The following is a 144,179-nucleotide window of genomic DNA, read 5'->3' on the forward strand; positions in this document are numbered from 1 at the left end:
ACAAGTTATACGCTGTCTGATATCAAAAGTTCTCTTGCCGCTGGAGTCCGTGAAGGTAGCACTCCGATCGATGTTAGGGCAGGCGACACATCTGCCGCAGGGGACACAACCACCCCCAGCAGAGCCACCATCCAAAAATGTAGATACATGTGGTCCCACATAATGGCTCCTAGTCAGATGGTCTCGAAGATTTTTAGAGCGACGAAAGGTGATTGATGGTTTATCAGGGAGAAATCTACTAATTATGGGGTCTACCCTGAGAATAGGCCATGCTTTTTCAAGAGCAGACCTCACCCTACCAGCTTGAGAGCTAAAGGTGGTAATGAACCTCACCTGATCGCCACGACGTCCAGTATCTGATCTATTCCCATACAACAATTGATGGCGCGGGGTGTGTTTGGCCCTGTGGTACGCTTTTTTGATTATTCTACTACTGTACCCACGGGCCAAAAAACGTTCCCTTAGATCCGAAGCTCTTTTCTCAAAATCTACCTCTGTAGAACAAATACGGCGTAATCTCAGGAACTGTCCAATAGGGACAGACCTGATCATATGGGATGGATGTCCCGAGGACGCATGGAGGAGCGTATTAGTGGCTGTTGCCTTCCTAAAAATGTCCGTCCGAGCCATATCTGCGGTGTCTCTGAAGATCGTAACATCCAAGAAATCAATCTTATCCGGACTCCATATAAATGTAAGATGAATGTTACGGTCATTGCTATTAAGCACAGAAACAAATTGCGCAAGGTCGATGGGTGTGCCCTGCCAGACGAAGAAGATATCGTCGATGTATCGCGTCCAAAGAGGGACACGATCCACCAACCCCTGTTCGTCGGACAGGAAGAGGTCCCTCTCCCACAACCCCAGGAAGAGACAAGCATACGAAGGCGCAAAAGCAGCCCCCATAGCCGTCCCCTGGAGCTGCAGGTAAAAGGACCCCTTGAACACAAAAAAATTGTGAGTAAGAGTGAACTCCAGTAGTTCCAGCAGAAGGTCCCTCAGACCACGAGATAGTGTAGAGGTCTCAAGATAATACTTAACGGCTGCAATGCCGTCACCGTGTCTAATGTTTGTGTAGAGGGACTCAACATCTGCTGAAACTAGTAGAGTATCACTACCAAAACACAAACCATCGACCCTGCGCAATAGTTCCCCAGTATCTTTTAAAAAGGAGGGAAGGCTGGAGACCAAGGGTTGGAGGTGGAAATCGATCCATCTATTGATATTCTCAAGGAAGTTTCCCCTGCCAGATACAATCGGCCTGCCGGGCGGCGACGTGGAACTCTTATGTATCTTCGGGAGGAGATATAGAGTAGCAATAGTGGGTTCAGCCACCATCAGTGCTGAGGCCAGTTCTTTGGTGACAATGTCGTTCCGGAGCGCCCGCTTAATGATATTATCCAGCTGGGCACAGTATGCAGAGAGGGGGTTATATGTCAGCTTTTTATAACATGTAGCATTATTTAATTGTCGAAAGGCCTCCCTCTCATACATAACTGTAGGCCACAGAACGACATTGCCACCTTTGTCTGCCGGTTTAACTACCACATTAGGCAGATCCCGCAGAACCCGAAGTCTGGATCTCTCCTCCCGCGATAGATTGTCATGGGGGATAAAACCAGGAATTTTGTTGAGTTCCTCCGTCACCACCCGGACAAATAGATCTATGTTGGCACATGATGACAGAGGGGGAAACTTCCTAGAGTGAGGACGTATGGAAGGAGGAACCTTACCTCCTTCGTGTAGATGTTCGATCGCCAACTCCTCCAAGATCCTCAGCGCATCTTGTTCCTCCTCTGTGGGGAAAAGTAGATGTAAATCATTGTTGAAAAAGTGTCGCTTAAATAGCAATGACCTAGCAAACATATTCAAGTCCTTCACCGCTGTGAAAACATCAAATTTGGATGAAGGTGAAAAAGACAAACCCCTCCCGAGCAACCGCAGATCGGCATCAGACAGACTATAGCCACTTAAGTTGATCACCTTATTATCCTTGTTCTTGGAAAAAGATGGTACTACAGCAGATCTTTTATTTTATTAGATCATTGCTCCATGCCACCTGTCAATGTTCCAGTATTGGTCTAGTTCTCTCCTGGATCGTTCTTGTGACCTGTCTTCCCAGCTGAAGCTAAGTTCCTGCTTGTTTTTCTTTGGTTTGCTATTTTTCTGTCCAGCTTGCTATTTTGATTTTTGTCTTGCTTGCTGGAAGCTCTGGGACGCAGAGGGAGCACCTCCGCACCGTGAGTCGGTGCGGAGGGTCTTTTTGCGCCCTCTGCGTGGTCTTTTTGTAGGTTTTTGTGCTGACCGCAAAGTTACCTTTCCTATCCTCTGTCTGTTCAGTAAGTCGGGCCTCACTTTGCTAAATCTATTTCATCTCTGTGTTTGTAATTTTCATCTTTACTCACAGTCATTATATGTGGAGGCTGCCTTTTCCTTTGGGGAATTTCTCTGAAGCAAGGTAGGCTTTATTTTTCTATCTCTAGGGCTAGCTAGTTTCTTAGGCTGTGTCGAGTTGCATAGGGAGTGTTAGGAGCAATCCACGGCTATTTCTAGTGTGTGTGATAGGATTAGGGATTGCGGTCAGCAGAGTTCCCACGTCTCAGAGCTCGTCCTATATTATTAGTAACTATCAGGTCATTCCGTGTGCTCTTAACCACTAGGTCCATTATTGTCCTTACCACCAGGTCATAACACCTTCCTTGTCGCGCGATGTGCGTGCTTTTGTGCAGTCCTGTGGGACTTGCGCCCGGGCCAAGCCTTTCCTGTTCCCGCGCTAGTGGGTTGCTTTTGCCTTTGCCGGTCCCTGAGAGGCCCTGGACGCATATTTCCATGGATTTTATTTGGGATCTTCCTGTTTCCCAGAAGATGTCTTTTATCTGGGTTGTTTGTGACCGGTTCTCTAAAATGGTCCATCTGGTACCTTTGCCTAAGTTGCCTTCCTCCTCAGATTTGGTTCCATTGTTTTTTTTAGCATGTGGTTCGTTTGCATGGCATTCCGGAGAATATTGTGTCTGACAGAGGTTCTCAGTTTGTCTCTAGGTTTTGGCGGGCCTTTTGTGCTAGGATGGGCATTGATTTGTCTTTTTCTTCGGCGTTTCATCCTCAGACTAATGGCCAAACTGAGTGAACTAATCAGACCTTGGAGACCTATTTGAGATGCTTTGTGTCTGCTGATCAGGATGATTGGGTGGCTTTCTTGCCGTTGGCCGAGTTTGCCCTTAATAATCAGGCTAGTTCGGCTACTTTGGTTTCACCTTTCTTTTGTAATTTTGGTTTTCATCCTCGTTTTTCTTCGGGGTAGGTTGAGCCTTCTGATTGTCCTGGTGTGGATTCTGTGGTGGACAGGCTGCAGCAGATTTGGACTCATGTGGTGGACAATTTGACGTTGTCTCAGGAAAGGGCTCAACGTTTTGCTAACCGCCGTCGGTGTGTTGGTCCCCGGCTTTGTGTGGGGGATTTGGTTTGGTTGTCTTCTCGTCATGTTCCTATGAAGGTTTCTTCCCCTAAGTGTAAGCCTCGGTTTATTGGTCCTTATAAGATTTCTGAAATTATCAATCCGGTGTCTTTTCGTTTGGCTCTTCCAGCTTCTTTTGCCATTCATAATGTTTTCCATAGATCTTTGTTGCGGAGATATGTGGTGCCCGTTGTTCCCTCGGTTGATCCTCCTGCCCCGGTGTTGGTTGAGGGAGAGTTGGAATATGAGGTTGAGAAAATTTTGGATTCTCGTTTTTTGAGGTGGAGGCTTCAGTATCTTGTCAAGTGGAGGGGTTATGGCAAGGAGGATAATTATTGGGTTGTTGCCTCCGATGTCCATGCCGCCGATTTGGTTCATGCTTTTCACTTGGCTCGTCCTGATCGTCCTGGGGGCTCTGGTGAGGGTTCGGTGATCCCTCCTCCAGGGGGGGGGGGGTACTGTTGTGAATTCCGCTCTTGGGCTCCCTCCGGTGGTTGTAAGTGGCACTTTTGTGGGTTTTGCTCTTGGGCTCCCGCCGGTGGTTTTAAGTGGTATGGCTGCTCCTTGGATTTAGCAGTCTGCAGCTGCTTCCACTGATTGTCTTTCTGCTCGGCTATTTTTGCCTGGCTCTTCCCTTCAGCCAGTTCCACTTGTCAATGGTTCCTGGTTGGATTCTCATCTCTCTTGGATTTCCCTGTTATCCTGACCAGTTCAGCAAAGTTAAGTCCTTGCTTGCTCTTTTCTGTCCTCAGGTTGTGGACTTATCCGTTCTGTGCTTTCTATGTTTTGTCCAGCTTGTCAGTATGAATTAATTCAGTGAAGCTGGAAGCTCTGGGAAGCAGATTTACCCTCCACACCTTTAGTCAGGTGTGGAGATTTTTGTAAACTCTGTGTGGATTTTTTTGTAGTTTTTTATACTGACCGCACAGTATTCCATCCTGTCCTATCTATCTAGCTAGACTGGCCTCCTGTGCTACATCCTGTTTTCATTCTGTGTATGTCTTTTCCCTCTTCACTCACAGTCATTACTTGTGGGGGGCTATCTATCCTTTGGGGATTTTCTCTGAGGCAAGATAGTTTTCCTGTTTCTATCTTTAGGGGTAGTTAGTTCTCAGGCTGTGACGAGGTGCCTAGGGAGTGTCAGGAGCATCCCATGGCTACTTCTAGTGTTGTGTTGAGCTTAGGGACTGCGGTCAGTACAGGTACCACTTCCTTCAGAGCTCGTCCCATGTTGCTCCTAAACCACCAGTTCATAACAACTGCCCACACAGTAGTATACAGCACTGCCCACACAGTAGTATACAGCACAGCCCATACATTAGTATACAGCACAGCCCACACAGTAGTATATAGCACAGCCCACACAGTAGTATATAGCACAGCCCACACAGTAGTATATAGCACAGCCCACACAATAGTATATAGAACAGCCCACACAGTAGTATATAAGACAGCCCACACAGTAGTATATAGCACAGCCTACACAGAAGTATATAGCACAGCCCACACAGTAGTATATAGAACAGCCCACACAGTAGTATATAGAACAGCCCACACAGTAGTATACAGCACTGCCCACAGAGTAGTACACAGCACAGCCCACACAGTAGTATACAGCACTGCCCACACAGTAGTATACAGCACAGCCCACACAGCAGTATACAGCACTGCCCACACAGAAGTATACAGTACAGCCCACATCCCCTTTCCCTCCCCTCCTCTCCCCTCCCAAGAATGGCCCCACAGTCCAGTAGAAAAAAACCACAAGCTCCTCACCTCTCCTCGTGCCCACGCTGCCTGCTGCCTGCTCCTGTGTTGGCGGCTGCCGCCGCACTGCCTGGCACACAGTGAGAGCGCGATGACGTGCACCTGCAGTGTCAGAGGCAGAGCGGGGACTGACGGGAGAGGGAGCGTCAGGTGAGGCTCTCTCCTCCATCATTGCTTTGAACTGTATCGGCAGACGCCGGTATAGTTCAATGCGGCGCGGGAGTCGGCGCTGGCGGCAGGTGGGCCCCCTGCCTCACAAGGGCCCCATAGTGGCTGCGTGACTTGCCACTAGCTGGGGCCCCTGGGGGAGTGGGGGCCCCAGGCAGCTGCCTGGTCTGCCTGCCCCTAACGCCGGCCCTGCCGTCTACGTATTAACGCCTTTCCAACATCTGGCGTAATAGTATGCCGATGTCAGACTCCCTCCCTTTGCTCCGGCGCTGAGCCCACAGCTTTGCTGGCACATGTCAGCTGTTTTGAACAGCTGACATGTGCCTCTAACATCCACGAGTGGAATCGCGATCCACTCGTGGCTGCTATCTAGTTGCCCACTGTGCAAAAAGTAAGCCCTCATCCAACCCGAGATCACGAAAAAAGGAGACGTTACGGGTATTGGAAAATGGCCCAATTTTCTTTTTACAAACTTTTACAATTTTTACTAAAAATTTTTCACCACTTAGATAAAAGAAGCTAGACATGTTTGGTGTCTAGGAACTCATAATGACCTGGAGAATCATAATGACAGGTCAGTTTTAGCATTTCGTGAACATAGTAAAAAAAGCAAAACAAAAAAAAATTGTGGAATTGCACTTTTTTGGCAATTTCACCGAACTTGGAATTTTTTCCCCGTTTTCCAGTACATGATATATTAAAATCAATGGAGTCATTCAAAAGTACAACTTGTGCCGCAAAAAAACAAGCCATCACATGGCATTATTGACCAAAAAATAAAAAGTTATGGCTCTGGGAAGAAGGGCAGCAAAAAATGAAAATGCAAAACCAAAAATACCTCTGGTCTTTAAGAGGTTAAGTAAAATGGGTTACATGCTTTTTAAAAAAAAATATATGCAGTTAAAAAAATCCCCCAAAACTCATTGTGGGAACAAAGCCTTATACTGAATGGTGAAATGTCTTTAAAAAAAAAAAAAAAATTCCAGAATTGCTATTTTTTATTCATTTCATCTCCTTAAAAGTGTAATAAAAAGTTATCAAATTCTCCAATGCACCAATGAAAATGACATCATGTTTCTTAGCCTAGGACCAAATTAGGCCTGGTACTTACCATAATAACATTTTTTAATACGGGGAGTGCTTTTTTAACTAAACCTGTGTAAGTGTGATTGTAGTGTAGTGAAAGTGAGTTTATTATACTCTCTGATCACCATCTTCTCTGGTTCTTTCTTTAAGTTCCATGATGGGTTTTCTTCCTCAGGATCACTCTACGCTCTATGTGAGAGCCAGAAGTCGCTCTTACAATGTAAGTTTATGGAGCCTTGTTCTGATGGCTTCCGACTCACACATAGAGGCCAGTGTGAGCTGGAAAGTTAGAGTAGCTGTCACATGAGTGAGAAGAGGACCGAAGCGGCGCTGCAAACCGTGAAAGATGGCAATCCGTGAATATATACCGTAAATATGTACAATTCACTGCATACAGTTCACATTTACACAGTTTTAGCCACTAACATTTTTCAATGGGAGTGCTTCTTTAATGGTGGATCTCTGTGAACTAAAGTTTGGTGTTTTGAATTTTTTTGCAATGTTTATGTTTGTAATTCTTTACTTCAACATGTTATTTTCTCCTGTTTTGATTTTAAAAGAAGTATTTTTTTATACTTCGAATACTGTGTGGCTCATTTATGGTTTCTAATCTGGAATATTCACTGCACACTATTGTTATGAATGCAATTTATTTTATTTCATGCAGCTAGAGATAAGCTGAGAACCAGCATAAAGTGCAGGGTATTAATGCACATAATGTTTCGATCTGGTTCCGGCCTTTTGGATCCACAAACTCCAGTCTCTGGAAAGACGACCATCAGGCCCCTTGAGTACAAGGGTGCCTAAGAATGGGATATGGTTTGGTCTTGATTGAGGGTGAACTTGAGTTCTGGTCTGACTGCATTCAGTTTTGTGACGAAAGAGTTAAGTGTGTCAAACGTGCCTAGCCAAATGCAGAAGATATTGTCTATGTATCTAAACCAGCACTTGGAAAATCGTTGAAATAGTGCATTAGAGCATACATGTTGTATACTCTAATGCACTAATTGGTTGCCCTTACCCTATCATTTTTCCAAAGCTAGACACACAGTGTCACAACTACAGTTCCAAGTTCCAGAACAAGTCCCAGACTGCATGGTGGTGGCAACCACATTAAAATACTTAAACAAAGAGAGGACTTCTGAATTCACAAACTCCAGACCCTGGCTCCTTTGGGCTTTAACAGAGAAACTAGACTTCTTTGCTTGAATACTTTTAACTCTTGCTTTGTTCATGCCTTCTACACAGAACCGTCAAACCACTGGCCACAGGTACCATTTTCCCCCTTATGGCCCATACAGGGCTCAGGAGCGCTCACTACAAAACCACAACCAAGGTAAACTCCATAGGGATCTGCCACACACATACCAGGGAATCCTGTCTGGGCATTTAAAAGTTACATAAAAAAAAGTTTTATTTACTGTAGTACAATTTCACAACCTTGATCTGGAGTCCAATATTAATTTGCTACGAATACTACATCTCACAAAAGCATTAAAAATGTACCCAGTCCCTGTCACTATTTGCCCAAATTCTCTTGCCCATTGTGTAGCCTGTGTGACCCAATGCAAATTTCGCCATGAATCAATAAGTTTGTCCAGCAAGAAGGAACCTGGTGAGTGGTGAGCGATAATCCAGAAACTTTCAGACACACCTCATCTTGTTTCATTACTTAGGACTCATTAAAGCAAAATGTCCTGGTCAGCAAATGCTTCATTGAAAAAATGCATATACAGGGTGGGTCATTTATATGGATACACCTGGGTGGGCTATTTATAAAGTTAGATCCAAAATGTCCGACTACAAGATGGCCGCCATGGTCACCACCCATCTTGAAAAGTTTTCATCCTCCCATATACTAATGTGCCACAAACAGGAAGTTGATATCACTAACCATTCCCATTTTATTTAGGTGCATCCATATACATGGCCCACCCAAGTGCATCCATATACATGGCCCACCCTGTATATTTCTAGAATATCTGCTCTCACCCGGGGCACATACATTTTTATCAATTAATGAAACTATAGCTGTATGGGAATTGTGAAATGTAGTCAGCTACTATAACGCTTAATCTTTAATGGAGAGAGTTACAGGCATGCCAGGTCTCCTCCTCTGTAGAGTACACAGTTGACAAAGATATTGACTACTGCCAGGTACGACCAGGACACATTTAAGATGGACAGCGACAACCTGGAAGTTGTAAATGGTTTCAACCTATTTGGATCGAAGATCACTCAAGATGCATCTACAACACCAGAAGTCAATAGGAGAATAGCTATGGACAAATCAACAATGAAGTCACTGGACAAGGTCTTCAAATCGAGGAACATTTCACTAGTGATGAAGACACGGCTCATTCATAGTTTGGTCTTTTCTGTGGTAGTATATGGATGCGAAACCTGGATGATAAAGAAACAAGACAGAAGAATAATCAGTGCCTTCGAACTGTGGTGCAGGAGAAGGATGTTATCAATATCATGGCTGGCAAGGAGAACAAACAAATCCATGTTGGAATAAATCTAACCAGATATGTCATTTGAAACACGTATCACCAAGCTCCGACTTTCCTACTTCAGACATATCATACAAAGAGCACAATCACTGGAGAAGGACATCGTGGACTGAAGAATAGAAGGAACCAGGCAAAGAGTTCACCACTGTTTTATGTTTTTGCCATTTGTGGATAATGGCTTTCACTGTGGTTCACTGGAGTCCCAAAGCTTTAGAAATGGCTTCATAACCTTTTCCAGACTGACAGATCTCACTTTATTTCTCATTTGCTCCAGGATTTCTTTGAATCCTGGCATGATGTCTATCTTTTCAGGATCTTTTGGTCTACTTGACTTTGTCAAGCAGGTCCTATTTAAGTGATTTCTTGATTGAGAGCAGGTGTGGCAGTAATCAGGCCTGCGTGTGGCTAGGGAAATTGAACTCCGCTTTCCAAAGATATTATAAACCGCAGTTAATTTATGTTTTAAGGGGGCCATCACTTTTTCACACAGCACCCTGAAGGTTTGGATTTTTTTTCCCCTTAATAATAAAGACCTTAATTTATAAACTGTATTTTATGCTTACTTGTGTTATCTGTGTCTAATATTTACATTTGTTCTGGGATCTGAAACATTTAAGTGTGACAAACATGTAAAAGAATAAGAAATCAGGAAGAGTGCAAACACTTTTTCACACCACTGTATATACAGTATCTACCAAGTCTATTGGTAAGCATGATCCACAATGGGATTTCTATAAATCCCATCCGCTGTGCTTGTAATGTAGCATTTGCGCTGCTTCCAAAACGCTGCTATTCCTGATCGTGGGCACGCAGCCTAATAGATTCTACATAGTGCCCCAAAGACAAGACGCTAGGTTTCATCTCTTGATATGTTGGTGTCAGAGGAATGTATATAGTGCTAAAAAAAAATTCAAAATCGGACATAAAACATTAATTGTTGCATAAAAGAAAATAAACATAAAATCTGGAGTTGTTTTCTATTTCTAAAGTTTTGCAGCTGGGAGACAGATAAATAGCCTAAACTTGTTTGTGAGATTAACATGATCCTCTCACTTATTCTCTTCTTATGAAGATGACTGCAGCTGCAGGCTATGTGAATAGGTTTTCATGCAACTTTGAAGACAGAGGGACAAAGGGACCATTCTCTCCAGGTCCCCAGACTGCAGCTGGACATCCCCCCTCTTTTTATGCCCATCTCTCCCTTATCACTGCTCCAGACATGATGGGGATCAGCATTCCAATACTCAAGGACCTGTTGGCATTCTGGATGTTCGGGTGCTATGGGGGCTTTAAAGATGGCTGCCAAGCGATACACACAGTCCTTTATTAATAGAAGAAGTCATTTCTAGTTGGAAGGTTTGGTCTTGGGAGAATCATTAGTAAATCTACAGATGCAGTCACTGACACTGTAATAAATGAAAACAGAACAACATCCCACTGATTCATGGGGTTTACTTATGGTTGTAGACCTTGGTTTGAACGTGCAAAGAAGAAATAAAGAAAAGAAATAGAAACAAAATGTAGATTTTAATGACTAATCGTAACGTGATTTTTTATTCTTTATATGAGTAATCTAAATGTCACTGAATAACACAATTTGTGCTCTTTTTCCATCTGTCATTTTTAGTGACTTTTAAGATAACGTTCCCAAGTCATATTGTGTCCATTCATCTTCTGTAATACGTCATCTTTTAACTCTATACACATTTTGGTTAAAATACATACATACATTGTGGTAAAAAAAAACAAAAACAAATAAACAAGTATATTTGTTTATTTGTCTTGTTTTAACCTTTATAAAGGTGCCGAAACGCGTTGGAACAATAATGAATCATTTTGCAACACAAAGGGCTTTCCATTTAACGCAGCACGGCCCCTACAACGTGATATCCCCCTCCTCAACTAAAGTTTCATAAGTTAGCATACAGAGGTTTTATACTGTGAGATGCCATTTTATTAAAGATTTTCTTTTAATCTTGCAGCAAGTATAGGGGAAAATAACTCTATAAGATAGTGCCATATAGTGCCGCCATATGGAGTGCCTACTACAATACATGGTTTTGTCCTGATGAAGAGGTGCGCTGACCTCGAAACGTGTTGCCTTTGTAAACCTGATAAAATAAAGTTTTCAAGGAAAATATTTGATGGATATAATATACAGCAGTGCATCCAGTGTCACTTCACCCGGATATGTTCATACTGCAATACATCGCACTATAGACCCCACCATGTGCATAAAATTCAGGATTTTCCATGTAAAGAGAATATTCTAGTTGAGAGAGATAAATTATATCCGGTTCTGCATGGGTTAATTCCGATTGGCTAAACATTGAGAGACAAGTGGTAATAATAATCAGCCTAAGGGAAAATTTGCTTTATTTATCCAAGTTTGCCAAGGACATCATATGACTAGAGCCAGGACCTGTCTGACGGAAGCAAGCGCAATGAAACGCGTAATTGTCTTCTAGTTTTGACACCATATGGAGCGGATGTTTGGGACCACAAAATATGGAGCTTTCAGCACAATAGAGTCCTAGTTTCACTTGGCAATCTCATTGTATATATAGGTTATCGTTTTTCCTTTTCATTGTTTTCCCCTGACCACAGAACTATAAGTAGTTATTATAGTAACAAGTGGTTTTCCACCAAGAGAAAACCTCAATGATGAAATCATTTTGTGGGAATATTAAAAATGGCACTAATTGTAATTAGACCGGTTCCTAGTGTGAAGGTACTCATGTATCCTTAATCAGGGTCAGTAGATAGAGGTTAATTTATATATATCCTTTTATTATCTAGATTATTTCAAGAACATTTAAAATGATGCAAACGTATCAATTCCTTATTCATTACATGGGACCAACACGTCTTCACGGTATGGTAACCACAACCTACACTGTACGGATATCATATGTACTTGCATAGTAATTATTTAAATGTTCTATCCTGAAATACAATCTGTCACCAGGCCTTTCCTTCTATAATCTGAGAGCAGCATGATGTAGGGCCCGAGACCTTGATTCCAGCGATGTATCACTTACAGGGCTGCTTGCTTTAATTTTTATGCAGCCACTGTTTTCTCTGCAGGAGATCTAGCAGTGCTCTGAATGCTGAGCTGTATATAACCCCGCCCACACCACTGATTGGCTGAGCTGTGTATAACCCCACCAACACCACTGATTGGCAGCTTTCTGTGTTCAGTGTATATTGACAGAATGCTGCCAATCAGTGGAGGGGGCGGGGTTATAGAGAACAAGTTGACCAGGAGGTACGAGACACCTAGTCCTGTAGTGATAATCACCTGCTGATAAAACACTGATTTTACAGCAAAACACTGCCCATACATCATGCTGCTCTCAGATTACATATCAAAGATATTCTATCATAGTCTCTTTAGTGCCATGCAACAGATTGGTTTACAGAGTTCTAACACTAAAGGCTCAGGGGCACTGCGTTAGAAAAGATCAGCTCAGGCCCCCAACACTTCTCTTCATGGCTTCAGGCTATGATCCGCACCCGTATTTATTATTATGCTTTGCTTATATAGCGCCATCATATTTCACAGCACTTTACATACATTGTCTTCACATTGAGGCTCACAATCTACATTCCCTATCAGTATGTCTTTAGTGTGTGGGAGGAAACCGGAGAACCCGGAGGAAACCCACGCAAACACGGGAAGAACATACAAACTTCTTGCAGATGGTGTTTTTGGAGGGATTTGAACCCAGGACCCCAGCGCTACAAAGTAACAGTGCTGCTAACCACTGAGCCACCCACATCTTTCAGCTGCATCCATCAGTACAGCGTTACCAGCCCAGTTATCCTTACAATCATGAATATGCGGCCCCACCTCCCATAGGGGTCAAGCCGCATATTCATTACTGTAAATGAGCGGCCCCACGTGACCGCTCATACAGTAGAAGGCGCGGCCAGGACAGGAAGCAGCGCCAGCCAGCGAGGGAGCCGGGTGAGTATTTTAATAACAGCGGGGGGGGGGGGGGGGCGCACAGGGGGTGGAAGGGGGGGGTCATGGATCTTTATTTTAAACACGATTATTCATATCTTCTCTACAGCAAACGCTGCTGCAGGGAAGATATGAATCGTGGCTTCAGCACCAGATGCAGGGGACAGCGCTAAACTTTAGCACTGATGTGCCACAGAAACGCACCGGCACACGGACACGGATAATTCCGGTACCGATTTTTCCAGTACCGGAATTATCTGGCTGTGTGAGACTGGCCTGACATGCATGGCTAAATGCGATCCAATCGGATCCAAATCGGGCATGGTGAGATTTTTTTTCTGCAGACTGGCTTGGTTCAAGAAAAAAAAAATCAGACATACGGTCATGTACATGAGCCCTAATAATAACGTCTACAATACAGTGAAATGATCATTTATGAAGATTGGAAAAATGGTGTAAAAAGAAATGCCATGATTGATTATTTTTCTCAAACCCATAAAAAATGAAATAAAAACGCTGAGGCTGTGTTCACATATAGCATAAATTCTGCATTTTTTCTGCTGCTTTTTATCTGCACACTTTGCACCATACTATCTAATAATCTCTGATTTTTGTGTTTTGTTGCTAAGTTTTGTCCCTTTTTTCTTTCTTTTATGTGCTTTTGGTGCAGATCTGAAAAACTTTGATTATGCAGTTAAAAATGCAACTTCATCTTTTTATATATGTCTATTTCAGGTTCCTCATAGAAGCCTAAAGAGGAAAAAAAGGAACCAAACCCGCACAGTACAACACCTTTGTTAGATGCACAGCAGCTGCGGTTTTCAAGAAATCATAACAATTGGCTTTGACAGGTAAGTCATATTCACTTGTAGCATAAATGCTGCGTTTCTTGCACAGAAAATCTGCCGAGGTTAATTGTCTAGGCAAAGTGGATATGATTCCATGAAAACTCATGCCCTCTGTGCGTCAAAAGTTGCTGTTGACCTATGTGGTTTCAGTGTTGTTTTTCCGCTAGGAAGAAACCTGAACGTGTGCACATAGCCTAATAGTGCGCGAGTCTCAGTCTCTAGCCATGGTGATAGATTGCCAGTAAAGCACTGTTAAATGGAAAAAAACAGGAAGTTCCTGTTCACTCACTGTGTGTGCGTAGCTGGAGCACAGTTTTACTTTCACTTTACCAACTGACAAGATGCTAAGAGCCTAAGCTATAAGAAATACCAGTTGTAAGCTTTGTTATCTTTTGTTCCTGAATAAATATGTCTTCACTGTTGAACGGCTGGACAGTACAGAAATTAATTCGCTGCCAACACTTACCCATCCTCACAGTGCTACCTGCCTCTACTATTCTTCCTTACATGGAAAATACTGTATATGTGAGCAGCTATCAGACAATGTCAAGTATGTTTGTAACCACATGAGAGCATTGAGGATCAGAGGTGGCCCCCTGGCTGCAGGATGTGCACTTCTACGGACACAGATTAGTGCTGGCTTTTCTTTATTAAGTGACTTGTGCTGCTTTGAGGCACTGGGTTGGTAAAGACCTGGTAGTGGATCCTTTTGTATCATGATAGGTTTAGTGAAGACTATACTGGATGTGGAGCTTAAAGGACCTCTGATATTTATTTTCACAACAGTAAAAAGCTGCAGTGTAATGCCAGGTCACAGTACTCAGAGATGTATCCACTAGTGGCTGATGCCAGGACGTTAAGATAGACCTTGGGCTAATATACAGCACTGTACAAAAGTTTTAGGCAGGTGTGGAAAAAATGCTGGAAAGTAAGAATACTTTCAGTAATAGAAGTGTAAATAGTTTATTTTATCAATTAACAAAATGTTAAGTGAATGAGCAAAAGAGAAATCTAAATTATGGTAAATTAGTATTTGTTATGAGCACCCTTTGCTTTCAAGACAAATTCAAAGCATCAATTCTTCTAGGTACTGTGTGGCAGTGACGAGAATCATATACGACGGTTATGATGTGTCCCCCAGGATGTGCATAGAAGCATACTAAACCCATTGGAGAGCATTGTAATTACAGTCACAGCTGTGGTTACAATGCAAAATAAAAGAGAGTGTGGATTTGGTCAAACTATTTGACCCAGTCAGATTTAAGAAAACCTGACATGGGATTTTATTTTTGGAGAGATCTGTAGGATACAGTAGTATGGCTACCAGGGGGGAAGAGGGGGCCATCTCCCCAGGCCCGCGCTCTGAGGGGGCCCACCTGGAGCTACATTACTGTAACTGTATCGGCGTGTACAGCACGCAGATACAGTTACATTCTGTGGCAGAGCAGAGAGAATCGATCTCCCTGCAATGCTGCCCGGCCGCTATGGGGCCCCTGAGCAGGCGGTGGGGGGCCCGGTGCATCTGACGTCACCGATGCCGACACTGACAGGGGTCGCGATGACGTCACTACCCGGCGCCCGCGGTCCGGAGAGGTGCAGGAGCTCAGAGTAGCAGAGGAACCAGGAAGAAGAGAGGTGAGTATTTATTTATTTTTTATGGGGGCTGCCTTATACTACAGAGTCTGCCTATGGGAGGGGGGATTCCTTATACTACAGAGTCTGCCTATTGGGGGGATTCCTTATACTACAGAGTCTGCCTATGGGGGGATTCCTTATACTACACAGTCTGCCTATGGGGGATTCCTTATACTACAGAGTCTGCCTATGGAGGGATTCCTTATACTACAGAGTCTGCCTATGGGGTGCTGTCTTATACTACACAGTCTGCCTATGGGGGATTCCTTATACTACAGAGTCTGCACATGGGGGGATTCCTTATACTACAGAGTCTGCCTATGGGGGGATTCCTTATACTACAGATTCTGCCTATGGGAGGATTCCTTATACTACAGAATCTGTCTATGAGGGGCTTCCTTATACTACAGAATCTGCCTATGGGTGGCTGCCTTATACTAGAGTCTGCTCATGGGGGCTGCCTTATACTACAGAGTCTGCCTATGGGGCTGTATTATACTAAAGAGTCTGCCTATGGAGGGCTGCCTTATACTACAGAGCCTCCTATGGGGGCTGCCTTATACTACAGAGTCTACCTATGGGGGCTGCCTTGTGCTATAGAGTCTGCCTATGGGGGGCTTCCTAATACTACAGAGTCTGCCTATGGGGGCTGCCTTATACTACAGAGTTTGCCTATGGGGGCTGCCTTATACTACAGAGTCTGCCTATGGGGGCTGCCTTATGCTATAGAGTCTGACTATGGGGGCTGCCTTGTGTTATAGAGTCTGCCTATGGGGGTGCATTATTCAATATAGAGTAGGCCTATGGGGAGTGCATTATACTATATGGAGACCTATGGGGAGTGCATTATATTGAGGACTATCTGGTGCATTATACTATATGGAGGCTATCTAGGGGGCCATCATACAGTGTGGAGATTACAGTGAAGGGGCCATCATACAGTGCTGGAGCCATCAGACAGTTTAGGGGCTACTAAGGGGTCAGTATACTGGGTGAGTGGTACTATACAATGAGGGGGCATTATACTGTGTATAAGAGAGCATCATATTGTGTATAGGAGAGCTGTACGGGGGGAGACTCGGGACATTATTACATGTAAAGTGGGCACTTATTTTTATTGGGGAACTTACTTTACAGTGACTATCAAAGGCAATATTACTTTCTAGGGGGCAAAATATGGGCACTGTTTTCTAGGACACTTGCACCTGGCTTTACTATATTATAGAGGGTTGCTTTAGAATTTAGAAGGCACAGAGAATCACACAGTAGGTGCAGTAATAGGGTCACATAGGGCAGCAGCAGCAGCTCAGTATTGGGATATCAGCAGGATGAGGAGTTTGTGCAAGTTGGGAGTAGATGGTGATGGGGCTCGAATATGAGAAGTGAAATGTGTTTTTGATGGGTCAGATGGAAAAGACAGGAAAGGTGAACGATTCCATCAGAAAGAACGTCAGCGGTAAGTCACCATCTGTAACTGTGCTGTGATCTCTTACATATTCTGTAGGACTGGTATCTACCACTGACCATATGGCAGTAATATCCATGTTGGTCTTTATATAGAGATTATTTTCAGTAACAGCGAGGCCATCTACTCAGGTTCTCCTCCTTTATCAAGGTGCATCACCGAGTTGTAATCAAGGTTACCTGGTTAGAGGACCACTGAGAAGTTTCACCCCTCCCGAACCGAAACCCTAGCTAGGCCTCTGGTAGGATGGCAATGGGATAGATCTCCCCCTCCACTCCGGGTCTTGGGAGTGGCCCATGTCCAAGATTCTCATTTAAACTTTCAATTAAGGTTTGGGTGTGTCAGCATTGGGTTTAGCATGCAACAGAGCAGGAGCTCTGTGCAGGCCTGTCTGTGTGATACTAAACACAGACCAGAGACATGGATTATATGGTGGTGCAGTCGTCCATGGCAGCTGACTGATACGAACTGACACAGATGTTCTGGCTGCAAACCAGAGGATAACGTTTTGGATGTGTTTGCAAGTTGGAAAATAAAGTTGTTTAAGTTAAACTTTTTTGGGTCACTGCCTCATTGCCGCATTGACAAGAAAGCCACTGCCTTACAGTACACTTGTACTTGCACACAGTTTTTGGAGGAACTTGGCAGGGAGGCTGCCCCAAACATCTCAGCTCAGTCAAGTTAAGAAGATACAAACTCCAGACAAACTTGAGGCAACTGTGCACAATGCTACTTAATTTCCAAGAACCTCAACTGTGCCTGACCTATCCATAAAAAGCCTTAAGTGATGATATCAGAGGAATTGGACTTGTTACCTGAAAAATCAAGAGTAGACCATTGTAAAAGAAATTGTCCATAGCAGAATGGAGAAAACCCACCACTGGATCTAGGGCAGGTGAGTAATCGTACCCCTCTTTTATTGCACCTCTCAGAAAAGTCTAATAAAAGAAATATGATGCTTGGCATGAAATCTCTTAGGCAATTTTGGCACATTTAATATTATTTTTACAAACAACACATCTCTCTTCAGGACTGTACCCTTCCAGTCTAACAAGTAAAGAAGATTCCTATAAATTTTCTAACAGTCCAAAATTTTAATTGATTTCTTACTCCATATCAGGATCAGTGGCAGAAGAAGGATCTGTCTTCACATGAGAAGAGACTTTATTGAGGACCCAAGAATCTAGCAAGGAAATACGAAAAGGAATGACAGATTTTAAAGTAGAAGGCAATCTCAGACAGAAAGTGACCAGTATGATTTGTTTGTTTAATAATCTTGAATGGAATGATGAACTCAGGAGCCAGCTTCTTACAATGAGTCTTTAAACAGATGCTTTTAGAGCAGACGTGGGTAAAATGCGGCCCGCAGGCCACATCCGGCTCTCTGGCTGTCTCAGTCCAGCCTGCGGACTGAGACAGCCGTGGGGCTGAAAACCTGAGGTCCGCGGGCCACACTGTGTCCGCCCGCTCGCTGTCTCCCTCAGTCAGCATTGGTGGACCACTTCTTCCACCCATTAGCGTGTGAAACAGCTGACGCGATGATGTCATAACTTCTCGTCAGCTGTGTACCGCCGGAGAGTCAGCGCATCGGAGACAGCAACAGAAGCAGAAGCAGGGCGCCTGGGAATGGGACCGAGGTGAGTATGTGGTGTTTTGTTTTTTTTCATGTGTATGAACATGGGGATTCTATGGGATGAATATGAGGATTCTATGGGGTGAACATGGGGATTCTATGGGGGTGAACATGGGGATTCTATGGGGGTGAACATGGGGATTCTATGGGGTGAACATGGGGATTCTATGGAGTGAACATGGGGATTCTATGGGGTGAACATGGGAATTCTATGGGGGGTGAACATGGGGATTCTATGGGGTGAACATGGGGATTCTATGGGGGGAACATGGGGATTCTATGGGGGGGAACATGGGGATTCTATGGGGGTGGAAATGGGAATTCTATGGGCTGAACATGGGGATTCTATGGGGTGAGCATGGGGATTCTATGGGGTGAACATGGGGATTCTATGGAGTAAACATGGGGATTCTATGGGGAACATGGGGATTCTATGGGTTGAACATGGGGATTCTATGGGGTGAACATGGGGATTCTATGGGGGTGAAAATGGGGATTATATGGGGTGAACATGGGGATTCTATGGGGGCGAACATGGGGATTCTATGGGGTAAACATGTGGATTCTATGGGGTGAACATGGGGATTCTATGGGGTGAACATGGGGATTCTATGGGGTGAACATGGGGATTCTATGGAGTAAACATGGGGATTCTATGGGGAACATGGGGATTCTATGGGTTGAACATGGGGATTCTATGGGGTGAACATGGGGATTCTATGGGGGTGAAAATGGGGATTATATGGGCTGAACATGGGGATTCTATGGGGTGAGCATGGGGATTCTATGGGGTGAACATGGGGATTCTATGGAGTAAACATGGGGATTCTATGGGGAACATGGGGATTCTATGGGTTGAACATGGGGATTCTATGGGGTGAACATGGGGATTCTATGGGGGTGAAAATGGGGATTATATGGGGTGAACATGGGGATTCTATGGGGGCGAACATGGGGATTCTATGGGGTAAACATGGGGATTCTATGAGGGTGAACATGGGGATTCTATGGGGTGAACATGTGGATTCTATGGGGTGAACATGTGGATTCTATGGGGTGAACATGGGGATTCTATGGGGTGAACATGGGGATTCTATGGGGGTGACATGCAGCACATGAGGAATCTATGGGAGTTACATGCTGCACATGGGGAGGCTATGGGGGTGTCATGCTGCACACAGGGAGGCTATGAGGGTGTCATGCTGCACACAGGGAGGCTATGGGGGTATTATGCTGCACATGGGGAGGCTATGGGGGTGACATACTGTGCCGTCCGCTCGCTGTCTCTCGCAGTCAGCATTGGAGGAGGAAGGGGCCTCCGTCCACTTCCTCCACTAATCAGAATGTGAAACAGCTGACGCGATGATGTCATGTCTTCTCATCAGCTGTGTACCGCTGGAGAGTCAGCGCATCAGGGACAGCAACAGAAGCAGAAGCAGGGCGCCTGGGAATGGGACCGAAGTGAGTATGTGGTATTTTTTTTTCCATGTGTATGAACATAGGGATTCTATGGGATGAACATGAGGATTCTATGGGGTGAACATGGGGATTCTATGGGGTGAAAATGGAGATTCTATGGGGGTGAACATGGGGATTCTATGGAGTGAATATGAGGATTCTATTGGGTGAAAATGGGGATTCTATGGGGGCGAACATGGGGATTCTATTGGGGGAACATGGGGATTCTGTGGGGGTGAACATGGGGATTCTATGGGGGTGAAAATGGGGATTCTATGGGGTGAACATGGGGATTCTATGGGGGGAATATGGGGATTCTATGGGGTGAACATGGGGATTCTATGGGGTGAACATGGGGATTCTATGGAGGTGACATGCTGCACATGAGGAGGCTATGGGGGTGTCATGCTGCACATAGGGAGGCTATGGGGGTATCATGCTGCACATGGAGGGGCTATGGGGGTGACATGCTGCACATAGGGAGGCTATGGGAAGGCTGTATATTGTCATGCAATATATTGGGAGGCTGTGTGGGGCTCAATCAGTATATGAGGAGGCTGTGGGTCCTCATGCAGTATATGGGAGGCTGTGTGGGGCCTCATTCAGTATGTGGAGAGACTGTGGGGCCCATGCTGCATATCAGAAGGCTGTGTGGGGCTCATACAGTTTATGGGGAGGCTGTGTGGGGCCTCATGCAGTATATGGGGAAACTGGGGCTCATGCAGTGCATGGGGAGGCTGTGTGCGGCTCATGCTGTACATGGGGTGGCTGTGTGGGTCTCATGCTGTACATGGGGAGGCTGTGTGGGGCTCATGCTGTACATGGGGAGGCTGTGTGGGGCTCATGCTGTACATGGGGAGGCTGTGTGGGGCTCATGCTACACATGGGAAGGCTGTGTGGGGCTCATGTTGTACATGAGGAGGCTGTGTCGGGCTCATGCTGTACATGGGAAGGCTATGTGGGGCTCATGCTGTACATGCGGAGGCTGTGTGGGGCTCATGCTGTACAAGGGGAGGCTGTGTGGGGCTCATGCTGTACATGGGGAGGCTGTGTCGGGCTCATGCTGTACATGGGGAGGCTGTGTGGGGCTCATGCTGTACATGGGGAGGCTGTGTGGGGCTCATGCTGTATATGGGGAGGCTGTGTGGGGCTCATGCTGTACATGTGGAGGCTATGTGGGGCTCATGCTGTACATGGGGAGGCTATGTGGGGCTCATGCTGTACATGGGGAGGCTGTGTGGGGCTCATGCTGTACATGGGGAGGCTGTGTGGGGCTCATGCTGTACATGTGGAGGCTATGTGGGGCTCATGCTGTACATGGGGAGGCTGTGTGGGGCTCATACTGTACATGGGGAGGCTGTGTGGGGCTCATGCTGTACATGGGGAAGCTATGTGGGGCTCATGCTGTATATGGGGAGGCTGTGTGTGGCTCATGCTGTATATAGGGAGGCTATGTGGGGCTGATGCTGTATATGGGGAGGCTGTGTGTGGCTCATGCTGTATATAGGGAGGCTATGTGGGGCTCATGCTGTATATGGGGAGGCTGTGTGTGGCTCATGCCCTATATAGGGAGGCTGTGTGGGGCTCATGCCGTATATAGGGAGACTGTGTGGGGCTCATGCCGCATCTAGGGAGGCTGTGTGGGGCTCATACCGTATATAGGGAGGCTGTGTGGGGCTCATGCTGTATATGGGGAGGCCGTGTGTGGCTCATGCTGTATATAGGGAGGCTATGTGGGGCTCATGCTGTATATGGGGAGGCTGTGTGGGTCTCATGCTGTATATAGGGAGGCTATGTGGGGCTCATGCTGTATATGGGGAGGCTGTGTGGGGCTCATGCCCTATATAGGGAGGCTGTGTGGGGCTCATGCCGTATATAGGGAGACTGTGTGGGGCTCATGCCGCATCTAGGGAGGCTGTGTAGGGCTCATACCGTATATAGGGAGGCTGTGTGGGGCTCATGCTGTACAAGGGGAGGCTGTGTGGGGCTCATGCTGTACATGGGGAGGCTGTGTGGGGCTCATGCTGTACATGGGAAGGCTGTGTGGGGCTCATGCTGTACATGGGGAGGCTGTGTGGGGCTCATGCTTTATATGGGGAGACTGTGTGGGGCTCATGCTGTACATGTGGAGGCTATGTGGGGCTCATGCTGTACATGGGGAGGCTATGTGGGGCTCATGCTGTACATGGGGAGGCTATGTGGGGCTCATGCTGTACATGGGGAGGCTGTGTGGGGCTCATGCTGTACATGTGGAGGCTATGTGGGGCTCATGCTGTACATGGGGAGGCTGTGTGGGGCTCATGCTGTACATGGGGAGGCTGTGTGGGGCTCATGCTGTATATAGGGAGGCTATGTGGGGCTCATGCTGTATATGGGGAGGCTGTGTGTGGCTCATGCCTATATAGGGAGGCTGTGTGGGGCTCATGCCGTATATAGGGAGACTGTGTGGAGCTCATGCCGCATCTAGGGAGGCTGTGTGGGGCTCATACCGTATATAGGGAGGCTGTGTGGGGCTCATGCTGTACATGTGGAGGCTATGTGGGGCTCATGCTGTACATGGGGAGGCTGTGTGGGGCTCATGCTGTATATGTGGAGGCTATGTAAGGCTCATGCTGTACATGGGGAGGCTGTGTAGGGCTCATGCTGTACATGGGGAGGCTGTGTGGGGCTCATGCTGTACATGGGGAGGCTGTGTGGGGCTCATGCTGTACATCGGGAAGCTATGTGGGGCTCATGCTGTATATGGGGAGGCTATGTGGGGCTCATGCTGTATATGGGGAGGCTATATGGGGCTCATGCTGTATATGGGAGGCTGTGTGTGGCTCATACTGTATATAGGGAGGCAATGTGGGCATCATGATGTACATGGGGAGGCTATGTGTGGCTCATGCTATATATAGGGAGGCTATGTGGGGCTCATGCTATATATGGGGAGGCTGTGTGTGGCTCATGCCCTATATAGGGAGGCTGTATGGGGCTCGTGCCGTATATAGGGAGACTGTGTGGGGCTCATGCTGTATATAGGGAGGCTATGTGGGGCTCATGCTATATATGGGGAGGCTGTGTGTGGCTCATGCCCTATATAGGGAGGCTGTGTGGGGCTCATGCCGTATATAGGGAGACTGTGTGGGGCTCATGCCGCATATAGGGAGGCTGTGTGGGGATCATACCGTATATAGGGAGGCTGTGTGGGGCTCATGCTGTACATGTGGAGGCTATGTGGGGCTCATGCTGTACATGGGGAGGCTGTGTGGGGCTCATGCTGTACATGGGGAGGCTGTGTGGGGCTCATGCTATACATGGGGAGGCTGTGTGGGGCTCATGCTGTACATGGGGAGGCTGTGTGGGGCTCATGCTGTACATGAGGAGGCTATGTGGGGCTCATGCTGTACATGCGGAGGCTGTGTGGGGCTCATGCTGTACAAGGGGAGGCTGTGTGGGGCTCATGCTGTACATGGGGAGGCTGTGTGGGGCTCATGCTGTACATGGGGAGGCTGTGTGGGGCTCATGCTGTACATGGGGAGGCTGTGTGGGGCTCATGCTGTATATGGGGAGGCTGTGTGGGGCTCATGCTGTACATGTGGAGGCTATGTGGGGCTCATGCTGTACATGGGGAGGCTGTGTGGGGCTCATGCTGTATATAGGAAGGCTATGTGGGGCTCATGCTGTATATGGGGAGGCTGTGTGTGGCTCATGCCCTATATAGTGAGGCTGTGTGGGGCTCATGCCGTATATAGGGAGACTGTGTGGGGCTCATGCCGCATCTAGGGAGGCTGTGTGGGGCTCATACCGTATATAGGGAGGCTGTGTGGGGCTCATGCTGTACATGTGGAGGCTATGTGGGGCTCATGCTGTACATGGGGAGGCTGTGTGGGGCTCATGCTGTACATGTGGAGGCTATGTAAGGCTCATGCTGTACATGGGGAGGCTGTGTAGGGCTCATGCTGTACATGGGGAGGCTGTGTGGGGCTCATGCTGTACATGGGGAGGCTGTGTGGGGCTCATGCTGTACATCGGGAAGCTATGTGGGGCTTATGCTGTATATGGGGAGGCTTTGTGTGGCTCATGCTGTATATAGGGAGGCTATGTGGGGCTCATGCTGTATATGGGAGGCTGTGTGTGGCTCATACTGTATATAGGGAGGCTATGTGGGCATCATGATGTACATGGGGAGGCTATGTGTGGCTCATTCTGTATATAGGGAGGCTATGTGGGGCTCATGCTATATATGGGGAGGCTGTGTGTGGCTCATGCCCTATATAGGGAGGCTGTATGGGGCTCGTGCCGTATATAGGGAGACTGTGTGGGGCTCATGCTGTATATGGGAGGCTGTGTCTGGCTCATACTGTATATAGGGAGGCTATGTGGGCATCATGATGTACATGGGGAGGCTATGTGGGGCTCATGCCGTATATGGGGAGACTGTGTGGGGCTCATGCCGCATATAGGGAGGCTGTGTGGGGATCATACCGTATATAGGGAGGCTGTGTGGGGCTCATGCTGTACATGTGGAGGCTAGGTGGGGCTCATGCTGTACATGCGGAGGCTGTGTGGGGCTCATGCTGTACATGGGGAGGCTGTGTGGGGCTCATGCTGTACATGGGGAGGCTGTGTGGGGCTCATGCTGTACATGTGGAGGCTATGTGGGGCTCATGCTGTACATGGGGAGGCTATGTGGGGCTCATGCTGTACATGGGGAGGCTATGTGGGGCTCATGCTGTACATGGGGAGGCTGTGTGGGGCTCATGCTGTACATGTGGAGGCTATGTGGGGCTCATGCTGTACATGGGGAGGCTATGTGGGGCTCATGCTGTACATGGGGAGGCTATGTGGGGCTCATGCTGTACATGGGGAGGCTATGTGGGGCTCATGCTGTACATGGGGAGGCTATGTGGGGCTCATGCTGTACATGGGGAGGCTGTGTGGGGCTCATGCTGTACATGTGGAGGCTATGTGGGGCTCATGCTGTACATGGGGAGGCTGTGTGGGGCTCATGCTGTACATGGGGAGGCTGTGTGGGGCTCATGCTGTAAATGGGGAGGCTGTGTGTGGCTCATGCCCTATATAGGGAGGCTGTGTGGGGCTCATGCCGTATATAGGGAGACTGTGTGGGGCTCATGCCGCATCTAGGGAGGCTGTGTGGGGCTCATACCGTATATAGGGAGGCTGTGTGGGGCTCATGCTGTACATGTGGAGGCTATGTGGGGCTCATGCTGTACATGGGGAGGCTGTGTGGGGCTCATGCTGTACATGTGGAGGCTATGTAAGGCTCATGCTGTACATGGGGAGGCTGTGTAGGGCTCATGCTGTACATGGGGAGGCTATGTAAGGCTCATGCTGTACATGGGGAGGCTGTGTAGGGCTCATGCTGTACATGGGGAGGCTGTGTGGGGCTCATGCTGTACATGGGGAGGCTGTGTGGGGCTCATGCTGTACATGTGGAGGGTATGTAAGGCTCATGCTGTACATGGGGAGGCTGTGTAGGGCTCATGCTGTACATGGGGAGGCTGTGTGGGGCTCATGCTGTACATGGGGAGGCTGTGTGGGGCTCATGCTGTACATCGGGAAGCTATGTGGGGCTCATGCTGTATATGGGGAGGCTGTGTGTGGCTCATGCTGTATATAGGGAGGCTATGTGGGGCTCATGCTATATATGGGAGGCTGTGTGTGGCTCATACTGTATATAGGGAGGCTATGTGGGCATCATGATGTACATGGGGAGGCTATGTGTGGCTCATTCTGTATATAGGGAGGCTATGTGGGGCTCATGCTATATATGGGGAGTCTGTGTGGGGCTCATGCCCTATTTAGGGAGGCTGTATGGGGCTCGTGCCGTATATAGGGAGACTGTGTGGGGCTCATGCTGTATATGGGAGGCTGTGTGTGGCTCATACTGTATATAGGGAGGCTATGTGGGCATCATGATGTACATGGGGAGGCTATGTGGGGCTCATGCCGTACATAGGGAGACTGTGTGGGGCTCATGCCGCATATAGGGAGGCTGTGTGGGGATCATACCGTATATAGGGAGGCTGTGTGGGGCTCATGCTGTACATGTGGAGGCTAGGTGGGGCTCATGCTGTACATGCGGAGGCTGTGTGGGGCTCATGCTGTACATGGGGAGGCTGTGTGGGGCTCATGCTGTGCATGGGGAGGCTGTGTGGGGCTCATGCTGTACATGGGGAGGCTGTGTGGGGCTCATGCTGTACATGGGGAGGCTGTGTGGGGCTCATGCTGTACATGGGGAAGCTATGTGGGGCTCATGCTGTATGTGGGGAGGCTATATGGGGCTCATGCTGTATATGGGGAGGCTGTGTGTGGCTCATGCCCTATATAGGGAGGCTGTGTGGGGCTCATGCCGTATATAGAGATACTGTGTGGGGCTCATGCCGCATATAGGGAGGCTGTGTGGGGCTCATGCTGTATATAGGGAGGCTGTGTAGGGCTCATGCCGTATAGATGGAGGCTGTGTGGGGCTCATGCCGCATATGTAGTAGGCTGTGTGAGGCTCATGCTGTATTTAAGGGGCGGTTGGGGGGTTCAAAGATGTACAGGGGGGACTCAGCATGCTAAATTATGCTCAATATTAAGTGATGCAATTAACCCCTTTCTGCCATTAGACGTACTATTGCGTCCATGTGGGGTGGGCTTTACTTCCCAAGGACGCAATAGTACGTCATATGCGATCGGCAGCGCTCACGGGGGGAGCGCCGCCGATCGCGGCCGGGTGTCAGCTGCCTATCGCAGCTGACATCCAGCACTATGTGCCAGGAGCGGTCACGGACCGCCCCCGGCACATTAACCCCTGGCACACCGCGTTCAAAGATGATCGCGATGTGCCGGCGGTGCAGGGAAGCATCGCGCAGGGAGGGGGCTCCCTGCGGGCTTCCCTGAGCCCCCCGCAGCAACGCGATGTGATCGCGTTGCTGCGAGGGTCTCACCTCCCTCCCTCCCTGCTCGAGCCCCGGATCCAAGATGGCCGCGGATCCGGGTCCTGCAGGGAGGGAGGTGGCTTCACAGAGCCTGCTCAGAGCAGGCACTGTGAAGCCTGCACTGCTGCATGTCACATCAGTGATCTGACAGAGTGCTGTGCAAACTGTCAGATCACTGATCTGTGATGTCCCCCCCTGGGACAAAATAAAAAAGTTAAAAAAAAAAATTTCAAATGTGTAAAAAAAAAATAAAAAAAAATATTCCAAAATAATGAAGAAAAAAAAAAATATTATTCCCATAAATACATTTCTTTATCTAAATAAAAAAACAAAACAATAAAAGTACACATATTTAGTATCGCCGCGTCCGTAATGGCCCGACCTATAAAACTGTCCCACTAGTTAACCCCTTCAGTAAACACCGTAAGAAAAAAAAAAAAAAAGAGGCAAAAAACAACGCTTTATTATCATACCGCCGAACAAAAAGTGGAATAACACGCGATCAAAAAGACAGATATAAATAACCATGGTACCGCTGAAAACGTCATCTTGTCCCGCAAAAAACGAGCCACCATACAGCATCATCAGCAAAAAAATAAAAAAGTTATAGTCCTGAGAATAAAGCGATGCCAAAATAATTATTTTTTCTATAAAATAGTTTTTATCGTATAAAAGCGCCAAAACATAAAAAAATGATATAAATGAGGTGTCGCTGTTATCGTACTGACCCGAAGAATAAAACTGCTTTATCAATTTTACCAAACGCGGAACGGTATAAACGCCTCCCCCAATAGAAATTCATGAATAGCTGGTTTTTGGTCATTCTGCCTCACAAAAATCAGAATAAAAAGCGATCAAAAAATGTCACGTGCCCGAAAATGTTACCAATAAAAACGTCAACTCGTCCCGCAAAAAACAAGACCTCACATGACTCTGTGGACCAAAATATAGAAAAATTATAGCTCTCAAAATGTGGTAACGCAAAAAATATTTTTTGCAATAAAAAGCGTCTTTCAGTGTGTGACGGCTGCCAATCATAAAAATCCGCTAAAAAACCCGCTATAAAAGTAAATCAAACTCCCCTTCATCACCCCCTTAGTTAGGGAAAAATAAAAAAAAAATGTATTTATTTCCATTTTCCCATTAGGGCTAGGGTTAGAGTTAGGGCTAGGGTTAGGGCTAGAGCTAGGGCTAGTGTTAGGGCTAGTGTTAGGGTTAGGGCTAGGGTTAGGGCTAGGGTTAGGGCTAGGGTTAGGGGTAGGGTTAGGGCTAGAGCTAGGGCTAGGGTTAGGGCTAGGGTTAGGGCTAGGGTTAGGGCTAGGGTTAGGGCTAGGGTTAGGGCTAGGGTTAGGGTTGGGGCTAGGGTTAGGGCTAGGGTTAGGGCTAGGGTTAGGGCTAGGGCTAGGGTTAGGGCTAGGGTTAGAGCTAGGGCTACAGTTTGGGTTGGGGCTAAAGTTACAGTTAGGGTTTAGATTACATTTACGGTTGGGAATAGGGTTGGGATTAGGGTTAGGTGTGTGTCAGGGTTAGAGGTGTGGTTAGGGTTACTGTAGGGATTAGGGTTAGGGGTGTGTTTGGATTAGGGTTTCAGTTATAATTGGGGGTTTCCACTGTTTAGGCACATCAGGGGGTTCTCCAAACGCGACATGGCGTTCGATCTCAATTCCAGCCAATTCTGCGTTTAAAAAGTAAAACAGTGCTCCTTCCCTTCCGAGTTCTCCTGTGTGCCCAAACAGGGGTTTACCCCAACATATGGGGTATCAGCGTACTCAGGACAAATAGGACAACAACTTTTGGGGTCCAATTTCTCCTGTTACCCTTGGGAAAATACAAAACTCGGGGCTAAAACATATTTTTTGTGGGAAAAAAAAGATTTTTTATTTTCACGGCTCTGCGTTATAAACTGTAGTGAAACACTTGGGGGTTCAAAGTTCTCAAAACACATCTAGATTAGTTCCCTGGGGGGTCTAGTTTCCAATATGGGGTCACTTGTGGGGGGTTTCTACTGTTTAGGTACATTAGGGGTTCTGCAAACGCAATGTGACGTCTGCAGACCATTCCATCTAAGTCTGCATTCCAAATGGCGCTCCTTCCCTTCCGAGCTCTGCCATGCGCTCAAACGGTGGTTTCCCCCAACATACGGGGTATCAGCGTACTCAGGACAAATTGGACAACAACTTTTGGGGTCGAATTTCTCCTCTTACCCTCGGGAAAATACAAAACTGGGGGCTAAAAAATAATTTTGGGGGGAAAGATTTTTTTTTTTAATTTTCACGGCTCTGCGTTACAAACTGTAGTGAAACACTTGGGGGTTCAAAGCTATCACAACACATCTAGATGAGTTCCTTAGGGGGTCTAGTTTCCAAAATGGTGTCACTTGTGGGAGGTTTCTACTGTTTAGGTACATTAGGGACTCTGCAAATGCAATGTGACACCTGCAGACCATTCCATCTAAGTCCTCATTCCAAATGGAGCTCCTTCCCTTCCGAGCCCTCCCATGCGCCCAAACAGTGGTTCCCCCCCACATATGGGGTATCATCACACTCAGGACAAATTGGGCAACAAATTTTGGGGTCCAATTTCTCCTGTTACCCTCAGGAAAATACAAAACTGGGGGCTAAAATATAATTTTTGTGGGAAAAAAATTTTGTTTTATTTTTACGGCTCTGCATTATAAACTTCTGTGAAGCACTTGGTGGGTCAAAGTGCTCACCACACCTCTAGATAAGTTCCTTAGGGGGTCTACTTTCCAAAATGGTGTCATTTGTGGGGGGTTTAAATGTTTAGGCACATCAGTGGCTCTTCAAACGCAACATGGCGTTCTATCTCAATTCCTGTCAATTTTGCTTTGAAAAGTCAAACGGCGCTCCTTCCCTTCCGAGCTCTCCCATCCGCCCAAACAGTGGTTTACCCCCACATATGGGGTATCAGCGTACTCAGGACAAATTGTACAACAACGTTTGGGGTCCAATTTCTTCTCTTACCCTTGGGAAAATAAAAAATTGGGGGCGAAAAGATAATTTTTGTGAAAAAATATGATTTTTTATTTTTACGGTTCTACATTATAAACTTCTGTGAAGCACTTGGTGGGTCAAAGTGCTCACCACCCCTCTAGATAAGTTCCTTAGGGGGTCTACTTTCCAAAATGGTGTCACTTGTGGGGGGTTTCAATGTTTAGCCACATCAGGGGCTCTCCAAACGAAACATGGCGTCCCATCTCAATTCCAGTCAATTTTGCATTGAAAAGTCAAATGGCACTCCTTCGCTTCCGAGCTCTGCCATGCGCCCAAACAGTGGTTTACCCCCACATGTGGGGTATTGGCATACTCAGGACAAATTGTACAACAATGTTTGGGGTCCATTTTCTCCTGTTACCCTTGGTAAAATAAAACAAATTGGAGCTGAATTAAATTTTTTGTGAAAAAAAGTTAAATGTTCATTTTTATTTAAACATTCAAAAAATTCCTGTGAAGCACCAGAAGGGTTAATAAACTTCTTGAATGTGGTTTTGAGCACCTTGAGGGGTGTAGTTTTTAGAATGGTGTCACACTTGGGTATTTTCTATCATATAGACCCCTCAAAATGACTTCAAATGAGATGTGGTCCCTAAAATAAAATGGTGTTGTAGAAATGAGAAATTGCTGGTCAACTTTTAACCCTTATAACTCCCTAACAAAAAAAAAATTTTGGTTCCAAAATTGTGCTGATGTAAAGTAGACATGTGGGAAATGTTACTTATTAAGTATTTTGTGTGACATATCTCTGTGATTTAATTGCATAAAAATTCAAATTTGGAAAATTGCGAAATTTTCATAATTTTCGCCAAATTTCCGTTTTTTTCACAAATAAACGCAGGTACTATCAAAGAATTTTTACCATTGTGATGAAGTACAATATGTCACGAGAAAACAATGTCAGAATCACCAGGATCCATTGAAGCGTTCCAGAGTTATAACCTCATAAAGGGACAGTGGTCAGAATTGTAAAAATTGGCCCGGTCCATAACGTGCAAACCACCCTTGGGGGTAAAGGGGTTAATATTAATAAATTAATATTGAGTAGAATTAATTTCAAGCTATTAGCTCGACCCTCCACAACAGTCATGGTCTCTCATGTGGGCCCTCGGGAAAATTAATTGCCCACCCCTCTTTTAGAGTAATCCCAAAATTTACCAGGAGGAAAGTTGGGAACAGGATAATAGTATTTATCAATACTCTTCTTTGCTTTGACCACTGCAATTAAAATTTGATTGCCCCTCAATCCAGATATCATGAATTTCCTGAGAGACACTGTTTGCCGTAAGAAAGATATATATGTTTGTACCGTGATAGCCAGTAAATAGAAAAATATTTAGAATTGAGAGTCCTCAGTGGTTGATATCTTTTAATGGCTAACTGAAAAGATGGTAACAAATTGCAAGCTTTCGAGACTACTCAGGTCTCTTCATCAGGCATAGACGAATGGAAAATCTGAAGAATCACATATTTATACACAACAAAGCACAGAAATAATGCCATAGATAAGACAAGTGACGTGAAGCAGAACTGTCATTATGGGAGAGGAAAAAACAGTTGTGGCCATAAATATTGGAACAGTTCATAGGTAGGAGTGTAAAAGTTTCATTGTCCTCTGATTGGGGTCTGGTTTTGTGTTGTGATGCCCCCACAAGGTCTGAGGAGCAAATTCCTTAATTTATGTAAAAGGACATAAATCCATAAATCATTCCTGCACTGAGTGTGTCAAAGGTTGTCATGATTTTATACTCCCAGACCCTTCTGCCTCTCTGAGATTTGAAGTTACCCTTTAATACAAGTAATTTCATGCCCATGGTGCTGTGATCAGATATACAAAAATGTATTGCCACAGGTAAATCCATTCTTTTTTCTCTTATTGTGTGGCGGTGAGAATTCATCCTTGTTCTAAGCTTTTGCCCTGTCTTCCCAACATACAGACCCCCAGTTGGACATTTGCTACAAATAATTAAGTACACCACATTAGATGTGACGCAGCTGAAAGTACCTGGTATCTTGTAGTCCTGATGTGAGTTGAGGATCTTTATCTTGTTCGTGGTCATTATAAATGGACAGGTTTTAAAATTTTTGTGGCTGCAGGGGAAGGTTCCTGCAGCTGTTGGAGAGGACAAGAAGCTTCTTACAATGATGCTTCTTAGATTTGGGGGCTGCCTGAAACACAGTTCTGTGGGGTCTGGAAATATGGATTGTAATCGGGCTTCCTTTTGTAATAAAGGTTGTAACTTCCGTGCAGCTCCCCTTAGCACCTCCACATTTGGATTGTAGGTAACTACTAGAGGCACTCAGTAATTTTCTTCTTTAGCTTTATAATGAAGCAGGTGATTCCTTGATATTCTGGTGGCTCTTGTAATTTGGTTTTGAATTGTTCTTGGATGTTAGCCCTGATTCAAGAAGGTGTTTCTGAGGTGACCAAGGTGTTCATCTCTATCCATGGGGTAGGAACATATACGATTGTATCTGATGGCTTGGCTGTGGACAATAGAGTTTTTTATGTGTTATGGATGGAAACTGTCCCATTTTAGGTATGATGGACGGTCGATTGGCTTCAGATACAGGGATGTTTCTATTTCATTGTTCTGTAGCTCAATGACGGTGTCCAAAAAGTTAATTTCAGTGCTGGAGTAGTTGAGTGTTAAGTTGATTGTGGGATGAAATTGATTAAACTGCTCATGGAACGTCTTTAGCTGAGGCTCAGAGTCCGTCCCGATGATTAAAATATCATCAATGTAACGGTAGTAGGCCAGAAACTTTACTTTTTGATGAGATCAGTAGAAGAAGACAAGACTTCGGCGAGTACACCATGAGAAAGGACCCTGGGAGGCAGCAATGCTATCACAGAATTTTGGATAACTAGAGGAGGAAGACCTGTAAAGACTCAGACTTCAAGGTTGGATTTCAGAAAGGCAGATTTAAATGGACTCAGAAAGAGTATAGGGGGATCCAATGGCTGGATGTCCTTAGGGACAGAAATGTTGAGGAAGGATGGGAAATTTTGAAAAATTAGATTTTCAAAGCACAATCGTTAAGAATCCTTTAAAGAGGGAAGAATTGGAAGCATTTAAGGAAACCAAGATGGATGAACACAGAACTTAAACACATGTTAAAAAATGAATGATGAAATGTTTATCAAAAGAAAAGAGGGGGCATATCTAAAGAAGAATATAATGCTGTCTGCATAACCTGCAGAGAACACATTAGATTAGGTAAAGCTGGTAATGAATTAAGTCTTGCAAGAGACGTAAAGAGACGTCAAAAGCGATAGGAAAGGATTTTTGGGGAATGTAAAAAGTAAAAGAAAAGTCAAAGATGCTTTAGGATTTTTACAGGATGAAAATGGTGAATTTGTAAAAAATGGTGTTCAGAAGACCAAACTTTTAAATTTCTATTTTGCATCTATTTTCTCTCAGAAGGTAAATGTAACTTCATCTGATCTTCACTGTACTATTGAAGGAATAGAAGAATCCACACAATGTATAAACAGAGAGATGGTGAGGGGAACACTTAGCTAACATAAATTAATTCAAGTCTCCAGGTCCAGATGAATTACATCCTAGGGTCCTGAAAGACATAGCAGAGGAAATTATTGAACTACTCTCCATAATCTATGAAAATTCTTGGAGAACAGGCAAATTCCCAGAAGACTGGAGAAGAGCAAATATTGTCCTAATTTTCAAAACGCAGAAGAAGGTGGACCCAGGGAACTATTAGCCTATAAGTGTGACTTCTATACCATGAAAGATCTTTGAAAAAATTATTAAACAACATGTATGCAAGTACCTGGAAGAGAATGAAGTGATTAACTAGAGCCAGCATGGGTTTTTAACTAATAAGTCATGTCAGACTAATTTAATTTCCTTCTATGAAAGACTGGGTGGCTCTGGAAAATGCAGTAGATATAGTATATCTTGACATTAGCTTGGCATTTGACAAAGTATCTCATACTATCCTTATTGAAAAAAAAATGACTAAGTATGGAATGGACAAGGCAACTGTTAGGTGGATTCATAACTGGCTTAGTGATCCAACCCAAAGAGCGGTCATAAATGGCTCCACAACTCTGTATTGGATCCTGTGTTGTTCAACATCTTTATCAATGATTTACACTACCGTTCCAAAGTTTAGGGTCACTTAGAAATTTCCTTATTTTTGAAAGAAAAGCACAGTTTTTTCCAATGAAGCTAACATTAAATGATTCAGAAATCAACTCTATACATTGTTAATGTAGTAAATGACTATTCTAGCTGCAAACGTCTGGTTTGTAATGCAATATCTTCATAGGTGTATATAGGCCCATTTCCAACAACCATCACTCCAGTGTTCTTATGGTACTTTGTGTTTGTTAACTATGTAAGAAGGCTAATGAATGGTTAGAATACCCTTGAAAACCCTTGTGCAAGTATGTTAGCACAGCTGAAAACAGTTTGGCTAATTAAAGAACATATAAACCTGACCTTCATTTGAGCTAGTTGAGAATCTGAAGCATTACATTTGTTGGTTCCATTAAACTCTCAAAATGGCCAGAAAAAAATTACTTTCATGTGAAACTCGGCAGTCTATTCTTGCTCTTAGAAATGAAGGCTATTCCATGCAAGAAATTGCCAAGAAACTAAAGATTACCTACAACGGTGTGTACTACTACCTTCAGAGGAGAGCACAAACAGGCTCTAACCAGAGTAGAAAGAGAAGTGGGAGGCCCCACTGCACAACTGAGCAACAAGACAAGTACAATAGTCTGTAGTTTGAGAAATCGACGCCTCACAGGTCCTCAACTGGCAGCTTCATTAAATAGTACAAGCAAAACGCCAGTGTCAACGTCTACAGTGAAGAGGCGACTCCGAGATGCTGGCCTTCAGGGCAGAATAGCAAACCAAAAGCCATATCTGAGACTGGCTAATAAAAGGAAAAGATTAATATGGGCAAAAGAACACAGACATTGGACAGAGGAAGGTTGTAAAAAAGTGTTATGGACAGAGGAATCCAAGTTTGAAGTGTTTGGATCACACAGAAGAATTTTGGTGAGACGTAGAACAACTGAAAAGATGCTGGAAGAGTGTCTGACGCCATCTGTCAAGCATGGTGGAGGTAATGTGATGTCTGCGGTTTCTTTGGTGCTGGTAAAGTGGGAGATTTGTACAAGGTAAAAGGGATTTTGAATAAGGCAGGCTATCACTCCATTTTGCAACGCCATGCCATACCCTGTGAACAGAGCTTGATTGGAGCCAATTTCATCCTACAACAGGACAATGACCCAAAGCACACCTCCAAAATATGCAAGAACTATTGAGGAAAGAAGCAGCAGCTGGTATTCTATCTGTAATGGAGTGGCCAGAGCAGTTACCAGATCTCAGCCCCATTGAGCTGTTATGGGAGCAGCTTGACTGTATGGTACGCAAAAAGTGTCTATCAAGCCAAACCAACTTGTGGGAGGGGCTTCTGGAAGCATGGGGGGAAATTTCCCCAGATTTCCTCAGCAAATTAACTGCTAGAATGCCAAAGGTCTGCAATGCTGTAACTGCTGCAAAGGGAGCATTCTTTGATGAAAGCAAAGTTTGAAGGAGAAAATTATTATTTCAAATAAAAATCTTTTTTTTCTATCCTTGTCAATGTCTGGACTAGATTTTCAATTTATTTGGCAACTCATTCAATTAATAAACGTATGAGTTTTCATGGAATACACAAAATTATCTGGGTGACCCTAAACTTTTGAACGGTAGTGTAGATAAAGGAGTTGAGGGTAAAATTATTACCTTTTCTGATGACACAAAGCTATGAGAGATAGCTTATACCAGAGAAGAGAAAGAGATGATTCAAAAAGATCTAAACAAACTGGAACTGAGGGCAGAAACAAACAGAATGGTTTTTAACAGGGAGAAATGCAAAGTCCTACATCTGGGCAAGAAAAATGAAAAAAGCATATACTGAATGGGAGGATTAGGGCTAAGCAACAGCACGTGTGAAAAAGACTTGGATATACTAATAGATCACGGACTGCACATGAGTCAACAGTGTGATGCAGCAGCAAAAAAGGTAAACACAATTCTGGGTTGCATTAACAGAAGCATACAGTCTAGATCACCTGTATTTATCACCCTCTACTCCTACTTGGTCAGACCTCATCTGCAACACTGTGTCCAGTTCTGGGCACCACATTATAAGAAAAGACATGAACAAACAGGAGCAAATTCAGAGAAGAGCGACCAGTATGGTGACTGGTCTGCAAACAATGTCCTATGAGGAACAATTAGAGGATTTGGCAATGTTTAGCTTCCAAGAGAGAAGACTGAGAGGAGACTTAACAGCTGCCTACAAATATCTAAAGGGCTGTCACACTGTAGAGAGATCAGGCTTATTCTCAATTGCACAAGGAAAGACTAGATTCAATGGGATTAAACTGAATGGGAGGAGACACAGATTAGATGTTAGAAAAAAAGTTTTTGACAGCGAGGGTGAGAGGTGGTGAGTTCTCCTTCAGTGGAAGTCTTCAAACAGAGGCTGGACAGACATCCTTTCCAACTCTACCATTCTATGATTCTATGAAAGTAAGATTTTCCCTAAGGTCATGTTCACACGTTCAGTATTTGGTCAGTATTTCACATCAGTATTTGTAAGCCAAAACCAGGAGTGGGTGATAAATACAGAAGTGGTGACGTGTTTCTATTATACTTTTCCTCTGTATGTTCCACTCCTGGATTTGGCTTACAAATACTGATCTGAAATATTGACCAAATACTGAAGGTGGGAATGTGGTCTAAGGCTGGAGTCACAATAACCGTATAAAAAATCGGGCCGAGTCTCACTGCTGAGGGTCGTTCGAGTGTTCTCTGTATGGTATTCCGTGTGTAATGCGTTTACAATGCGATGATGCAATTTTCTTTCAGCCATTTATCCATATAACATCCGCATGGCATTACATTTCTAACTGATTTCTTTTATGTACAATCCCATTAAAGTAACTAGCTCATTGGTCTGAAATGAATAAAAACTCTTCAAATCTTTCAAATAGAGGCCCTGCTGGTGTCTTGTTTTTCCTGGTTTGTGAAAACATGTGTAACACCCCAGGTAACCGGTTGGTACAGTTATGTTGCCTTCCTTTCAGTGAGGGCGATATCATGCTTGGAGGCAAGGAGGATTCCCTTTACCAGGTAATGCACCCACATTCAACACATTCTAAATCCAGGCCAGAAGGGGGAGCTCAGGACCCAGATTTAGGGAAGCTTCCCCAGCTTTAAGTGTTCTTAGGCTAGTTGGTGAGAGACAGTGGACAGAGAAGGAAGTCTGGAACTGAGAACAGACAGCGGAGCCATGCAGCCAGGACTAAGCTGCAGCTCCAGGGTAAGGAAGTGAACCCGAGGGGTTGAAAGAGGTGCAGAAACTGGGGAAAGAAGCACAGAGGAGGAAAGGGGCTCAGAGGGGAACTGTGACCGGGCACCCTCAGAGGTGAAGCATAGGAACCGGGCAACAGGAGCCCAAGGCTGTGTTGTACTCTAGGACACATAGCAGAACCGGAGGGCAAAGGACTGTATATTATTTGCCCACACCACGCCTGGGGGCGAAGCAGCACCTGAAGAGCCCAGGTCATGATAGAGACCCTATAAAACGGCTCAAGCTGCCCACCATACAGGTACCTGTCTCAGGACAGGAGGGAGAGGACTTTGCCAGCAAGTTACAGGCAGCAAGGACCTCGCATACTAGCATGAGTAGGAAGGCTTACAGACCTCACCTGGGAGAGGGATCTTCTATTGCCTCCAGGCCAGCCGGACCACATCATCACCTGTGCCTAGTATCCTGGACTGTGGACTGCGACCACCAGTAAATCAGGTAAAGACTTTACAACCAAGAACCACAGGTGGCGTCACAAATAAACGTTATTACCAAATTCCCTTTAAAGATTTTTCCCCTTTTATTGAGTGCCCAGGGCCACGGACCAGGTCGCAGCCACCGTGACATCCCCTTTAACCCCTTAATCCCATATGACGTACTATCCCGTCGAGGTGGGGTGGGCTTTAATTCCCACCGACGGGATAGTTGTTGTGAGTTCTGTTTTTGGGCTCCCTCTGGTGGTTACTGATGGTACTGGGTGACTTGTGTTCTCTGCGGTCTCTGGTGTCCACCTGTTCCATCAGGTTATGGGAGTTTCCTATTTAACCTGATTTTTTTGTCATTTCCTCGCCGGCTATCAATGTAATCAGCGTGTCTTTTTACCTCTGCTCCCTGCGTCTGTTATCTTCAGGACAAGCTAAGTTTTGATTTTCCTGTTCCACGTTTTGCTTTATTTTTGTCTTAGTCCAGCTTGCAGATATGTGATTCCTTGCTGCTGGTTGCTCTAGTGGGCTGAAATTACTCCTCATGTTCCATGAGTTGGCACATGAGTTCAAGTATTTTCAGGATGGTTTTTTGAAGGGTTTTTCGCTGACCGCGCAGTTCACTTTTGTATCCTCTGCTATCTAGCTTTAGCGGGCCTCATTTTTGCTGATTCTATTTTCATAACTACGTATGTGCTTTCCTCTCATTTCACCGTTATTACATGTGGGGGGGCTGCTATTTCTGTGGGGTGTTTCTCTGGAGGCAAGTGAGGTCTGTGTTTCTTCTAATAGGGGAAGTTAATCCTTCGGCTGGCGCGAGACGTCTAGGAATCATCGTAGGCACGTTCCCCGGCTACTGCTAGTTGTGTGTTTAGATTCAGGATCGCGGTCAGCTCAGGTTCCATCACCCTAGAGCTTGTTTGGTTTTTGTGCTTGTCCTTTTGTGATCCCCTGCCATTGTGATCATGACAGATAGTACGTCATAGGCGATCGGCCGCGCTCACGGGGGGAGCGCAGCCGATCGCGGCCAGGTGTCAGCTGCCTATCGCAGCTGACATCCGGCACTATGTGCCAGGAGCGGTCACGGACCGCCCCCGGCACATTAACCCCCGGCACACCACGATCAAACATGATCGCGATGTGCCGGCGGTATAGGGAAGCATCGCGCAGGGAGGGGGCTCCCTGTGGGCTTCCCTGAGCCCCCCGCAGCAACGCGATGTGATCGCGTTGCTGCAAGGGTCTCCTACCTAAAAAATTTTTCCAAATGTGTAAAAAAATAAAAAAAAATATTCCTAAATAATGAAAAAAAAATATATATATATTATTCCCATAAATACATTTCTTTATCTAAATAATAAAAAAACAATAAAAGTACACATATTTAGTATCGCCGTGTCCGTAACGACCCGACCTATAAAACTGGCCCACTAGTTAACCCCTTCAGTAAACACCGTAAGAAAAAAAAAAAAAACGAGGCAAAAAACAACGCTTTATTATCATACCGCCAAACAAAAAGTGGAATAACACGCGATCAAAAAGACAGATATAAATAACCATGGCACAGCTGAAAGCGTCATCTTGTCCCGCAAAAAACGAGCCACCACACAGCATCATCAGCGAAAAAATAAAAAAGTTATAGTCCTGAGAATAAAGCGATGCAAAAATAATTATTTTTTCTATAAAATAGTTTTTATCGTATAAAAGCGCCAAAACATAAAAAAAGATTTAAATGAGGTATCGCTGTAATCGTACTGACCCGAAGAATAAAACTGCTTTATCAATTTTACCAAACGCGGAACGGTATAAACGCCTCCCCCAAAAGAAATTCATGAATAGCTGGTTTTTGGTCATTCTGCCTCACAAAAATCGTAATAAAAAGCGATCTAAAAATGTCACGTGCCCGAAAATGTTACCAATAAAAACGTCAACTCGTCCCGCAAAAAACAAGACCTCACATGACTCTGTGGACCAAAATATGGAAAAATTATAGCTCTCAAAATGTGGTAATGCAAAAAATATTTTCTGCAATAAAAAGTGTCTTTCAGTGTGTGACGGCTGCCAATCATAAAAATCCGCTAAAATACCTGCTATAAAATTAAATCAAACCCCCCTTCATCACCCCCTTAGTTAGGGAAAAATTAAAAAAATGTATTTATTTCCATTTTCCCATTAGGGTTAGGGCTAGGGTTAGGGCTAGGGTTAGGGTTAGGGCTGGGTTAGGGTTAGGGCTAGGGTTAGGGCTAGGGTTAGGGCTAGGGCTAGGGTTAGGGCTAGGGTTAGGGTTAGGGCTAGGGTTAGGGTTAGGGCCACAGTTAGGGTTAGGGCTAGGGTTAGGGCACAGTTAGGGTTGGGGCTAAAGTTAGGGTTAGGGTTGGGGCTAAAGTTACGGTTAGGGTTTAGATTACATTTACAGTTGGGAATAGGGTTGGGATTAGGGTTAGGGGTGTGTCAGGGTTAGAGGTGTGGTTAGGGTTACTGTTGGGATTAGGGTTAGGGGTGTGTTTGGATTAGGGTTTCAGTTATAATTGGGGGGTGTCCACTGTTTAGGCACATCAGGGGCTCTCCAAACGCGACATGGCGTTCGATCTCAATTCCAGCCAATTCTGCGTTGCAAAAGTAAAACAGTGCTCATTCCTTTCTGAGCTCTCCCGTGTGCCCAAACAGGGGTTTACCCCAACATATGGGGTATCAGTGTACTCAGGATAAATAGGACAACAACTTTTGCAGTCCAATTTCTCCTGTTACCCTTGGGAAAATACAAAACTGGGGGCTAAAAAATATTTTTTGTGGGAAAAAAAAGATTTTTTATTTTCAAGGCTCTGCGTTATAAACTGTAGTGAAACACTTGGGGGTTCAAAGTTCTCACAACACATCTAGATGAGTTCCCTGGGGGGTCTAGATTCCAATATGGGGTCACTTGTGGGGGGTTTCTACTGTTTAGGTACATTAGGGGCTCTGCAAATGCAATGTGACACCTGCAGACCATTCCATCTAAGTCTGCATTCCAAATGGCGCTCCTTCCCTTCCGAGCAATCCCATGCGGCCAAACAGTGGATCCCCCCCACATATGGGGTATCAGCGCACTCAGGACAAATTGGACAACAACTTTTGGGGTCGAATTTCTCCTCTTACCCTCGGGAAAATACAAAACTGGGGGCTAAAAAATAATTTTGGGGGGAAAATTTTTATTTTTTATTTTCACGGCTCTGCGTTACAAACTGTAGTGAAACACTTGGGGGTTCAAAGCTCTCACAACGCATCTAGATGAGTTCATTAGGGGGTCTACTTTCCAAAATGGTGTCACTTGTGGGGGGTTTCTACTGTTTAGGTACATTAGGGGCTTTGCAAACGCAATGTGACACCTGCAGACCATTCCATCTAAGTCTGCATTCCAAATGGCGCTCCTTCCCTTCCGAGCCCTCCCATGCGGTCAAATGGTGGTTTCCCCCCACATATGGGGTATCAGCGCACTCAGGACAAATTGGACAACAACTTTTGGGGTCGAATTTCTCCTCTTACCCTCTGGAAAATACAAAACTGGGGGCTAAAAAATAATTTTGGGGGGAAAATTTTTATTTTTTATTTTCACGGCTCTGCGTTACAGACTGTAGTGAAACACTTGGGGGTTCAAAGCTCTCACAACACATCTAGATGAGTTCCTTAGGGGGTCTACTTTCCAAAATGGTGTCACTTGTGGGGGGTTTCTACTGTTTAGGTACATTAGGGGCTTTGCAAACGCAATGTGACACCTGCAGACCATTCCATCTAAGTCTGCATTCCAAATGGTGCTCCTTCCCTTCCGAGCCCTCCCATGCGGTCAAACGGTGGTTTCCCCCCACATATGGGGTATCAGTGCACTCAGGACAAATTGGACAACAACTTTTGGGGTCGAATTTCTCCTCTTACCATTGGGAAAATACAAAACTGGGGGCTAAAAAATACTTTTTAGGGGAAAATTTTTATTTTTTATTTTCACGGCTCTGCGTTACAATCTGTAGTGAAACACTTGGGGGTTCAAAGCTCTCACAACACATCTAGATGAGTTCCTTAGGGGGTCTACTTTCCAAAATGGTGTCACTTGTGGGGGGTTTCTACTGTTTAGATACTTTAGGGGCTTTGCAAACGCAATGTGACACCTGCAGACCATTCCATCTAAGTCTGCATTCCAAATGGCGCTCCTTCCCTTCCGAGCCCTCCCATGCGGTCAAACGGTGGTTTCCCCACACATATGGGGTATCAGCGCACTCAGGACAAATTGGACAACAACTTTTGGGGTCGAATTTCTCTTCTTACCCTCGGGAAAATACAAAACTGGGGGCTAAAAAATAATTTTTGTGGGAAAAAATTTTTGTTTTATTTTTACGGCTCTGCATTATAAACTTCTGTGAAGCCCTTGGTGGGTCAAAGCGCTCAAACCACATCTAGATAAATTCCTTAGGGGGTCTACTTTCCAAAATGGTGTCACTTGTGGGGGGTTTCAATTTTTAGGCACATCAGTGGCTCTCCAAAAGCAACATGGCGTCCCATCTCAATTCCTGTCAATTTTGCATTGAAAAGTCAAACGGCGCTCCTTCCCTTCTGAGCTCTCCCATGCGCCCAAACAGTGGTTTACTCCCACATATGGGGTATCAGCGTACTCAGGACAAATTGTACAACAAATTTTGGGGTCCAATTTCTTCTCTTACCCTTGGGAAAATAAAAAATTGGGGGCGAAAAGATAATTTTTGTGAAAAAATATGATTTTTTATTTTTACGGTTCTGCATTATAAATTTCTGTGAAACACTTGGTGGGTCAAAGTGCTCACCACACCTCTAGATAAGTTCCTTAGGGGGTCTACTTTCCAAAATGGTGTCACTTGTGGGGGGTTTCAATGTTTAGGCACATCAGTGGCTCTCCAAACGCAACATGGTGTCCCATCTCAATTCCTGTCAATTTTGCATTGAAAAGTCAAACGGCGCTCCTTCCCTTCCGAGCTCTCCCATTCGCCCAAACAGTGGTTTACCCTCACATATGGGGTATCAGCGTACTCAGGACAAATTGTACAACAACTTTTGGGGTCCAATTTCTTCTCTTACCCTTGGGAAAATAAAAAATTGGGGGCGAAAAGATAATTTTTGTGAAAAAATATGATTTTTTATTTTTACGGTTCTGCATTATAAACTTCTGTGAAGCACTTGGTGGGTCAAAGTGCTCACCACACCTCTACATAAGTTCCTTAGGGGGTCTACTTTCCAAAATGGTGTCACTTGTGGGGGGTTTCAATGTTTAGGCACATCAGGGGCTCTCCAAACGCAACATGGTGTCCCATCTCGATTCCAGTCAATTTTGCATTGAAAAGTCAAATGGCGCTCCTTCGCTTCCGAGCTCTGTCATGCGCCCAAACAGTGGTTTACCCCCACATATGGGGTATCGGTGTACTCAGGACAAATTGTACAACAACTTTTGCGGTCCATTTCTCCTGTTACCCTTGGTAAAATAAAACAAATTGGAGCTGAAGTAAATTTTTTGTGAAAAAAAGTTAAATGTTCATTTTTATTTAAACATTCCAAAAATTCCTGTGAAGCACCAGAAGGGTTAATAAACGTCTTGAATATGGTTTTGAGCACCTTGAGGGGTGCAGTTTTTAGAATGGTGTCACACTTGGGTATTTTCTATCATATAGACCCCTCAAAATGACTTCAAATGAGATGTGGTCCCTAAAAAAAAAATGGTGTTGTAAATATGAGAAATTGCTGGTCAACTTTTAACCCTTATAACTCCCTAACAAAAAAAAATTTTGGTTCCAAAATTGTGCTGATGTAAAGTAAACATGTGGTAAATGTTACTTATTAAGTATTTTATGTGACATATCTCTGTGATTTATTGCATAAAAATTCAAAGTTGGAAAATTGCGAAATTTTCATAATTTTCGCCAAATTTCCATTTTTTCACAAACAAACGCAGGTACTATCAAAGAAATTTTACCAAAATCACAGGGTAAAAGAAAGTTCTACTTCTGCACTGCACCGATAATCTGACCCCAATGTGCACAACAGCAAAAACCAGATGCAAAGGGCATATATGGCTGATAATTTCCTTTTCATTACCAATGGGGTGCTGCATCCAACAAAAGCATACAGAGTTCATGAAGGAAAAGCAAGAAAAAAGATTGGAGCGCACTTACCCAGGTAAAATAGTCACCACTTTATTAGGACTTTGTACAAAAAGCAGGGAAGGGAGTGGACAAAGATCGGACGAAGGCCTTTTCGTGCAAAGTGGCACTATCATGAAGTACAATATGTCCCGAGAAAACAATGTCAGAATCACTGGGATCTGTTGAAGCGTTTCAGAGTTATAACCTCATAAAGGGACAGTGGTCAGAATTGTAAAAATTGGCCAGGTCATTAACGTACAAACCACCCTCGGGGCTTAAGGGGTTAAGAGCGACCGGACCTGGTACCGAGTATCCCCATTGCCCTGGTTAACGACTCACATGTGTGACAGACTAACCTTAAACACAACTGAGTTGGTTATTTTACATTGGATCTTATCTCAACATTTTGGGGAGCCTTACCCAGTGATTGTGTATCCGAGGAGGCGGAGACAAATGTAGGTACATCTGCTTTTGAGGTGATGGCTCACTAAAGACATTTCCACCGACTGTCTAGTTCTCTATGCAGCCATCCTGACAAGTTTAATCTCTACATTTGACCTTCTTTTGGCGACTGTGCGACCTGGCCTAACCTTCAAGGACACCAAGATGTGCAAATGTTTTTCAGCAGAGGAACATCTTTTACTTACACTACGGTATGTATTCATCCTATATTTGTTGACTATTAAATGTAACAATCATTTTGAATCCCGCTCCGGCCATACGTTATTTAAAAAAATGTGTGAATATTTACGGCATCTTTACTTCAATTACTTCACAATATTTTGTCATTATCACTCCCTGATGTAATTTAAACTGAACTGTTGCTTAGCATGTAATAGTGTTGTCTATTGTTGATCCAGGGCTTAGTTTGCTATGTAGCTTACTTTTATGATATACTACACTGTTATTGTTATGAGTGGCCTTTTTTCAGATTTTTCTTTGTATTTTTTAATGTCAGATTTATTTCTATGCACCAGTCTCCCATGTGCGGCACTTCATCTGGAGTTTCAGATTCGGAAATCTACCATCTCAGCCGTTGTAGAGAAATCTGGTCCCTTTTTCATGATTCAGTTATGCCCAAGCACAAATAAGAAGGCTGCGGATAGTCCGTGGCTTTGATCAAACATGCCAGTTCCCCAACTGCATAGGATCCCTGGATGGTAAGTACACCCATGTTTGGAAGCTGCCAAACTCAGGGTCCGAATAATGCAATTATAAAAAATATAATATAATATATAAATATCCATAGTGCTGAAGGAAGGGCCAGTGGGTGCTAGAGTGGTAGCCATGGCCGACAGCAATCCTTGTAGGACTCCCTGGTCCCTTCTCCATAAAAGTTCACAATTCTCTGCTGCGTTACCTCTGTGCTGGCTTTCTGCATCTTCTGGACTTTCCCAGTACGGGGATAGTTTCTTCAGAGATGGCTCCGGAATAAAAGAGACACACTCCATGTTAACTTTAACGATAACTTATTTACTCAGCACAGCTTGATCAATTACAGGCACTTCGGGTACCACATACAACACATTCTTCTCTGTCCCTGCTCTGTCCTTTCCTTCTGTATATCCGCTTCTCTCGGTCCTGCAGAGTCTATTCCGTCCGGAATTCTTGCCTCACATGGGGAGTCCTACACCATTTCGCCCCGGTTCTAAGTACTGCCAGGCAAAGATCTGCCACATTTCGAGTGTAGTGACTGTGCTGACCCGTCTTCTTGCTCTATCTATAGGTACAGACTTGCTTCAGCTGCATCTGCAGCGCTTCCGTTCTCTTTTCCTCCTAGAGGAATCCTTTCCTTGCAGCTGTTCTATGCTGGGACCCTTCTTAAACGTTGCGGGGCACAGCGACTTCTGGCTGGGCAGCCCTGTGAGCTGCACGGGCACTCAGGCCCTGACTCCAACTGACTAAATCAGGAAACCTAACTATTCTGATGCATTGTGCCCCTTCTACTCTAGCTATATGCTACAGTGCCCCCCTCTAATGGCCAACTATGGACACTACGCCCCTATCACTACACCAGGCCTGGGGACAAACTTTCCCTAACACTAAATGTGCAAAACATAAGCATATAAACAATCACATATTCAGAGCAATACACATGCAGTGTGTAGCAGTGCTCTTGTACACGGTGACAATACACTTTATGTGTAGCAGAGCCACCGTGTATGAACACCCTAATAATACACATTAAACATTCTTAAAGGGGTTGGGAAGAAGGGAGCACAACATATTTATATCTCCTACAGTGCTGTTGGCCCTGGTCGACATACAGGGTTATAATTGTCTATATTGGGGCTTATGGAAGAACCCTAGACTCCAGAGTCTTCAATTCTTCCATAATAGGTCGGTGGATGCAATATAATGATTTGAACATCCCACCCCCACGGGTTCTACCTGGTACATGTTTGGAAGTGGTTCCTTATGTAATGGTTGCTGGTGAGATATTTCAATTGAGCCGCAATGGAATGAGGCCATATTCACGGAGAGGCCTGGACTACCTGAGGCAAATTTTTAATTATCATCTATCCCGCACAAGACGATTAGTGGCATGTGCCTTTTGAATCCTATGTGCAAAATGGAGGGTCCTGCCTGATGTCATTAATGAAGCTAATGTGAATGGTGTAATTAAAGTCTGTGTCATCCTGCACAATTTCACGAGGATCCATGAATGTCCAACAAATCATGCTGATGATGGAGAATATAGGAATAATGGAAGACCTACAACACATGTTGCCAATCCATGTCAACAGCCCTCTGGCCTTAAAGTGCGGGACATATTTATACTCCTTGGCAAGGCTATGCGGTGTCTATGTTCTAATATGCTTTGTTCAATTAACTTCAAGGAACAACTGTTATCGACCAAAGTGTATGATGATTATTTATGTCCAAAAATAGACCATGTATATCAGAAGCATCGGGCATATATTGGCCAAAGCATAAATCACACATTTAAATAACAGTTTTAGTTCTAACAAGTGTAATTTGTAGCAAAATACTAATTTTTGTAGCAAAATACTATTTTTTACAAATTCTGGTAGGAAGGTAGAGATGATGGTGCCAGCACAGCATGACTTGTTTGTTGATTTTGGTTTCCTACATGATTAGGCCCCTGAGAGGTGGATGGACAAGGGAGAGCCCTGTTGTGGGACATGGTATTGGCCACTTGGGTAATGGTATACATACTCATGTGGATTTGTGTTTGGCATTTGGCTAAACCCTCCCAGAATGACCAAGTCGAACATACCCATGTTTAGACTAGTCTCCTACAGTTGATATGTTCAAGTGGCCATATTGGGAAAGTGCAGCTGGATTTGGGAAGTGTGCTTGTGGTTGGAGGTGTTGGTATGGGGTTTGCTGTGACTGAGTTGATGGGATCCACGGGGGAGGTGGTTCTACGAATATTATAGGCTGGTCATCATTGCTTCCAGGCATGTGTAGGTGGTTGTCGGTGGACATCTGCCATCTTTAACCCCTTTCTGCCATTGGACGTAATATTCCGTCCATGTGGGGTGGGCCTTAATTCCCAAGGACGGAATATTACGCCCAGCGCGATCGGCCGCGCTCACGGGGGGAGCGCGGCCGATCGCGGCCGGGTGTCAGCTGCTTATTGCAGCTGACATCCGGCACTATGTGCCAGGAGCGGTCATGGACCGCCCCCGGCACATTAACCCCCGGCACACCGCGATCAAAGATGATCGCGATGTGCCGGCGGTGCAGGGAAGCATCGCGCAGGGAAGGGGCTCCCTGCGGGCTTCGCTGAGATCCCCGCAGCAACGCGATGTGATCTCGTTACTCCGGGGGTCTCCTACCTTCCCCCCTGCAGCAAGTCCCGGATCCAAGATGGCCGCGGATCCGGGTCCTGCAGGGAGGGAGGTGGCTTACCAAGTGCCTGCTTAGAGCAGGCACTTGGTAACGCTGCAGCGCTGTTTGACAGATCGGTGATCTGTCAGAGTGCTGTGCAAACTGGCAGATCACCGATCTGTATTGTCCCCCCCTGGGACAAAGTAAAAAAGTTAAAAAAAAAAAATTCCAAGTGTGTAAAAAAAAAAAAAAGAAAAAAAATCCTAAATAATGAAAAAAAAAAAATATTATTCCCATAAATGCATTTCTTTATCTAAATAAAAAAAAAACAATAAAAGTACACATATGTAGTATCACCGCGTCCGTAACGACCCGACCTATAAAGCTGTCCCACTAGTTAACCCCTTCAGTAAACACCGTAAGAAAAACAAAAAAAACGAGGCAAAAAACAACGCTTTATTATCGTACCGCCAAACAAAAAGTGGAATAACATGCGATCAAAAAGACAGATATAAATAACCATGGTACCGCTGAAAGCATCATCTTGTCCCGCAAAAAACGAGCCGCCATACAGCATCATCAGCAAAAAAATAAAAAAGTTATAGTCCTCAGAATAAAGCGATGCAAAAATAATTATTTTTTCTATAAAATAGTTTTTATCGTATAAAAGCGCCAAAACATAAAAAAAATGATATAAATGAGGTGTCGCTGTAATCGTACTGACCCGAAGAATAAAACTGCTTTATCAATTTTACCAAACGCGGAACGGTATAAACGCCTCCCCCAAAAGAAATTCATGAATAGCTGGTTTTTGGTCATTCTGCCTCACATGACTCTGTGGACTCAAATATGGAAAAATTATAGCTCTCAAAATGTGGTAATGCAAAAAATATTTTTTGCAATAAAAAGCGTCTTTCAGTGTGTGACGGCTGCCAATCATAAAAATCCGCTAAAAAACCCGCTGTTAAAGTAAATCAAACCCCCCTTCATCACCCCCTTAGTTAGGGAAAAATAAAAAAATTAAAAAAATGTATTTATTTCCATTTTCCCATTAGGGTTAGGGCTAGGGTTAGGGTTAGGGCTGGGGTTAGGGTTAGGGCTAGGGTTAGGGCTAGCGTTAGGGCTAGGGTTAGGGTTAGGGCTAGGGTTAGGGCTAGGGCTAGGGTTAGGGCTAGGGTTAGGGTTAGGGCTAGGGTTAGGGCTAGGGTTAGGGTTGGGGCTAGGGTTAGGGCTAGGGTTAGGGCTAGGGTTGGGGCTAGGTTAGGGTTAAGGCTACAGTTAGGGTTGGGGCTAAAGTTAGGGTTTGGATTACATTTGCGGTTGGGATTAGGATTATGGGTGTGTCTGGGTTAGAGGTGTGGTTAGGGTTACGGTTGGGATTAGGGTTAGGGGTGTGTTTGGATTAGGGTTTCAGTTATAAATGGGGGGTTTCCACTGTTTAGACACATCAGGGGCTCTCCAAACGCGACATGGCGACCGATCTCAATTCCATCCAATTCTGCATTGAAAAAGTAAAACAGTGCTCCTTCCCTTCCGAGCTCTCCCGTGTGCCCAAACAGGAGTTTACCCCAACATATGGGGTATCAGCGTACTCAGGACAAATTGGACAACAACTTTTGGGGTCCAATTTCTCCTGTTACCCTTGGGAAAATACAAAACTGGGGGCTAAAAAATAATTTTTGTGGGAAAAAAAGAGATTTTTTATTTTCATGGCTCTGCGTTATAAACTGTAGTGAAACACTTGGGGGCTCAAAGTTCTCACAACACATCTAGATAAGTTCGTGGGGGGGTCTAGTTTCCAATATGGGGTCACTTGTGGGGGGTTTCTACTGTTTAGGTATATTAGGGGCTCTGCAAACGCAATGTGACGCCTGCAGACCATTCCATCTAAGTCTGCATTCCAAATGGCGCTCCTTCCCTTCCGAGCCCTCCCATGCGCCCAAACGCTGGTTCCCGCCCACATATGGGGTATCAACGCACTCAAGACAAATTGGACAACAACTTTTGGGGTCCAATTTCTCCTTTTACCCTCGAGAAAATACAAAACTGGGGGCTAAAAAATAATTTTGAGGGGAAATTTTTTATTTTATTTTCACGGCTCTGCGTTATAAACTGTAGTGAAATACTTGGGAGCTCAAAGTTCTCACAACACATCTAGATAAGTTCCTTGGGGGGTCTAGTTTCCAATATGGGGTCACTTGTGGGGGGTTTCTACTGTTTAGGTACATTAGGGGCTCTGCAAACACAATGTGACGCCTGCAGACCATTCCATCTAAGTCTGTATTCCAAATGGCGCTCCTTCCCTTCCGAGCCCTCCCATGCGCCCAAACGCTGGTTCTCCCCCACATATAGGGTATCAGCGCACTCAGGACAAATTGCACAACAACTTTTGGGGTCCAATTTCTCCTGTTACCCTCGGGAAAATACAAAACTGGGGGCTAAAAAAATATTTTTGTGGGAAAAAATTTTTGTTTTATTTTTACGGCTCTGCATTATAAACTTCTGTGAAGCTCTTATTGGGTCAAAGTGCTCACCACACATCTAGATAAGTTCCTTAGGGGGTCTACTTTTCAAAATGGTGTCACTTGTGGGGGGTTTCAATGTTTAGGCACATCAGTGGCTCTCCAAACGCAACATGGCGTCCCATCTCAATTCCTGTCAATTTTGCATTGAAAGGTCAAACGGCGCTCCTTCCCTTCCGAGCTCTCCCATGCGCCCAAACAGTGGTTTACTCCCACATATGGGGTATCAGAGTACTCAGGACAAATTGTGCAACAACTTTTGTGGACCAATTTCTTCTCTTACCATTGGGAAAATAAAAAATTGGGGTCAAAAAGATAATTTTTGTGAAAATTTTTACGGTTCTGCATTATAAACTTCTGTGAAGCACTCAGGACAAATTGTACAACAACGTTTGGGGTCCATTTTCTCCTGTAACCCTTGGTAAAATAAAACAAATTGGAGCTGAAATAAATTTTTTGTGAAAAAAAAGTTAAATGTTAATTTTTATTTAACCATTCCAAAAATTCCTGTGAAGCACCTGAAGGGTTAATAAACTTCTTGAATGTGGTTTTGAGAACCTTGAGGGGTGCAGTTTTTAGAATGGTGTCACACTTGGGTATTTTCTATCATATAGACCCCTCAAAATGACTTCAAATGAGATGTGGTCCCTAAAATAAAATGGTGTTGTAAAAATGAGAAATTGCTGGTCAACTTTTAACCCTTATAACTCCCTAACAAAAAAAATTTTTGGTTCCAAAATTGTGCTGATGTAAAGTAGACATGTGGGAAATGTTACCTATTAAGTATTTTGTGTGACATATCTCTGTGATTTAATTGCATAAAAATTCAAAGTTGGAAAATTGCGAAATTTTCAAACTTTTCGCCAAATTTCCGTTTTTTTTCACAAATAAACGCAGGTAATATCAAACAAATTTTACCACTATCATGAAGTACAATATGTCACGAGAAAACAATGTCAGAATCACCGGGATCCGTTGAAGCGTTCCAGAGTTATAACCTCATAAAGGGACAGTGGTCAGAATTGTAAAAATTGGCCCGGTCCATAACGTGCAAACCACCCTTGGGGGTAAAGGGGTTAAGGAAGTTAAAAACCAGACTTGGATTGTTAGGTTCTGTGCAGGAATCAATCACAGTTTGTACGGCACTCCTGACATGCAGCCTCACCTCACGGGGAATTGTGAGCATATACCGAGCAAGACTCTGACCATTAGCCTCCTCACCATCATCGTTAACAGTGCGCGATATATATTCCAAAACACCAATGTCTAATTTGCGCCTGTTACCAGTGGTGGGAAGCTCCCTCCTGCGCCAGCTCCAGTATGGGATGGCCGCAGCCTATGGTGAGGTATCAAAGGGGGAGAGTAGGATTACTGCTACATCCACATTCATCCTCATTTCGATTGGCCTCATGTCCTGCCGAAGGTCGTGGTTGTAGTGGTTGGTCTGTTGCTGATGGTGCAGAAGAAGGTCCAGCCGCCTGTTCAACTTTGACAACCGGGTCCAAGTAGACCTCGGAATCCGAAGCTGTTTCTTGTTCACGAATGTTGGATTCAGTTCTGTTATTTGTGCAAATTTGGTCCCAGATTTCAGGCCTCTCCCGCACCAGAACAATCAGCATTTCCACATTAATATGTGTGGCCATGTTACGGATATCTGTGGAGGTGTGTTCCTGGCTTTTTTATAGGTTGCCAGGACAATCTTCATGCCAAGTTTCCTGTTCCTGGCTGATGCAATTTCCTGGCTTTAGGAAAATGTGTGCGTTTTTGTCACACGCTATACGGATGGTCCGTGTGGCGTCCGAGTTTTTCTCACACCCATAGGCTTGCATTGGCGAGTCCCGGACAATATACACATACAATCACAGCCTGCTGCAAATTTACACACACGCCGAATACGCTGGAGAAAATAATCGCAGATCTGAGATGCCCCATGGAGCAACACTGGGCCGAGTGCTATGCGATGCTTTCTGGCATAGCCCTCTGCCGTATTCTATGGTAGTGTAACTCCAGCCTAAGACTCAATAACTGATCTGTGATGGACAAAACTGACCCAAGCAAGTAAATCCGGACAACTACCTTGATGAGTATGAGACAATATTTGTTGGAATTGCTCCACAGACTGATTATTTATTTCGGTTTGTCTATAACGATAATACAGATTTCAAACAAGCATATAAAAATGTCTAATTTTCATCCATAAAAACAAATGATTTGTCATCTGTATTGTCATCTGCGTGCCATTTGATTCAATCATCAAAAGTTGTTAAACTTTACTAGACCAAATATAGTTTCCTATGTTAATAATTTCAATGTATCTATAAAAATCTGATGCCATATGGATGATCTGTATGGGATCTAATTTAATTTTGCGCACCCATACACTGATGATGATGACAAGCTTCATCTAAAATACATGATAAATGCTTTTTTGGAAGGGGGGGGCATTCTGATGACGGAAACTGTATTCGGAAGATTTCAATTGAATAATATTGGTCCGAGTGTTGTCCGTTTGAGGTAGATGATGGTAGATGGTTGATGAGAATGAAAGATGCTTCAGATTTTGATTATCCATTTAGATGGTCACTGTAAACTTTGCTCCATTTGGTAGATGACACCATTCATTTCAGAACTAACTTTATGTACTTCACCATCACCAACTAAGTAGTTCTGCTCTGCTGGAGATAATTTTTTTGTAAGTAACGGCAATGAGAATTTTTGGGGTAGTATTAAGATTTTACATTCTGAAGAATTTTGTGACTGAACTACTCTTAAATCGATAGCAGAACGGCCTATCTCATCAGGTTGGTGAACAACAGGAGCAGTGGAGAAGCAAGATTTAAGTTGCTTGAAGGCTTTAACTGCAGGGTTTGACCAATTCTGAGAATTAGTATTGCTCAGAGTAGGGGCAATGGTTAAACTTAGAAGTAACAGAGAAGTTTATTCAGCCTGGTATCTTCCAGCGGGGCAATGGTTAATAGCAGCAATGTATGCAAAATGGGACTTGTAGCAAAGAAATGGTTGACCATGGGAGTATAGGCAAACTGGAGACTCACTTAAACAGAAGTTTTATCTTCATTTCAGAGGCAAGGTGTGAAGAGGACCAAGAACAGTTGTGAGCAGTTAGTAATTTGCATGCCGAGATGTATGTGTGAGCAACAACTAGCAAGTTGGACTGAGCTTGGAATTAAAGCTGGCTGTAGCATGGAGGCCAGGAGAACTAGAGATAGATTAGACAACTGGCTGAAGTTGGGCCAAGTGAAGAAGCCAACTCCTGGCAAACTTGAGGCAACTGTGAACAATGCTACTTAATACGCAAGCACCTGACCTCTGCCTGTTTGGCTTTAAAAGACCTTGGGTGATGATGTTCGAGTAGTTTCCTGGGATACCGGAGAAACCCGCAGTGGACTAGTGCAAATAGAGGCAGCCATAGGAGAAGGGAGCAAGGCAAGGACAGCTTGAATAACACGTGCTTGCTGCTAATTAAACAACCTTATTTGATTGAATAGAACTGATTGCCACCCCTGATGAAGCATTTGTGAAACACGAATCTGGTGTTTAGTGTGTGAGTTTTTTATTACTAATTCCTTTTTGTCTTCACCTTTACTGCTTTTTATTATTCTTGTGGGATAGATTTTGGCTGGTACTCCAATCTCCATGTTTATATGATCATACACATTGGATGTCTAGTATATCTCTTACTGCTTATTTTGTATAAACACATTCTATGATTGGAGCTTTTTATTATTGGGGTTTCCATGGTGGCTCGCCCACAAATTTTTTGTACATTGTTTTAATATACCGTTTTCAATAAGGTTTAAATGTTTTAAATTCATTATTAGTAGTAATGAAATTCAGCACTCAAAAGGAAATGTTGCAAAACAAGGTGAATTTATTTAAAGCCCGTGGATCAACAGCCAGTGTATAACGTTTCGGTCCGCATGGACCTTCGTCAGATAAATGCTGTGCTGTTGAAGCACTGCCCAGTGCTTCCTGACTGTGGCTTTCAGCCAACATAACCCAGCACAGACATACTTTTACCACCTTCAGTCTGTTCAAGGTATCATCCCCTATGAGTATTGACTACTCATCTTCCACATCACAGCATTTATCTGATAAAGGTCCATATGGACTGAAACATTGTCCACCAGCTTTTGATCCATGGACTGTAAATATATTCACCTTGTTTTGCAACATATCCTTTTGAGTGCCGAGTTTCATTACTATTACTGATACGGATCGGAACCCTTCTCGGGCACATCACCTAGCCCCTCCGGAACGCCGTTTATGACATTTCTATTAAATTAATTATTGTCATGGTTTCAATTCTGGCACATGTTTTGTTTTGAGTGTTTTCTATGTCATTAGTGCCTTTTAGGACACCTTACCCTTTCCTGGTATTACAATTTTCTATAGTGCACCAAATGTCTGCAACAAATGCTCTGTTGAGCATATCCATTTATATAATCAAGATGTGATAGACTGAATATTTGAAGCTTCCAGAGCAAACTTACAGTGGGTATTGAAAGTATTCAGACCCCTTTAAATTTTTCACTCTTTGTTTCATTGCAGCCATTTGGTAAATTAAAAAAAGTTCATTTTTTTCTCATTAATGAACACTCTGCACCCCATCTTGACTGGAAAAAAAACAGAAATGTAGTAATTTTATGGCTAATTTATTAAAAAGAAAAAACTGAAATATCACATGGTCATAAGTATTCAGACCCTTTGCTCAGTATTGAGTAGAAGCACCTTTTGAGCTAGTCCAGCCATGAGTCTTCTTGGGAATGATGCAAAAAGATTTTCACTTCTGGATTTAGGGATCCTCTGCCATTCTTCCCTGCAGATCCTCTCCAGTTCCGTCAGGTTGGATGGTGAACGTAGGTGGACAGCCATTTTAAGGTCTCTCCAGAGATGCTCAATTGGGTTTAGGTCAGGGCTCTGCCTGGGCCAGTCAAGAATGGTCACAGAGTTGTACTGTAGCCACTCCTATGTTATTTTAGCTGTGTGCTTAGGGTCATTGTCTTGTTGAAAGGTGAATCTTCGGTCAAGTCTGAGGTCCAGAGCACTCTGGAAGAGGTTTTCATCCAGGATATCTCTGTACTTGGCCACATTCATGTTTCCTTCAATAACAACCAGTCATCCTGTCCTTGCAGTTGAAAAACACCCCCATAGCATGATGCTGCCACCACCATGTTTCACTGTTGGGATTCTATTGGTCAGGTGATGAGCAGTGCCTGGTTTTCTCCACACATACCTCTTAGAATTATCACCAAAAAGGTCTATCTTCATCTCATCAGACCAGAGAATCTTATTTCTCATAGTCTGTGAGTCCTTCATGTGTTTTTTGAAAACTCTATGCGGGCTTTCATATGTCTTGCACTGAGGAGAGGCTTCTTCTGGGCCACTCTGCCATAAAGGCCCGACTGGTGGAGGGCTGCAGTGATCGTTGCCTCTTTCCCACTATCCCATAGAATGTAAGTCCGCAAGGACAGGGTCCTCTCCCCTCTGTACCAGTCTTCAAAAGGAGATTTGTAGTTAAAATTCTGCGCTGCCGCTAAGATGAATTTCAGGAGAGTAAAGTTGATTCACAGTGGTTTTATTTATTGAATAAAACCACTGTGAATCAACTTTACTCTCCTGAAATTCATCTTAGCGGCAGCGCAGAATTTTAACTACAAATCTCCTTTTGAAGACATTATTTTCTCTGGTCGGTGAAGACCTGTGGATCTGCAGCAGCCGCTATCTATATGCTCTAATCTCATCCTAACCAGGTGAGCATATTTTGGTATATATTCTCCTCTGTGTAACGTGGATAAGACCCTATTGCGCTCTTTGTCTCCCCATTCTCTGTACCAGTCTGTCACTGTAAACTTGTTCACTGTAAATGATATCTATAACTCTGTATGTAACCCCATTCTCATGTACAGCACCATGGAATTAATGGTGCTATATAAATAAATAAATAATAATAATAAATAGTTAACTTTGTAGAACTTTCTCCCATCTCCCTTCTGCGTCTCTGTAGATCAGCCACAGAGATCTTGGGGTTCTTCTTTACCTCTCATCAAGGCTCTTCTCCCACGATTGCTCAGTTTGGCTGGACGGCCAGGTCTAGGGAGACTTCTGGTGATCCCAAACTTCTTCTATTTAAGGATTATGGAGGCCACTGTGCTCTTAGGAACCTTGAGTACTGTAGAAATTATGTTGTAACCTTGACCAGATCTGTGCCTTTCCACTTCTGTCTCTGAGCTCCTTGGACAGATCCTTTGACCTCAAGATTCTCATTTGGACTCCAATGAAGGAGCAGAACCATCTCAAGGAGGATCAGAAGGAAATTGACACCATATAACTTAAATATGAGTGTCTGAGCAAAGGTTCTGAATACTTATGACCATGTGATATTTCAGTTTTTCTTTTTTATTAAATTTGCTACAAATTTTACATTTTTGTTTTTTTTTCAGTGAAGATGAGGTGTGTTGTGAATTCTGTGGCAGAGCTCCCTCCTGTGGTCACAAGTGGTACTTCGGCTGGTTCTCTCTGTGAGCTTCCGTTGGTGGAGGAAAGTGGTACTGCGGCTTCTGAGTTTCCTTCCTCAGGTGATGTGGTGAAGTCGTTAGGTGCTGCTCTATTTAACTCCACCTAGTGCTTTGATCCTGGCCTCCAGTCAATGTTCTAGTATTGGACCTGTTTCCTTCTGGATCGTTCCTGTGGCCTGCTGCTCTGCATAGCTAAGTTCCTCTTTGCTATTGTTTGCTGTTTTTTTCTGTCCAGCTTGTCAATTTGTTTTTTTCTGCTTGCTGGAAGCTCTGGGACGCAGAGGGTGTACCTCCGTGCCGTTAGTTCGGTACGGAGGGTCTTTTTGCCCCCTTTGCGTGGTTTTTGTAGGGTTTTGTGTTGACCGCAAAGTTACCTTTCCTATCCTCGCTCTGTTCAGAAAGTTGGGCCTCACTTTGCTAAATCTATTTCATCTCTACATTTGTCTTTTCATCTTAACTCACAGTCATTATATGTGGGGGCTGCCTTTTCCTTTGGGGTATTTCTCTGAGGCAAGGTAGGCTTATTTTCTATCTTCAGGCTAGCTAGTTTCTCAGGCCGTGCCGAGTTGCATAGGGAGCGTTAGGCGCAATCCACGGCTGCCTTTAGTGTGTTGGAGAGGATTAGGGATTGCGGTCAACAGAGTTCCCACGTCTCAGAGCTCGTTCTTGTTTTTTGGGTTATTGCCAGGTCACTGTATGTGCGCTGACCTCTATGTCCATTGAGGTACTGAATTACCTTTCATAACAGTACTGGAGGCCACAAGTACTAATGATTCCCAATAGAGGGAAAAAAGAAGTTCTGAGACCATTTTTTTTTCTTTGCACTGTGTTTTCCCTTTTTTTCCCCCTAGACATTTGGGTGGTTCAGTACACAGGTGTAGCAATGGACATTAAAGGTCTGTCTTCATGTGTGGATCAGCTCACTGCAAGAGTACAAAGTATTCAAGACTTTGTGGTTCAGAATTCTATGTTAGAACCGAGAATTACTATTCCTGATTTGTTTTTTTGGAGATAGAACTAAATTTCTGAGTTTCAAAAATAATTGTAAACTATTTCTGGCCTTGAAACCTCGCTCCTCTGGTGACCCAGTTCAACAAGTTAGGATCGTTATTTCTTTTTTGCGTGGCGACCCTCAGGACTGGGCATTTTCTCTTGCGTCAGGAGATCCTGCATTAAGTAATATCGATGCATTTTTCCTGGCGCTCGGATTGCTGTACGATGAGCCTAATTCTGTGGATCAGGCAGAGAAGAATTTGCTGGCTCTGTGTCAGGGTCAGGATGAAATAGAGGTATATTGTCAGAAATTTAGAAAGTGGTCTGTACTCACTCAGTGGAATGAAGGTGCGCTCGCAGCTATTTTCAGAAAAGGTCTCTCTGAAGCCCTTAAGGATGTCATGGTGGGATTTCCTATGCCTGCTGGTCTGATTGAGTCTATGTCTTTGGCCATTCAGATCGGTCGACGCTTGCGCGAGCGTAAATCTGTGCACCATTTGGCGGTATTACCTGAGCTTAAACCTGAGCCTATGCAGTGCGATAGGACTTTGACCAGAGTTGAACGGCAAGAACACAGACGTCTGAATGGGCTGTGTTTCTACTGTGGTGATTCCACTCATGCTATCTCTGATTGTCCTAAGCGCACTAAGCGGTTCGCTAGGTCTGCCACCATTGGTACGGTACAGTCAAAATTTCTTCTGTCTGTTACCTTGATCTGCTCTTAGTCATCGTATTCTGTCATGGCATTTGTGGACTCAGGCGCTGCTCTGAATTTGATGGACTTGGAGTATGCTAGGCGTTGTGGGTTTTTCTTGGAGCCCTTGCAGTGTCCTATTCCATTGAGAGGAATTGATGCTACGCCTTTGGCCAAGAATAAGCCTCAGTACTGGACCCAGCTGACCATGTGCATGGCTCCTGCACATCAGGAGGTTATTCGTTTTCTGGTGTTGCATAATCTGCATGATGTGGTCGTGTTGGGGTTGCCATGGCTACAAGTCCATAATCCAGTATTAGATTGGAAATCCATGTCTGTGTCCAGCTGGGGTTGTCAGGGGGTACATGGTGATGTTCCATTTCTGACTATTTCGTCATCCACCCCTTCTGAGGTTCCTGAGTTCTTATCTGATTACCGGGATTTATTTGATGAGCCCAAGTCCGATACCCTACCTCCGCATAGGGATTGTGATTGTGCTATCGATTTGATTCCTGGTAGTAAATTCCCAAAAGGTCGACTGTTTAATTTATCTGTGCCTGAGCACGCCGCTATGCGGAGTTATGTGAAGGAGTCTTTGGAGAAGGGGCATATTCGCCCGTCATCGTCGCCATTAGGAGCAGGGTTCTTTTTTGTAGCCAAGAAGGATGGTTCACTGAGACCTTGTATAGATTACCGCCTTCTAAATAAGATCACGGTTAAATTTCAGTACCCCTTGCCATTGTTATCTGATTTGTTTGCTCGGATTAAGGGGGCTAGTTGGTTCACCAAGATAGATCTTCGTGGTGCGTATAATCTTGTGCGTATTAAGCGAGGCGATGAGTGGAAAACTGCATTTAATACGCCCGAGGGCCATTTTGAGTATCTAGTAATGCCATTCGGACTTGCCAATGCTCCATCAGTGTTTCAGTCCTTTATGCATGACATCTTCCGAGAGTACCTGGATAAATTCCTGATTGTGCACTTAGATGACATTTTGACATCCGATTGGGAGTCTCATGTGAAGCAGGTCAGAACGGTGTTTCAGGTCCTGCGTGCTAATTCTTTGTTTGTGAAGGGATCAAAGTGTCTCTTTGGTGTTCAGAAGGTTTCATTTTTGGGGTTCATCTTTTCCCCTTCTACTATCGAGATGGACCCTGTTAAGGTCCAAGCCATCCATAATTGGACTCAGCCGACATCTCTGAAAAGTCTGCAAAAGTTCCTGGGCTTTGCTAATTTTTATCGTCGCTTCATCTGCAATTTTTCTAGTATTGCTAAACCATTGACCGATTTGACCAAGAAAGGTGCTGATTTGGTCAATTGGTCTTCTGCTGCGGTGGAAGCTTTTCAAGAGTTGAAGCGTCGTTTTTCTTCTGCCCCTGTGTTGTGTCAACCAGATGTTTCGCTTCCGTTCCAGGTCGAGGTTGATGCTTCTGAGATTGGAGCAGGGGCTCTTTTGTCGCAGAGAAGTTCTGATTGCTCGGTGATGAAACCATGTGCCTTCTTTTCCAGGAAGTTTTCGCCTGCTGAGCGAAATTATGATGTGGGCAATCGAGAGTTGCTGGCCATGAAGTGGGCATTCGAGGAGTGGCGTCATTGGCTTGAAGGAGCTAAGCATCGCGTGGTGGTCTTGACTGATCATAAGAACTTGACTTATCTCGAGTCCGCCAAGCGGTTGAATCCTAGACAAGCTCGTTGGTCGTTGTTTTTTGCCCGTTTTGACTTTGTTATTTCATACCTTCCGGGCTCTAAAAATGTGAAGGCGGATGCTCTGTCTAGGAGTTTTGTGCCCGACTCTCTGGGTGTATCTGAGCCGGTGGGTATCCTCAAAGGAGGGAGTAATTGTGTCTGCCATCTCCCCTGATTTGCGGCGGGTGCTGCAAAAATTTCAGGCTAATAAACCTGATCGTTGCCCAGCGGAGAAACTGTTTGTCCCTGATAGGTGGACGAATAAAGTTATCTCTGAGGTTCATTGTTCGGTGTTGGCTGGTCATCCTGGAATCTTTGGTACCAGAGAGTTAGTGGCTAGATACTTTTGGTGGCCATCTCTGTCGCGGGATGTGCGTACTTTTGTGCAGTCCTGTGGGATTTGTGCTCGGGCTAAGCCCTGCTGTTCTCGTGCCAGTGGGTTGCTTTTGCCCTTGCCGGTCCCGAAGAGGCCTTGGACACATATCTCTATGGATTTTATTTCAGATCTTCCTGTCTCTCAAAAGATGTCAGTCATTTGGGTGGTCTGTGATCGCTTCTCTAAGATGGTCCATTTGGTACCCTTGTCTAAATTGCCTTCCTCCTCTGATTTGGTGCCATTGTTTTTCCAGCATGTGGTTCGTTTACATGGCATTCCAGAGAATATCGTTTCTGACAGAGGTTCCCAGTTTGTTTCGAGGTTTTGGCGAGCCTTTTGTGGTAGGATGGGCATTGACTTGTCTTTTTCCTCGGCTTTCCATCCTCAGACTAATGGCCAGACCGAACGAACCAATCAGACCTTGGAAACATATCTGAGATGCTTTGTTTCTGCTGATCAGGATGACTGGGTGTCCTTTTTGCCTTTGGCTGAGTTCGCCCTTAATAATCGGGCCAGCTTGGCTACCTTGGTTTCGCCGTTTTTCTGCAACTCTGGGTTCCATCCTCGTTTCTCTTCAGGGCAGGTTGAGTCTTCGGACTGTCCTGGTGTGGATACTGTGGTGGACAGGTTGCAGCAGATTTGGACTCATGTAGTGGAAAATTTGACTTTGTCCCAGGAGAAGGCTCAACGTTTCGCTAATCGCAGACGCTGTGTGGGTCCCCGACTTCGGGTTGGGGACTTGGTTTGGTTATCTTCTCGTCATATTCCTATGAAGGTTTCCTCTCCTAAGTTTAAACCTCGTTTTATTGGTCCGTATAGGATTTCTGAGGTTCTTAATCCTGTGTCTTTTCGTCTGACCCTTCCAGATTCTTTTTCCATACATAACGTATTCCATAGGTCATTGTTGCGGAGATACGTGGCACCTATGGTTCCATCTGTTGATCCTCCTGCCCCGGTTTTGGTGGAGGGGGAGTTGGAGTATATTGTGGAGAAGATTTTGGATTCTCGTGTTTCAAGGCGGAAACTCCAGTATCTGGTTAAGTGGAAGGGTTATGCTCAGGAAGATAATTCCTGGGTCTTTGCCTCTGATGTCCATGCTCCCGATCTTGTTCGTGCCTTTCATATGGGAGCTCTGGTGAGGGTTCGGTGACCCCTCCTCAAGGGGGGGGTACTGTTGTGAATTCTGTGGCAGAGCTCCCTCCTGTGGTCACAAGTGGTACTTCGGCTGGTTCTCTCTGTGAGCTTCCGTTGGTGGAGGAAAGTGGTACTGCGGCTTCTGAGTTTCCTTCCTCAGGTGATGTGGTGAAGTCGTTAGGTGCTGCTCTATTTAACTCCACCTAGTGCTTTGATCCTGGCCTCCAGTCAATGTTCTAGTACTGGACCTGTTTCCTTCTGGATCGTTCCTGTGGCCTGCTGCTCTGCATAGCTAAGTTCCTCTTTGCTATTTGTTTGCTGTTTTTTTCTGTCCAGCTTGTCAATTTGTTTTTTTCTGCTTGCTGGAAGCTCTGGGACGCAGAGGGTGTACCTCCGTGCCGTTAGTTCGGTACGGAGGGTCTTTTTGCCCCCTTTGCGTGGTTTTTGTAGGGTTTTGTGTTGACCGCAAAGTTACCTTTCCTATCCTCGCTCTGTTCAGAAAGTTGGGCCTCACTTTGCTAAATCTATTTCATCTCTACGTTTGTCTTTTCATCTTAACTCACAGTCATTATATGTGGGGGCTGCCTTTTCCTTTGGGGTATTTCTCTGAGGCAAGGTAGGCTTATTTTCTATCTTCAGGCTAGCTAGTTTCTCAGGCCGTGCCGAGTTGCATAGGGAGCGTTAGGCGCAATCCACGGCTGCCTTTAGTGTGTTGGAGAGGATTAGGGATTGCGGTCAACAGAGTTCCCACGTCTCAGAGCTCGTTCTTGTTTTTTGGGTTATTGCCAGGTCACTGTATGTGCGCTGACCTCTATGTCCATTGTGGTACTGAATTACCTTTCATAACAGGGGTGCAGAGTGTATATTAATTTGAAAAAAAAAAGAACTTTTTTGAATTTACCAAATGGCTGCAATGAAACAAAGAGTGAAAAATTTAAGGGGGTCTGAATACTTTCCGTACCCACTGTAGATGCTGTAAACTTATAACTGCTTCCCCAAAGGAAGAGTGTGAGGAGCAGGTATTTCATGGTGTAACATCCGGGATTGGACGCATATATACTGAATCATCATATGACTGCTGGACCAAGAGTTGATATTGTCCCAGAAGAAGAAGGCATAAAACACCAGGAAATTTTCAATGAGGACTATTTGTAAAATTGCACCTTTTCCATTGTAGATATATTGGAGCAAAAAAAAAATTGGAATTTGAATTAATGTGAGAACTTAATGGTATATTTAGATTGGGACAGACTGTGGGACAATGTTTCATTCCCTTATGCTGTCGACAGGTGAGATTAGAGGTGACTGGGAAAAGGCACTGACTTTGTTTTGTTTGTAACTGCAATAGTTAAGGCAATGAGCGGCACTATGCCAGCATGTTTTGGAGATAAGTCTCAGAACTCGTTTCTAGTTTCAAACCCAAGCCCAAGGGCTTTTGGTTATGTCCCCTCCGCCTCTTCAGTACTTGGCCCCCCTCCCTATACTTTGCTGGGGCACAATGAAGTCTTTTGTCCCCGGTGATGTGGATGATGTGGAACAGCCAGCAAATCACATTGCGGTTAGAGAAACGTGTAGATGATACAGACCTCGGGCGCAGGACGCCTCCCACCTGATGTGACAGGGACAAGGTGACAAAGAACGGTATTCTGGGAAAGTGTCCCATGTTACCTCCGTTCCCAGAAATATAACCAGAATTTACTGCAAGGGTACGCACTGCAGAACTACAAGTGCCGGCGTGTACCAATGGACGAACCGCAAACTGTCTAAACTTGGCCGACAAGTACTACAAGTATTCTTGGTAGGAGTTTAAATATTTTAACCCTTTAATCCTCCCCTTGCATTCGGCAGCTATAGTAAAGGCAATGATCCCATGTGGATATGTGCTATTTTACATGTGTTGTTTGTTTTTACATAATTTTATTAAATATTAGAAACTTTACAGAACTATCAAATATTTACCATACACATGTTATAAAGACGAAAGGAACCAGAAGTAACAGGGCACCTTCTCGAAATCAACCTTTATGGTACGGAACTTCACTTAGCCATGGTATTCACCTCGGTTCCACCAAGTAGAAAGACAAGGACAGCACAGGGCGTCCCCTAGTGGGCAATGTAATAAACGGAAAAATAAAGATACCTTTCCTAATATTGAGTACTTTCCTGGCAAAAGAAAAAAAAACATTTTAGTGGTAAATAGTTTTCCTAAATAGGATGAAAGCAGTACACTAAGGCAATGTTCACATGTTGCGTTTTTGCAGCAGCTAAAACCTGCTCTCTTGGTAGAAAAATCACTGCTTACAAATGTCCTTTTACATAAGTAATAAAGCAGTCTTATATAAAGAAATGATAGATAGAGATAAATAATAGGTAGACAGATAGATATGAGATAGATAGATGATAGATAGATAGATAGATAATAGATAAATAATAGCCAGACAGATAGATAGATATGAGATAGATAGATAGATAGATAGATAGATAGATAGATAGATAGATAGATAGATAGATAGATAGATAGATAAATAATAGCTAGACAGAAAGATATGAGATAGATAGATAGATAGATAGATAGATAGATAGATAGATAGATAGATAGATAGATAGATATGAGAAACGTCTGCATCCAGGACCGAAACGTCGCCACATGGGACAATAAAGAGCACCTTACAACTGCTTCAAATTTTTATTAATTTAGATAGCTAGATAAATAGATAGATATGAGATAGATAGGTAGATAGATAGATAAATAGATAGATAGATATACAGTATAGATAGTATAGATTGGGCAATATACTACGTGACTGGGCAATATACTACGTAGCTGGGCAATATACTACGTGGCTGGGCAATATACTACGTGGCTGGGTAATATACTATGTGGCTGGGCAATATACTGCGTGGGCTGGGCAATATACTACGTGACTGGGCAATATACTACGTGGCTGGGCAATATACTACGTGACTGGGCAATATACTACGTGGCTGGGCAATATACTACGTGGCTGGGCAATATACTACGTGACTGGGCAATATACTATGTGGCTGGGCAATATACTGCGTGGGCTGGGCAATATACTACGTGACTGGGCAATATACTACGTGGCTGGGCAATATACTACGTGACTGGGCAATATACTACGTGGCTGGGCAATATACTACGTGACTGGGCAATATACTATGTGGCTGGGCAATATACTGCGTGGGCTGGGCAATATACTACGTGACTGGGCAATATACTACGTGGCTGGGCAATATACTACGTGACTGGGCAATATACTATGTGGCTGGGCAATATACTGCGTGGGCTGGGCAATATACTACGTGACTGGGCAATATACTACGTGGCTGGGCAATATACTACGTGACTGGGCAATATACTACGTGGCTGGGCAATATACTACGTGACTGGGCAATATACTATGTGGCTGGGCAATATACTGCGTGGGCTGGGCAATATACTACGTGACTGGGCAATATACTACGTGGCTGGGCAATATACTACGTGACTGGGCAATATACTACGTGGGCTGTGCAATATACTACGTGGACATGCATATTCTAGAATCCCCGATGCGTTAGAATCGGGCCACCATCTAGTAAATACATAAATACAGTAGATAGATAGATAGATGTCCTGCACATACCTCATTTCACAAGCCTACTACATATTAAACTTGCACCCTTTAGTGTATTTCATGTAGCAGTAAAGGGTGGTTAGGCTGGTTTAACCTAATAAAAATATTTTTTTTTTTTTTTTTTAAATTACTTGTGGTCACCACTATTTTTTTAAACCAGCGAAAGTAAAGCAGACAGCTGGGAGCTGATATTTGCCAGGCTGGGAAGGTCCCTCGTTATTCGGCCCTTCCCAGCCTAAAAATACCATACCACATGAGATCTGGCACTTTACCTCACTCTTCCCGATTGCCCTGGTGCGTTGTCATTCGGGGGAATGGTAGTTGGGGTTGGTGCCAGATGTGATTTGTCAAAAATCAAGCCCTTGTGTTAGAAATGGAGAGGTGTCTATCAGACATCCCCATTACTATCCCAGTAATGAAAAATAAAAACACACGCAAAAATATTTATTTGAAAAAACACTCCCCTTTACTTTCTTTCGCTCACCAATTTATTAAAATTAAAAAAAAGAAAATCCATGCATATCCACTGTAGGCCAACAAAACCGATTTAGTCCACAAGTGGATATCAGAAAAAAAATAAAAAGAGAGAAAAAAAAACAAGACAATGTCCCTCGTTCACCAATTTATTACAAAAAATGTGCCCACGCAAGTCCGATGTACTCCAGTTTTGCCTGAATCCGACCCAGCAACTGAATAGCAGTAAGTAATGTTACTGCTATTCACAGTCGCCGGGTACTGATGTCACCGCTTATCAGGGTTGCCGGCTCCCGCTGCACTCTGCAAGGCTGGGCTGCTCTGAATAGCGGTGACGTCATTACACCGATCATCACAGTTGCCAAGAGCAGCGTGACTTGATGAGCGTTATAGTTAAGCACGTCACAGAGGCGTAACTAGGGGTTTAGCTGGGGGGGGATGGCGAAACATCTATGTGGGTCCCTAACCAGGTAACCCTGATTACAACTAATTGTGTGCATAGGGAAACCTCAGCGGATGACCATGGTATTACTGAAAATAAATCTCTATAAAAAAAAAACACTGATATTACCGCTACTGCAGAACCTATAGGAGATTCAGGTACAGTTAAAGATAGTGACTTACAGCTGACCTTCTTTCTCATAAAGTTGTTCACTTTTTCCGTCTTTTCCATCTGGCCCAGACCAACTCAACAACTTCTCCAACCAAGGATCGTCTGCAGATATTATATATAACAAAGGCCCACCGCTCCCATCTATTCCCAACCTGCACAAACTCTTCATCCTACTGATACCCCAATACTGAACCGCGTCTGCCGTATGTGTCCCTTTTAATGCACATGCTGTACAAAAACAGGGTTCCTCTTACTGCCACACATAGTAATGCCACAACTATGCCCCTGTGTCACTATGAAAACAGTGTCCACATTTAGTCTTTAATACACCAAAAAGACTACCTTCACGTCAAGGCCAGTAGATAAAATGTAACTTTATTGATAAACAAATATTAAAAAATAAATTGGTGAGGAAACACCTAAAGCACAAGACAAAGAAGGTGGGTAGCCCAGAAAGGCTCCAGACGTAGCAATTAATGTACCATAAATTTAACACAGCCAGACAAGTGCCGATGTGCAAATAATCATGTACCAATATACAATAGGTTATAAAAAGATAAACAGTGAGTACAACATAATAATTAAATAAAGGTATAGTTACCAAATGGAGCACTCCTGGGGACCCACCACACCCGACGCGCGTTTCGCTCTGAAATGCTTCGTCTGGGGTTTCAGAGCAAAATGCGCATCGGGTGTGGTGGGTCCCCAGGAGCGCTCCATTTGGTAACTATACCTTTATTTAATTATTATGTTGTACTTACTGTTTATCTTTTTATAACCTATTGTATATTGGTACATGATTATTTGCACATCGGCACTTGTCTGGCTGTGTTAAATTTATGGTACATTAACTGCTACGTCTGGAGCCTTTCTGGGCTACCCACCTTCTTTGTCTTGTGCTTTAGGTGTTTCCTCACCAATTTATTTTTTAATATTTGTTTATCAATAAAGTTACATTTTATCTACTGGCCTTGACGTGAAGGTAGCCTTTTTGGTGTATTCATGATCTTTCTTCATGGCCGTCTATTGGGGTTATTATTAGGTGTTGCACATTTAGTCTTTAGAAAGAAATAATGCCACCTTTGACAGTCACAAAACTCTGAGTGCCCCTATAACAATAATGCTTCATAAGTGCCCATTTAACATTTAATAATATTACCTGAATCCCCCATGTACAGCTCCCCTAAACACAGTATGAGGGACCCACAGCTCTACTATACACTGTATATTGCCCCTACAGCTCCCCTATGTACAGTATGAGGGGCCCACAGCATCCATATATTCAGTATGATTGGCCCACAGCTTCCCTATACACAGTATGATGGGTCCACAGCTCTTCTATGCCCATATGAGGAGCACACAGCTGCTCTATACATAGCAGGATGGGTCTACAGCTCCCCTATACACAGTATGAGGGGCCCACAGCTACCCTATACACAGTATTGTGGGTCCACTGCTCCCTCAAACACAATATAATGACCCCCCAGTAGTGCTCACAGTGTATAATGGCCCCCACAGTAACACCCACATGATATAATGGCCTCAACACTGTTTAATGGCTCCCACAGTAGCCCCAATACCATATATTGGCCTTCACGCTTTGTATTAGTCTCTACAGTAGTCTCCACACTGTATGATGACCTCTAAGCTGTAGAATGGCCCTCACATTAGCTCTCACACTGTATAATGGTCCTACAGTAGTCCCCACACTTTATATTGTCTTCCACACTGTATGACAATTCCTCACAGTAGTCCCAATACTAGCCCACAAGCTGTATGGTGGCCCTCTCATTAGCTCCCAAACTGTATACTGGCCTCAACAGTAGTCCCGACACTGTATAATGGCCACCACATCAGCTCCCACACTGTATAATGGCCCCCACACTATATGAGGGCTCCCTCCAATAGTCCCTACAATGTTTGAGGGTCCCCCACACACTTTATGATGCCCCCTGTCACACACAGTTTGGGAAAGACTAAGTGCAACACGAAGGGATAAGGGGTAGGGTGCCCAACACTAGGGAGGAGGGGAGTGGAGACCACTAGGCAGATCTAAAATCACCCTGTCTGCCCTAAACATCCCTATATAGGTTCTGCACCTATAGCCTAGCAGTAATCCAATCCCTGCCTGACCCTGTCTTGGGAACATTTTTTTGTAATAAATTGGTAAACAAGGGACATGGTCTTGTTTTTTTCTCTCTTTTTATATTTTTCAGGTATCCATCAGGTATCTGGACTACGTCGGATTCGGTGGGCTACGGCGGACTTGCATGATTTTTTTGAGGGGTTTAATAAATTGGTGAACCAGGGAAAGTGTCAGGGAGTGTTTAAAAAAAAAAAAAAAGTTTTGTGTGTGTTTTTATTTTTTATTACTGGGTTAGAGCTGAGACATTTTCTTCAGCTCTGGTGTGAGGTTCCGCTTTTCAACAAGTTTTGGAGCAAAATTCAGAAGTGGAATAAATCATCCACAGGCTTCCAGGTTAAAAAAAAACCTTTACAGCACAATAATTTTTTGAAGGTTCCTTATGAATGGAATAGCACAACTAATTAATCTATATTAAAAAGGTATACTAATGCCTGAAATGTGCCCGCATTACACGGATATTAAACTGACCTAAATGTACGAGTGAAAAAAAAAAATCTAGCCTTTAGGCTGGCTTCACAAATCTGCAATTTACAGTTCATGTGCAGACAGTGATGTCCAGACCAGCTGTGGGTCTCCGGACCCGAACTCAACAACCTCATATGATCACGAGACCAAAATCTTGTTCCAGACATCAGGTCACAAGACCAGCAGCCAATTCTGGGTCACAAGATTAGCAGCTGGTTCTGGGTCACAAAACCAGCAACAGGTTCTTGATATCACAGTCTGCTCTTGGACTATGAATTGCAAACGTGTGAAGCAGACATTAAAAGGAATCTGTCATCAGGTTTATGCTATGTAATCTGAGAGCAACTGTCATGGGAAGGGAGAGCCTTGGCGAGTGGCGCAAAGATATAGGGGGAAACAGGAAAAGGAAGGCCACGTCGATAGGGAGAGGGGGAGAAGGTGACCCCCCAACAGTTACATAATGCTGAACCCTGCGCTCTAAATGGGTTCTTCTCCCCATGCGCCGTCACGCGCCTAAACCCTGACTGACCCCTGCTTTGCCCTAGCTAGTGAGAAGGACAGCAAGACACTGGTCTTTCTATAATGACAAGACAACACAGGGAAGGAGACAAGCAGGGGAAACCACACAAACAAATAGAACTCCACGGCATAAATGGAAGACACAACAGCTTCTCTTAGGAGCACCTTCTCCATAGATGCCAGGCTCAGGGTAGAAACTCTATTGCTGGCATGGGAGGAAGTCAGGAGTGGGTTTAAATAGTGAAGGGGGAGTTGTTCCAAAGAACAGAAGCTGAGACAAAAGCCAAATGGAATCTCAGCAAATTTATACCAGAACTCTTAACAGCTTCTGTACCATAAGAAACAAGAAACCTGCACCACTCATGTGAAAAGCCGTGTAGACTTCAAAGAGGACCACTAATCTCTGTTATCTTCGGATCCCAGATGCATAACAAGTCCCAGCAAGGTGTGGCACTGTCATGACAGCAATATAATGTAATCAAACAAATAAGGCAGCACTCTGTAGCGCCACAGCTTGCAAACATGAAATATGAAAACTGAATTGCATTACTGCACTAGAAATATGAAAAATTTAGAAAGGTTAGCGCATATATTGGCCAATTCATGTGTACCTGGCAGCCACGGTAAGGCGTTTCTCGTTACCAGGACCTAAACAATGCCAATCCTCTCTTAGAATAAAGTCTTCATCTGTATGGGAACCTGTGAGTCCTCTCTTAGACTAAAATCTATATCTCTGTGGAGGGTTAGTGGTCCTGCTTTGATTAAAAACGCCAGAAGCTAAGAGGCGGAGTGCTCAGTCAGAAGGCTATGTTTTCCATAGCTTCACTCCACGACACAGACACTGCCACTAGTTTCTACAATGCCACTCTGGCATCAGCCATTGACTTAGTTGCCCCGGTCATGCATTGCAGAGTGCAACGAATCAATAGACAACCCTGGCACAATAACATTACTAACAAGCTTCGGCAAGTATCCAGTATTGCAGAGCAGCGTTGGAAGAAAGCGCATTCGCAAGATGATTTCACAGCACTCAAACAAGCAACACTTGCATTCACATAAGCTCTCACCTCTGCTAAACAGGCCTATTTCACATACCTCGTATTCTTCTTTATCCCTCAACCCCAAACAGTTGTTCAACACCTTTAACTCCCTCCTCCGCCCACCACTGCCCCCTCCGACTTCCTTAATCTCTGCTGAGGACTTTGCCACTCACTTTAAAAATAAGACAGACCAAACAAGGCAAGTCTTTGTTGTCCGACCACCACAACCCCTTTGTATGCCAGACCAATGCCCTAACCTCATAACTTCCCTCTCCAAAATCACTGAAGGACAGCTTGCTCATCTTCTCTCCAAATCACACCTCACCACTTGTGCACTTGACCCCATCCCATCGCACCTCCTCCCCAATCTCATCACTACACTAATCCCATCCCTAACCCATCTCTTCAATCTATCACTAACTTCTGGTACCTTTCCCTCTGCTTTCAAACATGCCACAATCACACCTATCCTCAAAAAGCCTTCCCTTGACCCCAGCGCTATGTCCAGCTACCACCCCATATCTTTGCTCCCATTTGCTTCCAAACTACTTGAGCAGCACGTCTATGCTGAACTTTCCTCTCACCTTGCATCTAACTCTCTCTTCGACAACCTACAATCTGGCTTCCATCCCCACCATTCCACTGAGGCTGCCCTGACCAAACTTTCGAATGACTTACTTACAGTTAAAGCTAACAGACAATTCTCTATACTCCTCCTTCTAGACCTGTCCTCTGCCTTCGACACAGTTGACCACTGCCTCCTACTACAGATCCTCTCTTCCTTTGGGGTCAAAGACCTCGCCCTATCCTGGATCTCCTCATACCTCACCAACCGCACATTTAGGGTTTTCTACTCACATACTACCTCTTCATCTTGCCCCCTCTCTGTTGGTGTCCCTCAAGGCTCTGTCCTAGAACCTCTTCTCTTCTCAATCTATACCCTTGGCCTGGGACAACTCATAAAGTCCTATGGCTTCCTGTACCATCTATATGCCGATGACACTCAGATCTACCTCCCTGGCCCAGATGTCACCTCTCTGCTCTCCAGAATCCCAGAGTGTCTATAAGCCATATCCTCCTTCTTCTCCTCTCACTTTCTCAAACTCAATGTGGACAAAACCGAACTAATTATCTTTCCTCCATCTCACACACCTTTCCTACCTGATCTATCTATCACAATAACTGAATTCACACTTTCCCCGTCCCTGTAATCCGCTGCCTCAGAGTAACCCTTGACTCTGCCCTGTCCTATAAACCGTACATCCAAGCTCTCACCACCTCCTGTCGCCTCCAGCTCAAAAATATTTCCAGAATCCATCCTTTCCTCAACCTTCACTCTACCAAAATGCTTGTGCATGCCCTAATCATCTCCTGCCTCGACTACTGCAACATCCTCTTTTGTGGCCTACCCTCTAACACTCTCGCACCCCTCCAGTCCGTCCTTAACTCTGCTGCCCGACTAATTAATCTCTCTCCTCGCTACACTCCTGCTTCTCCTCTTTGCAAATCCCTTCATGGGCTCCCAATTTCCCAGCGTATCCAGTTTAAACTACTAACACTGACCTACAGAGCCATCCATAACCTTTCTCCTCTGTATATTTCTAATTTCTAATCTCTCAATATCTTCACTCACGTAATCTCTGGTCCTCCCTAGACCTTCTTCTCTCCTCCATGCTTATTCGCTACTCACCCAGTCGCCTCCAAGACTTCTCCCGAATATCCCCCATCATCTGGAATTCTGTGCCCCAACATGTCCGGTTATCCACCACATTTGGATCCTTCAAACGGAACCTGAAAACTCATCTCTTCAAAGAAGCTTACCACCTGTAATGACCACATGACCACCTCAACACCATTGGAGCTACTGCAACCCCCGACCTACTGTCTCCTTCCCCACAATCCTGTAGAATGTAAACCTGCAGGGGCAGGGTCATCTACCCTCTGTATCACTCTGTCATTTTTAGTTTTGTTTACTGCAAGTGATATTTGTATTTTGATGTAACCCCTTGTCATGTACAGCACCATGGAATTAATGGTGCTATATAAATAAATAATAATAATAATGAATACAAATTTCAAAAAACTGATCGTCACATCCAAACATAGACTAGGTGTGAATAGGTGCTCACCTAGAGTCACCAACTCATATACAATAAAATAACAAATAAGGCACCACTCTGTAGCACCACAGCTTGCAAAAATGAAATATGAAAACTGAATTGCATTACTGCACTAGAAATATGAAAAATTGAGAAAGCTTAGTGCATAAATTGGCCAATTCATGTGTACCTGGTAGAAATGCAGTAATGCAATTCAATTTTCATATTTCATGTTTGCAAGCTGTGGCACTACAGAGTGCTGCCTTATTTCTATACCGATGGCCGCCAAGCACTTCTTAAAAATTGATATAAATTGAAAATGTGATAACACCAAACCACTAATATGAATCAGCAGAGATCCAGAACCTCCACACCAAAGCCATGTACTCCGATGCCCAGAACTCCGGGAATTCAAATAGGTCTTCCTCTGCCCATAGCTCAATTAAGCATCCCCTACCCACTGGGTCCGTTTTTGGTTTCCTTAAAAAAAAAAATGGATAGCCTTTGATTCACAAACCACATCAACATACTGCATTACTCCATGACTGCATCCATTACTACTCACTAATTCACTAATCCTGAAAGCACCAAAGAAGGCTAAAGCGAAAGCCACCTGAAATAACACCATCTCGTAAACTACTGGCATACAGTACATACTTTATTCAATATTGGTAATATTCAGCCCAACAGTTCGAATGAAACCGGGCATCTTCAATTCCGTGTTGTCTGTCTGGAGCGCCCCCAGACACAGGGCCACTAGTCACTCGGTACCGGTCCTTTCTGCTCAGTTATGCGGTTGTCACGGTGACTGGACCCGGTCGTGACCCTGCTAAGGGGCGTGCAATGAAAGTGGTAGTACAGTCTGTCAGGGGTTCGTGACGCCACCTGTGGTGTTCGGTCAGGGTGACCGACGCTGCTGTGGGGTCCGCTAGGGTGATGGAATAGCAGCTGGATGGTATAACTTCCCACAGGTGAAGTATGTCCCCAGGGCTTCCCAGTAAGGTGGATGGTGATGGTGTGAGGTGCAGGCAATAACGAGGACACAGGGTTGCAGTCTCTTTACCTTTTTACTGAAGGCTTCAATACACTCAGTCCAGAGCACGTTCAACCAGGCTATCAGAGACCGGCCGGTCCGATGGGCACATCCAGAGTTTCCCTCGCAGATGGAAATCATTGCCTACCAATAGCGCCTGTGTGTTGTAGTCCTACCCTGCTGAGCATTCGGAATAGTCCTCACAACTGCTGTTCTCCTTCGTTCGTTCTCTACAGCTTTCTCTCCTTCTCTCGTTCTTTGGTTCCAGATGTTGCTAGTTTCTAACGTCCCCCAGATATGTTATGGCTAGGACGCCACCCGTTTGACGGGAAGGCTTGGAGGTCTTCCGGGACCCTAGAGACGCCCCTCTCCCAATGTTGCCCCCTATGTCTTTCGTAGGTGTAAAAGGTAGACAGCCTACCTATAATCAACTGTCCAGCGGAATTTGAAGTAAGGCCTGAAGTCAGTTACTCCTACGGTGATCCGGCCACCGACTATGCGCCTCAGTAAGATGTTGCCTTCCTCTCTCGGCACGACTCTTACTGGCTCTCCTTTGTGCTGATCTCGTTTACACTGTTCCACAATATTCTTCCCCTCTTGTCTCTCTCTTAGGATACCGCCGCAAGGTGTGCAGGCGCGGTTCCGTCACGTTCTGTTCTGTTCGCTAGGCACCTGCCAGGTTCCCACGCCTGACAGGGACCCCTTGTGTCTTCTCCCTGCAACACCCCCTGCCACGGGATGTTGCCTGGTTCCAACCCAGTCAGCTTCTGACTAACTTCCTCCCCAGCCCCTAGTTTTACCAGTGTGAGGAGTGGCCCAATAAATAAAGCCTTTTTCACCCCCTAGTGGCCGGAGTGTGAAGTGTAATGTGTTCTGGTGATACCTGGTCAGGAGAACTCTTTAGTGCCATCGGACGTACCGCTACTCGCCTTGGGGCCATACTGCAACGACCAGGTCTCTGGGGCGCTGCATGTCCCCTTCGGTAACCCTTTAAAGCTTGCCGCACAAAAATGTCCTTGAATCCAGATAATCTGAATCAAAAGGCTAAAGCAGCCATGCGACTGTTTAGTACCTCTAACGGACTGAGCGGTGGATCCACTGTGCCGTGATCTGAAAAAAGCCTGGAGGGGTGTGACTAGGTACCTCACCGAGTCCGACCTCAGATACACAGCCCCTGATAATACCACGATCCGAGGAGAAACGAGAGAGGCAGGTCTAGGTGCTACACCACGACTGATTTCAGGTAGATGGCAGCTGACCCCCAAGGAACAAGAGGCAGGAACAGCCTGGGATGGTTGACTTGGCAAGCACAGGCAGACACAGCTGATAGACATGTGAAATATACACAGCACTTCTGGGGCACAGGTATCCTGTCTCAGCGGTGGATACCGCAGACTGTAACCGAACACGTAGTTTGACTGAAACATCTCTTTAAGTTTTTTTATGGATTTCCCACATTTAATAAAAATTCCTATTGAGCACACTGAATGAGTGCCAAGTATCTTTTACAGTACAACTGACAGACAGGCAGACAGGCACAGCTGATGGACAGGCAGGCTGGCACGGCTGATAGACAGACAGGCAGACACTGCTGAAAGAAAATGATAAATCAACGTGTGCACAACCTACAGTGGTCCATGGGTAGGTTCCCAAACCGTAATACCAAGCAAGTAAGAAACCCAGCACTCAACTTTGCGGTGAGAAGAAAATGGGTAGTTTATTGTATCCCAAACAAAAAACGTTTTGGTCACACAAAAGACCTTCGTCAGTAACAAATGTCGGGATAGAAGATGAATGCTTATTGGCTATATACGCTGCCACTATATAGGCAGCGTATATAGCCAATAAGCATTCATCTTCTATCCCGACATTTGTTACTGACGAAGGTCTTTTGTGTGACCGAAACGTTTTTTGTTTGGGATACAATAAACTACCCATTTTCTTCTCACCGCAAAGTTGAGTGCTGGGTTTCTTACTTGACTGCTGAAAGAAAGACAGGTGGGCATGGCTGATAGACCGGCAATCGGGCACAGCGGATAAACAGGCAGGTATTCAGAAATATGAGCACTGGGACCTGAGTACTAACAAGAGTGTTATGAGCAAACTTACAACATTGCACAGACACCTCCCAACAGGTGGAGGTGTCTTATATAATGAGTGTCTCCCAGCCATTTGCTGGGGACACGTTAGGATGATGAAAGTCGTCCCTTTAAGAGTACGGGACCGTGCATGCGCTCCCCAAGCACAGAGCCCAAGGATCTGCGCACTAGGTGCGCACCCCGGCCATCAGGAGCAGGAAGTGTGGGACGGAGACTGCAATGGTGAGTGAGTCAGGGTCTCTGCAGGGGAAGAGGGGCAGAAGGCAGAGATGATGACACTATAGTACCCGCACTTTACACCACCTCTTTTTCAAGCCCACAAGAAATTTCTCCAGGAAGAGAGGGCATGGATATTCTCCCTGGGCTCCCATGACCTTTCCTCAGGACTAAACCCCTTCCAATCCACCAGAAAAAGTTTTTTCCTCTTACCCTATTAGTGGCCAGAATGTTCTGTACTTGAAAAATGTCTTCACTGCTGACTGGAGCAAGAGTGGCACCAGGATTTTTAAAAAAGACTGAGGACGATTGCATTGAGGAGAGACACAGGAAAGAATTGGGGATCCGTAGAGAGGCCAGGAGTTTGATCTTGTAGGCTACTGGATCAAAACCTCGAATGGACCGATGAAGCAAGGACCCAGTTTTTAAGAGGTTACATTGAAACGAATATACTTAGATAACAGCCAGACCTTGTCCCCAGGACAAAACAGCGGCGGATCCAGATGTCTGCGTGTTTTTTCATACTCTCAGAGGATTTCAATAATGTGGACTTGGTGTCTTCCCAGATCCTGGAAAAACTCTTGATGAGGAATTCAGCAGCAGGAATAACGGAGGTAATAGAAATTCGTCCCAAGGCAGGAGTTCGGCCCAGTCACTGTGGTGGTCATTGACAAAGTAAAAATTCAAGAAGGCGGTGGGCACCGCTATATACAAAGATATTGGGGCTCACCATGGACTTGAAAAACTACAATCTAACCAAAAAAGATCATGCCCACACATATGGGAGCACCTCAACATATAGAAAACGCATAGTTTTATTGATAAGCATACAAAAAATACAAAAAACATGTACAAAAACATTTCACACAGAAAAAAAGATTAAAAACATTTAAAAGTGCAACATGCAGCACAAGCCTATACATAAGTCATATCCTAATATGGGGAAAATAACAACCCACATCCCTATCCCCACCAAAATAGTCATATGATGCAGTAACCCAGAATATAGCCGTATACAATTGATGTGATCGGTATAACAAAAAATATATATATAATTCTCAGGTCAAAACAAAGAATGCAATATGCATATGTAAACCTACCAATATCACAGTACCATATGGAACTACAACAAGGACCAAAAATAGGTCCTATCAAGAAACAAGTGGTTGAAGCCTAAAAGGCTGCAAACAATAGAGCCATAGGGATCAGGAAACAACTGGATATAATAAGGTCCATGCGTACCTAGATCAAGGATATACACACGCCTTTAGGCTCCAAGTGCTGATATTAGGCTAGGGCCATATGTGCAATGATAGAGGAGAGAGGAGGGAAAAAGAAAAAGGGGAAAATTAACCTTCTAATTCCATCCGTTACACTATCAAGTCCAAAAGGAGGTAAACAGAAATGCACAAACTCCAAAAATGATCATAAAATCATCTTTTTATTAAATAATCTGCCTGAACAAACTACTATACAAAGGTTTTAAACCAATTACCCTCAGATGCAAGGGACTGCTGGGCTACTAGTCTCATTATTCACACTTGTCCAAGTAACTAAACATAGTTATCACTAATTATCAAAATTATCAAAATTACTACCAATAATTTCCAGTCATGGTTGGTGCCCACCAACAAATCTGGAGGAATACTCAGCATCTAATGGGAATACAAGATCGAACAATATTCATGATTTCACATGTCCCAACATCCGTGCATCCATTCCCCTTTAGGATGACCGAGATACTACTGAAAACACTGAGGATATGATGCCAGATAGATTAGAATTATACTTACACTGTGTGAGACAAGTGCCGTGTCCCTCAACCCTGACGCGCGTTTCGGCCACACTTCTTCAGGGGGCATGTCGGGGAAGAGGGAGATCCGGTCTTTTTAAACAGCCCTGTCACCAATGAACTGCCTACTTAGAAATCATGTGGATTGAGGACACCATGGAGACCCAGCGCACCGCATCATTCCATCGCCTCACCGGAAATGACTCGTCCTCCACGGCCAGCGAGCCGCAAACAAAATTAAGCTTGCCCAATGATTATTGTAATTCACGCAAGCGGATCTTTTTTGCTTGCAATGCCTCTTGTATTACTACCTTTAAGTCTTCTACTTTGCCCTCCAGGAGGCGATATTCCATTAGCATCTATTTTATTTCCCCAAAAACTTAATGTGGTTCTCAGACCTTCCATGTTTTCCGGAGGCAACGGGATCCCAAACCTCCTTGCTACCTGTTCCATTGTGCTCAAAGCACTGCACAGACAGGGGACATGGCCAGGCCGATACATAAAAAAATCTTCTAGAAAATGTAAAATTTAATCTACCCCTAACTATTCCATAACCTCCCATTCCAAAAAGGAACTAAACTTCTCAAAATAAGCACATGAAATCGAACAACCCATGGGTAAACAACAGTATATATAAAAACTCCCGTCCCACATACAACCTAGCAAATACGACTCACGCAACCCTCTGCAGACTCCAGAGCATCCGCGGTGGGTCACTTCTCTGTCTGCTGCACTCTAGGGGTCATCTCCTGACTCATCTGAACAGGAGGCCGATACGTGTTAGGATGCTTGGGAAGTTCCGATTCTTCAGCAACCTCTCCGACCCTGCCGCTCAACATCCTCAACTGCTGCTGTAGCCATCCCAAGCCTTTTTTAGCTGCCAAAGCCTTGCTTGCAGCTTTCATGCAAAACCTCCTCACAGCAATAGATATGGATCAACCAATGGACTTCAGCTACCCCACCTCCGGCTTGTCAATATATCTGGAACCCCTTACCAATCAGGTAAGTTCCAACTGGTGGACCCCCTTTGAACTCCACTCCAAATTTCCCCTGAGAACCTGCCCCCTCAACATCAAAATGCCATTTTAGGCTTCACTTTATTAGTATTATCCCAATAACTACAGTATATTCATCAGGGCCTAGCAGACATCTAATCATGTGATACCTTCCTCTCTGTGCTTTGAGTTGCAGTACATGCCCTCATTGATACTGATGCCTATTCCAAAGTGTGTATTATACAAATGTGTGCTGTCTGAGGATAGCACACTTACCAAGATTACTCAATTGGGCTGTTAAGATAACAGTGGTATCGTGACTCTGTGGTCCGGTGTCCCGGGACCAGGGCCTCCTTCCCTGTCCCTACCACTAGGGTCGCCTTAGCTCGCCCAGCTTCCTGGACTATTTCTAATGGTGAAGACGCCAGGGCCATGTACCTTGCCTTTGCTCCTGAATCTGCACTCAGTCTATAGCCTTCCCCCAAGGGAAGAGGGGAGTAGTAGTACACCAACCAGACTAACAAGGTAATACAAACAGGGGTAAAGAAAAATACAATGAGTGGGGGAGCACCATTATCTGTGCCTATTAGCACTCCCGTGACGAGATCTCAGGGTGCCGATGGGTAGGAATGACACCAAGGGGTCTGCTGAAAACCCCTGTGCCTGTCATGATGCTATTCCTGTGAAAGCCAGCCCTTTAGATATAATAAAAAAATAGATATAAAATTTTAAATCACCTCTTCCTCCCAAGTCTGATCTACCAAAATATAAAATAAATTAATCTGATCAGTACATAATGTAATGAGAAAAAATCAAAATGTCAGAATTGTGGTTTTACTACCGCCACAACAACACTAAAAAAATGTAATAAGAGGCAATCAAAACATTGCATCTACCCAAAGATGATATCAATAAAAACATCAACTTGATCAACTTAGTGCATGTAAAACAAGCCCTCACACAGTTCCATGTCCCAAAAACGGGAAAATGATGTCACACAAGCAAATTAAATGTTTATACAAATTTCTGAATTTTTGTTCATCACTTAAGCAAAACAAATACTCTGCATGTTTAATATCTGCGTAATCTTACTGACCTGGAGAATCATATTGTCAGGTCATTTTTACCGTAAAAGGAACGCTGTAAATAAACCAAAAAACAATTATATCAAATAGTTGATATCCAGCGACAATTGATCCCAGGAAATCCAAGGTTTCTTAAAATATCTATTTATTTCTTCATATTAAAAACAGGTAACAAAAAATCAACATGTTTCGACCCAGGCAGGACTCCATGATAAGACCTGCCTGGGTCGAAACATGTTGGTTTCTATGCCTTTTTTTTAATCATGAGTGTATCCAAACTGCCTGACCTTTTTTGTTACCTGTTTTTAATATGAAGAAATAGATGTTTTAAGAAACCTTGGATTTCCTGGGTTCAATAGTCCAAAGAGGCGCTGGATGTCAACTATTTGATGCATATTAACCTTCACCCAGTGGATCCGTGCAGCCTGGAGGACACATTAACCAGAGGAGGAGGTAAGCTCTGTTGCCAAGCTTGGAATTTTTATTCCCGCTTTCCAGTACATCACATGATAAAATGGATGGTGTCATTCAAAAGTACAAATTGTCCCACAAAAAAACAGCCCTCACATGGCTGGATCGAGGGAAAAATAAAAACTTATGGCTCTTGGAATATGGGGAGGAGGGTGAAAGGACAGTGCAAAAATGAAAAATCGCTTGGTCCTTAAGGCATTAAATAGATTTCGTATCAACCAGACAGAAAACTAACCTGTCATGCCGCACTAGATTCTGATCCGTCAACCTGTCCTCCTCTAGAAGCAGAGGGTATATCTGGACATACCTAATGGAGACTGTGTGGAAGCACACATAGTTTACTAGACCTTCACCAGATGGAAATAACATGGATGATAATACAACATGACATAAATACGACTGAGAGTTTAGAGGTAGCACGTAGGCCCTGGAGTCCAAAAGGGCCCGAAGGCAGCCCTGTCTTATAAGCCATGGGTATATATAGATAACATGTCAGAATGGGGACTATTGCTCTGGGGCAAAGGGGCGTCAAGTTATACCCCTGATTAACCTGCATTTCCAGTACATCTAAAAAATGAGAAAATCAGGGAAACCTGTGAACAATAAATAAAAGGAAGAAATCGGTAGAAGCAGATTCATAATACAAATTGGTTTAACTAAAAGGATCAATAGGAGCTGTGGAAAACAGGGCGACCAAGAGGTTGTTTAAACGGATTATAGTACAATAAGCCTTATATTGCCTGTGACTATATGTAAACAGGACAGCAGAACTGGGCCATGTTGGGACTTAGAAAAAGAAAGGGTGGGATGCGGGGGACAGTGAGATGGAAGGAATGCAAGAAGGGGCATTGCATGGGGGGAGAGGGAGGGCAGGGGTGCTTGTGAGGCTAAATTAAATTCAATGAGGTCACATGCTCAGCCTGCTTTCATCTGTTTTTCGGTTCCCCTTTTTAAAGAACAAGGAAAGCCATTCATGGTCCGGCATCTGAGTTGGCGGGACACCAGGCCCCCGGCTTCTTACCCTTGCTTTTTAATGGCGATGTTCTCACTGTTAGGGCCGAGAAGGAAATAAATATGGAAAAAAAGAAATATGTAGCGCATGATTCCATGGGTGATTCAGACATAGCCCTACAGGGGGAGGACAAATGGAGGGAAGCCAAGATGAATTGTTCAGTCTCAGAGAGGTCAGAGATGCGGTACAGTAATGAAATAGCTATGTACTGACCTGTAAACTCTATATCACTACCTGCATGTGCGTCATATGGTTTTACCCCAGGACGTTCATGCTTTACTGTGATGGTTCTGCTAATTTTATAGGATTAATTACTATTATTTTTTGCTATTATGGTCAATTGGATTCTGATTGTAGGGAACATGAAACTTTTGTGTCTCCTAGAATGTTCTGTTTTCGGTTTGGGTTTTCCTAGACATACATTTGGCTCAGGAGCAAAGGGCAAGAATTGCGTATTGGCTCCCATCCCTTCAATGCCAAAAAACAACAGAAAAAAAGTGTGCATTAAATGGGTGAAAGTATTGGGACACCACCACATTATACCTACTGGAACTTTAATGACATCTCATTTCAAATACACAGCCCCAACTTTAATGGTAATATTGGTAAAATTTTGGAATGTGTGGGAATTTTTGCCCATTCCCCCAAAAGAGCATTTGTAAGGTCAGACACTGATATTGAAGAGGAACGGGCTCACAATCTGTATTCTAGATCAATCCATTGGTGTTCGATAGTGTTGATGCCTTGGCTCTGTGTAGACCTGTCATGTCTTTTACACCAAACTCATCCAACCTTGTCTTTACGTTCCTTTGTTTGTGCATTGGGCACAGTCATGGGGAACAGAAAAGGGTCTTCCCCAAACTGTTCCGACAAAGTTGGAAGATACAGTTGTTCAAAATTCTGTGGTGTACTGAAGGATTAAAATCTCCCTTCACTGAAACATGAGTCAGCAGTCAGTCAGAGGCAGGAGGCAGGCAGCGGGTGAGAAATAGGGAGAGGGAAAGGAGAGCTGTAAGTGCAGTGTCTCGCCCACTGCGCTTGCCACTCATTAGCATACAACTTCAACTATGGATTACTCTAAAACAGCAAAACAAACTTCTAAAAGAAAGGTAAGGATTTAATCAGCAATAAAGCACCTTTACATACATGCCATTAGTTTATGTTATAAAATCTTGATCACGGGTTCTTTTTAAATGCGGTGAAATAAAACTAAGGCAGGCTTCACACTCGCATTTGGCAGGGCTGCTTATGAAAGCCTTCTTCCTCCATTAACCCCTTTCTGACCTTGGACGGGATAGTACGTCTGAGGTCAGATCCCCTGCTTTGATGCAGGCTCTGGCGATGAACCTGCATCAAAGTCGGGACATGTCAGCTGTTTTGTACAGCTGACATGTGCCCACAATAGCGACGGGTAGAATCGCGATCCACCCGCCGCTATTAACTGGTTCAATGTCGCTGTCAAACGCTGACAGCGGCATTTAACTACCACTTCCGTCCGGAAGTGCACTCTTCGCTGACCCCCGTCACATGATCGGGGGTCAGCGATGCATTGGCATGACAACCAGAGGTCTCCTTGAGACCTCTATGGTTGTTGATGCCAGATTGCTATGAGCACCACCCCGTTGCAATGCTGTAATTCTGCTGCATAGAGGTGATCTGTGATCTCCTTTATGAATAAATATCTAACAGAGTAATGCAGTGACTAGGGGCGCTGGTATTGACAGTGGTAGACTCTATAACTAGAGGAGACTCTATGTAATGCCAATGACTCTCCCCTGATAGTAAATGCCACCCTGCTCACTGTGTGCATCAACCTCGAACCGCCTGACTACACTTCACCTTCCTGTGCTCCGCATTGCTGCCTTGACACTTGGGTCAGCTGCTGGAGATTCAGGGACTGCCCTGGAGTGGTACCTGATGACTACCTACAGTCTAAGCCTCTCCATCAGAAGCTCTAGTGAAAACCAGGTAGTCACTTACTCACGCCTCTTCAAGGTAAACCCGGCCCATGACGCAATGGGTTCACACCCACCATCGTCACAATTTATATCTCAGTCTGGACTCAGAACATAGACATTAAAACATATCCAGAAAAAGACAACATCATTGGCCCACAGTAGGTGGGCACTGAAGCTTTCCCATGGTCAGCATCCAAAATCCGCAAACATGATGGACTACAAAAAAATTATGTATTCCCTTACAGGAAGGAATATATAGCAATGTAATGCAGTGACATGGGGGGGTTGTCTGTGCCACTTAAAAGTTTAAAGTTTTGAGGCATACGTATAGCAATAATTACTCATATTTTCATAGAAATTTCTAAAACCTGTATTTTTCGCAACGCTTTAAGTAGCATTGAGGGGCCTACGTATTAGAATTTCCACTTTAAACAATTCACCTCTCAAAGTATTCAAAATCTCCTTCCATAAGTCTGTTAATCCTTCAGGTGCTTCACAGTATATAATGTAAAATGAAATAAAAAATAAATATATAATTTAGTCTAATACCATTAAACTAATCTGTAAATTTAACTGTAAAGGTTTCATTTTCACAATTGATATTAGGATAAAATGAACCACACAGTTTATTAAGCAGTTTCCCTACATGTTGTGGGAAACTACTGTATGGCACATGGCAGGGCTCAGAAGGGAAGGAACGCTATGTCACTTTTGGAGTGCAAATTTTGATGGAATGCGGATGCCATGTCGCATTTGTAATTGCCTTGAGGTGCCAAAAACAAAAGAAAGTGAACACATTTTCAAAACTACACCCTTTAAGGAATGCAATCTAAGGGTGTTGTGAACCTGCAAATGTTTTTTTTTGTTGTTCAAATAGATTTTTATTAAGAATAACAAGGCAATTGACATGTTACATTCTCATTTTCAATACAAAGTTTCCCCCCCCCTTCAAACAACCTCCTTCAGTCCCAAAACCCCCCGCCCCCACCCAACAAAGCAGCTCACCTTGCTAATTACTTCCATCATTAAAACAATAGAATATCTAATCCCTCAACCGATCGTATAAGCCACACTTACTATCCCATAGCAATCCACGAAGACCACAATTTATTGAACGTTTCAATTTTCCCTCTCTTCTTATAAATCCCCTTTTCCAGTGTCAGGCCTTGCTTCACATACTGGAGGAACTCTCCTCTTGACGGCGGCTCTTCCCTAATCCAGTTTCGAGCTATTACCTTCCTAGCCATGTATAATAATCTCGCAATAGCTATCTCATTTTCCATTGGCCCCAGCTCCCTCTCCCACTTAGCTCTCGCCATTATTGGAAACCCCAATAGGAAAGTATGCAACAAATCTTTATACAAAGTGGATATGACCCCTCCAGTAGTCCCGTCATTACACACATACTCCAATACTATATCCCTTTGAATTCTAATACCTCCGTCCCTACTCTGAGCTCCAAAGGCATGCCTCATCCGCAAATACTGATACTCCCCTGCAGTCCCAAGACCAAATTCCGCCTGCAATTGGGAAAATGATTTCAATTCACCTTGCTCAATAATTTGATACACGTACTGAATCCCTTTGCCCTGCTATTCTGTCAGTACCCCCAGTGCCTCAAACTCCTTCAGATTGTTGTTATGCCATAGCGGCGAGAATCTAGTCAAGTCTGTGATCCCACGTATGTGCCTCAATCTACCCCACAGCTTGCGTATCAACAACACAGTAGGAGGTAACTTCCCCAGAGTCTCCAGGGATCCATCCTCCAAACATTGTACCACTGGCCTTCTTTTTGTCACCACTTCCATCAACCGCTGTACCGCTCCAGATGACCCTTCATGCGCCCAGCCCTTTAAATGTTGACTCTGGGCTGCAAGAAAATATATTTCAGGGTTAGGCAATGCCAGGCCCCCATCATCCTTGGGTCGCTGAAGTGTCTCCAGTCTGATACGCGGATGCTGTCTCCCCCATATCAAATTCCTAAACAGAGAGTTAATCTGTCTAAATTTCCCGCGTGGTATCCAAACTGGCGCATTATGGAGAATATACAGTATTTTCGGCATCAGAATCATTTTGATAAGACTTACTCCAGTTTATCCTAAGTCCCGACACCGATCCGAATCGTTCAATAATCCCAATGGCTCCCTCCAAAGATGCAACCGGATCAGCCAGAAATAACAAAATGTCATCCGCATACAACGCCACCCTTTCTTCAATCATCCCATATTTAAACCTTGTCACCTCATCAGACCGTCGAAGCTTAGCAGCCAGTGGTTCCACAGCCAGAGCAAACAAAAGAGAAGAGAGCGGACACCCCTGTCTCGTCCCTCTAGCCAGTTGTATGGTCCGTGACAACTCCCTGTTCACCCTAACCCTGGCCATCGGCATCAAGTACATTAGTTGAATCCAGGATATGAACTGCGGTCCAAACCCCATACTCCGCAACACCTGCCAGCGATATCCCCACTCCACGCTATCGAACGCCTTGTGGGCGTCTAAAGATGCAATAACTCTCTGGCCACAGTTATCGGATATGAGTTGCAAGTTCATATACAGCCTTCGTAAGTTGATCGCAGTTGACCTATCAGGCATAAAGCCAGACTGATCTGAGTGTACCAGGCCGGAAATAACACTTGTCAACCTCATCGCCAACACCTTAGCCAGGAGTTTAACGTCTATGGTAAGCAAAGAAATTGGCCGATATGAATCTGGCTGTGTCGGGTCCTTCCCCTCCTTAGGAATCACCACTATTGTGGCCTCCCGCATAGATGCCGGTAGCCTTCCACCATTCCTAGCCTCCTCCAGGACCGCCTTTAATTTAGGGATCAACACTTCCCCCAAGTTTTTATAAATTTCGGCAGGAAATCCGTCTACGCCAGGCGCCTTCCCATTAGCCATCGACTGCAATGCCCGCCCCAATTCCTCTTCCATAATGGGAGCCTCCAAATCCTCTCTATCCATGTCACTCAGCCTTGGGATCTCCAACTCCTCAAGGAACGCCACCGTGTCCTCCATCGACCCATCTACCCGAGAGGAGTATAAGTCCGCATAAAAATCTGCAAGAATCTCCAAAATCTCTGAAGTCTCAGAGACAGCCATACCGCTCCCCGTCACCAGAGAATGAACAAAGAAAGTATTTCTCTGGGCAGAAGCCACCAGCGATAGCAAATGACCCACAGATTCACCCTCCTGGTAATAAGCCAGATTCATGAATTTCCTCTTCCTTTCAGCCTTACTCAGCATTATTACCATCTCATCCTCAGATATCCTCAGCCCCTTAATCGCCAACCTCTCTGTCTCTCTCGATTTCCGCTTACAGCTACTAATATCCCTGAACAACAGCCCTCTCAAGTACGCTTTCATGGCTTCCCACACAGTAAGCACATCTACACTTCCCTCATTTATCTCAAAAAATTCCACCAACTCCTTCTTAATCTTTTCCAAGTCTATACAGTGTAGCCAATTAGGGTGAATTTTCCACTCCCTCCTGCTCCCGGTCCGTGTCCCCACCGGCCGAAATCCCACTTCAACTGGACTATGGTCTGAGAGAGCCCTAGGCAAATATCTCACGTCCCCTACCATTGTATCCAGTAAACGGTTACCCAGCGCCAAATCAATCCTAGACAAAGTACCATGAGCTAGCGAGTAGCATGAGTACCCCCTTTCCCCAATATGTCTAACTCTCCATAAATCAATCAAACCCACTTCCCCGACATAGGTCCCAAACGTAGTTATATGTCCCACTGTCCTATTCTGGGGGTTTTTGTTCTTATCCCAAAAGTCATCACATATATTATTAAGGTCGCCGATAATTCGTAATGGTAACGGTCCCCAACGCTCTACCCTCTCCAGCACCTCTCTTATCTTCTTGCTTGAGTATGGGGGTGGAATATACATTGCCACTATACACATCAATACTCCATTCATTTTACATTTCACCACCACATACTGACCATCCACATCCTCTTTTACCATTACCTCCTCATACTGCACCCCCGCAGGTATTAACACAGACACACTCCTAGAGTACGTCGAGAAAGTAGAGTGATATGCCCTCTGTATCCAGCGCCTATTCAATACATTCATCCTCTCCCGCACTAAATGTGTCTCCAGTAGACATATCATTGAGACCTTCTGCTCTCGAACATACTGTAGACTTGCCGCCCGCCGTGTTTTATCCGCCAGACCTCTCACATTCCAACTCAATATTTTAATACAATCTCCCCTCATGTGGCTCATCATTTCTCATAGTATCCAATTTCCCAAGTATGAGCTGTCCCAACCCTCCCGCCCCCCCTGCCCCCTCCCAACTTGCCCCCTAACCCCCCAATGTAACGCATTCTTCCTCTCAGCAAGAGTGGGGCTCCACTGCCCACTGCGAACACTCTCCCTTACTTAACCCTCTCCATTCGCGTCCCGCTGCCATAGTAATCATAATTCCCCCAACTTTTCACTTTATTGTATCTTAACATTCCAACTTATATGAACATATAGAAAAAGTACCAAACCAATTTACAGTACCCGGCATAGCCCTCCTCCCCCATACTTAGTAGACGGTACTATCCCCTCCGGCCAGTCCCTCAACATGGCCCAGCAAAACCCTCAGCAGTTGCTCAACTCTTTAACAAACGCTAACAAGCGCAGAACCCTCCGCCAGAGACAATGAAAACAATTCCCAGCCAAATCTCGCCGATATGTCAGTCGCCCATTCCTTTCAGCTTTTTCTCATTGGTGTCAAGCCACTGGGTAGCGTCCTCCGGTGTCAGGAAAAAGTGGGTCTTATTAAAAGCCACCAGTCTCAGCTTGGCGGGAAACATCACTGAGTACTGCACTCCCAGCTCGCTTGACTCCAGTAAACTTCATCCGCTGCTTCTGAACCGCAGCGGAATAATCCGGATAAATGGCGATTTTCTGACCTCCAGCCGTCAGATCCTCCATCTCTCTAGCCTTTCTAAGGATAATGTCTCTGTCCCTGTAGTTCAATATTTTAGCAAGCATGGTACGGGGATTTGCTCCTGGGGCAGGGGGCTGTGGCGGAACCCTATGAGCTCGTTCAACAGCAAAAACTTTTGTAAAAATCGTGCTCCCAATTTTCTCCAGCAGCCAGTTTTCAACAAACTCTAGGATTTCTCCCCTCAGTCTTTTCAGGCAGCCCCACTATACGTATGTTATTTCTTCTGGACCTATTTTCCAGATCCTCATTTTTGGCAGCGAGCTCGGCTATTGCTTGGGCGAACTTCTTTTCAGCTTTTTGTAATTTAACTATGTGATCTTCTGCCGTGCTCACCCTCTCCTCCACCACTCCTTTACATTTGTCCATTTTCTGTAGGGCTGCATTAATCTGTGCCGTGTCCCCTTTAACTTCCTGCATCTGTTGGGCTAGGGAATTCAGGGATTGCTGGCACGAGGAGATCAGGGTAATAACATCCCTAAGGCCGGGTCACACTGGCGTATTGCATCCGATGCGAGATCATCGGATGTGATATGCTAATGACCCTCGGCTCCTGCTCGCAGCAGAGCCGGAGCCGAGTGTCATGCGTCTGTGCTCCGATTCTCTCGCACAGGGAGGATCGGAGCACAGCTGCGGAGGAGGCGGAGAAATGAATTTCTCCATCTCCTCCATTGCTGGGGTCGGCTTATAGCTCACATCACTCGGATGATATCCGAGTGGTGTGCGCTGTCTCACTCGCACCCGTAGGCTTATATGGGTGCGGGTGAGCTGAGAGTTTTCCTCTGCAATGCTGCGATTGTCTCGGACCGAGGAAAACGGCCGACAAAAAGTCGGCTGCTGGGAGCTGCCCCATATGTTAACATTGGTCCAAGTGCAATGCGATTTTTTATCGCATTGCACTCTGCCGTTTATAATGCCAGTGTGACGCCAGCCTAAGAGTCAGCTCCTCTCCCTGCAGTATGCCTTCAGGTCCCCCACTAGCCCCTGCCATGCTGCCTCCTTCTTTCCCCTTCTGTACCTCATGCTGCTCAGCCGTACCTGCTTCCTCCACCTCCTGGTCAGCTCCAGCTCCGGATCCTGGTTCTGCCTCCTCAGCAGCCTCCACTCTGGCATACTGCTGCAGCTTTGCAGCCACCTCCATGCGCCGCTGACATGCGGCGTTCTCCTCAGCGTCCTCTCTGGCATCGGCGCCATCTTGGCCGGCTCCTGCATCACCGGTACCAGCGTCTTTCTGCCGCCTCCTGGTCATCGCTGCCGACTCCGGACCCGCCGCTCCACACCGCTGCGCTCTCCGGACCTTCAGCCAGCCGGCGGCTAGTAAGTATCCCCGAAAATCGGGGTTAAAACAGGATTCTTTGTCCTTCTGTCAGCGGGAGCGCTCTTCCCTGCGTCCGCTCACATGGCCAGCTAGGACACGCCCCCGAACCTGCAAATGTTTCACAGAATTGTATAACATTGGGCCATGAAAATGAAAAATTTATTTTCTTCCACTTGAAATGTTTAGCCTCAAATTTTTCATTTTCACAAAGAATAATAGGAAAGAACAAATGGACCCCACATTTTGGCACGTGGTTTCTTCCCAGTGCAGCAGTGCCCCATGAGTGGTCATACTGTACTGTTTGAGCAAATGACGGCTTGAGAGGGAAGATGTTCCATTTGGCTTTTAAATAGCAGATTATGCTGGAATAGTTTATGGGTGCCATTTGCAGCTCTCTTAATGTTCCAGATGAGCAGACAAATACCAAAATAAACCCCTTTTGGTATTTACATCCCTCACTGAAATTTTCTATGGGTTTAGTTAAAATTTTGACTCCTCAAGTGTTTTCCAGACATTAGTGCCCAATACATTGTACCTAGCTTTTGTTTCTGGAGACCGGCACCTTGTAGATTGTTAAGTAGGTTATTCCGTTAACATCATTACCCTTCATGTTGCCGTAAAATCTGACTTGGGCACACTGTGATGCTTAGACGTGAGGGGTATTTGGCTTTTGGAGCACAGATTTTGCAATATTGTTTTTTGTGAGATGCTGCTTTTTCATAGCCTTTGAGTAACCAGTAACATGGAAACCTCCTATTTTCCCAATGACAGACCTGAGAGAGGGATGTCCTTTACAGAATGAGGTTACGTTTTGATACTATTTCGAGGTATATACCGTAACTGTATCTACACATTGAGGTGACATTTTTAATTGTATAATTAAAAACATCAGCTCGACACACAAAAATTAAGCCCTCTACCAACCCGAGATCATGGAAAATGGAGACGCTACGGGTATCGGAAAATGGCTCAATTTCTTTTTTTTTTTAACAAACTTCGAAATTTTGTTTCACCACTCGAATAAAAAAGATAGACATGTTTGGTGTCTATGAACTCGTAATGACCTGGAGAATCATAATGGCAGGTCAGTTTTAGTATTTAGTAAACATGGTAAAAAAAAACAACAACTTTGGGATTGCACTTTTTTTGCAATTTCAGTGCACTTGGAATTTTTTTCCTGTTTTCCAGTACACGATTTGTTAAAACCAATGGAGTCATTCAAAAGTACAACTCGTCCTGCAGAAAACAAGCCCTCACATGGCCATTTTCACCAAAAAATAAAAAAGTTATTGCTCTGATAGGGGAGCAAAAAATGAAAATGCAAAACCAAAAATACCTCTGGTTGTAAAGGGGTTAATACTGTTTTTTAGGCTACGTTCCCGCAATGTGTTTTTGGTGAGTTTTATTACTCTGCAAATTTTCGAAAAATGCAAGTAACCTTTTTTTCTTAGTGGGTGTAGAATACTTACCAAAAGCTCATTGTGGGACAGTAGCCTTATTTTGATTTTTGGGAGGCCAAATTAAAAGCAATTCAGGTATCATTTTTATTTTTAAGTTTTCTGCCATTCATTAAGCAGTAGAATTGAAAAAAAACAGTGTTATTTTTGTGTTCAGTTTGATTACAGTCGTAACTAGGGATGAGCGAACCTGAATAGGAAAGTTCGGGATCTGTACCGGACACAGACTTTTAACTGTATGTCCGGTTTCCTGTTCAGGTTCACCAGTCTAATAGAGCTTGTTGAAAGGCTGAAGTGCAGCCAATCAACATGATTTTAGACTGTGGGCACTTCTGGAGCCATCACAGACATTCCAAGTATTGGCATGGCTGTGACTGGCTGGCGCACTACATGCAGGGCTGCAACTAAGAATTTCAGGACCCCATACTGTCAACATTTTTGGGCCCCCTTGAGACTCTGCCCAGGCTCCACCCCAGCTCCTCCTCCACCCCGTGAATCTTCCACAGTCCCACCGCCCTTTGTTGGTAAAACTCCACTTCTGCACCACGACCTCACCAATCACAAATTAACAGTTCACAGATCACATACATAGCCATTAGCTTTTGTTCTGGCCAAAATAATTTTTAAGCCACTACCATGACCTTTTGGCCGGATCCTACTCTACTGTAACCTATTAAACATTTGTTAAAATACCCAATACCCTTTTTAGGTATATTTTTATTATTCTTTAAGTAAATGAGTCTCATACATTTTTTAAACTAATTCAAACCAGATTGAGACATATATATATATATATATAACCTGTATTTCTGATTCCAGATTATTGTATTCTGTGTTCTGTACATTTATGGAAGCTGTCGGTGGATATCGGCCTGCGCTCGGACCACGGGTCTCCTGGCTTGAACTCAGCAGCCTCACAGCATGTATGAGGATCTGGGTCGGGAGATCAGCGCCCAGTCCATGCACTGTAGTGTGAGCGCAGACCGATTTCCTCCTTCCAATAATTATCCTGCCATAATAATAAAGATGTTTCCCAATCATACACAAGTGGTCAAAATTGTTGGTACCCCTCGTTTAATGACAGAAAAACCCACAATAGTCGCAGAAATAACTTGAATCTGACAAAAGTAATAATAAGTAGAAGATCTATGAAAATGAACAAATGAAAGTCAGACATTGCTTTTCAACCCCCGAAACAGCTGTCTGTGGATGGATACCATGCTTGGCATAGGTGGCTTTCCTTCATAGGATGCTGCCCTTCCCATGGTTGTTCCTTCCCGGGGAAAGGCCTGGCTATTCACTGCTTGCGACGAGAAACACGTGATGGTGTCTCCGCAGCTTATTTACATGCATCTGCATATTTCCCATAAGGGATGGGGGCAGTGTTCTGGAATCACTGCGTTGAGAAACACGTGATGGTGTCTCCGCGGTGTTGGATGTTTTGGTCTCCCCGAGGCCAATCATCTGTGCCTTTATAGCCTTTTTACTAGGCACTGCTCCTAATAGCCAGATTCCTACTCCACACTGATGAGGGGCAAAACCCCGAAACAGCTGTCTGTGGATGGATACCATGCTTGGCATAGGTGGCTTTCCTTCATAGGATGCTGCCCTTCCCGTGGTTGTTCCTTCCCGGGGAAAGGCCTGGCTATTCACTGCTTGCGTCGAGAAACACGTGATGGTGTCTCCGCAGCTTATTTAAATGCATCTGCATATTTCCCATAAGGGATGGGGGCAGTGTTCTGGAATCACTGCGTTGAGAAACACGTGATGGTGTCTCCGCGGTGTTGGATGTTTTGGTCTCCCCGAGGCCAATCATCTGTGCCTTTATTGCTTTTCAACCATCCTTCCACAGAATTTAAAAAAAAATAAAATTCATGAAATAGGCCTGGACAGAAATGATGGTACCCCTGAAAATAATGTGACAAAAGGGACATGTTAAATGTTATATGTCCACTAACTAGCATCACAGGTGTCTACAATCTTGGAATCAGTGAGTGGGCCTGTATATAGGGCTACAGATACTCACTGTGCTGTTTGGTGACATGGTGTGTATCACACTCAACATGGACCAGAGGAAGCAAAGGAAAGAGTTGTCTCAGGAGATTAAAGAAAAAAATTAGAGACAAACATGTTAAAGGTAAAAGTTATAAGACCATCTCCAAGCAGCTTGATGTTCCTGTGATTACAGTAGCCAACCTTCATGGACGTGGCCGCAGGAGGAAAATTGATGACAAATCAAAGAGACGGATAATACGAATGGTAACAAAAGAGCCCAGAAAAAGTTTTAAACAGATTAAAGGTGAACTTCAGGCTCAAGGAACAACAGTGTCAGATCGCACCATCCGTCGTTGTATGAGCCAAAGTGGACTTCATGGGAGATGACCAAGGAGGACACCATTGTTGAAAAAAATCATAAAAAAGCCAGACTGGAATTTGCTAAACTACATGTTGACAAGTCACAAAGCTTCTGGGAGAATGTCCAATGGACAGATGAGACAAAAATTTAACTTTTTGGCAAGGCACATCAGCTCTATGTTCACAGATGGAAAAATGAAGCATATCCAGAAAAGAACACTATCCCTCCTGTGAAACATGGAGGAGGCTCTGTTATGTTCTGCGACTGCTTTGCTGCATCTGGCACAGGGTGTCTAGAATCTGTGCAGGGTACAATGAAATCTCAAGACTATCAAGGGATTCTAGATAGAAATGTGCTGCCCAGTGTCAGAAAGCTTGGTCTCAATCGCAGGTCATGGATCTTGCAACAGGCTAATGACTCAAAACACACAGCTAAAATTTCCCAAGAATACCTAAGAGGAAAACATTTGACTATTCTGAAGTGGCCCTCTATGAGCCCTGACCTAAATCCTATTGAGCATCTTTGGAAAGAGCTGAAACATGCGGTCTGGAAAAGGCAACCTTCAAACACGAGACAACTGGAGCAGTTTTCTCTTGAGGATTGGGCCAAAATACCTGTCGAGACGTGCAGAAGTCTCATTGACAGTTACAGGAATCGTTTGATTGCAGTGATTGCCTTAAAAGGTTGTGCAACAAAATATTAAGTCAAGGGTACCATAATTTCAGTCCAGGCATACTTTATGAGTTTTATTTTTTTAAATTCTGTGGAAGCATGGTTGAAAAGCAATGTCTGACTTTCATTTGTTCATTTTCAGAGATTTTTTATTTATTATTACTTTTGTCAGATTCAAGTTATTTCTGTGACCATTGTGGGTTTTTCTGTCATCAAACGAAGAGTACCAACAATTTTGTCCACATGTGTATATACCCACATTTTATTTTTCCATCAATATGGCCATGTGAGGGCTTGTTTTTTGCGGGACGAGTTCTACTTTTGAATAATGATTGGTTTTACCTAATAGTGCACTGGAAAATGGAGAAAAAAAATCAAAGTGCGGTGAAATTGTAAAAAAAAGTGGAATTCTACAATTGATTTTTGGTACTTTTTTTTTTACCATGTTCACCAAATGCTAAAACTGTCCTGCCATTATGATTCTCTAGGTCAGATCAGGTTCGAAGACACCAAATATGTATAGGTTCGTTTTTATTTAAGTGGTTAAAAAAATCCAAAGTTTGTCAAAAGAGAAAAAAAAAAGTAATTTTCTGAGAACCGTAACGTCTCTATTTTTCGTGATCTGGGGCAGGGTGAGAGCTTATTTTTTGCGTGCCGACCTGACATTTTTATTGATACTATCTGTGTAGATACAATCTTTTTATCGCCCATTATTGCATTTCAATGCAATGTTGCAGCAACTAAAAAAAGTAATTCTGCCATTTTTGATTTTTTTTAGAGTTACGGATTTTACCAATCAGATGAATTCTTTTTATATATTGATAGATCGGGCGATTCTGAACCTGGCGATACCAAATATGTGTTATTTTTATTATTTCATTGTTTTATTTTGAATGGAGCGAATGGGGAGTGATTTAAACTTGCATATTTAAAAAAAAAAAAAAATTCACTTTTTAATAGCGTTAATAGTCTCCATGGGAGACTAGAACCTGTGATCATCTCTGCTACACATTGAAGTGCTGCAGCCCTGCTCTATGTAGCAGAAATACTCACTCGCTATGAGTGCCGACCACTGGGCGATGCTCATAGCAAAGCGGCAATGACAACCATAGGGGTCTACTGCAGACCACGGGTTGTTATGCCAACCCATCGGCGACCCACAGTCATGTCACACGAGTGCCGATGGCCGTGATTTGCGATGCGTGCATGTTAACTGCCACTGTCAGACATTGACAGCAGCATTTAACATGTTAACAGCCGCTGGTGGATTGCGATTCCACCCACGTCTTTTAGGGCAAATGACAGCTGATCAGATCAGCTGTCATGTGCCAGAAAAGGTGCGGGCTCATCGCCAAAGCCCACACCAAACAGGAGGAGACATCCAATAACCGACACTGCACGTCATTGGGTTTTAAGGGGTTAATAAATGTAAACAGTATATATTATTGCATATATATTCACCAATTATACACTACCAAAAAATCTCTTTATTGGTATTCATCAAATCCTATCATATCTAGAATATACTGTAAATATACCCCAAAACATAAGAACTCAAAAAGTGATATGATAATAGAAAATTTTTTTGTCAACTACTCTTGTTCCTACCTGTCCGTAGGGGTTGGTACCCTTTTAAAGCGCAATTGGCGCCACCGCTCCTCGTCAACTAATCCTTACCGTGTCGGACGCAGGACGCAGACTCTCCTCAACAGCTTCCCCATGTTGGACGCAGACTTCACTCAGCAGCCTCTCCTCATTCCCATAAGCAGCCTGCCTCCCCTTGCCAGATGCAGCCTCCCCTCACAAGCCTCTCCCTGCCAGAGACCTCTCCATCTCCTCACTCCCCTCAGCAGCCTCCTCCTTCCTCACTCCCCTCAGAAGCCTCCTCTCTCCTCACTCCCCTCAGCAACCTCCACTCCCCTCACTGTGGAACGCCCTCCAGGGTCGTGGGGTACTCGGTACCGGGTCCGGTACTTAAAGGGGATGTGTCACGGTGACCCGGTCTGTGGCCCTGGGAGCCCAGGAAAAAGGGAATGTCCTTAAAGGGGTTTTGTGAATAAAGTTTGTTCGTGACGCCACTTGTGGTTCTCGGTCAGAGGTGACCGACGCTGCTTAAAGGGGTCCTCTGGGGTGATGTTGTGGCAGCAGGGATGGTATGGCTTCCCACAGGTGAAGCTGGGTCCCCAGGGCTCCCGCTGTATAAATAAAGATGGTGGGTAGTATAGCAAGAAATGGAGGACACAGGTTTGAAGTCTCTTTACCTGGTTTACTGATGAATTCAGGCAGCCACAGTCCAGAGCACCAGATCACAGGTACAGGTATGGTCCAGCCGGCTTGGAAGCGAGTTGGGAGTCCCCCTTACCAGGTGGGGTAGAAGCCTTTGTGGCACCCCAGGAGTTCGGGTACCACAGTGGTGCTGTCTTCCTCACGGGGAGGATAGTGCTATGTCTGGAGAAAAGTGAGGTTTCCTTTGGTAGGTCTACACACACACACAACACCTTCCACTTTCAGGCCAGGAGGGGGAGTGTTGTGAATTCTGCTCTTAGGTTCCCTCCAGTGGTTGTAGGTGGGAATGCAGTTGTCTCTGAGTCGCAGTCCGGGCCAGGTTATCTGCTGATTGCAGTTCTGACTGGGATACTTAGGTGTGCAGGATTCATTAGTCCTTGCCAGTTGTCAATGTTTCTTCTGAAGTGTTGGATCACTTTCTGGCTTCTCCTGCTCAGCTGTCAATTTAGCAAAGATAAGTGTCTGGTTTTTGTTTCTGTGGCACACATGCAGTGTGCTTATATTCTGTGCTATTCATTTGTTTTTCTCTTGTCCAGCTTAGACTGTGTCAGTGTTTTCTCAGTCTTGTTGGATTCTCTGGAGATGCAGATATACGCTCCACATCTTTAGTTAGATGGTGGAGTTTTTGTATTTTCTGCTGTGGATATTTTTGGAAGGATTTTAATACTGACCGCTTAGTATCCTGTCCTATCCTTTCCTATTTAGCTAGTGTGTGCCTCATTTACTAAATCCTGTTTCCTGCCTGCGTGTGTCCTTTCCTCTACTACTCACAGTCAATATTTGTGGGGGGCTGCCTATCCTTTGGGGTTCTGCTCTGAGGCAAGGTAGAAATTCCTATTTCTATCTATAGGGGTATTTAGTCCTCCGGCTGTGTCGAGGTGTCTAGGTTTTGTTAGGCACACCCCACGGCTACTTCTAGTTGCGGTGATAAGATCAGGGTTTACGCCAGTATAGTTACCACCTACTCCAGTGAAAGTTTTCATGCTGCTCCAAGGTCACCTGATCATAACAGTACAACTGGCCCATAATGAGTTAAATGCATCTCAGAAGAAGGGAAGAAAGGTCTTGAGCCATTTTTTTTTCTTCAGTCTACTTTGTCTTCTCCTCCCTCTTTATCTCTGGGTGGCTGAAGAGCCTTGTGCTAGCAAGAATGTTCAGGAATTAGCTTCTCGTGTAGACCAGCTTGCTGCTAGGGTACAGGGTATTTCTGATTATATAGTTCAGACTCCTGTTTTAGAACCGAAGATTAATATTCCTGATTTGTTTTTTGATGACAGGTCCAAATTTTTGAGTTTTAAAAACAACTGTAAACTGTTTTTTGCTTTGAGACCTCGATCCTCCAGTGATTCCATTCAGCAGGTAAAAATTGTCATCTCCCTGCTGTGTGGCGACCCGCAAGATTGGGCATTTTCCCTGGAATCTGGGAATCCGGCTTTGCTTGATGTAGACTCCTTTTTTCAGGCTTTGGGATTGTTATATGATGAACCTAATTCTGTGGATCAAGCTGAGAAGACCTTGTTGGCCCTGTCTCAGGGTCAAGAGGCGGCAGAATTGTATTGTCAGAAATTCAGAAAATGGTCGGTGTTTACTAAATGGAATAATGATGCTTTGGCGGTAATTTTCAGAAAGGGTCTTTCTGAATCCGTTAAAGATGTTATGGTGGGGTTTGAGTGATTCTATGTCTCTGGCCATTCAGATTGACTGGTGCTTGCGGGAGCGCAGAACTGTGCGCGCTGTGGCGTTATCCTCAGAGCAAATTCCTGAGCCTATGCAGTGTGATAGGATTCTGTCTAGAACGGAACGACAAGGTTTCAGACGTTAGAATAGGTTCTGTTATTTTTGTGGCGACGCTTCTCATGTCATTTATGTCTGCCCTAAGCGGACAAAGAGGATCGCCAGTTCAATTACCATCAGTACTGTATACCCTAAATTTTTATTATCTGTGTCCTTGATCTGCTCATTGTCATCATTTTCTGTCATGGCGTTTGTGGATTCAGGCGCCGCCTTGAACTTAATGGACTTTGAGTTTGCCAAGCGTTGTGGTTTTCCCTTGCAGCCTTTGCAGAACCCTATTCCTTTTAGGGGCATTGATGCTACACCCTTGGCTAAAAATAAGCCCCAGTTTTGGACACAGGTGACCATGCGCATGGCGCCAGTCCATCAGGAAGATTGTCGATTTCTGGTGTTGCATAATTTGCATGATGCTATCGTGCTGGGTTTTCCGTGGTTGCAGGTACATAATCCTGTGTTGGATTGGAAGTCCATGTCTGTGACTAGTTGGGGTTGTCAGGGGGTTCATAATGATGTTCCTTTGATGTCAATCTCCTCTTCTTCCTCTTCTGAAATTCCAGAGTTTTTGTCTGATTTTCAGGATGTAGTCGATGAGCCCAAGTCCAATTTCCTTCCACCGCACAGGGACTGCGATTGTGCTATTGACTTGATTCCAGGCTGTAAGTTTCCTAAGGATCGACTTTTCAACCTGTCTGTGCCTGAAAATACCGCCATGCGGAGCTATATTAAGGAGTCTTTGGAGAAAGGGCATAACACAGCCCATTCTGACGTCTGTGTTCCTGCCGTTCAGCTCTGGTCAAAGTCCTATCGCATTGCATGGGCTCAGGCCTATGCTCAGAGAGTACTGCCAAATGGTGCACAGCTTTGCGCTCACGCAAACGCCGATCGATCTGAATGGCCAAGGACATAGACTCATTCAGACCAGCAGGTGTGGGAAATCCCACCATAGTATCCTTAAGGGTTTCCAAAAGACCCTTTCTGAAAATTGCCGCCAGGGCACACTTATTCCACTGAGTAAGCACAGACCACTTTCTAAACTTCTGACAATACACCTCCGCTTCATCCTGACCCTGACACAAAGCCAGCAAGATTTTCTCTGCCTGATCCACTGAATTTGGTTCATCATAAAGCAATCCAAGCGCCAGAAAAAACGCATCAACATCACGCAATGCAGGATCTCCTGGTGCAAGGGAAAATGCCCAGTCTTGAGGGTCGCCACGCAAGAAAGAAATAATGATTTTTACTTGTTGAACGGGGTCACCAGAGGAGCGGGGTTTCAAAGCAAGAAACAGTTTACAATTATTTTTGAAATTCAGAAACCTAGATCTATCCCCAGAAAACAAATCAGGAATTGGAATTCTGGGCTCTAACATCGGATTCTGAACCACAAAATCTTGAATGTTTTGTACCCTTGCAGTGAGATGATCCACACAAGAGGACAGACCTTGAATGTCCATATCTACACCTGTGTCCTGAACCACCCAGAGGTTAAGGGGAAAAGAAAGACAAAACACACTGCAGAGAAAAAAAAATGGTCTCAGAACTTCTCTTATCCCTCTATTGAGATGCATTAATACTTTGGGCCAGCTGTACTGCTATGACCTGGTGGTTAGGAGCACCCGAAATGACCTGATGGTTAAACCGATACAGGACAAGCTCTGGGAAGTGGGAACTCTGCTGACCGCAATCCCTAATCCTATCACACACACCAGAAATAGCCGTGGAGCGTACCTAACATGGCCTAGACGCCTCGACACAGCCTAAGAACTAGCTAGCCCTAGAGATAGAAAATAAAGCCTACCTTGCCTCAGAGAAATTTCCCCAAAGGAAAAGGCAGACCCCCACAAATATTAACTGTGAGTAAAGATGAAAGTCACAAACACAGAAATGAAACAGGTTTTAGCAAAGGGAGGCCAGACTAACTAAATAGACAGGGTATAGGAAAGGTATCTTTGCGGTCAGCACAAAAAACTACAAAAGACCACGCAGAGTGTGCAAAAAGACCCCCGCACCGACTCACGGTGCGGAGGTGCCACTCTGCATCCCAGAGCTTCCAGCTAGCAAGACAAAATCATGAAAGCAAGCTGGACAAGGAAACAAAGAACAGAAAATAACAATCGGGGACTTAGCTTCTTGCAGGAAGAGACAGGTCACCAGAAAGATCCAAGAGCGAACTGAACCAGTACAGGAACATTGACAGCTGGCATGGAGTAACGATCTGAGTGGAGTTAAATAGAGAAGCCAGCCTAAGAATAACCTAGGTCACCTGTGGAAGGAACCTCAGAACCAGCAACTCCACTCACAGCCACCAGAGGGAGTCCATGGACAGAACTCGCCGAAGTACCATTCATGACCACAGGAGGGAGTTCGATAACAGAATTCACAACAGATCCTGTTGGTTCCTTGATGAAACCGTGCGCCTTCTTTTCCCGTAAATTTTCGCCTGCTGAATGCAATTATGATGTCGGCAATCGGGAGTTGTTGGCTATGAAGTGGGCGTTTGAGGAATGGTGACATTGGCTTGAGGGAGCTAAGCACCGTATTGTGGTCTTGATCGATCATAAGAATCTGATTTACCTCGAGTCTGCCAAACGGCTGAATCCTAGACAGGCTCGATGGTCCTTGTTTTTTTCCCGTTTTGATTTCGTGGTCTCATACCTTCCGGGTTCTAAGAATATTAAGGCTGATGCCCTCTCTAGGAGTTTTTTGCCTGATTCTCCTGAGGTCTTAGAACCAGTCGGTATTCTGAAAGAAGGGGTGGTCCTTTCTGCCATTTCCCCTGATTTACGACGGGTTCTTCAGGAATTTCAGGCTGACAAACCTGACCGCTATCCTGTGGGGAAACTGTTTGTTCCTGACAGATGGACAAGTAGAGTGATTTCTGAGGTTCACTGTTCCGAGTTGGCTGGTCATCCTGGCATTTTTGGTACCAGAGACTTGGTTGGTAGATTCTTTTGGTGGCCTTCTTTGTCGCATGATGTGTGTTTTTTTGTGCAGTCCTGTGGGACTTGTGCGCGGGCCAAGCCTTGTTGTTCCCGTGCTAGTGGGTTGCTTTTGCCATTGCCAGTCCCTGAGAGGCCCTGAACGCATATTTCGATGGATTTTATTTCTGATCTTCCGGTCTCCCAGAAAATGTCTGTTATCTGGGTTGTTTGTGACCGGTTCTCTAAGATGGTTCATTTGGTGCCTTTGCCTAAATTGCCTTCCTCTTCAGATTTGGTTCCGTTGTTTTTTCAGCATGTGGTTCGTTTGCATGGTATTCCAGAGAATATTGTGTCCGACAGAGGTTCCCAGTTTGTTTCTAGGTTTTGGCGGGCCTTTTGTGCTAGGCTGGGCATTGATTTGTCTTTTTCTTCTGCATTTCATCCTCAGGCAAATGGCCAGACCGAGCGAACTAATCAGACTTTGGAGATTTTATTTGAGATGCTTTGTGTCTGCTGATCAGGATGATTGGGTGGCCTTCTTGCCATTGGCCGAGTTTGCCCTTAATAATCGGGCTAATTCGGCTACTTTGGTTTTGCATTTCTTTTGTAATTTTGGTTTTCATTGTCGTTTTTCTTCTGGGCAGGTTGAGCCTTCTGACTGTCCTGGTGTGGATTCTGTGGTTGACAGGTTGCAGCAGATTTGGGCTCATGTGGTGGATAATTTGGTGTTGTCTCAGGAGGAGGCTCAGCGTTTTGCTAACCGTCATCGGTGTGTTGGTTCCCGGCTTCAGGTTGGGGATCTGGTCTGGTTGTCTTCCCGTCATGTTTCTATGAAGGTTTCTTCCCCTAAGTTTAAGCCTCGGTTTATTGGTCCTTATAAGATTTCTGAGATTATTAATCCGGTGTCTTTTCGATTGGCGCTTCCGGCCTCTTTTGCTATCCATAATGTCTTCCATAGATCTTTATTACGGAAATATGTGGTGCCCGTTGTTCCCTCTGTTGATCCTCCGGCCCCTGTGTTGGTTGATGGTGAGTTGGAGTATGTGGTTGAGAAGATTTTGGATTCTCGTTTTTCGAGGCGGCGGCTTCAGTACCTTGTCAAATTGAAGGGTTATGGCCAGGAGGATAATTCTTGGGTTTTTGCCTCTGATGTCCATGCTGCTGATTTGGTCCGTGCCTTTCATCTGGCTCATCCTGATCGTCCTGGAGCCCCTGGTGAGGGTTCGGTGACCGCTCCTCAAGGGGGGGTACTGTTGTGAATTCTGCTCTTGGGTTCCCTCCAGTGGTTGTAGGTGGGAATGCAGTTGTCTCTGAGTCGCAGTCCGGGCCAGGTGTATCTGCTGATTGCAGTTCTGACTGGGATATTTGTTGTGAATTCCGCTCTTGGGCTCCCTCCGGTGGTTGTAAGTGGCACTTTTGTGAGTTCTGCTCTTGGGCTCCCTCTTGTGGTTTCAAGTGGTATGGCTGCTCCTTGGAGTTAGCTGTCATCAGCTGCCTCCACTTATCGTCTCTTCTGCTCTGCTATTTAGGCCTGGCTCTTTCCTTCAGCCAGTGCCACTTGTAAATGGTTCCTGGTTGGATTCACATCTCTTTGGATTTCCCTGTTATCCTGACCAGTTCAGCAAAGCTAAGTTTTTGCTTGCTCTTTTCTGTCCATAGATTTTGGACTTATCCGTTCTGTGCTTTCTTTGTTTGTCCAGCTTATCAGTATGAATTAATTCTGTCTTGCTGGAAGTTCTGGGAAGCAGATTTACCCTCCACACCTTTAGTCAGGTGTGGAGATTTTTGTAAACTCTGCGTGGATTTTTTGCAGTGTTTTATACTGACCGCACAGTATTCCATCCTGTCCTATCTATTTAGCTAGACTGGCCTCCTGTGCTTATCCTGGTTTCTTTCTGTGTATGTCTTTTCCCTCTCCACTCACAGTCATTATTTGTGGGGGGCTAATCTATCCTTTGGGGATTTTCTCTGAGGCAAGATAGCTTTCCTGCTTCTATCTTTAGGGGTAATTAGCTCTTAGGCTGTGACGAGATGCCTAGGGAGAGTTAGGAGCATTCCACGGCTACTTCTAGTGTTGTGTTGAACTTAGGGACTGCGGTCAGTACAGTTACCACGTCCTCCAGAGCTCGTTCCATGTTGCTCCTAAACCACCAGATCATAACAGATATTTAGGTGTGCAGGATTCATTAGTCCTTGCCAGTTGTCAATGTTTCTTCTGAAGTGTTGGATCACTTTCTGGCTTCTCCTGCTCAGCTGTCAATTCAGCAAAGATAAGTGTCTGGTTTTTGTTTCTGTGGCACACGTGCAGTGTGCTTATATTCTGTGCTATTCATTTGTTTTTCTCTTGTCCAGCTTAGACTGTGTCAGTGTTTTCTCAGTCTTGTTGGATTCTCTGGAGATGCAGATATACGCTCCACATCTTTAGTTAGATGGTGGAGTTTTTGTATTTTCTGCTGTGGATATTTTTGGAAGGATTTTTAATACTGACCGCTTAGTATCCTGTCCTATCCTTTCCTATTTAGCTAGTGTGTGCCTCATTTGCTAAATCCTGTTTCCTGCCTGCGTGTGTCTTTTCCTCTACTACTCACAGTCAATATTTGTGGGGGGCTGCCTATCCTTTGGGGTTCTGCTCTGAGGCAAGGTAGAAATTCCTATTTCCATCTATAGGGGTATTTAGTCCTCCGGCTGTGTCGAGGTGTCTAGGTTTTGTTAGGCACACCCCACGGCTACTTCTAGTTGCGGTGATAAGATCAGGGTTTGCGGTCAGTATAGTTACCACCTACTCCAGTGAAAGTTTTCATGCTGCTCCAAGGTCACCTGATCATAACAGGGGAGCTCCAAGCCTTGTTTTAGGGCAGCTTCCCTCAATAAAGATCCTGGTTTGGAGGTGGAGACAGCTCAGTTTGTAGCAGAAGTCTGTGTGCGAGAGTGGTAGGCTCCCACCTGACTTACCCAGGGGAACTTGCTTGCCTCTGGACTGCCCAGACTTCTCTGCCTGCCCTGTGGTCTGGTGCTCTGGGATGTGGATTCTGAGGTCTTCAGTAAAGGTAAAGAGACTGCAACCTTGTGTCCTCGTTCTTCTCTGCACCTCTTACTATACCACCAACTACACACCGGGAGCCCTGGGGATATACTTCACCAGTGGGAAGATATACCATCTAGCTGCCATAACATCACCCCAGCAGACCCCTTAAAGCAGCGTCGGTCCCCACTGACTGAATACCACAGGTGGCGTCACGAACATAAACTTTATCCCAAGACCTTTCCCTTTTACATGGGTGCCCAGGGCAACGGACCGGGTCACAGCCACCATGACATGCCCCTGTGAACACCGGACCCGGTACTGAGTAACCCTAGCCCGCGGGGCGACTCACCTTCCTTCTAGTGCTGTGATGTAGTCCCTTGCTGCCTTAAGCCTCTCGCAAGGTCCTCACGTGTTCTCTCTGTCCTCCAGGTTAGTAGGACACTACCCGTGCGACAGGTAGCTCGAGCCTTTTTACAGGGTCTCTATCATGACCCGGGCTCTATGCGCTACTGTGTCCCCAGGTGTAAGGGCGGAGAGGTGACTTGTAATCCAGCTGTACTGCCGGTTTCTGCTGTGAGACGTGGAGTCCCTCACAACCCCGGTCTTCTGGCTACTGGTGTCTGCACTCGGTAGGGAGGTAACCCAGTCACAGCTAACTCCCCAGTTCTTCACTCTCCTGCGCTCCACTTCCCCTACACGACACTACAATCTGTTCTACTTTCTCTTCTCTCTTTCCAGGAGCTGCAGCACCTCTCGTGGCTGCACGGCCCCTCTCTTTCCTCTTTGCCTCAGACTGCTTCAGTCTGCTGTCTGGCACTCACTAACTGAACTCACTTTCCCTCCAGACCAAAATATATATAGGGGAGTCACTCCACTCACAAGCTAGATCAGAGCTCCCCCTTCTGGCCTGGAGTATGAACATTTTGCATGCTTGTGATTACCTGATAAGAGAGATCCTTCATCGCTTCCAAGCGTGACATCACTCTCCCCGTGAGGAAAGCAATGTCACTGTAACAACCAGGAACCTGGGGTGTTACAACTGCAGCCTCCCATCTCCTCACCCCCCTCAGCAGCCTCCCATCTCCTCACTCCCCTCAGCAGCCTCCCATCTCCTCACTCCCCTCTGCAGCCTCCCATCTCCTCACTCACCTCAGCAGCCTCCCCTCCCCTCTCCTCAGCAGCCTCCCATCTCATCACTCACCTCAGCAGCCTCCTCTCTCCTTTCTCCCCTCTCCTAACTCCCCTCTGCAGCCTCTTCTGAGTTCTCATACACTGCCCGCCTCCTCTGCCTGCCCACCAGTGACTTCAATGTCTCCTGTCTGCCACGTGGCATGCTGCTCTGCTCCTGAATGAAGAAGAGCGCACAGCGTGTTACATGACCAGCGTTAGGACCATGAAGCATTTGGGCCGCTGCTGCAGCTTAATGGTACAGCACCAATTTCTGGCCGTTGGATGCATTAACAACACTGATGTCATCGGGGTGGGCGGGGTTAGCACCAGGGTGGGTTGGGTTAGCGCCCAATGCTATCCCATCCTCCTGTGCCAGAAGAGGAGCTGCTGCCAGAGAGTCCAGAGCGATCTCTGTGCCAGCAGCTGAGCTCAGTACCTGTCTGCAGGTGATCTGTGCCCCTCACTTATGTGCCCCCCCAGCTATGTGCCCCAATATAATCTCTGTGCCCCTCATGTGATCTCTGTGCCCCCCCAACTATATGCCTCCCAGTGATCTCTGTGGCTCCCAGCTATGTGCCTCCATGTTATCTCTGTGCCCCCATGTGATCTATGTGCCCCATGTAATCTCTGTGGCTCATAGCTATATGTCCCCCTGTAATCCCTGTGCCCCCCAGCTATGTGCCAGTCTTTCTTTGCCTCCAAACGTAACATCACTTCCCCCTAGAGGGAAATGACATTACTGCAACGACCAGGACCCTGGGGCGCTGCATACCCCCATGTGATATTTGTGCCTCCATATGATCTCTGTGGCTCCCAGCTTTCTGCCCCGTGTTCCCTGTGCCCCTGCCAGAGGCGTAGCTAGAGCTTTTGCCGCCCGGGGCTGTTCCCGAGTTTGGTGCCCCCCCCCCTCCCCCGGCTCAATACACACAAAGGTTACCAAAAATGGTTTTTCTGTTTTGTAGAACTTAAACTTGGCCTAATGGTGTCACCCCCACATGCCAAACCTGTGACTTAATACCACCACACCATGACCAGACCACATAGTGACCGAATAATACTACATACAAGGGACAAATACCACCGCACCATTTCCAGACCACATATTACCACCACATAGTGACTGAATACTACAATACTGATCAGTAATTAAAACAAAACAAAACACAATACTATCACCATAAGTGCCAGTATTCACAGGAGATCTGTACTTAGTATGCAGTGTCTGTGTAGAGGTAATACAGAGATCACTGGTGGTATTATACACAGGAACTCTGTATATAATGAATAGATAATACAGTGATCACTGGTGACATTGTACACAGGACCGCTGTATATAGTATACAGTGTATAGTGTCAGTGTATAGGTAACACTGACTCACCAGTGACGTCTCTAGGTGAAGTCCTTCATCTTTCATCCAGCACAGACCGCCATCATTCCTTCCAGCCAGGACTCGTTTCTGCAGGGAATAACACAGTTATCTCGAGCTCCGCTTGCAGAACACATTACTTAATTTTTCACAACTTCTACATTACACCACATGAAGAAAAAAAGGTGACATAGTGTCACTCTGCACAGTAACAGGACTGCCCCCTCATTTAAAACAGTATACTCAAAAAATAAAATAAATACATCACTGCAGTAATAATATCCCTTAATTAGCCCCTATGGTAATAATATTCCCCATCCTGGCCCCGTTTATCTCATTCCTGGCTCCAGCCATATGTTCTCGCATCCTGCCCTCATGAGTATCCATTCTACCCCATATGATCTCCCCATCCTGCCCCACCAGCCTCCATCGTATCCGTCCTGCCCCATGATCCAATCCTGCCCCATGATCCAATCCTGCCCCGTGTCTCCAATCATGCCCCGTATCTACATTCTGCCCATGCCTCAAGTCCTGCCCCCAGTGTGTCCAGCATATTACCCCCATGTTGTCTAGCATTGCCCCAGTGTGTCCAGCATATTACCCCCAGTGTGTCCAGCAATCTGCCCCAGTGTCCAGCATTGCCCCAGTGTGTCCAGAAATCTGCCCCAGGGTCTCCAGCATTGCCCCAGTGTGCACAGCAATCTGCCCCAGTGTGCACAGCAATCTGCCACAGTGTGCACAGCAATCTGCCACAGTGTCCAGCATTGCCCCAGCGTGTCCAGCAATCTGCCCCAGTGTCCAGTATTGCCCCAGTGTCCAGAAATCTGCCCCAGGGTCTCCAGCATTGCCCCAGTATATCCAGAAATCTGCCCCAGTGTGTCCAGAAATCTGCCCCAGGGTCTCCAGCATTGCCTCAATGTGTCCAGAAATCTGCCCCAGGGTCTCCAGTATTGCCCCAGTGTGTCCAGCATTGCCCCCAGTGTGTCCAGCAATCTGCCCCAGTGTCCAGCAATCTGCCCCAGTGTCCAGCATTGCCCCAGTGTGTCCAGAAATCTGCCCCAGGGTCTCCAGCATTGCCCCCAGTGTGTCCAGCATTGCCCCGAGTGTGCACAGCAATCTGCCCCAGTGTGCACAGCAATCTGCCCCAGAGTGCACAGCAATCTGCCCCAGAGTGCACAGCAATCTGCCCCAGCGTGCACAGCAATCTGCCCCAGCGTGCACAGCAATCTGCCCCAGCGTGCACAGCAATCTGCCCCAGCGTGCACAGCATTGCCCCAGCGTGTCCAGCAATCTGCCCCAGTGTCCAGAAATCTGCCCCAGGGTCTCCAGCATTGCCCCAGTATGTCCAGAAGTCTGCCCCAGGGTCTCCAGCATTGCCTCAATGCGTCCAGAAATCTGCCCCAGGGTCTCCAGTATTGCCCCAGTGTGTCCAGCAATCTGCCCCATGGTCTCCTGTATTGCCCCAGTGTGTCCAGCATTCTGCCCCATGGTCTCCAGTATTGCCCCAGTGTGTCCAGCATTCTGCCCCATGGTCTTCAGAATTGCCCCAGTGTGTCCAGCATTCTGCCCCATGGTCTCCAGTATTGCCCCAGTGTGTCCAGCAATCTGCCCCATGGTCTCCAGTATTGCCCCGGTGTGTCCAGCAATCTACCCCATGGTGTCCAGTATTGCCCCAGTGTCTCCAGCATTGCCCCCAGAGTCAGACATAAAGAAAAAAAAAAATCCTCACCTCTCCCGTTCCTAGCGCAGGTCCGGTGCAGCCAGTCAGCGTCTCTCCGGCTCTGCAACGCTCAGGACAGAGAGGCTGAGCGGCGCACACAGTGATGACATCATCGCGCCCTCTGCCCTGAGACGTCGCAGAGTCAGAGGGCGCTGAAGACGCTGCAGCTGCCGCAGGAACCAGGAGAGGTGAGTATTAGAGCGGGGGCCGGGGGTGGGGGGAGCCTGGTCTTGGCGGCGGACGGCGCCGCCCAAAGATTTAAAGTGCCCGCGTCTTTTTTTTTTTTTTTTCTTCCTCCTCCTGCAGCGCCGGCCGCCCCCCGCATTGTGCCGCCCGGGGCGGCCCGCCCCCCCCGCACCCCTCTTCCTACGCCACTGGCCCCTGCTATGTATTCCCCTGTGATATATGTGCCCCATGTGATCTCTGTGCCCCCTGTAATCTCTGTCCCCTCCAGCTATGTGCCCCTCTGTGATCTCTGTGCCCTCCAGCTATGTGACCCCTGTGATTTCTCTGCCCCCAGCTATATGCCCCACTGTGATTTCTGTACCCTCCAGCTATATGCACCCCTGTGATCTCTGTGGCTCCCAGCTTTCTGCTCTCTGTGTTCTCTGTGCCCCCCTGATATGTTCCTGGAGTGCCCCCAAGGGCTAGGGGTACTCGGTACCGGGTCCTTCGGTTCTCAGGGGGATGTCACGGTGGCTGATCCGGTCTGTGGCCCTTGGGACGTCCGAGTTAAAGGGGAAAGGTCTTTAAGGGGAATGTTCGTGACGCCACCTGTGATATTCGGTCAGGGTGACTGACGCTGCTTTAAGGGGTCCACTGGGGTGATGTTATGGTATACTGTTGTGAGTTCTGTTTTTGGGCTCCCTCTGGTGGTTACTGATGGTACTGGGTGATTTGTGTTCTGCTGTCTCTGGTGTCCACCTGTTCTATTAGCATTTGGGAGTTTCCTATTTAACCGGGCTTTCTTGTCATTTCCCCGCCGGCTATCAAGGTTATCAGAGTGTTTTGTTACCTCAGCTTCTGTCTTCAGTAATCTTCAGGACAAGCTAAGTTTTTGATTTTCTTGTTCCACGTTTTGCTTTATTTTTGTCTTGTCCAGCTTGCACATAATTGTTTCTTTGCTGCTGGTTGCTCTAGTGGGCTGTAATTGCTCCTCATGTTCCATGAGTTGGAACATGAGTTCAAGTAATTACAGGATGGTTTTTTGAAGGGTTTTTTGCTGACCGCGCAGTTTACTTTTGTATCCTCTGCTATCTAGTTTTAGCGGGCCTCATTTTGCTGAATCTGTTTTCATACTGTGTATGTGCCTTCCTCTCATTTCACCGTCATTATATGTGGGGGGCTGCTATTTCTGTGGGGGATTTCTCTGGAGGCAAGAGAGGTCTGTGTTTCTTCTAATAGGGGAAGTTAGATCTTCAGCTGGTGCGAGACGTCTAGGATCAACGTAGGCACGTTCCCCGGCTATTGTTATTTGTGTGTTCAGGTTTAGGGTCGCGGTCAGCTCAGGTTCCATCACCCTAGAGCTCGTTGGTGCTTGTCCTTTTGTGATTCCCTGCCATTGGAATCATGACAGTATACCAGCTAGATGGTATACCTTTCCACAGGTGAAGTATGTCCCAGGGCTTCCCAGTGTGTAGATGGTGGATGGTGTGAGGCGCAGTGAAGAACGAGGACACAAGTTTGCAGTCTTTTTGCTTTTTTACTGAAGGCTTCAGCATCCACAGTCCAGGGCACCAGATCACAGGGCAGGCAGAGCCCGGCCGGTTTGGAGGCAAATCCAGAGTTCCCTTATCCAGGTAGAAATGAGTAGCCTTCCTCTAGCACTGTGGTGTTGTAGTACCTTACTGCTAAGCCTCTTATAAGGTCCTCACAGATGTTGTAGATGTTATTGATGTTATCTCTCTCTCTATGTCCCCCAGATGGATAAGCCAAACCCGTATGACCGGTGGCTTGAGACTTTTTACAGGGACTATCATGCCCCGGCCTCTCGTGGGTGCCCACCTTGCCTCCTGGGTGTGGGTCGGATCTGTAATGTGAAATTAGCTGTCCTGCCGGTCTCTGGAGCAAGGCATAAAGGACTGTTGCTCCCTCAGTGTTCCGGCTACCGGGATCCTACGCCTCAGAAGGAGGCAGCCTGTGCAGGGCAGAACTCCTTCTGGTATCCACTCCTTTGCTATGACTTCTTCACCCTCTCTCCAATACAGTTTTCTTTTGGTGTCCTTCCTTAGGAACTGCTGCACTTAGGGCAGGCGACCTTCTGTCCAGGCCTCTGACAGGCTCCCATCCCTGTCAGGGACCAACTACCTGAGCAAAGCTCAGCCAGCAACTGCCTAACTTCCTCCCCAGGCAACCAGTTTTACCTAAATATGAAGAGTGCCCTAATAAATAGGAGCATAGCTCCCCCTGGTGGCCTGGAGTGCGAAATGTGTTGTATGTTTGTGATACCTGGATTCCAGTCTTTCTTTGCCTCCAAACGTAGCATCACTCCCCCGTAGAGGGAAATGACATTACTGCAACGACCAGGACCCTGGGGCACTGCATACCCCCATGTGATATTTGTGCCTCCATGTGATCTCTGTGCCCCCAGCTATATGCATCCCTGTGATCTCTGTGGCTCCTAGCTTTCGCTTTCTGCTCCCTGTGTTCCCTGTGCCCCCTGCTATGTATTCACCTGTGATATATGTGCCCCCATGTGATCTCTGTGCCCCCTGTAATCTCTGTCCCCTCCAGCTATGTGCCCCTCTGTGATCTCTGTGCCCTCCAGCTATGTGCCCCCTGTGATTTCTCTGCCCCCAGCTATATGCCCAACTATGATTTCTGAACCCTCCAGCTTTATGCACCCCTGTGATCTCTGTGGCTCCCAGCTTTCTGCCCCCTGTGTTCCCTGTGCCCCCTGCTATGTACCCCCCTGTGATATTTGTGCCCCCATGTGATCTCTGTGCCCCCCAGCTATATGCACCCCTGTGATCTCTGTGGCTCCCAGCTTTCTGCCCCGTGTTCCCTGTGCCTCCTGCTATGTACCCCCTGTGATATTTGTGGCCCCATGTGATCTCTGTGCCCCCTGTGATCTCTGTCCCCTCCGGCTATGTGCCCCTCTGTGATCTCTGTGCCCTCCAGCTATGTGCCCTCCTGTGATTTCTGTGCCCCCCAGTGATCTTTGTGCCACCGCCGGTGATCTCTGTGCTCCCCCTGTGATCTTTGTGCTCTCCCTCTGTGATCTCTGTGCCCCCCTGTGACCTTCGTGCCACCCCCCGGTGATCTCTGTGTCCCCCTGGTGACCTATGAGCCGCACCTGGTGATCTATGTGCCCCACCCGGCGATGCCTGTCCCCCCCAGTGCTGTATATCCCCCTTTTTTTGTTTCCTGCTCTACTTACCATCCGAGCCAGGGACCCACTCCTGTGCACGCCCAACGATGGACGCACCTCAGCTGTTCATCTTCCTCCCTTCTCAGGGACCTGGGTGTGTCCCAATATGGAAACTTTGTTTTATGTATGTACAGCACTTGCACCATCACCTGTATACTGTATATAGACTGCTGCATATAATCATTGATTACTAGATGGTGGCCCGATTCTAACGCATCGGGTATTCTAGAATATGCATGTCCACGTAGTATATTGCCCAGCCACGTAGTATATTGCCCAGCCACGTAGTATATTGCCCAGTCACGTAGTATATTTCCCAGCCACGTAGTATATTTCCCAGCCACGTAGTATATTTCCCAGCCATGTAGTATATTGCCCAGCCACGTAGTATATTGCACAGTCACGTAGTATACAGCAGAGCCATGTAGTATATTGCCCAGTAACATACTATATTGCCCAGCCACGTAGTATATTGCACAGTCACGTAGTATACAGCACAGAGCCACGTAGTATATTTCCCAGCGACATAGTATATTGCCCAGCCACGTAGTATATTGCCCAGTCACGTACTGCCCAGCCACATAGTATATAGCACAGCCCACGTAGTACGGTATATTGGCCAGTCACGTAGTACATTACCCAGCCACATAGTATATTGCCCAGTCACGTAGTATATTGGCCAGCACAGAGCCACGTACTATAGAGACTTAAAAAAATAAATAAACATATACTCACCTATAGCCCGTTGAAGTCCTGCTATACTTACCATCCGCCGCCTTTGCCGCTCCTCGCCACGTTCCTGGGATCGCTCCATTGCAAGAGGCAGCTTGCGGTCCCAGGGCTGGTGTGAGCAGGACCTATGATGACGTCGCGGTCACATGACCGTGACATCACGGCAGGTCCTTGCCGCACACCAGCCCTGGGATGGGACCGGAAGCTGCCGCTTGCAATGGAGCGGTCCCGGCAGCGTGGCGAGGAGTGAGAAAGGCGGCGGAGGGCGAGTATAGCAGGTTTTTTGTTTTTTTTAAATTATTTTTAACATGACCGATTTTTACTATTGATGCTGTATAGGCAGCATCAATAGTAAATAGTTGGGGACACACAGGGTTAATAGCAGCGGTAACGGAGCGCATTACACAGCGGGCCGTTACCGCTGCCATTAACCTTGTGTGAGCGGTGGGGATTACGGAGCGGGCGCCGGGCAGTGAGTGCAGGGGAGTAGGGGAGGGACTAATCGGACTGTGGCCGTCGCTGATTGGTCGCGGCAGCCATGACAGGCAGCTGCCGAGACCAATCAGCGAACGAATAACCGTGACAGAAGGACAGACAGACAGACGGAAGTACCCCTTAGACAATTATGTATATAGATTGATACTGCGACTCTGCTGCATATAATTATTATTATTATACATTTTTTATAGCGCCATTTATTCCATGGCGCTTTAAATGTGAAAAGGGGGCAATTATAGACAAATACAATAAACATGAGCAAAAAACAAGGCACTGACAGGAACAAAAGGAGGTAGGACCCTGCCCGCGAGGGCTCACAGTCTGCAGGGCATGGGTGAGGATACACTAGGAGAGGGTAAAGCTGGTTGTGCGGCGGTTCAGGAGGTTGAGGATCACTGCAGGCTGTAGCCTTGTCAGAAGAGGTCTTTTTGAAAGTTTCTATGGTAGGCGAGAGTCTGATGTGTTGGGGTAGAGAGTTCCAGAGTTTGGGGGAAGCACGGGATAAGACTTGGATGCGGTTGTGGGAAGAAGAGATGAGAGGGGAGTAGAGAAGGAGATCTTGAGAGGATCGAAGGTTGCGGGTAGGTAGGTACCGGGAGACCATGTCACAGATGTATGGAGGACACAGGTTGTGGATGACTTTGTATGTCATAGTAAGGGTTTTGAACTGGAGTCTCTGGACAATAGGAAGCCAATGAAGGGCTTGGCATAGGGAAGAGGCTGGGGAATAGCGGTGAGACAGGTAGATTAGTCAGGCAGCAGAGTATAGGATGGATTGGAGTGGTGCCAGAGTGCTAGAGGGGAGGCCAGAGAGTAGGATGTTGCAATAGTCAAGGCGGGAGATAATAAAGGCGTACACTAGTGTTTTTGTGGTTTCGTGGTCAAGGAATGTGCGGATCCGGGAAATATTTTTGCGTTTGAGATGGCAGGAGGAGGCAAAGGCTTGGATAAGTGGCTTGAAAGAGAGAGCTGAGTCGAGGATCACCCCGAGGGACCGGGCGTGTGGGACTGAGGAAAGTGAGCAGCCATTCACATTGATGGATAGGTCTGGTGGAGGGGTAGAGTGAGATGGGGGGAAAGATGATGAATTCTGTTTTGTCCATGTTCAGTTTTTGAAAGCGAGCAGAAAGGAAGTTCGAGATAGCAGACAGACAGTGTGGGATTTTGGTGAGTAAGGAGGTGAGGTCAGGTCAGGATAGGTAGATCTGCGTGTCATCGGCATAGAGATGATACTGCATACTGTGGGATTCTATGAGCTGTCCCAGGCCGAAGGTGTAGATGGAGAAGCGTAGGGGTCCTAGAACTGAGCCTTAAGGAACACCGACAGACAAGGGGCGAGGTGAGGAGCTGGTGTGGGAGAGGGAGACAATGAATGCTCGGTCTGTTAGATATGACGAGATCCAGGATAGGGCCAAGTCTGTAATGCCAGGAGGAACCTGTAGAAGGAGGGATTAGTCCACAGTGTCAAAGGCAGAAGACTGGTCCAGAAGGAGGACAGAGTAGTGTCGCTTCCTATTTGCGGTTACTGGATCATTGGTGACTTTAGTTAGGGCAGTTTCAGTTGAGTGAGGTCAGAAGCCAGATTGTAATCGATCAAAGAGGGAACAGGAGGAGAGGAGGACAGTTCAAGATGGACATGCTGTTCCAGTAGTTTTGAGGCATAAGGGAGAATACATTATATAGGTGATACTGGCTGCTAAATCTGTGTATAATCACAGTATCACCTATATATTGTATATACAGCAGTCTATGCAGGGCCGACGTCAGCACCCAAGCAAGTGACGGGGCCCAGGTGAAACAGGGGGGCCCATTCACAGTACGGTACACTAAGGCTCCGGGGGGGGCCCTGCAGGCAGGGCCAGCATTAGGGGCAGGCAGCTGCCTAGCGCCTCCGCTCCCCCAGGGGCCCTCAGCTAGCAGCACTTCACGCAGCCACTATGGGGCCCCTGTGAGGCAGGGGGGCCCGCCTGCCCCCAGCACTGACTCCATGCTGCCGCATTGAACTATACCGGCGTCTGCCGGTACAGTTCAAAGCAATGATGGAGGAGAGAACGTCAGCTGATGCTCCCTCTCCCATCATTCCCCGCTCTGCCTCTGACACTGCGGGTGCGCGATGACGTCATTGCGCACTGTGTGCCAGGCAGTGCAGCCGATGAGACAGGAGCAGGGAGAAGCACAGGCACAAGGAGAGGTGAGGAGTGTGGTTTATTTATTTTTTTTTTTTACTATAACAGTGAGTACTGGACTGTGGGGCCATTCTTGGGGGGAGATACGGGCTGTGTTATATACTACGTGGCTGTGCTACATAATACGTGGGCCGTGTTATATACTACATGGCTGTGCTATATGCTGGAATCCACACTATATGCACTGGCACATCTCTACACTATGTACTATATACACAGCTCCACTCTATATTCCTTACCATAGTATATAGTGTGGAGCTATGAATGCTGGGTATACTTCTCCTGACCTGTATACATGATACATGGTGCAATTCTCAGTATCTGCTCTTATTATGTGTGTATGTATATATATATATATATATATATATACACACACACAGTATATATAATCACTCCGATAACTTGTGAAAAAAGTGGCGGACTCTTTCTTAGCCCATGTGGCAATAGCATAACCTTTCTCTGCTGTGGAACTGAAATGTTGCCACATGGGCTAATAAAGAGTCCACCCATCCCACTCTTGCTCTGGGCCCCAGCATTTGCGATATTTACCTCTTCCCGCTCCTCTGCTGCGGCGTCTTCTGACTGTGACGTTTCAGGTCAGAGGGTGCAGTGACATCACGTCTGTGCACCCTCTGCCTGAACAGTCACAGTGCAGAGAGCCAGAAGACGCCGACGTTGAGGAGTCCGGATCAGAGCAGCGGTCATGGAGGAGAGGTGAGGATTTCAGTTTGGGCCATCATATACTGGAGCATTATATGGAGCATCATATGGGGCCCATTATACTGAAACATAATATGGGGCCCATTATATACTGGAGCATCATATGGGGCCCAATAAATATGGATCCTCATATGGGGCCCATTATATATGGAGCATTATATGGGGCCCATTCTGTTTAGAGTTTGGAGCATTATATGGGGCCCATCATATACTGTATAGAGCATTATATTGGGCCCATTCTGTTTGGAGTTTGGAGTAATATATGGGGCCTATCATAAACTGTATGGAGCATTTTATGGGGCCCATTCTGTTTGGAGTTTGGAACATTTTATGGGGCCCATCATATTCTGTATGGAGCATTATATGGGGCCCTTTCTGTATGGAGCAAGGAATGGGGCTCATTATACTGTATGGAGTATTATTTGAGGCACATTATATGGTTTTGAGCATTATATGGGGCTCATTATTCTGTATGGAGAAATATATGGGGTTCATTATACTGTATGGAGCACTATGTGGTACTCATAATTCTGTATCGAGCATTATATGGGGCTTATTATTCTGTATTGCGCAATATATGGGGTTCATTATACTGTATGGAGGACTATTTGGTGCCCATAATACTGTATGGAGCAATATATGGGGCTCATTATACTGTATCGAGCAATGTATGGGGCATGTTATTCTCTATGCAGGACTATGTGGTGCGCATAATACTGTATGGGGCAATATATGGGGCTCATTGTACTGTATGGAGCAAAATATGGGGCATGTTATTTTGTATGGAGGGCTAAGTGGTGCCCATAATACTGTATGGAGCACTATGTGGTGCCCGTAATACTGAATGGAGCAATATATGGGGCTCATTATACTGTATGGAACAATATATGGGGCATGCTATTCTGTATGGAGGGCTATGTGGTGCCCAGAATACTGTATGGAGCAATATATGGGGCTCAATATTCTCTGTGGAGCACTATGTGGTGCCCATAATACTGTATGGAGGACTATACTGTGTGAGCTGCTTTTTTGTCTCAGTCCAACCTGCACCTAACCATGTGAAGGTGATACATTTATGATCACTGATCCTGGGTCCTATTTCCCCTGTCTGAATGGAGCGATGATCACACATGCACATCACAGTAATGATCCCCAAATTAGCACTGAAAGATAATACAACTTATCGTGCATAACACAAAGTACCATACAGACACATCAGTAAAAAAAAAAAAAAGTTCTGCTGCTAAAAATTGGAGATGCAAAATTGAAGAAGGAAAAAGAAAAAAAATGGTGGGTTTTCAAATTGGTTGTCCACTCCTGAGTAAATGTAAAAATGCTCGGCAAGCAACACAGCTAGAATTCAGCTCTTCTTGCCTGTTCCAGCTGTCGCCACGGATCCGCTAATATGTGATTGTACTGAACAAAGAAGCTAAAAAACGAATTGGCACATGACCGTAAGTATACAAGTCGCATACTTGCATTTATTTATTGGCCACTGGAACTGGCAAACGGAGCCAAATCCTAACGTTGCCTACATTACACACCATTAGGATTCTGCAAGCTGCACAACTTGCCAAGAATTTACTCAGGGGTGGACAAGTGCTTTAAGGTCCTTACAGGTCTGGTCAGTAAAGGCAATCTGTCAGCAGGTTTTGCTATGTAATCTGAAGACAGCAGGAGATAGAGGCTAAAACACAGAATTCAGGGATGTGTCACTTGTCAAACTATGTACTGTAGTTTACTAACTGTGAAGGATTTATCACTAAGAGATTAACACTACTGGACTACACAAGCCGGCAACACTCCCTCCGCCTGCGATAAGCAGCTCACTGTCCATAGACTTTGTACATGCAGAGCCTGGTGGGGGCGGGGTCAGCTTCCTCAGCTCTGCTTCATTCTACATCTAAGAGCACTGTGTCAGCACTGCTGCACCCAGTAAGCTAAGTGATACATCATTGGATTCAGCTTCTCTTTGCCTCCATCAGTTTGCTCTCATATGGGGAAGCAAAAACCTGCTGACATATTTAGTTTAAAGGATTAAATTATATAATTTAGTTACTGATTTTTTTATTTTGACTTAAGCATAGCAACTGTTTGAATGATGAAGAATTTGCAAATTCAGCTTGCAACCATTTATTCATCAGTTCATTATAAGGGATACATTCCATTATAGAACAGAAAGATCCAAGGAAAGCATCACATGAAGTTTGCCAGGGTAAAGTATCTGTAGCAAGAGAGATAATGGCTCATGGTCCATAATGCACTCAGATTAATTAGGTCTCATGTGGCCTCTGACCTTTAGAGGTTTAATGGCTAATTACCGTTAGTGATCTAATCCCTACTGTGTCAGGGAGGCAGGCTTGCAATTGTTCTACTCCAGAGAGAACTAATTAAACTGCTGTACTATAATTAGGGACCAAGGCAAGATTAACAATTAATGTTACAGACATTTCTGTACATGTCTCTTTTTATGGCCCATGTATCAAATACAAGAAAATACACCTAGAAAGTGAAACACAAAATTATAGTTACCTAGATTTACATTGCATGACATAGTAATGTAAAGCAGGGTCAGAATGGCCCACCCAAGAACTTGCATGATCTTCCAATGGACCTAGGCTCTGGCATAATAACAGGGTCCATGCGGTCCAATGAGGACAACCACGTTCTGAAGCTGGCAGTAGATCAGGTCTCTTTCTTATGGGGCTTATCACTTCATTTGGGTTACCCGAATTTGCAATGCAGGGGACATACAAATTTGCTGCACAGATGCGTAGTGGGTTCACAAAACTATTTTAAAAGCTGTAAAACAATCACTTATGCATTCATTTTGCTAAATTAATAATATCCCTCAATTCTATTTTTCAATAGATTTCCAGGACTTTTTTAACATCAGTTTATCAGCTATTACTATAAGCCGGGGAAATGACGAGACACCAGCCCTCGCTAATCAAAAGTTGTATTGTGTATCCTGGAAGGTAAGAGATTCATGAGCATCACATCCCGTGGACAGAGACTACGGACCTGGCGGTTGGACTCGAGTCCCGCAAATTTATCTGCCTGTTCTGTCTCCGCCATCTAATATTGTTACCCTGATTATTTGCTTGCATAATGGCAGTTTCCTCAGTATACAGTATTGATATATTCATGCCTTTATTCATCTGTGATGCTTTGGCTCCCTCTAGCGGTCAGAGTTATGTTGGCAGTTCAATCTTGTTTTTGTATTATCCATGTCTGATTCTCCTCCTCCTTTGCAATGCATTATGGTAGCTCAGCCTCCATTTCCCTCCATTTTTCCTTTCACTTTCTTCAGTCTGCCTTCAGGAAAGACGCTTCACTTCATCCCCCTTGCGATTGCATTGCCGGTATGTCTTTATGCTTTCCGTAGATATTTCTGCTCTATATTAGCCTAGCCTAGCCAGTTGTACTCCCAGTTTAGTCACTAGCTTTCTAAATGTTATGCATAATGTATATCATGTGTATTATGTATCTGTTCTATACCTGCACTGATTCTATGTATATCATTGTTCACAGTTTCACCGCATCAATATACCACTACGTTTAATAAAGCACAGACTCAACTACAGTCTCCTTATTGGACCCCGGTATAGCGGTTTAGCTGACTGTATAGCTACGTATGAGCATGCCTTAGCTAGTGAGGACAGAACACTGCCCATCTCTAATTACTACCTCTTGGGGTAGGGCGTTCCATGGTTTGACTATTTTGACTGTAATGAACTCTTTGCTATTGTTGATGTTTGTATCCCCTGTCTGGGAAATATATAATATTGACCACAAGCAGTAAAGGGTTTTTCTCCACTTTGATAAAGATAATCCATAAGTCATAAATATGAGATTGATGTGGGTGTAACCAGGGCTGTGGAGTCGGCAAGCCAAATCTCCAACTCCTCAAATTCCCTGACTCCAGACTCCGACTCCAACTCCATAGCACTAGTCACTTCTGAGCATGTACATAAAGTGCAGCACAGATTCATCTCCACTCTGTCTCCACAGCACTGGTCACTACTGAGCATGTACATAAAGTGCAGCACAGATTCATCTCCACTCCTACTCCACAGCACTGGTCACTACTGAGCATGTTCATAAAGTGCAGCACAGATTCATCTCATCTATGACCCCACAGCACTGGTCACTACTGAGCATGTAGATGAAGTGCAGCACAGATTTATCCCCACTATGACTCCACAGCACTGGTCACTACTGAACATGTACATAAAGTGCAGTACAAATTCATCTCCACTCCGACTCCACAGCACTGGTCACTACTGAGCCTGTACATAAAGTGCAGCACAGATTCATCTCCACTCCGACTCCACAGCACTGCTCACCACTGAGCATGTACATAAAGTGCAGTACAAATTCATCTCCACTCCGACTCCACAGCACTGGTCACTACTGAGCCTGTACATAAAGTGCAGCACAGATTCATCTCCACTACAACCGCACAGCACTGGTCACTACTGATCATGTACATAAAGTGCAGCACAGATTCATCTCCACTACGACCCCACAGCACTGGTCACTACTGAACATGTACATAAAGTGCAGTACAGATTCATCTCCACTACAACCGCACAGCACTGGTCACTACTGATCATGTACATAAAGTGCAGCACAGATTCATCTCCACTATGACTCCACAGCACTGGTCACTACTGAGCATGTACATGAAGTGCAGCACAGATATATCTCCACTCCTCCACAGCACTGGTCAATACTGAGCATGTACATAAAGGGCAGCACAGATTCATCTCCACTCCTACTCCACAGCACTGGTCACTACTGAGCATGTACATGAAGTGCAGCACAGATTCATCTCCACTCCTACTCCACAGCACTGGTCAATACTGAGCAGGTACATAAAGGGCAGCACAGATTCATCTCCACTCCTACTCCACAGCACTGGTCACTACTGAGCATGTTCATAAAGTGCAGCACCGATTCATCTCCACTCCTACTCCACAGCACTGGTCACTACTGAGCATGTACATAAAGGGCAGCACAGATTCATCTCCACTCCTACTCCACAGCACTGGTCACTACTGAGCATGTTCATAAAGTGCAGCACAGATTCATCTCATCTATGACCCCACAGCACTGGTCACTACTGATCATGTACATAAAGTGCAGCACAGATTCATCTCCGCTATGACCCCACAGCACTGGTCACTACTGAGCATGTACATGAAGTGCAGCACAGATTAATCTCCACTACGACTCCACAGCACTGGTCACTACTGATCATGTACATAAAGTGCAACACAGATTCATCTCCACTACAACCGCACAGCAATGGTCACTACTGAGCATGTACATAAAGTGCAGCACAGATTCATCTCCACTACAACCGCACAGCACTGGTCACTACTGAGCATGTACATAAAGTGCAGCACAGATTCATCTCCACTACAACCGCACAGCACTGGTCACTACTGAGCATGTACATAAAGTGCAGCACAGATTCATCTCCACTCTGACCCCACATCACTGGTCACTATTGATCATGTACATAAAGTGCAGCACAGATTCATCTCCACTGCGACTGCACAGCACTGGTCACTACTGAGCATGTACATAAAGTGCAGCACAGATTCATCTCCACTGCGACTGCACAGCACTGGTCACTAATGAGCATGTACATAAAGTGCAGCACAGATTCATCTCCACTGCGACTGCACAGCACTGGTCACTTATGAGCATGTACATAAAGTGCCTTAGATCAGGAACAGAACAGATATTTATAGGACATTTCATAACTTTCCCAAATTCTTATGAAAACATTTACAGCACATTCTGCATTGTACTAGTGTATCCAACATATCATATATTTTAGGAGTCAGAGTCGGTCCATTTTATACTAACTCCAATTCCACCAAAATGGACACTGACTCCACAACCCTGTGTATAGTACCTTGAACCCCCACTGATTAGATGTTCTAACATCCAGTGGAGGCCATATGTATACAGTGTCCGGAGTCTGGATCACCACAGCTCCATGCAGTGTTTGGTGTCCGCTGCTGGATACTTCAGATCAGATTCTATTCAGATAATGGGAACTGTGGGAACCCAAGTTATTCAGTTTTGTGTAACTTTGTTTGGAACAATCTTTGTATATAATGGATAAATAATAAAAGCTACGTTACAGTACCTGACAGTAAACAGTGTGACAGCGAGGCGGTGTTCTGTTCCGTCACACCACGCTGTCTATATCAAACCTTTGTCAGCGCTGCAAACAGCTGATCAGTGGGGGTGTCAGGTGTTGGAATCACACTGATCTGATATTAACCATTTAGGCTCGTGCACACAATCCTAAAAATAGCACGAGTGATATCAGTCAATTTGATGGAAAGCACTCATCCCTATGTTATTCTATGAGGACATGTTTCCGTTTTTTTGTCCCCGACCAGTCCAAGGAAAAACATGCAGCATGCATGAGTTGCATCCGTTAATCGGATCACACTCGGCCATTCATGTCTACGGGTTCGTGGAAAAAAAAAATCGGAGTGCGACTGACAGAATGTAGATTTTTTTTTCTTCTCATATCCATGAAAATCGGATCACACTATGCCCCCAATCAGACCAGACTGTGATTAGCATAAGCATCCTGATTTTGTCAGATGAGAAAAAAAAAACGGTCATGTGACCTCAGCCTATGCATAGGTCAGCAATATTAAAGTGGTGGAAATCCCCCTTTAAGGGTTTTGATCCCATGATGAGCTTTTAGTGAATTTTTCATGTTGCAGATATTCTGCACTTATTAAGTAAATTAATATTAATATTCTGAGTGCGGTCTGAATATCGAGTCAGACATGGGATTTTTTTTTTCCCCAGTCTCTGTCCAAGAAAAAAAAATGGAAATGTGCACGACCTCACAGACTACCATTGTTCTGAGTGCGATCCGATGCACAGACCGAAAATGGGCTTTACTGGACCTGCTCTTAGGATGGAGCAGCACTGCACATCCTCAACCACAGCTACATTCATTCACTATGGGGCTGCTGAGCGCTTTGCTCGATTTTCTCCAGCCGCCTCATAGGAAATGAATAGATTGGCGGTGTCTGGCATCTGACCTCACGTTCCACTTTGTAATGGGGACAATATTTCCTCGTCAGGGATAAAAATGTCTTTTTCTACCGACTGGTGCAAGTCCCAGTGATCGTTCATTAAACGGACAGTGATCATGCATTACACAGTCTACCGATAGGCACCCCCATCTTCAGAATCGCCGGTGATGCCAACGTTGGAACCCCCACCCAGCAGACATTTGATTTGGACTACGTTTGGACAGTAGAGTTTCTTCCTGTGTTTGTAAAACATGCAATAAAAGATGCATGAAACATAAAATAATAAATAAATAATAAAATCTTGTATTATATGGAAAAAATGAATCCAATCTCGGAGAGATAAGAAACTAAACTCTCATTACAATGTGATTATGAGGACAAGAATGGATATCTGATACTGTGCAACTTATAAATTAATACTAATGACCAGTTTCAATGATAAGAAATTAAAACAGCAAAAATGGAGGAACGAAGGACAATTAGAGCGTGGACAAGATCTTATCTGGAGAAGTAAAGGGATGGGCTTGTATAGCAGGCTTGGCTGGCACTGAGGCCCCAGAACAATTGGGCATCTGTAGGACATGAACAATAGGAGCACACAAGCTGTAACTGGGGGGTGCAGGGGGCCAGGGCTGCCTTTCATCCCCTGCCTTTTTATCACCCAAAACCCTCAGGCAGCGCAATAAGGTCGCAGGGTCAATTCAGCATGTAAAAAATCCCACCCCTAACCTCGCCGTACCGATGACGCATGGAGAAGTATGACGTCTCCTATAATGCCAATACATAACAGAGGGCAAAGGTACACGGCTTTAGCAATCATTTACAAAGCATTACTTCCTTTAATCATCCGTACACATCTTTCATGCTTTGCAAATTCTTTTCTTTTTCATAAAAAAAAGTGCTTAGTGGACGAATGTCCCTATCCCACCGACACTGGCGGACATAAAGCCTTCTCCTGGCGAAGCCTTTGTATTATCTTTATTATCCGTTGGGCTAAAGTTGCTGTACATTTTTTTATATGTGACAATTATTATCACTGGTTTTCTAGACTCTTTATTTCTGTCATTAAAAGGGACATTTTTTATTTATTTAGTGATTTTATTTTGTATCTTTTTAAAAGTCGCCAAATTGAGAACTCCATTCCAAATCCTTACTACAAGGGAGAAGGGAAATAACGGAGTGAAATTAGTTAAAAACAAACAAACTGATATTTGGTAAAAGTTGCATTTCATGATTCTGTCTAACTATTGCAAAACAATGAAGAGACAAAGAGCGCAACAGGGTCTTATCCACGTTACACAGAGGAGAATATACACCAAATTTGCTCACCTGGTTAAGATGAGATTAGAGCATATAGATAGCGGCTGCTGCAGATCCACAGGTCTTCACCGACCAGAGAAAATAATGTCTTCAAAGGGAGATTTGTACAGTAGTTAACATTCTTCGCTGCCTCCCTATCCCCTCGCACTTCCTTAAAATGGCCCAAAGATCAATAGACACTATCGTTTGGAGGGGAGATCTCCCCAGAGTAAATAAAGCCACCCTCTGCCGCCATCGCCTGAAAGGGGGTTTGGGAGTTCCCAACCTTTCTAAGTACTACCGTGCTGCCCAGTTGGGCCAACTGACCCTATACCACGCCTACACTCAACCTCCATTATGGCTATCTTTTTTGAATCAGATATTTTTATTAAACCATCAAAATTGTGCATAAACAATAAAAGGAATAGTTTGTTTTCAGCAATATACAAATACACAATACTTTTTTTTTTTGTTAGAAAACTTATTTAGTCCCAAACCAAACTCCCACCCCCCTTCCCCCCACCCACTAGAGACCTGTCAAGAGTCATCCCCCACTAAATTATCACATACAAAAGTACAAGAAGAGGAAGATGATTTGTCAAAAAATATTTCCATAGGGGCAAAAGGTCTTCAGGTCACATTGATTCAAGCCACGGGCTCCACAACCTGTCAAAGAGGTCCATCTTGTTCCTCCTAACGTAGATACTCTTCTCCAAAGCAATGATATGGTCCACTTGCTTCATAAAGTCTCTCCTTGTTGGTGGCTCTTCCCTAATCCAGAATTTGGCGATCAACTTTCGCGCAATAAATAACAGTCTAGCTATAACCGTTTTATACAGCTTATCAGTTATTACCTCCTCCACATAGCCCAAAACACATACCAGAGGATCCCGAGGCACATTACAACTATATGCCAAACCCACTTTATTCAACACCACCACCCAAAAGGAGGACAGCCTGGGGCACTGCCACAACATATGAAGGATGCCCGCTTCGGACTGCGAGCATCTAGGGCATTCTGAATTAGGCCTTAATCCGGCTTTAAATAACATGTCTGGGGTTCTGTAAGCCCTATGAATGACAAATAATTGTGACAGCCTACCAGGCTCACTCATTGATATCTTGGGCACATAATCCAATACTGATTCCCATCGGTCATCATCAATCGCCCCCAGGTCAGCCTCCCATTTCGCCCTTGCTCTAATAGGGTGCTCCGCCAGAAAAGAAAATAGAAGGAATTCATATATTCCCGAAATCACCCCCTTCGTGCCTCCCCCTTCAAGGATAAAATCCAGCATAAGATCCACCTGGATTTCAACAGGCCCTCTCTTACACTGTGCCCGGTACGCATGAGAAAGACGACGGTATTGGTACATCTCAGACTCCGGGAGTAAAAATTCTTCTTGCAATATCTCAAAGTCTCTAATTCTACCCTGATGTAAAATCTGGCCCATCCGAGAGATGCCTGCCTCCCTCCAAATATGAAATCCCTCCATCTGTCTAAACTCCTGTAGGACACAGTTGTTCCAAATGGGTGAGAATCTAGTGAGTGCCCGTACACCCCTAATTCCTTTAACTTTATCCCACACCTTGTGAATGAGCCTTACAGTGCAAAATTTAGAACCTTTCTCACGGAAATGTCCCCCCTCTAGGCCCTCACTCAACACCTTTGTCCCAATCAATGATCTCAGGCTGCAAGGTGCCCGCATCCCACCTGACCCATCTCCCCATCCCTTGAAATGCTGACACTGTGAGGCCAAAAAATACAACCACGGATTGGGCAATGCCACCCCTCCCTCCGTCTTTGGTCTCTGTAGGGTTTCCTGTTTAAATCTGGGGCTCTTCCCACCCCAGATCAGCTCACCAAACAAAGATCTAATCCTCCGAAACCTATTCTGCGATATCCATATAGGGGAATTGTGCAACACATAGAGTAACTGCGGCATCACAATCATCTTTATCAGGTTTATCCTACCAATTACCGATAAGTGTAGCTTTTTCCACGCCTGGACCTTGGTACGTATCTTACGCAGAAGAGGTGCCAAATTCAGTTCCTCAAAGCTAGTCAGAGGGAGTGCGATCTGAATCCCCAAGTACTTAAATTTCTCAACTAGCCTCAACCTTGTGACAGAGTCCCCCCCATCACCGTCCCCACTATCCCCATCTATCAACATCATATTCGATTTGTCCCAATTGATCCTTAAGCCCGAATAACTCCCGAATTCCTCAATAATGGCCTCCATCTTTACCAAGGTCCCCTCGGAATCCTCCAAGAAGAGCAGGATATCATCAGCGTATAACGCTACTTTTTCTTCTGCCTCCCCGTACATAAAACCCTTCACCTCCCGGGACCCTCTGATCTTTGCGGCAAGGGGTTCCACAGCCAAGGCGAAGAGCAGCGGGGACAGAGGGCAGCCCTGTCTAGTACCTCTAGATAAAGAGAAAGTCTCAGAGAGAGCGTCATTCACTCTAATTTTGGCCACCGGAGGAGAGTACAACAGCCGCACCCATGAGATAAATTTAGGTCCAAACCCCATTCGTTCCAGTACTGACCACAAATAACTCCACTCCACGCAATCAAAAGCCTTATGAGCGTCCAAGGACACCACAACCCGTTTGCCAACATTGTCAGAAGGGATTTGCAAATTTAAAAATAACCTTCTCAGATTAAGTGCCGTTGATTTATTGGGCATAAAGCCTGACTGATCCGGGTGAACCAGTCTGTCAATCACCCTAGATAACCTGTTTGCCAGAGCTTTTGCCAGTATCTTAATGTCAGCCGTCAAAAGTGAGATTGGTCTATAGGATTCTGGTAATTGTGGGTCCTTGTCGGCCTTAGGGATAACGACCACGATAGCCTCTCTCATTGAAACAGGTAACTCCCCTCTTTCCAATGACCTATTATACACCTCCGACAGTTTGGCCAACAAAGTTTCTTTCAATACCTTGTACATCTCAGCTGGAATACCATCCGCCCCCGGAGCCCTACCCCCAGCAACCCCCGCCAAAGCGGCCCCCAATTCTTCCTCCCCAATCGGCTCCTCCAACAACTCACAGTCTTCTTTGCTCAACCTAGGCAGGTCAATCCCCTCCAAGTAGCCCGTCATGTCCTCAGCCCCCCTGTCCACACTTGAAGTATATAGCTTATTGTAGAATTTCCTAAACACTTCCAAAATCTGCTCCCCCTGAGTAACCAATATTCCATTATGGCTATCTTTAGAGGCCTCCGAGCTACAACCCGACACCCTAGATACAATATTATGGATTCTCCCAACTCAACGCTAACATATCTCGAACCCCATTATAAAACACTCTCTTGCAATCTGGGACTCGCATAAATACTCTTCAAAGTTAATTTCACCCTTTTTGCCCCTCGCTCCACTATGGGATAACATCCTATTCCCCCCAGGCATGGGATCCCTTAGATACTTCCATAAGTGGGTTGAAGCGGGGATAACTAGAGTTCACCATCTCTTCAATGTGGACGGGATTATCCCATTCCCAGCCCTTAGAGAAAAATACGGTTTCCCCCCTGGAGAGATATTTAGATATTTACAACTAAAAAAAATTTTGTCAGCTCTTTATTGAAAAACTCAAACCCTCCATACTCCTTTAATAATAATAATAATAATCTTTATTTATATTGCGCCAACATATTCCGCAGCGCTTTACAGTTTAACAGTTTCAAACACAAAAGTCATAAGTAACAACGTTAACAATACAATAATTAAAGCAACATAAGATGACCCTGCTCGTGAGAGCTTACAATCTACAATGAGGTGGGGAAGATACAAAGTACAGGTGTGTATTTACAATGACGTATTTACAATCATGGTCCAGCTATCTTCAGGGGTTGGGGAATAGATGGGGTTAGTGAATGGGCTACACACACACACACAAACATAAAATGACTTTGATTAGTGAACGTGATAGGCCGCTCTGAACAAATGTGTTTTGAGCGAGCGCCTAAAACTATGCAAATTATGGATGGTCCTAATATCTTGGGGTAGAGCATTCCAGAGGATTGGCGCAGCACGGGAGAAGTCTTGGAGTCGGGAGTGGGAGGTACGGATTAGTGCAGAGGTTAATCGAAAGTCATTTGCAGAGCGCAGTGGTCTGTTAGGCTGATAGACAGAAATGAGGGAGGAGATGTAAGGGGGTGCCGCACTGTGGAGAGCTTTGTGGGTGAGAACAAGTACTTTGAATTGTATCCTGTAATGAATGGGTAGCCAGTGTAACGACTGGCGAAGAGCGGATGCATCCGAGTAACGATTAGCCAGATGGACGACCCTGGCTGCTGCATTAAGGATGGACTGGAGAGGGGAAAGTCGAGTGAGGGGGAGGCCAATTAATAGAGCATTACAGTAGTCCAGGCGGGAGTGGATCAGGGCGACAGTGAGGGTTTTAGCTGTCTCCATGGTGAGAAAAGGGCGGAATCTAGAGATGTTCTTTAGGTGTAAGCGGCACGAGCGGGCAAGAGATTGTATATGGGAGGTGAAGGAGAGATCGGAGTCAAACATAACACCCAGACAGCGCGCCTGCTGCCGGGGTGTTATTCTGGTGCCACCCACGGAGAGGGAAATGTCAGATTTAGGGAGGTTAGTAGATGGTGGGAGCAGAAGAAGTTCAGTTTTGGAGAGGTTGAGATTCAGATAGAGAGCGGACATGATGTTGGAGACTGCGGACAGACAGTCAGTGGCGTTCTGTAGTACAGCGGGGGTAAGGTCAGGGGATGACGTATATAGTTGTGTGTCGTCGGCATAAAGATGGTACTGAAAGCCAAATCTGCTGATGGTCTGTCCAATTCGGGCCGTGTAGAGAGAGAACAGAAGGGGGCCAAGGACTGAGCCCTGAGGTACCCCGACAGCGAGAGGAAGAGGAGATGAAGTTGAGCCAGAGAACAGAACACTGAAGGAGCGGTCAGAAAGGTAGGAGGAGAACCTTTACCTCATTTGAACAAAGGTGTCGTCAAAGCCCCCACGCCTCGGGTACTATATCTCTCCTCTACTCACAAATAAACTCCCCCTCACATAGGAACTGCTTGAAATACACCTCTCGCTGGGAGTCCGACATTGGGTCTACCCTGTCTGACTCGGAGTGGTCCCAAATCTGGTCCTCCTCCACTGGAGGAATACTAAATACCCTCATGATGGAAACCAACTGTAAAGTGTTGACCCGTTGGTATCTGACCCCAGCTAGAGTGGCCAAGGCAGTGGTCAACTACTCCCCAAACTGTTTTAGAGGTTGTAACTCTATTGGAGATATGTTCCATATCTGGTGGCTATGCCCAACTGTTAGGAGACTATGGATTAGAATCTACCATTTAGTGTTCTCTGTCACAAATATAAATCTCAGAAAAAACCCTTGGGAGGCCCTACTCAATAAACGTATCCCCAACTGTTATGACCTGGTGGTCAGGACAATAATGGACCTGGTGGTTAAGAGCACACGGAATGACCTGATAGTTACTGATAATAAAGGACGAGCTCTGGGACGTGGGAACTCTGCTGACCGCAATCCCTAATCCTATCAAACACACTAGAAATAGCCGTGGATTGCGCCTAACGCTCCCTATGCAACTCGGCACAGCCTAAGGAACTAGCTAGCCCTGAAGATAGAAAAATAAAGCCTACCTTGCCTCAGAGAAATTCCCCAAAGAAAAAGGCAGCCCCCCACATATAATGACTGTGAGTAAAGATGAAAATACAAACACAGAGATGAAATAGATTTAGCAAAGTGAGGCCCGACTTACTGAACAGACCAAGGATAGGAAAGGTTACTTTGCGGTCAGCACAAAAACCTACAAAAAGACCACGCAGAGGGCGCAAAAAGACCTTCCGCACCGACTCACGGTGCGGAGGCGCTCCCTCTGCGTCCCAGAGCTTCCAGCAAGCAAGACAACAATAAAAATAGCAAGCTGGACAGAAAAATAGCAAACCAAAGAAATACAAGCTGGAACTTAGCTTCTGCTGGGAAGACAGGTCACAAGAACGATCCAGGAGTGAACTAGACCAATACTGGAACATTGACAGGTGGCATGGAGCAAAGATCTAAGTGGAGTTAAATAGAGCAGCAGCTAACGAATTAACCTCGTCACCAGTGGAAGGAAACTAAGAAACACCCACCAGAGGAAGTCCATGGACAGAACCAGCCGAAGTGCCATTCATGACCACAGGAGGGTGCCCGACAACAGAATTCACAACAGTACCCCCCCCTTGAGAAGGGGTCACCGAACCCCCACCAGAGCCCCCAGGCCGACCAGGATGAGCCAAATGAAAGGCACGAACCAGATCGGCAGCATGAACATCAGAGGCAAAAACCCAGGAATTATCTTCCTAACCATAACCCTTCCACTTGACCAGGTACTGGAGTTTCCGTCTCGAAACACGAGAATCCAAAATCTTCTCCACCACATACTCCAACTCCCCCTCAACCAACAGGGGAACACATTATGGATGGCAAAAGAAGCAGGAAGGGCCAAATAAAATGACACAGAATTGATAACCTCAGAAATCTTATACGGACCAATGAAACGAGGCTTAAACTTAGGAGAGGAAACCTTCATAGGAACATAACGAGACGACAACCAAACCAAATCCCCAACACGAAGTCGGGGACCCACACAGCGCCGGCGGATAGCGAAACGTTGAGCCTTCTCCTGGGACAATGTCAAATTGTCCACCACATGAGTCCAAATCTGCTGCAACCTATCCACCACAGTATCTACACCAGGACAGTCCAAAGACTCAACCTGCCCTGAAGAGAAACGAGGATGGAAACCAGAATTGCAGAAAAACGGCGAAACCAAAGTAGCCGAGCTGGCCCGATTATTAAGGGCGAACTCAGCCAACGGCAAAAAGGACACCCAATCATCCTGATCAGCAGAAACAAAGCATCTCAGTTATGTTTCCAAAGTTTGATTAGTTCGTTCGGTTTGGCCATTTGTCTGAGGATGGAAAGCCGAGGAAAAAGACAAATCAATGCCCATCCTTGCACAAAAGGATCGCCAAAACCTCGAAACAAACTGGGAACCTCTGTCAGAAACGATGTTCTCCGGGATACCATGTAAACGAACCACATGCTGGAAAAATAATGGCACCAAATCAGAGGAGGAAGGCAATTTAGACAAAGGTACCAAATGGACCATCTTAGAAAAGCGATCACAAACCACCCAAATGACCGACATCTTTTGAGAGACGGGGAGATCCGAAATAAAATCCATAGAAATATGCATCCAGGGCCTCTTCGGGATCGGCAGGGGTAAAAGCAACCCACTGGCACGAGAACAGCAGGGCTTAGCCCGAGCACAAGTCACACAGGACTGCACAAAAGAACGCACATCCCGTGACAAAGACGGCCACCAAAAGGATCTAGCCACCAAATCTCTGGTACCAAAGATTCCAGGATGCCCAGCCAACACTGAACAATGAATCTCAGAGATAACTCTACTAGTCCATCTATCAGGGACAAACAGTTTCTCCGCTGGGCAACGGTCAGGTCTATCAGCCTGAAATTTTTGCAGCACCCGCCGCAAATCAGGGGAGATGGCAGACAAAATTACCCCCTCTTTGAGAATACCCGCCGGCTCAGGAACACCCGGAGAGTCAGGCACAAAACTCCTTGACAGGGCATCAGCCTTCACATTCTTAGAGCCCGGAAGGTACGAAACCACAAAATCAAAACGGGAGAAAAATAACGACCATCGAGCCTGTCTCGGATTCAACCGTTTGACAGACTCAAGATAAGTCAAATTCTTGTGATCTGTCAAGACCACCACGCGATGCTTGGCTCCTTCAAGCCAATGACGCCACTCCTCGAATGCCCACTTTATGGCCAACAACTCACAATTACCAACATCATAATTACGCTCAGCAGGCGAAAACTTTCTAGAAAAGAAAGCACATGGCTTCATCACCGAGCCATCAGAACTTCTTTGCGACAAAACAGCCCCTGCTCCAATCTCAGAAGCATCAACCTCAACCTGAAACGGGAGCGAAACATCTGGCTGGCACAACACAGGGGCAGAAGAAAAACGACGCTTCAACTCCTGAAAAGCCTCTACAGCTGCAGAAGACCAATTGACCACATCAGCACCCTTCTTGGTCAAATCAGTCAACAGTTTAGCAACAGTAGAAAAATTAGCGATGAAGCGCCGATAAAAATTAGCAAAGCCCAGGAACTTTTGCAGGCTCTTCACAGATGTCGGCTGAGTCCAATCGTAAATGGCCTGGACTTTAACAGGGTCCATTTCGACAGTAGAAGGGGAAAAAATGAACCCCAAAAATGAAACCTTCTGAACTCCAAAGAGACACTTTGACCCCTTCACAAACAAGGAATTCGCACGAAGGACCTGGAACACCATTCTGACCTGCTTCACATGAGACTCCCAATCATCCGAAAAGACCAAAATATCATCCAAATACACAATCAGGAATTTATCCAGGTACTCTCGGAAGATGTCATGCATAAAGGACTGAAATACTGATGGAGCATTGGAAAGCCCGAATGGCATAACCAGGTACTCAAAATGGCCCTCGGGCGTATTAAATGCTGTTTTCCATTCATCGCCTTGTTTAATACGCACAAGATTATACGCCCCTCAAAGATCTATCTTGGTGAACCAACAAGCCCCTTTAATACGAGCAAACAAATCAGACAGCAACGGCAAAGGATACTGAAATTTGACTGTAATTTTATTAAGAAGGCGGTAATCAATACAAGGTCTCAAAGAACCATCCTTCTCGGCCACAAAAAAGAACCCTGCTCCTAACGGTGATGACGACGGGCGAATATGGCCTTTCTCCAAGGATTCCTTTATATAACTCCGCATAGCGGCGTGTTCTGGCACAGATAAATTGAACAATCGGCCCTTAGGAAACTTACTACCAGGAATCAAATTAATTGCACAATCGCAATCCCTATGAGGAGGTAGGGCACTGGCTTTGGGCTCATCAAATACATCCCGATAATCCGACAAAAACTCTGGAACTTCAGAAGGAGTGGAAGACGAAATAGACAAAAATGGAACATCACCATGTACCCCCTGGCAACCCCAGCTGGAAACAGACATAGATTTCCAGTCCAATACTGGATTATGAACCTGTAGCCATGGCAACCCCAAAACGACCACATCATGCAGATTATGCAACACCAGAAAGCGGATATCCTCCTGATGTGCAGGAGCCATGCACATGGTCAATTGGGTCCAGTACTGAGGCTTATTCTTGGCCAAAGGCGTAGCATCAATTCCTCTCAATGGAATAGGATACTGCAAGGGCTCCAAGAAAAAACCACAGCGCTTAGCATACTTCAAGTCCATCAAATTCAGGGCAGCACCTGAATCCACAAATGCCATAACAGAATAGGATGACAAAGAGCAAATCAGAGTAATGGACAATAGAAATTTAGACTGTACCGTACCAATGGTGGCAGACCTAGCGAACCGCTTAGTACGCTTAGGACAATCGGAGATAGCATGAGTGGAATCACCACAGTAAAAACACAGCCCATTCCGACGTCTGTGTTCTTGCCGTTCAGCTCTGGTCAAAGTCCTATCACATTGCATAGGCTCAGGCCCATGCTCAGATAGTACCGCCAAATGGTGCACAGCTTTACGCTCACGCAAGCGTCGATCGATCTGAATGGCCAAAGACATAGACTCATTCAGACCAACAGGCATGGGAAATCCCACCATGACATCCTTAAGGGCTTCAGTGAGACCCTTTCTGAAGATTGCTGCCAGGGCACATTCATTCCACTGAGTGAGCACAGACCACTTTCTAAATTTCTGACAATATATCTCCGCTTCATCCTGACCCTGACACAGAGCCAGCAAGATTTTCTCTGCCTGATCCACTGAATTAGGTTCGTCATAAAGCAATCCAAGCGCCAGGAAAAATGCATCAACATCACGCAATGCCGGATCTCCTGGCGCAAGGGATAATGCCCAGTCTTGAGGGTCACCACGCAACAAAGAAATAAAGATTTTTACTTGTTGAACGGGGTCACCAGAGGAGCGAGGTTTCAAGGCAAGAAACAATTTACAATTATTTTTGAAATTCAAGAACTTAGATCTATCACCAAAAAACAAATCAGGAATTGGAAACCTAGGCTCTGACATCGGATTCTGAACCACAAAATCTTGAATGTTTTGTACCCTTGTAGTGAGATTATCCATCCAAGAGGACAGACCTTGAATGTCCATGTTTACACCTGTGTCCTGAACCACCCAGAGGTAAAGGGGAAAAGGGAGACAAAACACACTGCAAAGAAAAAAAAATGGTCTCAGAACTTCTCTTATCCCTCTATTGAAATGCATTAGTACTTTGGGCCACCTGTACTGTTATGACCTGGTGATCAGGACAATAATGGACCTGGTGGTTAAGAGCACACGGAATGACCTGATAGTTACTGATAATAAAGGACGAGCTCTGGGACGTGGGAACTCTGCTGACCGCAATCCCTAATCCTATCAAACACACTAGAAATAGCCGTGGATTGCGCCTAACGCTCCCTATGCAACTCGGCACAGCCTAAGGAACTAGCTAGCCCTGAAGATAAAAATAAAGCCTACCTTGCCTCAGAGAATTTCCCCAAAGAAAAAGGCAGCCCCCCACATATAATGACTGTGAGTAAAGATGAAAATACAAACACAGAGATGAAATAGATTTAGCAAAGTGAGGCCCGACTTACTGAACAGACCGAGGATAGGAAAGGTTACTTTGCGGTCAGCACAAAAACCTACAAAAAGACCACGCAGAGGGCGCAAAAAGACCCTTCGCACCGACTCACGGTGCGGAGGCGCTCCCTCTGCGTCCCAGAGCTTCCAGCAAGCAAGACAACAATAAAAATAGCAAGCTGGACAGAAAAATAGCAAACCAAAGAAATACAAGCTGAAACTTAGCTTCTGCTGGGAAGACAGGTCACAAGAACGATCCAGGAGTGAACTAGACCAATACTGGAACATTGACAGGTGGCATGGAGCAAAGATCTAAGTGGAGTTAAATAGAGCAGCAGCTAACGAATTAACCTCGTCACCTGTGGAAGGAAACTCAGAAACACCCACCAGAGGAAGTCCATGGACAGAACCAGCCGAAGTACCATTCATGACCACAGGAGGGAGCCCGACAACAGAATTCACAATACCCAACATTCCCAAACACACCCAGGCTCTTATATCATTCATATTTTTAGCAACCAAGCAAACTATAGCTTTGGCTTGGAAAAAACCAACCATAGACTTCTCCGCAGTTAAACACGCCTCTCCTGGTATATGGTCAATGAAAAACTGACAGCTATTCTAATGGACAAAGTGGGTAAATTTGAGAAAGTATGGCTTCCCTGGGCGGAATATACTAATCATACTCCCTTTGCCGTACCTACATGCTACTTAACTAACACGGAACCATCTGACTCAGAATGACTTTCCGCAATTATCGCGCACAAAGTGATTTTACCCCCGGGCCCCCCTTTCCCCCTTCCCCCCCCCTCTTTTCTTACTCCCTCCTACCCCTACCCCCCATTGTTGTTAGAACATAGGATTGCGTGCTACTTGTTTACATACATTTGTGCACATATTGTATTTACAGCTTTGTAACAATATTTTTATTACTGCACCATATGTAAATTTTCAATAAAAACTTATTGTTGGAAAAAAAAAAAATCTGTGCTGCCGCTGCAATTATTGGTCTGCCAGGGGGATTATGAAGACTTTTGTGCACTTTTGGCAGATGGTAAAAAAAAAGGGATACTGGGGTTCTTAACCCCTGTACCCCCAAGGGTGGTTTGCACGTTAATGACCGGGCCAATTTTTACAATTCTGACCACTGTCCCTTTATGAGGTTATAACTCTGGAACGCTTCAACGGATCCCAGTGATTCGGACATTGTTTTCTCGTGACATATTGTACTTCATGATAGTGGTAAAAATTCTTTGATAGTACCTGCGTTTATTTGTGAAAAAAACGGAAATTTGGCGAAAATTATGAAAATTTCACAATTTTCCAACTTTGGATTTTTATGCAATTAAATCACAGAGAGATGTCACACAAAATAATTAATAAGTAACATTTCCCACATGTCTACTTTACATCAGCACAATTTTGGAACCAAATTTTTTTTTGTTAGGGAGTTATAAGGGTTAAAAGTTGACCAGCAATTTCTCATTTTTACAACACCATTATTTTTTAGGGACCACATCTCATTTGAAGTCATTTTGAGGGGTCTATATGATAGAAAATACCCAAGTGTGACACCATTCTAAAAACTGCACCCCTCATGGTGCTCAAAACCATATTCAAGAAGTTTATTAACCCTTCTGGTGCTTCACAGGAATTTTTGGAATGTTTAAATAAAAATGAACATTTAACTTTTTTTTCACAAAAAATTTACTTCAGCTCCAATTTGTTTTATTTTACCAAGGGTAACAGGAGAAAATGGACCCCAAAAGTTGTTGTACAATTTGTCCTGACTACACCGATACCCCATATGTGGGGGTAAACCACTGTTTGGGCGCATGACAGAGCTCGGAAGCGAAGGAGCGCCGTTTGACTTTTCAATGCAAAATTGACTGGAATCGAGATGGGACACCATGTTGCGTTTGGAGAGCCCCTGATGTGCCTAAACATTGAACCCCCCACAAGTGACACCATTTTGGAAAGTAGACCCCCTAAGGAACTTATCTAGAGGTGTGGTGAGCACTTAGACCCACCAAGTGCTTCACAGAAGTTTATAATGCAGAACCGTAAAAATAAAAAATCATATTTTTTCACAAAAATTATCTTTTCGCCCCCAATGTTTTATTTTACCAAGGGTAAGAGAAGAAATTGGATGCCAAAAGTTGTTGCACAATTTGTCCTGAGTACGCTGATACCCCATATGTGGGGGTAAACCACTGTTTGGGCGCATGGGAGAGCTCGGAAGGGAAGGAGTGCCGTTTGACTTTTCAATGCAAAATTGACAGGAATTGAGATGTGACGCCATGTTGCGTTTGGAGAGTCACTGATGTGCCTAAACATTGAAACCCCTACACAAGTGACACCATTTTGGAAAGTAGACCCCCTAAGAAACTTATCTAGAGGTGTGGTGAGCGCTTTGACCCACCAAGGGTTTCACAGAAGTTTATAATGCAGAGCCGTAAAAATAAAACAAAAATTTTTTCCCACAAAAATGATTTTTTAGCCCCCAGATTTGTATTTTCCCGAGGGTAAGAGGAGAAATTCGATCCCAACAGTTGTTGCCCAATTTGTCCTGAGTGCTATGATACACCATATGTGGGGGGAACCACTGTTTGGGCGCATGGGAGGGCTCGGAAGGGAAGGAGCGCCATTTGGAATGCAGACTTAGATGGAATAGTCTGCAGGCGTCACATTGTGTTTGCAGAGCCCCTAATGTACCTAAACAGTAGAAACCCCCCACAAGTGACAGTTTATAACGCAGAGCCGTGAAAATAAAAAATCTTTTTTTTTTCCCACAAAAATTATTTTTTAGCCCCCAGTTTTGTATTTTCCCAAGCGTAACAGCAGAAATTGGACCCCTGTTTGGGCACACGGGAGAGCTCGGAAGGGAAGGAGCACTGTTTTACTTTTTCAACGCAGAATTGGCTGGAATTGAGATCGGATGCCATGTCGTGTTTGGAGAGCCCCTGATGTGTCTAAACAGTGGAAACCCCCCAATTATAACTGAAACCCTAATCCAAACACACCCCTAACCCTAATTCCAACGGTAACCCTAACCACACCTCTAACCCTGACACACCCCTAACCCTAATCCCAACCCTATTCCCAACTGTAAATGTAATCTAAACCCTAACCCTAACTTTAGCCCCAACCCTAACTGTAGCCCCAGCCCTAACCCTAGCCCTAACGGGAAAATGGAAATAAATACATTTTTTTAATTTTTCCCTAACTAAGGGGGTGATGAAGGGGGGTTTGATTTACTTTTATAGCAAATTTTTTAGCGGATTTTTATGATTGGCAGCCGTCACCTACTGAAAGACGCTTTTATTGCAAAAAATATTTTTTGCGTTACCACATTTTGAGAGCTATAATTTTTCCATATTTTGGTCCACAGAGTCATGTGAGGTCTTGTTTTTTTGCGGGACGAGTTGACGTTTTTATTGGTAACATTTTCGGGCACGTGACATTTTTTGATCGCTTTTTATTCCGCTTTTTGTGAGGAAGAATGACCAAAAACCAGCTATTCATTAATTTCTTTTGGGGGAAGCGTTTATACCGTTCCGCGTTTGGTAAAATTGATAAAGCAGTTTTATTCTTCGGGTCAGTACGATTACAGCGATACCTCATTTATATCATCTTTTTATGTTTTGGCGCTTTTATATGATAAAAACTATTTTACAGAAAAAATAATTATTTTTGCATCGTTTTATTCTCAGGACTATAACTTTTTTATTTTTTTGCTGATGTTGCTGTATGGCGGCTCGTTTTTTTGCGGGACAAGATGACGTTTTCAGCGGTACCATGGTTATTTATATCTGTCTTTTTGATCGCGTGTTATTCCACTTTTTGTTCGGCGGTATGATAATAAAGCGTTGTTTTTTGCCTCGTTTTTTTTTTTTTTCTTCTTACGGTTTTTACTGAAGGGGTTAACTAGTAGGCCAGTTTTATAGGTCGGGTCGTTACGGATGCGGCGATACTAAATATGTGTACTTTTATTGTTTTTTTTTTATTATTTAGATGAAGAAATGCATTTATGGGAATAATATTTTTTTTTTTTTTTCATTATTTAGGAATATTTTTTTTATTTTTATTTTTACACATTTGGAAATTTTTTTTTCAACTTTTTTATTTTGACCCAGGGGGGGACATCACAGATCGCTGATCTGACAGTTTGCACAGCACTCTGTCAGATCACCGATCTGACTTACAGCAGTGGAGGCTTCACAGTGCCTGCTCTGAGCAGGCTCTGTGAAGCCACCTCCCTCCCTGCAGGACCCGCATCCGCGGCCATCTTGGATCCGGGGCTGGAGCAGGCAGGGAGGTGAGGAGACCCTCGCAGCAACGCGATCACATCGCGTTGCTGCGGGGGGCTCAGGGAAGCCCGCAGGGTGCCCCCTCCCTGCGCGATGCTTCCCTGTACCGCCGGCACATCGCGATCATCTTTGATCGCAGTGTGCCGGGGGTTAATGTGCCGGGGGCGGTCCTTGACCGCTCCTGGCACATAGTGTCGGATGTCAGCTGTCATAGGGGCCCACCCCACCTCGACGGGATAGTACGTCTAATGTCAGAAAGGGGTTAATAGTTAAAAAATTCTTCTCATTACTGTTAAAGATATTCTGTCAAATCCCCCAATTTTACAGAATATCTTTAACAGTAAGGAGAAGAATTTTTTAACTACTAAGAACCCCAGTATCCCTTTTTTTTACCATCTGCCAAAAGTGCACAAAAGTCTTCATAATCCCCCTGGCAGACTGATAATTGCAGTGGCAGCGCAGAATTTTAACTACAATCTCCCTTTGAAGACATGATTCTGTCTAAGACATATTTCAAGTTGTCGAAGAAGATAAAAAAAGACTTAGAAAGACAAGTTACAAAATGGCATAAAAGATATAGAGAAAAGTGTAATAAGTGCTAAATCCACTAAAGAAATAAGGAAATTACTCCAGAAAAGTGGATAAACAAGAATGATGAATCAGGACAGGAGACCCTGATGCCAGTGATGTGTCACTGGACTGTTTGCTGCAGTTTTGGTATAATCACAGTTTTATCAGCAGGAGATTATCACTAGACACATAGTAAACCGGCTGCCGTGTAGTCCTCCATATTCATGAGATTTGTATAACCCCGCCCCCACCACTGATTGACAGCCTTCTGCCTATAATAATAATTTTTTATAAATAATAATAATTTTTATTTATATAGCGCCAACATATTCTGCAGCACTTTACAATTAAGCGGGGACATGTACAGACAATTAATTCAGTATAAGTTAAGACAATTTAAACAGTGACATTAGGGGTGAGGTCCCTGCACGCAAGCTTACAATCTACAAGCCTATGCACAGTGTAGTCAGAAAGCTGCTAATCAGTGGTGTGGATGGGTTATTCAGAGCTCTGCATTCAAAGAACTGCTAGAACTGCAGCAGATAAAACAGTAATGTTATCAAAATTGCATCAAGCAGCCCATTAAATGACAGATCACTGTAATCAGGGTCTCTGCCCCTACACTTTGCTGCTCTCAGATGAGGTTGCTAAAACCTGGTTAAAGATTCCCTTTGACATTTTAGGGACACAGAGTTATTTATGGCTTGTTTTTTTCATATGTACATTTGGAAAGAAATAACCTTTTTTTTTTTTTCTTTTTGGTGCATTTTTTCTTTATACCCTTCTATGTGGAGCCTGATAAAAAAATGCATGTGCAGTTGCGTTTTTAAGCGCAAAATCAAAGCTTTTCTGTACTATAAAAAAACAAACCGCTGATTCAAATGTACACCAAAAACACATCAAAGGACAAAAACGCATAAAAAAAACATAGCAAATGTTTTCCTGAAGCGGCTTCACCGGCGGTTGTGCCTGCAATTCTTTCCACTGCTCTCCGCCAGGATCTTTTACTCTTTTAGCCTTTAAGTTTAATTTAGTTTAGGCCAGAGTCACATTACCGTAGAAAACAGGCGAGTGCTGTGCGAGAAAACATTGCATAGTACTCGGACCAGTGTAAAATAATGTAGTGACCATATAATATATACCTGGATGCCGCAGTAAGATAATTTAAAGGCAATATAATATATACCTGGACGCCGTAGTAAGATATCATATTTTGTGGACTATAAGATGCACCGGACCATAAGACGCTGTTAGGATCTGGTGGCCTAGGAGCAGCATGAGACGTACTCTGGAGAAGGTGGTCCCTGTACTGACAGCAAACCCTGAACCTAGCAGCGCAACTAAAAGTAGCCGTGGGGGGTACCTAAACCTACCTAGACCCCTCGGCACAGCCTAAGATCTAACTACCCCTAAAGACAGAAACAGGAAACCTATCTTGCCTCAGAGAAAATCCCCAAAGGATAGATAGCCCCCCACAAATATTGACTGTGAGAGGAGAGGGAAAAAACATACGCAGATATGAAATCAGATTTTAGCATAGGAGGCCATACTAACTAAAAAGAAATAATAGAACAGAGTACTATGCGGTCAGTATAAAAACACTAGAAAATATCCACTGCAGAAAATACGGATCACCACATCTGACTAAAGACATGGGGGGTATATCTGCATCTCCAGATAAATAGCTACGCTGCAAAAAATCCTTCACAAACCAAGCTGGACAAGACAAAAATGCACAGACCTATAAGGTCCACTGCAGGTGGACAGCAAAAACAAAGCCAGGACTTATCTTTGTAGAAAAACACAGCAAACTGGAGAGACCAGCAGGGAAGTGAATCCTTCAAGAACAATGGACAACTGGCACTGACTAAAGGATCCTGCAAAGCTATATACCCCAGTCAGTCCTGCAATTAGTAGATACACATGTCCACTCCTGCAATCCAGGCACAACTGCATTATCCTCTACAACCACCGGAGGGAGCCCAAAAGCTGAATTCACAACAGTACTTCCCCCTTGAGGAGGGGTCACCGAACCCTCACCAGAGCCCCCAGGCCGATCAGGATGAGCCCGATGAAAGGCACGGACCAAATCAACGGCATGGACATCAGAGGCAGAAACCCAAGAATTATCCTCCTGGCCATAACCCTTCCACTTGACAAGGTACTGAAGCTTCCGCCTCGAAAAACGGGAATCCAAAATCTTCTCAACAACATATTCCAACTCCCCATCGACCAATACAGGGGCCGGAGGATCAACAGAGGGAACAACGGGCTCCACATATTTCCGCAACAAAGATTTATGGAAGACATTATGAATAGCAAAAGAAGCCGGAAGCGCCAGGTGAAAGGACACCGGATTAATAATCTCAGAAATCCTATAAGGACCAATAAATCGAGGCTTAAACTTAGGGGAAGAAACCTTCATAGGAACATGACGGGAAGATAACCAAACCAGATCACCAACCCGAAGCCGGGAACCAACACACCGACGACGGTTAGCAAAACGCTGAGCCTCCTCCTGAGACAGCACCAAATTGTCCACCACATAAGCCCAAATCTGCTTCAACCTGTCGACCACAGAATCCACACCAGGAAGGTCAGAAGGCTCAACCTGCCCAGAAGAAAAACGAGGATGAAAACCAAAATTACAAAAAAAAAGGCGAAACCAAAGTAGCCGAACTAGCCCGATTATTAAGGGCAAACTCGGCCAATGGCAAAAAAAGCCACCCAATCATCCTGATCAGCAGACACAAAGCATCTCAAATAGGTCTCCAAGGTCTGATTAGTTCGCTCAGTCGGGCCATTTGTCTGAGGATGAAATGCAGAGGAAAAAGACAAATCAATGCCCAGCTTGGCACAAAAGGCCCGCCAAAACCTAGAAACAAACTGGGAACCTCTGTCGGACACAATATTCTCCGGAATACCATGCAAACGTACCACATGCTGAAAAAACAACGGAACCAAATCAGAAGAAGAAGGCAATTTAGGCAAAGGCACCAAATGAACCATCTTAGAAAATCGGTCACAGACAACCCAGATAACCGACATTCTTTGGGAAACAGGAAGATCGGAAATAAAATCCATAGAAATATGCGTCCAAGGTCTCTCAGGGACCGGCAATGGCAAAAGCAACCCACTAGCGCGGGAACAGCAAGGCTTAGCCCGCGCACAAATCCCACAGGACTGCACAAAAGAACGCACATCCCGTGACAAAGGCGGCCACCAAAAGGACCTACCAACCAAATCTCTGGTACCAAAAATCCCAGGATGGCCAGCCAACACAGAACAATGAACCTCAGAAATCACTTTACTAGTCCATCTATCAGGAACAAACAGTTTCCCCACAGGACAACGGTCAGGCTTATCAGCCTGAAATTCCTGAAGAACCCGTCGCAAATCAGGGGAGATGGCAGAAAGAATCACCCCTTCCTTCAAAATGCCGACCGGCTCAAGAACCCCAGGGGAATCAGGAAAAAAACTCCTAGAGAGGGCATCCGCCTTAACATTCTTAGTACCAGGAATGTACGAGACCACAAAATCAAAACGGGAGAAAAACAGGGACCATCGAGCCTGTCTAGGATTCAGCCGTTTGGCAGACTCGAGGTAAATCAGATTCTTATGATCGGTCAGGACCACAATACGGTGCTTAGCCCCCTCAAGCCAATGTCGCCACTCCTCAAATGCCCACTTCATAGCCAACAACTCCCGATTGCCGACATCATAATTGCGTTCCGCAGGCAAAAACTTCCGAGAAAAGAAGGCACACGGTTTCATCAAGGAACCATCAGAATTCCTCTGAGACAAAACGGCCCCTGCCCCAATCTCAGACGCGTCAACCTCAACCTGAAATGGAAGAGAAACATCTGGCTGACGCAACACAGGGGCAGAAGTAAATCGGCGTTTAAGCTCCTGAAAGGCAGAAACAGCCGCGGAGGACCAATTTGTCACATCAGCGCCTTTCTTGGTCAAATCGGTCAGAGGTTTAACCACACTGGAGAAGTTGGCAATGAAAAGACGATAAAAATTAGCAAAGCCCAAGAATTTCTGAAGGCTCTTCACAGATGTGGGCTGAATCCAATCATGAATGGCCTGAACCTTAACCGGATCCATTTCTATAGATGAGGGAGAAAAAATGAAACCCAAAAAAGAAACCTTCTGCACTCCAAAGAGGCACTTTGACCCCTTCACAAATAAAGCATTATTACGGAGGATCTGAAATACCATCCTGACCTGTTTCACATGACACTCCCAATCATTGGAATAAATCAAAATATCATCCAAACATACAACCATGAATTTATCAAGATAACTCCGAAAGATATCATGCATGAAGGATTGGAACACAGATGGGGCATTAGAGAGTCCGAATGGCATCACAAGGTATTCAAAATGGCCTTCAGGCG

The sequence above is a fragment of the Ranitomeya imitator genome, chromosome 8 (assembly GCF_032444005.1).
Source record: "Ranitomeya imitator isolate aRanImi1 chromosome 8, aRanImi1.pri, whole genome shotgun sequence".
Classification (NCBI taxonomy): Eukaryota; Metazoa; Chordata; class Amphibia; order Anura; family Dendrobatidae; genus Ranitomeya; species Ranitomeya imitator.